This window comes from Leopardus geoffroyi, chromosome C2 (genome assembly GCF_018350155.1).
Source record: "Leopardus geoffroyi isolate Oge1 chromosome C2, O.geoffroyi_Oge1_pat1.0, whole genome shotgun sequence".
In the NCBI taxonomy this organism is placed as follows: domain Eukaryota; kingdom Metazoa; phylum Chordata; class Mammalia; order Carnivora; family Felidae; genus Leopardus; species Leopardus geoffroyi.
Window position 1 is genome coordinate 150417895 of NC_059333.1, and position 144179 is coordinate 150562073.

General features: G+C 46.0%; 1 long non-coding RNA gene across 1 annotated transcript; it reads left to right on the forward strand.

Annotated features, from left to right (window-relative positions):
* Positions 1-5938: 5938 nt before the first annotated feature.
* On the forward strand, positions 5939-85631 carry LOC123575763. The gene is made up of 4 exons (XR_006700986.1): positions 5939-6192; positions 24702-24941; positions 69618-69697; positions 85541-85631. It is a non-coding gene; the product is annotated as an uncharacterized LOC123575763 (long non-coding RNA).
* The last annotated feature ends 58548 nt before the right edge of the window (positions 85632-144179 follow it).

The window sequence follows — 144179 nt, forward strand, 5'->3', positions numbered from 1 at the left end:
AGGTGTGGGGATCTGCTGCTCGAAGCTGAAGCATCTATCTTGCCACCAGAAGACCACGGCCGGGGGAAATAAGAGGCAGAGGGGAAGCGTGGGTGCTAGCCTTGGACCACCTGCCTCTGGATTTCTCCGTGATTAAAGAACGAATGTCCCGGTGGCCTAAACCACTGATATACACACCCACTGGTTTTCCCTCAAGATGTGCACTCTCCATCTTCCTTCGTAAGTAGAGACCCCCTCCCCCATTTTCATCCAGGCATCTGGCCACTTGGATTCATGCGCCACGTCCCAGCCTGCCCTACAACTAAGTGTGCCCATGTGACTGGTGAGTTATTGGTAGATGTGTCAGGTGGCAGCTGTTGGGAACCATCCTTAACAAGAATTGGTTCATACAGCTCCTTTGTCTTCATCCCTTTCTTTATCCAGGCGCCGGGAACGAGAATGTGATGGCTGGAGCTTCAGCCACCATCTTGGTCTGTGAAGATGAAGGCTTCATCCTGAACAAAATGTGGCAAGTTGAAAGAACCAGAGTCCTTGCGTGCTTTATAGGCAAGAACAGCCCTAGATTTGCCCACCTGCAGATTTTTGTATGAAAGGCAAGTCAGCTTCTATCACGTTTAAGCCATTTTTATTTTGGTTCTCTGTTCATGGAGCTGAATTTAATCCCAACGGATATACTAAATGGGCAGCTACTGGGAGGACCCCGTAGCCCTTGTACTTCATACCCTGGAGTCCACAGCAGCCCTCTAGTTTCTAGAAGAAGAGGAAGGAGTTAACAGTGAATTGCAATTGTAGGGAAAAAAAAAAAAACAGCTGTAGATAATATGTAAATGAATGGGTGTGGCTGTGTCTCAATAAAACTTTATTTGTAAACACAGGTAAGTTGGTTAGATTGGTCCTGTGACCAGGTGTTTTAGATGCCAAGCATCATGTTAGATTCTCATTTATCAAGCATCTACAAAGTGCCTGACATTGTCCAGACGTTTCAAAACCCTGCGTCTCCTTATTCTGATCAGATTCTGAAAACTTTACACACAAGGACACTGACCACTGGAGACAGGAGCCACATCGCCAAGCTCACAAGTCAGTGACGTTGCTGGGATGTGGACCCAGACCCGGTCTCTAAAATCCATGGCCATTTGAATACATTACTCTCCTGTTCTTTCTGTGAATAACATTTCTCTTCTAGTAATCGTGTGCGTCATGCCTGTCAGACTGTCAGTGGGTCCTACCTGATCACAGTTCAGACGCTCCCCAAGGACCAGGACGGAGGAACATACCAGAAAAGCCCGTGGACGGAGGCAAGAACGCAAACAGTGCTTCGTTTAACACATTTCCTGTAGACAGAACAGGCAGCTTCAAATTGTGGGTGGGAGAGGAAGGGAGAGACAATAGAAGGAAAAAAAAAGAGAGAGAGAGGCACGAGGCTGTGAGGCGTTTCCACAGCAGAATAGCCCAATTATAGTGCCTCCTCCCTGAGGTCTGAGAACCCAGTGGGCAGGAAGTTGGAAATCCCAAGCCCACCAACAGGGACCTACCGTGTGCTGACCCCTGTGTTAAGGGCTTTCTTTCTGTGGTCATATTTAATCCCCACAAAAAGCTCCATGAGGTTGATACTAGAACCCCCTTAGTGGTACCAGAGGCTCAGAGAGTGGAGTGCATGGCACAAGGCCACCTAGCTCATGAAGGGCAGAGCTGCGAATTAAATGGACATCAGTCTCACTCAAAGCCCATCCTCTCCCCTGTCCCGTGACTTTCCAGAGCCTCTCTGCTGGTGGAAGAACTACAGGGGCTGCCCAGGGGGTGGCTTGTCCTTCCGGCCACACCCCCCTGATCAGCGTGTGGGCGTCTCCAAGGCCCGGCTCTCTCTGCTCCTTTCTCTTTGGTCCCAGCAGCAAAGCACTGCAGGAAGGGAGGGAACGGCGGCCTTGGAGGGAGGGCGCTACACCCAATCCTGCCTCTTCCACAATGAACCACGTAAAGGTGCTTCAACTCCTGGGATCTCGGCCGTCCTTCTGCAAAAATGAGAGTAATAAAGACCTACCTCGCTAGGTTCTTGTAGGAGCCAAATATGAACGTGGATAGAAACACTGTGCACACTGCTTGGTTCATACGTGGGGACTTAACGGGTGGGTTGAATCTCAAGTGCATTGAATACCAGGGAAGCCTCGGGAGGCGGTGTTGCCTCATGGTTATGGCATCCAACAGCCGTCCAGACTACCATCTGAGCTAGGGAAAGTCACTAACTCATCCAGCCTTGATTTTCTTCTTTGTAAAATACGCAAATGCTAGTAACTGCACCCTGGGTTTGTCCAGAGGACTAAATGAGAAGATAAAGGACCGTGCCCAACAAACTGCAAAAGCTCCATAAACGTCATTATTATTATGTCATAGACTATGATTATTCCATATGGGTTCATCTACTACATTAATAAAGGAGGAAAGGACGGGAGAGGGCTCATGGCCCAGGGGAGGGATTTGCTGGGCGACTCATGCATATCCTGATGTGGCATTAAATTGCACGCTCAGAGCGCATGGTGGATGGGGGACAGTCAGAGGTAGAAGGGAAGGAGAAGACTAGAAACTCTCGTGAGAGAACAAAGCAGCCTGCTCCATTTTAAAACGTATTTATTCATTCACCCAGCCTCTCTTTATGACCACATTTTTACGCACCAGACACACAGGGCTGGGCTCTCAAGACACAGGAGAAAACAGAACAGACAGGATGTCTGTCCTCACGAAGCTTAGAGTCCAGCAGAACGACTACGCATCAAAGAAGTAAAACCACATCTGTCCATAACAGTAGGTCATGATACTTGCTAGGAAAGAAAGCAGCTGGATGCTGACAGAGAATAACGGGAAGGACTTTCTTTTCATGGAGGGTCCGGAGAGGGCTCTGGGAGGTCTCAGGTGACACTTACTGTGACATTGACTGTATAAGAAGGAGGCAGCCGTTGCAAAGGTGGGCAAGAGGGAGGAATTGTGGGCGGAAGGAACACCATGCTGTCAAGACCCTAAAGGGAGACCGGATTTGCCTCCTCAGAGGATCCGAGTGAACGGGGAGTGGGGGAAGTTGGGGGGGAAGAGGGCTCTGAGGCCAAGCTGGTACCATGAGAGTTCAGATTCAGTGTTGAGGCCACTGGAGGGTTTTGAGCCCAGGAATGATGATCCGGTTCATGCTCCTGCAAAGCCATTCTGGCTGGTCTGTGATGACAGAGATTCAGTGGGAAGGCCACTGAGGGTGTGAATTTGATGATTCGGTAGGAGGCGGTGGGGACTCGGACCGGGGAGCCAGCCTCGGAGACGAAAAGAGGTGGATGGATCTGGGGGCACGAAAGCACCCAAGGTGATGGGCTTAAACGGAGCGAGGAGGAGACACGGGGACAATGTCCGGAGCCTGGCTCGAGCAACCCATGAGAGGGACGGGTTACCACTTCCATCACAAACAAGCTTGAGATTTCAAGGACACGTCCAAGTGCGTGACACCCACGAATGGCTCCAGAGCTAGCAAGGGGGGTCTGGGCTGGAAAGAACACATTTCAGAGTTGCTGGCATTTGCATAAGGTTTAAAACCCTGGGCAGGCTCGGTGTCCCAGCCCCATCCTGAGGCTCCCCTTCTCGTGCTGCTGACTGGCCCCGAATCTTGGTACAGCCCGCTGCCTGCGGACCCCAGCATGCCTTCACGCTGCCTACCCCCGGGGCGGGGTGCCTTAGAGCAACCCTAGCTGCCCCTGTCCCACAAACGTCTTGGTGAGCAGGGGCGATCCAACACAGCTGGCACCAGAGCCCTGAGCTGGGACATCTTTTTGTCTTAGAAAGGTGCCTAGGCACGAAACACTGTCCACGAGGACTGAGGGCTGGAAAGGCAAGGGCGGAGTCGGGTGGGTGTGAGGGCAGAATGCCCCGTGGGGCACACGGGCACGCAGGACATGTTCTGCCCCGCCCCCACCTGTCCCTTCTAGATCCTTGACCTCCTCTCCTTGTCTCCTCCCAGCTCTAGAAGAGCCCTCATCTCCCCTGTGGATTGTCTTTGCCCAGGAACAGCCCTGTGTGTTCAACAACCCTTGAGCAATACGCGGGGAAGGTGCTTTGCACCCTGTAAAGTGTAATTAACGCGTGCTGTCCTGTGCACAACGCTTAGCAATGTATGTAGAGGCTCTTACATTTCTGCTTTGCCCGCTTTGGATGGTAAACACCCCAGGGACTAGACCAGACAAGCCCAGGGCGCTGCTAGGGACTGTGAGGGGTGCGGGGTTGTGGCTGCTTCTGTTCAAAGATGCCTCGCGTCTGTGGGGTCTTGTGCTTTTCAAGGAGAAGCGGGCGACTTTTTGTTTATGCTCTCGATTCACAGAGTGATGTTAACCGGTGCCTATTCTGCGTACTGAGCAAATCTTAGGATTGTCAGGATGTCAGAGTAGGGAGAGAGGGTGCTGGGAAGAGAGGAGGGAGGGAAAATTCACAGTTTAGGAGAGTAGCAGTACTCACATCTCGGGTTTGGGTTTTGTTTTTTTTTTTTTCAACCCAACAAATAAGTAAGAAAAAGCCCCTCGAAGTGGTCCTAACCCCAGGGCCTTTATGACCGGATCTTGACTGCTACCCGCGGAGAGTTTCAAGCTGAAGCGATGTCAGCTGCATGCACTTGAGCGTGAGTGTCTGGGGGTCTGCGGCTCTGTGCGCCCTTTGGCCTGAGAGGGTTGCAGAAGCCTCCAGAAGCCTCCTCCACGTCTGTGTTGACTCCGTTTCTCTGGCTTTTCTCAGCCTCTTTCCTGTTCACCTCTGGCCTCGGCTGTCTGGCAGGCCTGACTCACAGGAAGCCACAGCCAAGTCACCTGGTTAGTATCAGTCACACTGGTCTTGGAGCATCTCTCTCTTCAAAAATAATAGAGGCAAAAGCAAATGCCTCAGTAAGTACTGCATCTTGCCACGGATTTCATCCGAGTGGTGCTCTTAAATGGTCAGTTCTGGGAACTCCCTACATGTCAGATGACTCCTCTTTGGCAAGCGCGATATAAGCAAATCATTTTCTCTCCCGGCAACCGACTTGCCTCCTCCCTCCCTTTTCCTCCGCAAATATTTGCAGAGAACCCGTGTGTCCCAGGCGCTGCGCTGGGGCTGGACGAGAGATATGAAGACACGGTGTGCTGGGCCACAGCTCCTGTTGCACACGGGGGACAGACCAGTAGACACATGAGAGCAGACGGGACAAGTTCACTGGAAAGGGGCAGCACAGGGCGTGGCTCTCAGCCTGGAGATCGTCCTGGGCACAGGGCCAGGTGTGAGCAGTCCAGGGGAGGCGCGCATGGGGAGACATCCCGGGCAGGGTCAGACGATCCTTGCCACCCTCTTTCACGGTCAAGTGAAACGTTCTCTTAGGCAGCAGCCTTCATCTAGCCTTGGGGCCCACTGGGGTTGCACCACCCTTCGGTTCCCTGCAGGAGGGAGTGCAAACAAAAGTATAGGTTGGAGGAAAGACAGAGGAGGGCTGTCCTTAGGGTCCCCACACCCCTCAGGGGAAGCTGATAGCAGTGCCTTTCCGCCTCAGTGTCATTGGGATCCTTTGGATGCCCTGGTCGGGGAGCGCCCCCATGGGCACAGTGGGGAACAGTAGGTACAGATGGGACAATATGTTTTTACACAATGGTTTTGGTACCTGTGACACATCCCCTCAGCCCCCCTATGATTTCAGCTGTGGCTCTGGTGGTAAGTTCAGTAAGTTCATCTCTGAAGCTGGGAGCCCACCCAGCTCTCCCACAAGCACACCCTGGAAATGTGGGAAGGTCACACCCAAGAGCCACCGTCAAGGGGAGAATGAGAGCCAGTAGACAAAAAGCTCATCCTTTGGACAGAACGTTCTGGAAGGAATTCTGTACACTTGCCGGAGGTTCTAGAATTGAGACCCTGTTGCCCAGCAACCTTGGTAATACACACAGAGTGACTTTTCCTCCTTCCTGGGCTTGCTCACTTCCTTTCCCTTTACCCCTGCTTCCTGGGATCTCCTCCCAAACGAACGAGTCCTGTCTCAGGCTCTGCTTCTGGGGGAACCCAAGCTAAGAGAGAAGTGCTATTAACAACTTAAGGATCTGAATGCCATCTCTTACCTTTCAGAATTGTCACTTACACCTAAACCAGAGAGGAGGAGAGTCCCAACACTGGCTTTGAAACGCCTCTGACCCACAGGAAATGGCTGTTTTCAAGGTGGGCTGTGAACAGGACTTATTGATATAGAAAGCTCAGAGGACCTGGTGTGGGGATTGGTCGGGGGACTCAATTTAGCACGTGACAAGAAATTCTGGTTTCGCCCAGGGGAAAGCTGCTGGATATTGTTTCCTCAGTCATAATGGCCACATGTTTTAAAACCCCACAGTTCTAGAAGGATGAATGGCTGGGAAAAGATTGGGATAGGGAGGTTGTATGTGAACCTAAAAACTCTTATAAATATTTTTACATTCATAAAAGCCCATTAAGAAAATAACAGTGAAATTTAAACCTCAAGAAATTGGAAATCAAAGTTAATAGACGATTACTTTTCCTCGTCTTTAATCTCAAGATATTGGACTGAGGTAATGATGGAGTGATGTATGGAGGAGAAAGATTTGGGGACGAGGCATTCTTAAGATTCCTTTTATCCTCTGAATTACTTTTGATCTTCATATACGCTATGGAAATTCTTTCTGTTGTAGAAAGTAAATACATTGCAGATGGTGTCAGACTCACGTATTTGGTGAGGTGTGGTAACTCCCATCCAAATATTTCTTTTAATTTTACTCTGCTCATCAAAGGGCCAGCTCACATGGAAAGTGTGCTTGGTGTGCCGGAGACCAGGTTACATTTCTAGGTTATTCGCGTGTTTCACGAGACACTTAACAACACAATAACCCTGAAGGTACAGGACAGCGTCTAGTTTTATAGACAGGAGAGCTGAGGCCTGGTTTTAAAACTTTGAAAGGTTTTTCATGCGGATATATTCATGCATGGGGTGGGGGATGGGGGGAAGGGGCGGGGACTTGCCAGGCCATGTGACTTGCCTTTGGGTTAAAATCATGATCATCTAAAAATATTGGACTCCATGCTGTTAAAAAGCCCACTTCCATCAATTCTGCGTTGGAGAAGGCCGTATTTGTCTCAGGGAGAAAACAATTCTTTTCTTTAAGGAAATGCTCCGATGGCTCACTGGTCATGAATAAGCTCCCTGGCTCTTGTCAAGACAACAAGAGAAATTACTCGGCTTGGATCGCTTAATATTAAGAGATGTAAAATGTTTCCCCAGTGAGCTCAAGTCAGAAGTTAGAGTGCCAGCGGTTAAGATACGCCCAAGGCAGGGATGGTCAGTTTTCAACTGTGTGTTTTTTGTTTTTTTGTCTTGTGCAGTCATTCCCCTTTGTTACTCTCAAACCTTCAGTGGATCCCATCACCCACGGAGCGCTGCATTAGCAGTGTCTTCGGAAACTAGAGGGGAAAAAGCAGATACGTCAGCGTCTGGGCAAAGCCATGCCAAGGAAACACAATAGTCAGCAGGAGCAGTGAGCGGACGGTCAGAAGGCAGTAAGACAAAGCTGGCAACAGTTGAGATTGAGAGGTGACGTCTGTAATTCTCCACCTGCAGAATTATTCAGGAAGCCGCTGGATCTCGTACAGAGGGAGTCTGGATGAGGTTTCGGTTTTCCTTGTTTGTTTGCTTTCTCCTGGAGATTGTAAGAAACCGAGACTTAGTCAGGCCACAAAGATTACAGAGAGAGTGTGAGCCAGTTGACTCAAACCCCTAAAAAAGATATGGTGATTTCGTGGTGACTTCCTGAGCTCACTTCTCTTCCCAGTCACCTGAGAGCCCGTTAATTCGGGGGCATTTTTTAACACTTATTTATTTTTGACAGAGAGAGAGACAGAGTGTGAGCAGGGGAGGGGCAGAGGGACAGAGACACAGAATGTGAAGCAGGCTCCAGGCTCTGAGCTGTCAGCACAGAGCCCGCTGCGGGGCTCGAACTCACAGACCGCGAGATCATGACCGGAGCCAAAGTCGGACACTTAACCGACTGAGCCACCCAGGCGCCCCTGGGGGCATTTTATATTCAAGTTTGTTAGATAAATGGAGTTGAAATTTGATTTTACTTCTGATTCATCACCTTTGTTCACCAACTGTGCAACTGTGATAACTTCCAATAACTAACCCAGCCTAAATTATTAGTAAATGTGGTCTAATTTTTCAGACCCCCCCCCCCCACCAGACAATTTATTAAACTCACTTGAAGCATGTGATAGGATGTAAATGGAGCTCTTGGGGCTTGTTCACGGTGTTCCATTATAACCTAGACTCTTGGAATCCCTGTCCCAAGGCACTGATCATGCACGCATGCTCCAGCACCATGAAGCAACTTACAAGGGGGTTCCAGGATGGCTGCCAATGTCAGTTTTTAAAATCCAATGGGAGAAGGTTTCTGGAAAGATGGAACAGACGTACTCTCTGTTATCTCTCCTGCTAAATCCAGCTAAAATCTCTGGACATTACATAGAAAAGAAACGTAAGGAAGGGTGTCACGGTTCATGAGTTCGAGCCCAGCGTCGGGCTCTGTGCTGACAGCTTGGAGCTTGGAGCCGGCCTCCGATTCTGTGTCTGTCTGTCTGTCTGTCTCTCTGCCCTCCCCCACTTGCACTTTGTCTCTCTCTCTCAAAAATAAAATACAACATAAAAAATTTAAAAAAAAAATTAAGGAGACTCTGAAAGGTAGACCTTGGCTGAGGACCTCAGGACCCCAGGAATGACAAGCTGATGTTTCCCTGGGTGTTCTTTGGGCCCTGTAGATCCCAGACGAAGACCAAAGGAAGCCAGCAACTCAGATATGCCAATGGTTGCAGACAAAAAGAAGCCCCAGGAAAAGCCTGCTCTGTCTAGCCAAAGGACCGGGAAAGGGGCAGTTGTAAAGACAGAAAACCTTTAGGCGACCACTGCTCTCCTCCAGCCAAACATCACAGAGAGCACTGTAGTCCTACTCCACTCGTTCTAGCAAAGGCCAAGTGGAGAATCTAGATTTCCACCTCAACAGGCTGTGACAAGGCACGTCCCCCCCCCCCCCCCAACAGAGTGGTGTCACAAAAGGTAGGGAGTTGGGACTTACATCTCTGAGGTACGGACTTGCACTTCTAGGCGATAATGAGGTACCCCTTCCCCTCCTCACAGGGGGGTGTCAGAGAAAACCAGGTGGAAAGTCAGGACTTCTGCCACGGCTCAGCAGTAATGAGCTCACCCAGCTCATTGGGAGATGACCGGGAACAGTAACCAAGTGCCTCCCCTGTCCCTTCAGCCAGGATAATAACAGCAGAGACCCAGTGGGGGAGACTGAACTCCTATTCCCACCCAGGAGCACAAAAAAAAACTTCCTCCCTCCTCCTGTTTTGACTACCACCCCCCCCGTAAGGAAGTGATGTCTCCCTTTCCCCATGAGAGCAACGTGAGAAGAATCCTTCTAACAATGTAAAATTTAAAAAAGATCTAGAATCTCATAGTACCCCAGATGGCCAGGTTTCAATTGAAAATCAGCAGTCATACCAAGAACAAGAAGATTTCGACTTGAATGACAAAAGACATCAATACGCAATGATTATGCCCAAGTACCAAATACAAATATCAACGTGAAATACCAAAACAAATACCAACACCAACACCGAGATGACACGTTGGAATTATCCAACAAAAATTCAAAACCAGCCAATATAAACCCATTTAAATGAGTAACTATGAACCTACCTGAACAAATTAAACTTTAGAAAACCCTAACTAACAAGTAGAAGATATAAAAAAGAGCCAAATGAAAACTTTGCAACTAAAATATACAATAACCAGAATAAAAGCTCAATGGCAGAATGGAGAGGACAGAGAAAAGAATCAATAACCCTAAAGGTAAAACAATAGAAATTAAGACTCTGAACCACAGAGGACAAAATAAACTGATAAAGAACAAAATCCGCGTGATCATCTCAGCAAATGCAGAAAAAGTGGCTGAAGGAATTCAACACCCCTGCATGACAAAAACACTCAACAAACTAAGGATAGAAGGGAACTTTCTCAACCTGGTAAAGGGCATCTATGAAAAGCCCACAACTAACACACTTAATGGTAAAAGATTGAGTGCTTTCCTCCTAAAATCAAGAACGAGGGGCGCCTGGGTGGCGCAGTCGGTTAAGCGTCCGACTTCAGCCAGGTCACGATCTCGCGGTCCGTGAGTTCGAGCCCCGCGTCGGGCTCTGGGCTGATGGCTCAGAGCCTGGAGCCTGTTTCCGATCCTGTGTCTCCCTCTCTCTCTGCCCCTCCCCCGTTCATGCTCTGTCTCTCTCTGTCCCAAAAATAAATAAATGTTGAAAAAAAAAATTAAAAAAAAAAAAATCAAGAACGAGACAAGAATGTTCTTACCACTGCTATTCAATACTGTACTGGAGCTTCCAGTCAGGGCAATGAGACACGGACGAGAAATAAAAGGTACCCATACTGGAAGGAAAGAGGTAAAACCATTTTATTTGCAAAGGACATGATCTTACATACAGAAAATCCCGAGGAATCCGGTAAAAAAATGAACAGAGCCCCAGGACTATAACAAAACAAAAAGCAAAACAAAACAACAACAACCAAAAAACCTAGAATTTGGGGTATCGGAGCCCGAGAAGGAGAGGAGAATGGGAGTGGAGCTGGAAAAATGTTTGGAAAAAAAAAAAATAGCTGAAAATTTCCCAACGTTAGCAAAAGACATAAACCTACATATCAAGAAGCTGGGCAAATCTCCAGTAGGATAAACCCAAAGAAATCTGTGCCACAATTTCCGAAAACTCAAGACGAAGAAATCTTGAAAGAATTCAGAGACAAATGAGGTGTTACCTGTAGGGAAAACAATCCAAATGACAGTGGCTTTCTCATCGGAAACCGTGGAGGTCATAAGGAAGCAGCGAGGTATTTTTCAGGTGCTGAGAAAAAAAGACCTGCATCCACTGAATTTTATATTCTGAGAAAATATCCTGTAGCAATGAAGGGGAATCAAGACCTTCTCAGATGAGGGAAAATTGAGAGAACTGGTCACCAGAGGACCTACTTTACCAGAATGGCTAAATGTAGTTCCATAAAAAGAAAGAGAACCATAAAAGAAGGAATCTGGGAATGTCATGAGGGAAGGAATAACATAATAAAAAAAAGTCAGGAAAGAGGCTTTCCTTTTCCTCTTAACTTTTCTAAATTATGTTTGACGGTTGAAGCAGAAATGACAACATCATCTCATGTAGTTCTCAAAGGATGTAGGTGGAATATTTGAGGAAATTGTATTACAAATCAGAAAGGGTAAAGAGATACAAAGTGGGGAGTACATTTTATACATTTCACTTGAACTGGCAAAAAGTCAACATCAGCAGACTGTGACAGTTACGGACACATAATGTAATACTTACAGCAATCGCCCAAAAAGGTATGCAGAGAGATACGCTCAAAAACATTACAGAAAAATCAAAATGGAATTCTAAAGAAACGCTCGGTTCTCCCTCAAGATGGCCAGAAAAACGAAACAGAACGACAGGAAAACAGAATAAACAGAAAACAAAAAAGTAAAATGATAGACTTAAGCCCTAGCATATTAATAGTTACACTAAATGTAAATGAACATATCCACCAATTAAAAGACAGAATTTGGTGGAGTAGCTTTTTTAAAATTATTGAATTAACATACTTCAAGAAACTCACTTCAAATATGATGGGATAGGTCTGTTGAAAGGATGGGAAAAGCTATGCCAGACAAACATTAATCAAAAGAAATCAGGAGTGGTTATATAAAGATCAGAAAAAGTAGATTTGAAGCAAAGATCATTATTAGAGATAAAGAAGGACATTACATAATGATAAATCAATCTCCCAAGAACGCATGCCCATTTGAAAGGTGTATGCAGCCAACAACTGAACTACCAAATGTGTGAAACAAAAACTGATGGAATTGAAAGGGGAAATAGACAAATCGACAGTTTTAGTGGGAGACTTTAACACCCCTCTCTCAACAATGATAGCAAAACCACACGTAAAATCAGCAAAAATAGGGGCACCTGGGTCAGTTCAGCATCTGACTCCCGATTTCGGCTCAGGTCATGATCTCATGGTTCGTGGATTTGAGCCCCGCATCAGGCTCTGTGTTGACAGTGTGGAGCCTGCTTGGGATTCTGTCTCCCCTCCCCCTTCCCTGCCACTCTCTGCCCCTCCCCTGCTCAGGATCTCGCGTGCTCTCTCTCTCTCTCTGTCTCTCAAAATAAATAAATTAAAAAAAAATAAAGATAAAAAAATAAAATCAGGTAGACTATAGAAGAATTCAACGGCGCCATCAACCAAGTAGATTTAATTGATCTGTATAAAACACTTCACCCAACAACAGCAGAATGCACATCTTATGCCCGGGGAACATATACCAAAAGAGATCATATTGCAGGCCATGTAATAAACGTGAGATCATGCCATTTGGGATGACTTAGTATTTGCTAAGTGAAATAATAAGTCAAGCAGAGAAAGACAAATACCATAAGATTTCACTTGTATGTGGCATCTATAAAACAAAACAAGCAAACAAAAAACAGAAACAGACTTGGAAATACAGAGAACAAACTGGTGGCTGCCAGAAGGTAGGGGGTGGGTGGAGGGATGGGTGAAATAGGTGAAGGGGGTTAAGAGGTACAAACTTCTGGGCTGCCTGAGTGTCTCAGTAGGTTAAGTGTCTGACTCTTAATCTCAGCTAAGGTCTTGATCTCAGGGTCATGAGTTCAAGCCCCACGTTGGACTCTGTGCTGGGGGTGAAGCCTACTTAAAAAAAAAAAAAGGTAAAAACTTTGTAAAGTTATAAAATAAAAAAGTCACAAGGATGAAAAGTAAACCTCAACAAACTTCTAAAACTAGAAATAATACAGAATATATTTTCTGGCCTCAATGGATCCAGACTTCAGTTTAGGATCAAAGAGGAAATATTAAGAGAAATTTTAAAATACATTAAACTGAATGCGAATGAAAATACAACGTATTAAAATTTGCAGCTAAAGCTGTGCTGAGAGGGAAATTTATAGCACTAAATGTTTACATTAAATAAGAGAAAAAGTCTGAAATCAATAATTTACAACCCCCATCACAAGAAATGAAAAAGAGAAAAATAAACCCAAAAGTAGCAGAAAGAAGGGGAAAAAAAGGTAAGAGCAGATATCAATGAAATTGAAAGCAGAAAAATAATAAAGTCAATTTTAAAAAACCCTGGTTCTTTGAAAAGATCGATAAAATTGATCAAACCTCTGTCAAGAATGACAAAGAAAAAAAGCGAGAAGACACAAATTACTAACTTCAGGAATAAACTGGGGGCATCACTGCAGAGCTTGGAGATATGAAAGAATGACAAAGGGATATGATGAACGCATCTACACAAAGAAATTTGACAACTTAGATGAAATGGACCATTTCCTTAAAAAGTACAGACTCAGTATGAAATAGATTATTAGGATAGTCCATAACAATTATGAAAATTATTCATACGTTAAAAATGCCCCCAAAAGAAATCTCCAGGCCCAAATGGATTCAATGGACAATTCCACGAAATGTCTCAAGAAGAATTAACACTGATTCTATACCGTCTCTTCCAGAAAATAGAAACACTCTCTTCCAGCGTCACTTCATAAAGCCAACACTACCTGCAACCACAAGAAAGGCAATACCAAAAGAAGAAAAATACAGACCAGTATCCCTCATGAATATATATGCAAAAATTCTAAACAAAATGGCGGCAGATAGAATTCAACAATATAGAAATGGAATTACACACCATGACCAAGTGAGGTTTATTCCAGAGGTGACAGGCTAACTTAATATCAGAAAATCAGTCAATATAATCCACCATATTAAAAAGTTGAAGAAGCACATGGTCATATCAATTGATGTAGAAAAGGCATTTGATAAAATTAAACATCTATTGTGATAAAAACTCTCAGAAAACGAATAGTGAACTTCCTCAACTTCATCAAGAAAATCTACTAAAACTACTAAGCTAAGATCGTGCTTAATCATGAAATTCTGAACGCTTCTCCTCTCAGATCAGGCATAAGACAAGGATATTCACTCTCACCACTATACTAGAAGCTCTACCATGCACAACAGTCAAGAAAAGGAAATAAAAGGCACAGAAATGAGAAAGGAAGTAAAACTGTCCCTATCTGCAGAGAATATGATTATGCACATTGAAAGTCTCACAAAATTTTTAAGAAAACTCCTAGAATTGGGGCATCTGGGTGGCTCAGTCAGCTGATCAACTGACTCTTGGTTTCGGCTCAGGTCATGAGCCCACTGTTGGTGAGCGTGAGCCTCCCATCGGGCTCTGTGCTTCTGATGCAGAGCCTGCTTGGGATTCTCTCTCTCCTTCTCTCTCTGCCCCTCCCCAACTTGTGCTTTTTCTCTCTCAATCTCTAAATAAATAAATAAATAAATAAATACTAAAAAAACCACAAAAAAAAAAAAAAACCAAAAAATAAAAAACAACTTCCAGAAGTAATGAGTTCAGTAAGGTTACAGGATATAAGAATATACAAAAATCAATTGTATTTTTGTATACTAATAAGGAACACCTAGAAACTGAAATTAAAAATACAATGCCATTTAAGTTGCTCAAAAGAAAATGGGAATACTTAGGTGTAAATCTAACAAAACATACATAGGACTGGTTTGCTGAAAAAATACCAAACACCAGGAAGATATTCAAGAAGATCTAAGTAAATGAAAAGACATACTGTGTTCATTAATTGAGAGGTTCAGCATAATAATGATGCCAATTCTCCCTAATCGGTATGTAGGTTTAACTCCCAAATCCCAGTGAGACTTTTTTTTCTAGATATTGACAAAATTATTCTAAGCTTTTATATGGAAAGGTGAAGGGACGAGACAGCTAAAACAATTTTGAAAAAGAAGAAAAAAGTGGGATGAATTACCGCATCCAATTTCAACACTTGTCATATAGGTATAGTATTTAAGGCTGTGTGGCAATAGTGAAAGGATAGATTGATGAACAGAACAAAACAGAGAGGCTAGAAAGAACCCCACCCAAGTACGAGCAACTGGTTTTGGACAAAGGGGCAAAAGCAATTCAATGGAGGAAAGACAGTCTTCCCAGCAAATAGTGCTGTAACCATTGGGTATCCACAGACAAACAAACAAACAAAAAACAACGACAACAAAAATGAACCTTGACTTAAACCTTACACTTTAGGCAAAAATTAACTGAAAGTCAATTACAGATTTAAGTGTAAATAAAACCTAAAGCCGCAAACTCATAGAAGATAATACAGGAAAAAATCTTTAGGACCCAGGTCTTGGTGAAGAGTTCTCAGACACGACACCAGCCGCATGATCTAGAAAAGAAAAAAAAAAAATCGGTCAATTAGACTTTATCAAAATTAAAATACTACAAAATATTCCATTGAGAGGATAAAAAGACCAGCTACCAACCGGGAGAAAATATTTGCAACCACATAGCTGACATAGGACTCACATTCTAGAAAAGATGAAGAAAGAATTCTTGCATGTCAACACATCAACATGCCACGTATAAAATAAATCCTATTTCAAATGGGCAAAAGACACAGGCATCTCATCAAAGAGGAGATGCAGTGGCAAACAAGCACGCAAAGGGGCACCTGGGTGTCTCAGTCGGTTAAAGCATCTGACTTTGGCTGAGGTCATGATCTCATGGTTGGTGAATTTGAGCCCCTCATCGGGTGATCTCGAGCCCCTCACCACTTCAGGTGAGCACCAGCACCGCTTCTCTCTGTCTCCCTCTCTCTCCCCTCTCTCTCTCCTCTCTCTGCTCCTCACTCACTTGCACCCTCTCTCTCTCAAAAAAAAAAAAAAAAAAAGGCACACAAAAAGATATTCAACATCACTAATCGTTAGGGAAATGCATATTGAGAACATGAGGTTTTATCACTGCATAGAAGTTGAAATAGGTAAAACAAACAAACAAAAAAAGCCGACAACACCAGGTGCTAGCAAAGATGTGGAGACGCTGGATTGCCCACATGGCTTCTATAAAATGGTCACTCGGGAAAAGAGTTTGAAAGTGTCTTAAAAAAACTAAACACACACCTACTAGAGATTATACTGCCGGAGAAATGATAGCTTATGTCTAACAAAATCCTCTACAGGACGGTTCACAGCATAGCTATTTATTTGCAGTCGTCAAAAACCAGAAGCAACCAAAATGCCCCTCAAAAGGAAAACAGTTAACTGTGGTAAACAACCACAACAAGCCCATCATCAATAAAAAGGGATAAAATATTAATACACACAGCAACCAGGACAAATCTCAAGAGCATTATGCGGAATGAAAAAAAGCCAACCTCAATATTACATACTGTATGACTCCATTTATATATTATTCCCTAATGACAGAATTATAGAAATGGAAAACGGATGAGTGGTTTCCAGGCGTAAAGAATGGGGGGGGGGGGGGAAGGGTGGGAATGACTATACTGGGTAGTAGGAGGGAGATCTTTGCAAAGATGTAACAGTTCTGTATCTTGATTGGTGGTGGCTACAGAAATCTACAAGTGCCAATGTCAGTTTCCCAGATTCCTCCTACAATTAGGTAAGAATGTAGCCTTTGGAGAAAATGGGTGAAGGGTACACAGCACCTTTCAGCACTATCTTTGCAACTGACTACAAATGCATAACGATTGCATAAAAAGTTAAAAAAAAAAAGAGAGAGAGAGAGAGAGATTACCCAAACGTAAAGGAAATCGACGCTCAAAGAAATCTAAAGGGGCTGGTATTCTGAGCCTGAGTGCTACGTTTGCCACCTCAATGGAGTGTGGCGCCTTGGGAAAGTGTCAGAGACCCGAGATTAAATGCTTTGTTTGTGTTCCTAAGACTCCAAGCGGCTTTGAAGTGTTTGGTCTCCAGCGAGGTCCGAAGTTCAGCATACCACTGGCTCAGGGAGCCACGCCTGTCTGCACACACAGGGGCGGGCTGACCGGCCCCTGCGGAACCCTCCTGTTTAGGAAATTCCTTGTGTAGTGGAACAATGTCCAGGAGAACAAGAATTGAAAAAAGGGAGGGTGTGGCTGCTGCTTCATTGAACAATGTCTCCCAGTGGGAATAACCCCGCTTTCCAGCCTCTGGCCGCAGTCCACCTCCTGTCCCCGGGGGAATTCTCTCCTAGGTTCACCTGGTTCAGATAAGCTGCATAGTGTTTCTCCTTAGGCCCCTGCAAGCTACACCTTGGAGTGTCACGCCCTGTAAACTTGGAGTTGTGTGGCTTTAGGTGAGTCATCGGTTGGCTGAGCCGTGCTGGTTAAAGGGCACACTATACTTTAAGACCTTTAACTGGAAGGGAGAATAAATCGAGAATTGTGTACCTGATGCTCTTGATGTCCGTGTTACTCAGCTCGACTCAGTCCCCGTGCCGGTAGGCCTGGGCTAGGCATTGGGATGCAGGAGGGAATAAAGCGCTTGTTGTCCTTCATGGGGTTGGGTAGGGAAAACGGACGTGAAGCAAACAAACACAGAGAAATATGTAGCGGCCCATGCCTTCCGGAACTTCCTGCCAAGAGAGCGGGAGCGGAAAAATAAACCGGGCCAGTTCCAAGGAGATCAGGAAAAGCCCCTTGGAGGTGTCCCTTCAGCTGGGAGGCGCGGTGGGGATGCAGGATGGAAATGTGCTCCGGGTGGAGAACCAACGTGGGCCAAGCAAAGGTCGAGGAGTGGTTCAAAGCTTGGCCAAATTGGAAGTGGGCTGGTCTGATTGGAGAGTGGGGGGCCTGCGGGCCATGGTGAGATGTGTTCATTGCCGACAACCAACAAGGGCGGAGGGGGCATCGCCTGATACTTCCAATGGTCAGTCTGTGAGCAAGCATTTGCTGAGACCCCACGGGCTGAGCTACAGGTCCAGTGGGGTGCACAGTAAGGCTTGGGCCTGCCCTTAAGGAATTTCCAAGCCTCTAGTGAAAAGAGAAGTGTACTTCAAGGAGATGTGTTGTTTTCCGTCCACAGAAGGGTGAACTGGTGTTGGCAGGCTGAAAATACCACCAGAACGTCTGACCAGCCTCTGCAGCTGTTACACATTACCGAGGCACAGAGGTCTGGCCTTGAATGTCTTATTTTTTTTCTGTCCCAATATTCTTGTTTTAAAATAGAGGGAAAAAAAAAAAAAAAAAACCCAACTTAAAAACAGTCTTGTTTACTTTATCCAAGATTAAAGAGCTTAAACCGACTGGGACAGTCTAAATGGATTTTTAAGTGCTTTATGGACAAGTACCTCTAATTGCTAAAATGCCCGACTGGGCTGCCGTGATTCTGTGCGATGCTTGTGTTGTCTGGGTTTGCTTATTTACTCTCCTTGTTAGAGGTCAAAAGCTAAATCTCAGATTAGACAATCTTAACTTGTGAAGTTGAGGATTGCAACAAGTTCTAAATTTTCGTCCTGGAGGCGGCTGGTCCAAGGCCTGACAATGTCTCTAAACCAGGGTTCTACCCACGAGTAAACAGTGCAGTGATGAACTGGAGGAGAGGGACAGATCGTGGTCTATGTGTTTTGGAAATATGGAGCCACCACAGACAAGTGTGGGAATGGGGCAAACCTCTACCCCTCCTTCTGCTTCCTTTTGTCCATCTTGGAAGCATCCTGGGATGGTGGAGACCCAGATTCTGAGCGCCAATCCTCATGAGGGTGCTAAGGGACTATGTGACTCGGGGTGGGGCACTTCACTTCTTTGAGTTGCAGGTTCCTCACTTGTAGAGTGGGGATGGTAACACTCGCCTCAGTGCTCCGTTACCGAATCTAAATCGTGGCGGTGAGAGCTCAGGCAGGCCCAAAGCTCTGGAGTCAACAGGGTTCTTGTGAGAGTCCCCTCCTGAGAGAAATGGGTCCTAGATGGCTGGCTCTGTTGGAGGTTGGAGTCACCCACCAGATGGGGCAGCCATTCACTCGGGCCGTCCAGGCGGTGACTTCCGGCGCAATTTCACCGACGGATGACCCACAGTTCATTGTCCTCTGGAGAATGGAGCTGAGGCCTACTCTAGAAACCTGACACAAAGGGAGTCAAAAGCCAAACTAAGGGGCAAGCAAGGCTTGGTCGGGTAGGAGCGAGGGGGTGTATGTATGGGGCGGGCAGTGCTTCTGGCCCTTCAGAGGGACTCCCATCTAGCAAGGAGGCAGGAGACAACTCTAATCATAATTGGGGTGTGGTGGGGGAGCAAGGCCAGCAGGAGACTCACTCCAATATCCGGAATGGGGAGGGAGCCGGCTGAGGATACAGCCTGAGCCGAGCCTTGAAGGATGAATGAACCCAAGAGAATTTCAGAAGAGGGGTAGGAGAGGCCCTACGCTGAGGCAGCTGAATTCCCAGGGGTACAGAGGTGTGCAAACAGATGCTGTGTCTGGGGCAGCAAGTTTAGTGTGAACGAGCTGTTGCGCATTACAGATGAGCCCGGAAATGAAGAGGGGATTGAACGGCCTGTATTTTGTGTGGAGGTGCTTGTTGGACTTTTTCTCATCATCAGGGCAACTCAATAAAACGGACAGAACACATATTGGTATGGATCTCTTTTCATTTATTTTTTCATTCATTTAAAATGTTGGCCTGGGAAGCTCTTTCAATCTCTGTGTTCAGATCAGGAGAAATCAGGAAAGTTGTCTCCAGTTAGGAACTTAATTTTTGCCTGGGTTTTCTGCCCCCGGGAAAGCAATAGTTCTGACCTTGGATTTCAGTTCTGTATCCTGGATAGCTACCGCCTCTCTTATCATTTATCTCTTCCCTTACCTCTGTGGGTTTTTTTAAGGGTTTTTTTTTTTAATGTTTATTTTATTTTTGAGACAGAGAAAGACAGACCAGGAGTGGGGGAGGGGCAGAGAGAAGGGGAGACACAGAATCGGAAGCAGGGTCCAGGCTCCGAGCCATCCGCACAGAGCCCGACACGGGGCTCGAACCCACCAACCGTGAGATCATGACCTGAGCCGAAGTCAGACGCTCAACCGACTGAGCCCCCCCAGACGCCCCCCCCCCCTCACCTTTGTGTCTCGAAAGCACTTCCCAAACATGGCTTCCACCTCATGGATATGATTCTCTGCAGTGTTGGCTTGTAGGGCTGGATTGGGGGTGGGAGAGAGGGCCCTGAAGGGACAGCAGAGCAGAATTCTGGACAGCTCTTCTTTGTAAGTAGGAATAGTGGGATTTACCCCAGCTCTAACCCCAAAGGGCATTTTTGAACCTCACAAGACCATTTCTCACATTTGCCCGGGTATCCCTGATCTCATATCCCACAGTACTCTGTCTCATTCCCCTATTTCCTTGGAGGCTCCTTGAATGTCCTCAGACCTGTAATCTGGCAGCGGGTCAATAATGACAACTCATCAACTAGTGGTTCTCGACCTTGACCACATGTTACATTTGCCTGCATTTACCCAGGAAGGTTGAAACCCATCGCTGTCCAGTCCCCAACCCAGACTTTGTCGGGTTTGTTTCCAGATTCCAGAGTGTTGCGGGGACCAAGGAACGACAGTGAACACGAAAGTGGGACGACCCCACTTCCGTCCCAGGCGCTGTTCCCACCAGCAGCGTCTCACACGGGGACCTGCCTCCCTACTCGTGCCGGCACCACTCTCTCTGCTTTTCCAACTACTGCTCTTGAGGAGTTTGCATCTGTCCCAGCAGAATGTAACGAAGTGGGGACAACCGTCACTTTAACGCTGTCAAGCGGGGCCGCATCCCAATTTCCCGAGTGTTTTCTGATCAGAATCCCACAACGTGAGATACGCAAACGTTTTAGTTGGCTGCGTTTATCGGTGCCTCTTTGCACAGCGTTCCCTTCACACAAAGGCTCCTCTAGTCTTGCGGGTTTATTTGGTCACGCTTGGACAATTCTGGATGTGTGTCAGGGATTTCAAGTCCAGGCCCCTACCTCTGAGCAATCTGGAGAAGGTCACCATATTCACGTCCAGCATGGACCATCACGCCTCACAGCGTGCTGTAGCTGAAGATTCATGTGAGAAAGATGATTTTAGGGGCACCTGGGTGGCTGGGGCGGTTAAGCGGCCGGCTCTTGGCTTCGGCTCAAGTCATGATCTCGTAGCTTCCTGAGTTCGAGCTCCGTGCCAGGCTCTGTAATGGCAGTGTGGAGCCTGCTTGGGATTCTCTGTCTCCCTCTCTCTCTGCCCCTCCCCTACTTGTGTTCTCTCTCTCTCTCTCTCTCAGGATAAATAGATAATTTTTTTTTAAAAGATGACCTTACCCGTAACGATCCTTTCTAGTTCCCCCCCAATCTTTAAGATTGTAGGAATTTGGCCTTATGCTCTCTCCTTACTCTTCAGCTATACAACATCACATTATTTTTGCTCCCTTTCTATTGACTTTTACTCGTCTCGGAAAATATTTACCAGTCGCCAAATCATGCAGGGCATCTTGGGGGACACCTGGCAGGAGCAACAACGTATCCGCTCTCAAGGGCTTCCACGTTTCTTTAGGAAGATACCCACAGACACATAGAGCGATTTAAACCCCCAGCTGCCACACTCACTCACACAGTGGTGCATGATGTGCCTTGTGCACCCGGGGAAGCCCGTCCCTCTATGCACCATTCCACAGCTGTGAGTTTTGACTACGTGGGACTAGAGGCCCTGCAGCTACGTGGTGAGTTCTCCGGGGCTGTGGTCTCCCGGCCACAGGGCCATTGGACAAGACATCACGAGAGGAGGTTAGGCGTATGGCAACTGCATCAGGTTATGCATCCTTAACATTTCTAATAAGGAAAGTCCCACGTTTCTTTTCTACCCCCTTCTTACTAAGAATGTGCATCTATATTCCAACGATTCAGAGTCTATGCTAGACGTCATCAGGCAATCTATTTCCTTTCACCTCAGTGGAGTGTTCGATGACGGAGCCCTCGCTGTCCTCTAGGAAGGGACAAAATCCTTTTCGTTTGCTAGCGACTGCAAATGTGGTTCTCATAGCTCTTCAAGGTTTACTGTAGAAGTGACAGATGACGCTGCGTATGTGGGGAAGAGAGGGCGGACGATGAGCAAGGGAACAGAGCTTTCGACATGGGCCACGACGGTGGGCCCTTGTCCCTGAAGGAGGAGACCTTCCGTTAGGGGAGTGAGCAGGAGCCACGCCGGACTTGAGTTGTTACCACTCTCCGGCCAGCACATCTATCAAGTCTCCCGAGAGAGTCTCTGCCCCTTAATGGTGGGCATGGAGGCTTGTGCGTCCCGGGGCCCCTGGGTGGGGGGCTACACCAGTGAGCTGAGGTGTTCCTAGGCTTTGAGACGTGTCGTGACTTTTGCCTACCTGCTGGTACTACTAGAAATCAGAGAACAGAGAGATGTTTCCCCGCGTGGTTGCCAACTGCTGAGATTCTGCTTGCTCTTTTCCCGTCGAACCGCTGAAGTGACCGTGTGGTGTTCCACCTCCCGCGGGCCTTCAGCCTGACCTTGGATGGCTGCTTCCGGGACTCACGCGCAAGGGTGGCAAATATGTGATGCCCAAGCCTAGAGGACTCCAGAACTCAAGGGAGGGACACCAAGTCGACCGTCACCCACAGGTGGTTCCTACTGAGTCAAAGTAACTGTTTCTTTTTTAGGAGTTATTCTTTCTGTTATGTATTAGATATAACTTATTGCCAAATTGGTTTCCATCAAGCGAACTTTTAAGAGCCAAAAGGAATTTAATTTTATCTAAAAAGCAGCGAGCGCTCTCAAAGAGGCAAAACTTGTAAAATCCCAAAGTCCTGAAACTGGAAGATATGATTTCTTCAATATTTCCTTACATTTCTTTAATTTAAGACGTGATTACAACTTTCATAAGGAAACTAAAGGATAAGCGCTGGTTGTGGACTGAACCGTGTGCCCCAAAGCTCATATATTGAAGTCCAGCCCTCGATGTGACTGTATTTGGAGGCGATTCAGTTTAAGTGAAGTCATAAGGACGGATCCCTAATCTGATAGGACTGATGTCCTTGTAAGAAGAGAAAGAGGCCTCGGAGAGCTCTTTCTCCGCACACACAGAGAAGGGACCATCCGAGGACACAGTGAGAAGGTGTCATCGGCAAGCTGAGGAGAGAGGGCTCACCAGAAACCAACTCTGCCGGCACTTTAATCTTGGACTTCTAACCTCCAGAACTGTGAGAAAATAAGTGTCTGTCGTGTGAGCCACTCCGTCTGGTTATGGCGACCCGTAATACAGCACCAGCCCTGAGAATTGCCTGACACTGGTTTTGAAGATCCAAAGGAAGACATAATCTTACCACACTGAGCAGTAATACAAGGGAAATGAAGTGATGAAAGAAAAACATAAGGCACCGGGGGGGGGGGGGGGGGGAAGTACAGGAAATCTAACATTTCCGTAAGAGGAGATGTGAAGCGATGTGGAAGGAGAATAATGATAATTATGAAAGTAACAGAAGAAAACATCTCTGAGTTGACTCGATCTTCAGATTTTAAACACTTAATGAAAAGCAAAATTAGTAAGAATTTATATCAAAACCAGTATAAACAATAACAAAAACCAGCCCTACATGCCTAAATGTACCCATCCTAAGGACAATGGATCTTCCACACTTCCTTAAAAAAGAAAGAGAATCATTCATTAGTTGATGGGCATTTAGGCTCTTTCCATAATTTGATGAATGGATAAGGAAATTGGGTTTATATACACAATGGAATACTACTTGGCAATGAGAAAGAATGAAATCTGGCCTTTTGTAGCATCGTGGATGGAACTGGAGGGTGTGATGCTAAGTGAAGTAAGTCATACAGAGAAAGACAGATACATATGTTTTCACTCTTATGTGGATCCTGAGAAACTTAACAGAAGACCATGGGGGAGGGGAAGGAAAAAAAAAAGTTAGAGAGGGAGATAGCCAAACCATAAGAGACTCTTAAAAACTGAGAATCAACTGAGGGTTGATGGGGGGTGGGAGGGAGGAGAGGGTGGGTGATGGGCATTGAGGAGGGCATCTGTTGGGATGAGCACTGGGTGTTGTATGGAAACAAATCTGACGATAAATTTCATATTTAAAAAAAAGAGAAAAAAAGAAAGAGAATCAGATTAGGAACAGACTTCTCATCGGTAGCCCTGGGAATCACAGCTATAGTTCTACCTCCCAAAGGAACCCCATTGAGCGACAAGGACACTAATACAAAAGCTGGACACATGCAAGATAGCGTTACTAGGTCAGGGCAAAAGAAATACATCTTGAAACACTCAAAGTCTCAGAGAGTACACTACCCAGGTGTCCTATCTAAGGAGAATTCATGACAGGAGAATGCAAAGCAGATGAAAATCAAACGAGATCCAAGATCTGCAGGGGACTAGAAATAGCAGTGGGCTTCTCCCTTCTAATGCATCGAGTAAAATCTAAATGGATGGACTGGCAGTTAAAGTTGACCACGCATTTATACTTCTGTCTCCTGTGACCCCATTCAAAGGATTGTAAGTGAATTTTAAAAAGGAAAAACCCCACAAGGTCCAAAAGACAGTAGAAGAAACAGCGGCGGACGAGAGGTTTCAGTGGATGTTGGGCAATCAAAAGGTGGGCGGAGCAAGGTAGAGCCAAGTCGCTCCGCAGAACTGGACTCAAAGGCACCAGGGACAGCAAAGGGCGGGGCAGCACTGGGAGCTGGAACCAGGCAGACTGGTTAGAGCCATCTGCACCTGAACTGTACTCTCTTCCATCCCAGTGTCAGGAGGAAGCCCGGGGAGCTTGACTTGGAAAGACTTACAGTGCAGAGGACAGCAGACACAGCGGAGTGTGGGAGGTAATGCCTGAAGCTTAACTAGAGGGTTTCAGTGAAAGTTTGCAGCCTGCCTGCAAGGACCTCCCCCAGAGCCTTCCTCAGGAGGCTGGCGGTCAAGCACGGACTCCCCAAGAGAAAGACAGGAGAGGATAAGTACCCCCAGACCGACAAGTTAACGCGAAGGTACGTGGGATAGAATGTATTGCTATTGGGTCTCGTTACTCACGCTGCTATCATATGGGTATTACTGATTTGTTCAGTGTACCAATAAAGAATACAGAATTGAACGCCTACCAAATTTAGAAGGTCCTGTTTGACTCTGGGTCAAGGGGAGAGGAGGGTAGAATGACATCCTAAAAATGACTTCCTGAAGATAGCTTACGATCACTCCAATGTCATTTTTGATATATACAAGAAATGCGTGGCCTGGAGAATTAAGCATAAAGGACTATGAGAATATTGCTTCCCTGTGTTTTGCAACCCATGATATAAAGGTCTCCACGAGGCAGAACTGATACACACATATCTGGGATGCTATAAAAATGCTGTTTTCATAGGGTTCAATCTACTAAAGAGGGGCTCGGTATGACAGCGTGGGTGGAGAAAGGGATTGTTCTGGTTGCTGAAGCTCCAGGTTTCAAGTCCTGGAGAAATCTCTAACAGGAAATAACCTTGGTAACCCGGGAGCAAAGCTGGACTTTTAGTGGGTAGGCATCTTTAAGCCACAATAAGATTTAGAATTAAGGATGGAAAGACTTCCGAGAACAAAAATCATTGTATTGATCTTTTTCGTTAGAAGGAATAGTTTGCGTTTGGTGTCTTTGGTATTTGTACTGTTAGAATTTGGCTAATTATAAATGAAAACCTTGAACTCAAATTTAAAATGTCTGTTAAAGGATGTCCATTCTCACAACTTTTATTCAACCCAGTACTGGAAGTCCTAGCCATAGCAAACAGATAACATAAAGGAGTAAAAGGCATCCAAATAAGTAAGGAAGAAATAAAACTTTGACTGTTTGCAGATGGCATGATACTATATATACAAAAACCCTGACGATTCTACTAAAAAACTACTAGATCTGGTAAAATGAATTCAGTGAGGTCATAGGATATGAAATCAATATACAGAAATCAACTGCATTTCTATACACTAAAGATGAAGCAGCAGAAGGAGAAAGTAAGAAAACAATCCCATTTACAATTGCACCAAAAACGATAAGATATCTAGGGATAAACTCAACCAAGGAGGTGAAAAATTGAACTCTGAGAACTATAAAACGTTGATGAAAGAATTTGAAGACGACACGAACAAATGGAAAGACATTCTCTGCTCGTGGATTGGAAAAACAAATATTATTAAAATGTCTATATGACTCAAAGCAATCTACAGAATTAATGCAATCCCTATCAAAATAACCACCAGCATTTTTCACAGAACCAGAACAAAGAATCCTAAAATTTGTATGAAACCACAAAAGACCTCAAATAGCCAAAGAAATCTTGAAAAAGAAAAACAAAGCTGGAGGTATTACAATTGCAGACTTCAAGTTATATGACAAAGCTAAAAGAATCAAAACAGTGTGGTACTGGCACAAAAATAGACACATAGATCAATGGGACAGAACAGAGTGTCCAGAAATAAACCCACACTTGTATGGTTAATTAATCTTTGACGAAGGAGGCAAGAACATGTAATGGGAAAAAGACAGTCCCTTCTACAAATGGTGTTGGCAAAACTGGACAGCTACATGCAAAAGAATAAAACTGGACCACTTTCTTTCACCATACACAAAAATAAACTCATAATGGATTAAGCACCTAAATGTGAAACAATAAAAATTATAGAAGAAAGCACGGGGAGTAACGTCTCTGACTTTGGCCATAGCAGTATTTTTCTAGATGTGTTTCCTAAGGCAGGAAAAACAAAAGCAAAGATGAACTACTGGGACTGCCTCGAAATAAAAAGCTTCTGCACGGCAAAGGAAACAATCAACAAAGCTAAAATACAACCTACCGAATAGAAGAAGATATTTGCAGATGATACATCTGATAAAGGGTTAGCATCCAAAATATATAAAGAATTTATACAACTCAACACCAAATAGCAACAAATAACCCAATTAAAAAATGGGCAGAAGACATGAACAGACATTTCTCCAAAAAAGCCATCCAGATGGCAAACTGGTACATGAAGAGATGTTCAGTATCACTCATCATCAGGAAAATGCAAATCAAAACCACAATGAGGTATCACCTCACACCTGTCAGAATGGCTAAAATTGAAAACACAAGTGTTACAAGAGGATGTGGAGAAAAAGGAACCCTCTTCCGCTGTTGGTGGAAATGCAAACTGGTGAAGACGCTGAGAAAGTCTGTATGATGTTTCCTCAAAAAGTTAAAAATGGACCTACCATAGGATCCAGTAATCGCACTACTGAGTATTTACCCAAAGAATATGAAACACTAATTCAAAAGGATGTATGCACCCCCATGTTTTTGCAGCATTATTTACAATAGCCAAACTATGGCAGCAACCCAAATGGCCTTCAAAAGATGAGTTGGATAAAGAGGATGTCATACATATATTACATACATATATCATATATATAACATAATATATATTATATATAACACAAAAGGAAATCTCTGGCTGAGGACTTTGCAGAAGGTCCAGGGAGTCAGATTAGAGAAGAACAGGGCCTCTGGAAGAGAGAGACAAAGAGAAGGAAGGGAACTGTTTACCCCAAGCTGATCTGATACGAAGGAGTACTCCGGAAGAAAACACTGCTTGGCATATGGTCGATCAGATGCCACGTGTGGGTGAGATACAGGTACGTAAAAACCAGGCAACTGTTAATTTCAGAAAAACGAAAACAAATTGCACAGGAAAAAAATATATAATCTTCTACTTGCCACCACAAGGAACATTATTTCCATAACCACAATCGTGTAAACATTGACTGTTAGTGAACGAACAAGAAACAATTCTGTAGACGTTTTTGGGAGGATGAGAGCAGGGGAGAGGGTGTTGGGTGGCATTACGACAAAATTTTGACTCAGTTGAACAGGATGTTAATGGATAAGTTCTAAAAGCTAGTGAATAAGAAACTAGGGATATGAAAGTATTTAGAAAGCTGCAGGTTAGGGGCGCCTGGGTGGCTCAGTCAGTTAAACATCGGCTCAGGTCATGACGTCAGAGTTAGTGAGTTTGAGCCCCACGTCGGGCTCTGAGCTCACAGCTCAGAGCCTGGAGGCTGCTTCAGATTCTGTGTCTCCCTCTCTCTCTGCTCTCCTCCCGCCTCCCGCACTGGCTCGCACTCTCTGTCTCCGTCTCTCTCTCTCTCTCAAAAATAAACATTAAAAAAAAACCCCAAAAAACCCTGCAGGTTAATATCAGAAGTGAACAGTTCAAGGAGGCAAAAAGAAATTGCTTCTAAGGGAGTAGGCTTGAGGAAGGGCTGGGGGTGGGAGGGTAATTCTTCTAAATCTTCTGGTACGACGTGATTGTGTGATGATTTGCAGGTACTGTGCTTACGCCGAAAGCCCTTTATGCCTCAGCTTGTCCTGGCCTCACCTGCCGGTTCCTCAAATCTCGGCTGCAGGTGCACCCTGACAGTATCTGGCCTCAGGCCCACGTATGCTTCTGACTTCCTGCCCTTGAGCTTCTCCCCAAGACCCAGGCAAGAGCCACCTCCCTTCTGATGTACGTTCCACCTGGAAATAGAGTCGAGTTGACACCCCCTGAGTCGCCTCTTTGACCAACTGGTGTAGGGGGAGAATCCTGAGCTGACAGAGGCATCCCTCCCTCTTTCTCGGGAATGGACAGACAGCGCTAGGACATGTTCACGCAGCTGTCCAGGCTGTCCCCCGATAGAGCAACCAGTCACCTGCCGTCATGACCAAGCAATAGTGAATCCTTGAACCGGCTCTCCCTCCTTCCCTGTTTCACCTCCTATCACTCCCCGTCCCCTGGAGCAAACCCCCGGTTTGTCTTGTTTGGTCTTAGGCTTTGCTTTCTGGCAAACCCAGGTTAGAACGAAACTGATTAAAAACATTAAAAAAAATTTTTTTTAATGTTTATTGATTTTTGAGGGAGAGACAGAGTGTGAGAAGGGGAGAGGCGGGGGGGGGGGAGACACAGAATCACAGAACAGTTTTCTAAATGTTTTCTCTTCGTTATAATCGTGGGTCCCGATTTATCTATTGTTTCCTACTATGTGGCCTGGCCCAGTTTGGCGGGTTCCTTCCTATCATAACTCCCTCTCCGCCATCCACTTACAGCTGTTACCACGCTTCTCCATTATGAAATATTAGTATTAGGGGTAAATATTAGTATATCTAATCCTCTATCTTCCACTGGTATATGAAATTAAATAATGGTCATTCTGTCCCCATAAAACACTTTGCCAGCTCAGCCCCCTTCACTCTCATGGTGAAGGAAACTTTATTTTTTTACTTGCTATTTCCTTCCTCCTTCAACTTTGAACTTTGCTGAGACTGCCCATAATTATAAATGTCACCCCATCAGCTTTCCCCTTCAGGTATTTACCTTTGGTTTCGAAATCCTACATTTATACTTTGTAATTCTTTGTTACATTATCATTTTCCGTTTAGATCTATTTTAAAAATCTGATTATTTGATTCATTTTCATTTACTTTGGCCTTTATTGAAAAGTTTTTAGGGGCGCCTGGGTGGCTCAGCTGGTGAGCATCTGACTCTTGGTGTCGGCCCAGGTCACGATCTCAGGGTTCATGGGTTTGAGCCCCACATGGGGCTCTGCACTGACAGTGGGGAGCCTGCTTGGGATTTTCTCTCCGTCTCTCTCTTTCTGCCCTTCACCTGCTCGCATTGTCTCTCTCTCTCTCTCTCTCTCTCTCTCTGTGTGTCTCAAAATAAATAAATAAACGTTTAAAAAAAGAAGAGAAGAACTAAAAATAAATCTGTCACTTAGGTCAATAAATGGGCCGAAATCTCCCTTTAAAAAATAGACCCTCAAATTAAAAAAAATAAAATAAAAAATAGAACCTCAGGTTGGTTCAAAATGAAATTTTCATCTACACGCAGTTTCTAAGACATACCTCTAAAAGTAAACACGAATGAAGAAATGTTGATTTTAATACTCAACGCTACACCAGGAAAATGTGAATAATTAAAAAACAAGAAAGGAGGTATTTCAATGCAAAGATAATTCAAGGCCTGAACCATCGAGTGAAGAAAACGATTACATTTTTCTCATAATAGATACAATCCTTGAGGAAGATGAAAACAGACATGGACCTTTGTGCAATGAAAAACATGACAGCAAAATACACAGAACAGGGGCGCCTGGGGGCTCAGTCGGTCAAGCGTCTGATTTCAGCTCAGGTCATGACCTCATGGCTTGTGAGTTCAAGCCCCGTGTGGGGCTCTGTGCTGACAGCTCGGAGCCTGGAGCCTGCTTCGGATTCTGGGTCTCCCTCTCTCTCTGTCCCTCCCCGGCTTGTGCTCTCTCTTTCAAAAATAAATAATAAGCATTAAAAATAAATAAATAAATAAATAAATAAATAAATAAATAAATAAATAAATTCTTTAAATTAAAAAAAAACTTTTTCTTAATGCGCAGAACAAAAACACCCAGAAATTAAGGAGGGCTTGACAAAATCACTCTGGGGGTAGATTTGATTGCACCTCTGGAGTGTTTAAATATCACAACCGATAAGTTCATCTAATAGCTCTGTACGAAATCCTTTCCACCCTGGAAAGCATGTTTAACAATCAACATTTGGGAGCCTGGGTGGCTCAGTCGTTAAGCATCTTGACTTCAGCTCAGGTCATGATCTCACGGTTCATGAGTTCGACCCCTGCCTCTCTCTCTCGTTCACCCTTCTCCCTCTCCCCCTCCTGGGATTCTCTCTCTCTCTCTCTCTCTCTCTCTCTGCCCCTCACCCACTTGCACCCTCTTTCTCTCTATAAACCAACTAACCAACCAATATCAACATTTACTTCACCTCCAAGAAAACAGACTCTCTCCAATAAGAGAGTTCATAGATCTCATTTGGAAACACACCCCTCATACGCTGTGGCCATTTTTGTCCCTCCCCTTCCCACACTCGGGGGGTGCATCCATGAAGCCCCAGTGTGGTACCGAGCAGGGGCAGAGGCGGGGGCGGGAGTGGTGCAGAGGGAACTGGTGTCACTGAGTGCCTGCCTCTTGCCGACACAGCTGTGTTTGCTCAGCTTTTCTCGCGTTTTCTCATTCAGTTCTCAGCACAGTCCTATAGAGGAATCACCAGCCATGTTGGGGGTGATGGACGGTTATTCTCACTGCTCCCTGTTTGGACTATCCGATCCCTATCAACACCAGCAAGCAAACTCCCTGCCCTTCATTGGAAGGAGGAGCTGTTCCCTCGGCCTCAGACTCAAGGCCCTTTTCCCGTCTCCGGGAAAGGTGTCTTTCACCTCCGTGGTAAAATGGGGACTGTCACACTGACCCACTTCCCAGCAGGGCGGGGCTACGTAACGACTAATTACAAAGGCTAATAAAATATTTACAGAGCCTCTGGCACACTTTGGATGTGCAAGGGCTTACTTAATAAAAACAATGACGGTGCTGGATAAACACTGCACAGAGCCTAGTGCCACTCTGGAGAAGAGTAAACAACTTGCCACGGTAATTTCAAGCTCTATTAGATGCTTGCAGCAAATATCACTGTTCTCCGAGAGGAGAGAAAATCTGCCACGCAGGAAATCTCGACTGAAGGCCACAGCCCAGCCATGCAGAGCAACGCGGTTTGATTAAAATGAGCAGTGACCTTTTGTGCCAGCGCTGGCGCGTCTGGGCTTTTTCAGAATTCGGGAAGGTAGAAGTGAGTTAGCTGCATACAACTGGGGCCCCAGCTCCAGCGCCTGGCCTGCTTTCTAAAGGAACCACTGTCTAGGAATCCGAAACAGAGGCTGCTGTTCCGGGCTGGCCAGGCCCCAGAAAGGGAGGATGTCTTGTGACAAGTGCAGGGGCGTTTTGCATCTTTGCAGGGGACAGGAGAAAGAGCAAATGGCATGGCCCGTTTATGTAACAGAAAGAAAGCCAGTGCACGAGAAGGGAGCGGACGGGAAGACAGAGCCCACGCCAGGAGGTTGGCGCAGGGTATCAGAAGTAAGGGAAAAGCTGAACGGGCACCTGGGGGAGAGTGGGGCCACCCTGAGATCCGCAGCAGTGGGCAGCTGCTCCCACCCTGGGCCGGGGGGAACAAAGATGACGGTGGTGGTGTTGCCAGAGCCCAGATGTGAGCTGGACCCACGAATAAAATGCAGCCGCAGCCAGAGACATGTCCCAAAGAGGAGAAGGGAGGGGAGAAGTCCTAGGACGCGTGGTTTGCGTGGGGGGCACCTGTGGCACAGAGCAGAGCCAGGGAGGGCTCTGTGGGTCACAGGTGCTCAGCATAGAGCAGGGCAGTGGCAGGTGGGGCCAAGCAAGGTCTGGCTAAGCCAGATAGGACGCCAGGCTCCCACTGAAGAATAATGGGAAACAGTTGATGGTTTTTAAGATGTTTTGTAACGTTTATTTATTTTTGAGAGAGGCAGAGCACGAGCCGGGGGTGGCGGGGTGGGGGGGGGCAGAGAGAGAGAGGGAGACACAGAACCGGAAGCAGGCTCCAGGCTCTGAGCTGTCAGCACAGAGCCCGATGAGGGGCTCAAACCCATGAACCGTGAGATCGTGACCTGAGCCGAAGTCAGCACTTAACCCACTGAGCCACCCGGGTGCCCCAACGTTTGCCACTTTTTAAACCAGGAGTGGCTTTCCCTACCCCACACACTAGATAAACAGCAGATCGGGAGCAGAGCTCCCTCCCCACTGCCAGTCTAGCTCACGAGTTGTCACCTGGTGAGCTCGGTACCAGCAGCCCCTGCCCGAGAACGAGTCTGTGGGTCAAGGGATAGGATTCTGATCACTTAACACAAGTTGTAAACTCCCAAGGCTGGTGGCCTCTGGGAGCAGGTGAGTGCTCTCTCTCTCTTTCTCTGAATTTGAGTTCTAGCTTTTTTTACTGCTTCAAAGACCTGGTGCCAGGGGCGACCTAGTTCGCGCCGGTTTACCAAATTCTCATACGCGTAACTGTGGGATTCCAGCTACAGAAAGTCACCTTTACCTCCATCGCAAATGACTGAGCTGGCACGAGGGTCAGTGAACAGGGCAACGTGTTAACAACATCACAGGAGGAGAATCAGTTGGGTGGCCCCAGGAAGCAGTCTAGAAAGTTCCAGACAAACCCTCCGTTCATTTTTCCTCGGTAAGAACGGTGTTTAAAATTGTAAACTTGTCTTATGAATCAAGCAAGGAGAGTTAAGTTCATGGGGTGTTAATTTAATGGCTCACTTGGGCTTTGACTAATTTTGTTCTATGACAGCGGGATAATTTTAGAAACTTCACACTGGGAAGGGAAGAGGAATTCATTCCCATTCACTCTGTGTCAACAGAGCTGAACCGCTGGAAACAAGCATTCCTTTAGGCAGGCAGGTGGGTGGGGGTTCAAAATCTCACAGAGCGTCAGGGAGACAGGATACAGAAGGTTGTCTGATTTGTTGGAGGCAGAACTGGGGCCCAGAATCCAGAACTCGGACACTGGTTGGGCTGGGGACACGAGGGGGACCTATTTGGTTAATAGTGCCCTCCCCCTCCCCCCATATTTTGTTCTGAAGCTCCTTTTATTTCCAAATAGCTTGGTAAGAATATTTGTTCCTGGCCCCCATGGAAACAACACTGGTTTCGTTTCTGGAGCCCCAAGAGTTGTGATATCTCTTTTTTTTTTTTAATTTTTTTTAATGTTTATTTATTTTTGAGAGAGAGAGAGAGAGAGAGAGCAGGGGAGGGGCAGAGAGAGAGAGGGAGACACAGAATCTGAAGCAGGCTCCAGGCTCCAAGCTGTCAGCACAGATCCCGATGCAGGGCTTGAATTCACAAACGATGAGATCATGACCTGAGCCGAAGTCAGACACCCAACTGACTGAGCCACCCAGGCGCCCCTCAGATCTGACTCTTCACCCCATGACTCAATCATGTTATCTGGGGGTTAAATAAGGAATGCATTTCCCAGTGCCTAGCATGGTGCCTGGACACAAGAACTCAACGATGCCCCCTTCTTTTGTGATGATGTTGGTTCATTAGCCATTGGGCTGGACAGTCTCCCTTCGCCAGCTCAGGACCCCACAGTAACTAGCCACAAGCGCTTCACCCATCCCATTGGCTTCCCACCCTCTCCACACCCTCGAAAATAACCTTCTTACACTCAGTTGTGCCCTCCTTTTTTTCCTGGACTGTTTAATCCAGTCATTGATTAAACTATATCTCATGGTAAAAAACCAGTTTGAAAACTCTCAGGGCCTGTTGTGGCCTCTTTGGCCTCTCAGGGCTGGTTGTGGCACGCCTTTGTCTTTGCTATTTCATCTTTTCAAATTCCTCATCAGGCAGGTTGTGGGAGAGGAAGTTGGGGGAATTTACACCAAGGGGGGTGATCAGACATTTGGCTTATGGCCCATGGTACAGATCTTCTGGAACATGGTCGATCAAGAATATTCTATCCCTCTGTAGCTGCAAGTATGCTCATGTACCAGGGCCAAGCTCAGGTCCTGTGCACCTCCCCCATGTGGCCAGAGACTGACGAATGGATAAAGAAGATGTGGTTTATATATACAATGGAATACTACTTGGCAATGAGAGAGAATGAAATCCGGCCATTTGTAGCAACGTGGTTGGAACTGGAGGGTGTTATGCTAAGTGAAATAAGTCAGGCAGGGAAAGACAGGCACCGTATGTTTTCACTCATATGTGGATCCTGAGAAACTTAACAGAAGACCAGGGCGGAGCAGAAGGGGGAAAAAAAGTTACAGAGAGGGAAAGAGGGAAACCATAAGAGACTCTTAAATACTGAGAACAAACTGAGGGTGGCTGGGGGTTGGGGGGGAGGGGAAAGTGGGTGGTGGGCATTGAGGAGGGCACCTGTTGGGATGAGCACTGGGTGTTGTATGGAAGCCAATTTGACAATAAATGGTATATAATATAAAAAAGAGAGAGAGATGATGGACCCAGACCATTTGCTATGATTTCTGGGAAACCGAGCACCAAATTCCAGCTCCCAGAGACACGTTGGGCACATCATGAGCACTCAATACCCATTCGTGGACTAATAAATGACTTCTGGCGTATATCCACATTCCCCTATGGGTGGCATACGGGGCCATCAGAAACCATCAACTCCTCGCGTGTAAAGTGTGCCCCGTGTGTGTCCACTCCTATGTGTCCAGCCATTATCTGTAAAATGCAATCCTTAGACCTTTGGCAGATACCAAGAGGAGCATCCAGTTGGGTCTCTGGCTTTAAATTGTCTTCTAGGGAATACACCATGCATTCTTGAGGTCGGCATACCATTGCAAACCTCAATTCCAGCTTCTGACCTGACTAAAAGTCAAAAGGATGAGAGGGCTCAAATCTCCGCAGCTACTCCATAGCTCTTTGCTGAAGAACCTAAACCAGAAGTGGCCCCCAGGATGACCCATCCTGAAGTAAGGGCCTTTTCCCTGGAGGATGTGCTTTGTGATGCTAATTGAGTATGAGGGAGTTGCTTAGGAAACAAGATTTGCTTTAGGTGACAGATCTTTGGTTAAACTGGCCAGGTAAGGAGGAACTAGCAGCTTTCTGGAGCCTACACTCTACGGAAGAAGCTGCTTTGTTGGTGTGGCTTTGTGCCTTAAGCTAATGGAATTTCTAGCGGAGAAGGGCCTGAGGCCCTGAGCCCCAAAAGTAGATGTGATCCACCCTTGCCCAGGGACAATTTTCAGACAAACAAGTTAGAGTTATTACCACTTATCCTCGTGATCACAATTCCTGCAGATAAATAGAACTTGACCGTGGAGTAGCTGAAACTCTTGCCCGGGCCCCCCTCCCCCACCCAACGGAAGCAACCATTGTGTAGGTGCTTAGGAAAGATCTACTGAATTACAGCAGAACCAACTGGTAAACAGGGACCTTCAGAAAGCTGATCTGACCCTCAGCCGTCCTCCTCCATTTGCTAGAATTTGCGCCAGGACGTTTCCAGGACCTTCCAGACAGGTTAGCAGCCTTCACTCTGGCAAGCTTGATGGGTCTAGGCTCCTTTTGTGACAGAGGTTGGTTGTGACTTTCCAGGCCTACTTTTCAGAAAGAATGTTGTATTAATTCGGGTTCTCCAGAGAAATAGAACCAACAGAATATATACGTGGGGTGGAAGGGAAGAAGAGAGGAGAGATTTGTTTTAGGGAATTGTCTCACGTAATTATGGGGGCCTAGCAAGTCCAAAGTTTGTAGGACGGGCTGGCAGTCTGGAAATTCAGGCAAGAGTTGATGTTGCAGTCTTGAATCCAAAGACTGGAAACAGGCAGCATTTATATATTGTGCAGTCTTAAGCAGAATGCCTTTTTTCTCAGGACACCTCAGTCTTTACTCATAGGGCCTTCAACTAACTGGATAAGGCCTACCCACATTATGGAGGGTAATCTGCTTTACTCAAAGCCTACTGACTTAAATGTTAATCTTTACTCAAAATACAATGATTGTTAATGTTAATCACATCTAAAAAATACCATCACAGCAACATCTAGACTGGTGTTTGACTAAACAACTGGGCCCACAGCCTAGCCAAGCAGACATGTAATATGAACCATATTATCTGACAAAGATCTCCCCAGACAGGTGTATGTTCCAACAGATATGTCCCCTTTACAGAAAACAGCCATCCTGAAGAGAAGTGGCTGAAGGAGATATGAGAGAATAAGAAGGAAAAACGTGTACATTCTAGTATGATCTGGGTCTTAGTGCCCCATTTTCTTTTCTTTTTTTTTTTTTTTTAAATTTATTTTATTTCTTTTTGAGCGAGAGAGAAAGACCGAGTACAAGCTGGGGAGGGGCAGAGAGAGAGAGGGAGACACAGAATCCGAAGGAGGCTCCAGGCTCTGAGCTGTCAGCACAGAGCCCGACACGGGGCTCAAACCCATGAACCGTGAGATCGTGACTTGAGCGGAAGTCGGACGCTTAACCGACTGATCCACCCAGGCGCCCCAATATCTGACTCTTGATATTGGCTCAGGTGGTGATCCCAGAGTTGTGAGACTGAGCCTCGAGTTGGGTACTCTGTCTCCCTCTCTCTGCCCCTTCCCTGCTTGAGCATGCTCTCTCCCAAAATAAATAAATAAACTCAAAAAAATAAAATAAAGAAGAAAAAAGGACATAAACCTCACACCTGGGACAGCATGCGAACGACAGATGGTCATCTAAATAAGTATCTTGCTGATTTCTTGCTTTTTAAAATTTCATGTTCTATTTTCATAGATTCACAGCTAGCTCTGAGTAAATGAAGTCATTATGTTTTGTAGACACTTAGAAATAAATGTCTACAATCTCTATTCTCTATTCTTGTCTCCATTAAAATTTTTAAAAAATATTTTTATTTTTTATTTTTCTGAGTAAACTCTACACCCAACATGGGGCTCAAACTCCCCATCCCAAGATCAAGAGTCGCATGCTTTACCAACTCCCTGCCGGGTGCCCCTTCTTGTCTCTGTTCTTTGGACATCGTGTGGTATTTTGAGCCCTGCCCCTGATGCATAAATACATACATACATACATACATACACATATATACATATGTATACACACATATACACATTTTTAAATGTTTTCTTTAAAAAAAATTTTTTAATGTTTTATTTATTTTTAAGACAGAGAGAGACAGAGCATCAGTGGGGATGGGGCAGAGAGAGAGGGAGACACAGAATCCGAAGCAGGGTCCAGGCTCTGAGCCGTCAGCACAGAGCCCGATGTGGGGCTCGAACCAAGGAACCGTGAGATCATGACCTGAGCCGAAGTCAGACGCTTAACCGGCGGAGCCACCCAGGCGCCCCCATTTTCTTTTCTTTTAATCAAAGTCACAGCTCATTGGAACCATCAAGAGGAGTAGCCCGTTGCTCGCTGCAATTGACGATACCCCTTGAGAGTCCCCTCTCATTTTGTTCTTGCTCTGCCCCCCTCCCCCAGAGAAGAACAGCACGCAAGCCCGGCTGTGTTCCCTAACAGGTGAGGTCACTTTGGGTTAAAAGGTAAAGAACATAGATACCCTCTCTTCTCTCTCATCCACGATGAAGCCGTGCATATAGACATCATAATGCTAAATAAACCACGTGTTTTCTTTCCTGGGTTTTCTTGAACTTTCCTGCTTAGAACCAACGTATGCAAAATCGTTTAGGTCAGCCAACTGTATTTATCCAGGATCTAAATAAATCAACACTACCTTTTCTGACATTTTTAATAAAGCAGAAAGTCTCTAAGTACAGTCCCATCACGTGGGCCAACTGAGAACATCCAGGTGCGTTAAATCTGGGACTCACTTATATTCTTTTCTTTTCTTTTTTCCTTTTTGGTCCTTCAATCAATGCTTTTTTATGAAATGTAATTCATATTATTATTTTACAGATTGATACTCACTTTTCCATTGAAATGAAGGCCTTGATTCAAAAAGGTTAACAAAAGAAGAGAGTAGACATTTGTACATTGACTCGGATTTGAATAGATTATAGAAGTTTTTGCTTTATAAGATAATATTGCAATGTATAACATTAAAATTTTTTTTTTTTTAATTTTTTTTTTTTCAATGTTTATTTATTTTTGGGACAGAGAGAGACAGAGCATGAACGGGGGAGGGGCAGAGAGAGAGGGAGACACAGAATCGGAAACAGGCTCCAGGCTCTGAGCCATCAGCCCAGAGCCCGACGCGGGGCTCGAACTCACGGACCGCGAGATCGTGACCTGGCTGAAGTCGGACGCTTAACCGACTGCGCCACCCAGGCGCCCCTAACATTAAAATTTAAAGTATTCAATTATTTTATTGCCAAATGCCACCATTTTTCAAATGACAAGTTTCCCTGCATTTTCTTACATTGTATAATTATATGTAAACAGATAACCCGAATTCAAATTAAAAATTTAAACTCCTTGCTGATCACTAACCTATGAATTCATGGCAGTTGCTATTTGAAACAGTAATGGGAATCTCCTAAAATCAGAAATGTTGTTGTTTTTTTAAAACAAAATTTATATTAAAATGTAACACATACAGAGAAATGCACAGATCCTGGGTTTAACTTGATGAATGTTGGTTTTTATTTTAATATTTAATTTTAAGCAATTTCTGGGTTGCAAATTATTCCAGTGTATCTTTCTAAAGCACCAGTAAAATTAGACTGTATTTTTCTTGTTCGAAAATATAGAATGATGCATCTAAAAAATTCCTTGACATATGCTACCTGTGTGTCTTAACTTTTAGTGGTTGGGAGTTGGAAAATACTAGCCACAGGAGTATGAGCACATACCTCTCAGGGTTGTCAGTGGGGACGAGGGTGACCAACTTGTCACCATTTGTCCAGGACTTTGCTGATTTAAGCACTTAAATCAGTCCCAGACCAACCAGAACAATTGGTCATCCTAACAGGGACAGGATGTGGCCTGGTCTGACCATGGCATTTCCGTATTGAACCCTCTCCCCTCCCCCCTCCTCTCCCCTGGCCCTTCTCTTTTAGCCTCAAAATGAATCCTGTAATTGGATGGGGGTCCGGGGAGGTAAGGGGGGACCTGGGAGGTCCTGGGAGAGGACCTTACAGAGATTTCCAAAGAGGGATCTCTGTGCAAGTATGAAATTACTTTTTCTCGAAGTCATTTACGTTGCTTTTATGCCACAGGTCCTTTTTGGGTTTTTCTGCCCGTCAGCCAGAGCCTTGGGGAAATCGGATGGAGAGTTGGATTTGCTTGACCTTGCAGCCCCCAGGCCTCAGTGGCTAAACCCGTACATGATCACTTGCCCTTCTGATTGGACACATTTCATAGCAAAAGGTCCTACAAGAATTTGTATTTCTTGGAACATGAAAAATACGGAGGGGAGAATTTTGGTGAGTGAAGTGGAGGGGAATAGAGAAGTACTTACACTTTACCAAAACCTATTTAAATGAAGAGAAAAAGAGAAAACATGCCCCACACACCTGCCTACACAGAAAGAAAGAAAGCGTAAAGGAAAGCGCAGGCAGCAGGCTGGAAACTCTGGCCCTCAAGCAGTTTGCTCGATCCAGACTTCCTGCTGGTCAAATTCTCTTGCAGAACACTCCCTGTGAAACCCTAGTGAGCCCTGTGCTTTGGGAGCAGGTACAAATGGGTATGGCTGTTGCCTTCGCCACTTGCTGGCTATTCAAACTGTGGTGAAATGCTTAAGAATTAGGAACTTCAGATTCCTCACAGAGAAAGTGAAAATAAAAATATTTATCTTTTTTTTTTTTTAATTTTTTTTTTCAACGTTTATTTATTTTTGGGACAGAGAGAGACAGAGCATGAACGGGGGAGGGGCAGAGAGAGAGGGAGACACAGAATCGGAAACAGGCTCCAGGCTCGGAGCCATCAGCCCAGAGCCCGACGCGGGGCTCGAACTCCCGGACCGCGAGATCGTGACCTGGCTGAAGTCGGACGCCTAACCGACTGCGCCACCCAGGCGCCCCAAAATATTTATCTTAAAAAGTTGAACTGAGGATAAAATCAGATAATGTGTGTAAAGGTGTTAGCCAGGCGATGGCATATAACAAATGTTAAAGAAATGCAAGATTACCTTGTCTCCTGACATTAACAAGGCATTCATTCATCATCCATACATCCATTTATTCAGCAAATATTTATGGTGCCGAACTGGCCCTGAGTATAAGCCAAGAGTAACCCTGGTGATGAGCAAAGCTGCTGGGTCCTGGCCCTCATGGAGTCTAAGAGGAGAAATTAGGCATTCACAAAGCTACACATAAGGAATTTTTAGTTACACGTGTATTAGGAAGAAAAAGAACGTGGCCCCATGAGAAAGCCTACTAGACAGATATGGGTTTGTACGTGGAGGTCAGGAAAGCCTCTCTGAAGAAGATATATTTAAGTTGAATCTGAAGGAATTGTTAGAGATAGCCCAGAAAAACCACAAGGGTGGGGGAAGGAGGAAGAGGAGAACTCTGGAGTAGAGCAGGATATGTGAAGACCCTGAAGCAGGAAGAGCTTGGTTCACTCAAGATTGAAGAAAGGGTGTCATGGCCGCTTTGAGGGAGCTGGAGAGTGGGCTCCAGTAAGGAACGAGAAGAGCGGCCACCCTGAGTGAGGGTATGTCGGTGGCCTCAAGCAAAGCAGTAAAAGCAGGCCAGATCACACCTGGCCTTGGCTGTTACATGTTGCAGAGATGACCAGCTTCCACCAAAAATCATGCTACCCCTTCCAGAGAACGGAGTTGTTTCTGAGAAGTGTTTGCCAAGTCAGGACCCCTCCCCTTGCACTTGGATGTGGCTAGAGGCCACTTCGGGCTAGAAAATCAAGGTGACATGTGCCATTTCTAGGCTAAAACCTTTAAGAAGTAGGTCTACCTTCTCCAGACCCTTCCTTTCCCAGTCTTCCAGCTGGGAGCAGATGTCGATGAGGCCCTCAAAACCTGTGGGATTGTAATACAGAAGGAAGTCTGGCCCCTAAATCCTAGAGGACGGCTGCCGGCCGCCTAGGCGCACTCACCCTGCACTCCTACGTGTCTGAGAATTGACCTTTGATTGTGTTTCAACCGCTACATGTCTTTTGTTCCATCTGTTCCAGCAGCTAGCATCGTTCTAACATCCAGGTTGTGCTAAGGAGTTTTGATTTTATTCTCAAAATTTTACTTTGAATTCTATTTTGCTCTAAGTGCAGTGCAAACTTGCTGAAGGATTTTAAGCAAGGATATGACACGACCTGATTTTCACTATAAAATGATTACTCTGCCTGAGCAGATTAGGAGGTCTAAAATTTTGCAAGATGAAGCGCCTGTGCGGCTGAGTCACTTAAGCATCCGACTCTAGATTTGGGCTCAGGTCGTGACCTCACGGTTCATGGGATTGAGCCCTGAGTCGGACTCTGTGCTGGAAGGACGGAGTCTGCTTGAGATCCTCTCTCTCTCTGCCCCTTCCCTGCTCCTGCTCTCTCTCTCTCTCTCTCTCTTTCTCAATCTCAAAATAAATAAGCATTTTTAAAATAAAATAAAATTCTACGGTAAACAAGGCAAGAGATGACCATAGCTAAGATTAGTGGTTGAAGTCAAGAGAGAGAAATTTGGGTGTGTGGGATGACCGAGATTCAATGATGGCGGGCGGGAGAGAGACCGATGTTGCAGGTCTACTCTGACTGGAGCATGAGGGTGCTCTGATGGTGAACTCTGGGAAAGGTCCTGGCTGGGGTGGGGGCAGAGAGTTCAGAATGAGCAGTGCGGGAGTGGGGATACTGCCGTGGTCACCCCTTTTAGTCTTCACTGTGGGGCTCATCTTCATGCAGTCACATTACCAGAGGGAGCCTTTGGTCTGGAGAGCATGAGGCATCTTTCCATCTTAAGTAGCAAACACATCATGCCATATATTCATTTGTTCATTCATTCATTCAACCAGGCACTGGGCTGGGGACAGAGTCATGCTCTTGAGGAACTGATAGTCCTCACGTTCTCTGTCTTTAATTTCTTTTTGTTTATTTTAATTTTTGATAGAGAGAGAGAGAGAGAGAGACAGAGCATGAGCAGGGGAGGGGCAGAGAGAGAGAAGGAGACACAGAATCCGAAGCAGGCTCCAGGCTCCGAGCTGTCACAGAGCCCGACGGACGCGGGGCTCGAACTCGCAGACCTGAGCTCACATGACCTGAGGCGAAGTCGGACGCTCAACCGACTGAGCCACCCAGGCGCCCCACGTTCTCTATCTTTAATTGTGTATGTGTATCTATCACACGGAATCAGTAGCCAGAAGTAGGTGGCCAAAGAAACTGACGATTAATGAAAATACCCTTTCTAATACGGAGAGGGTGGTGTGAGGGACAAGGGTGGAAAGAGAGCAGGTCTGAGAGCAGAAAGGGCGAGGAATGATAGTTTCCCTTAGAAATTTACAGGGTTTCCACCTCTGCAGTTTCACAGGATGCTTAAAATATGGGAGGGAGAAACCAAGTCCCAGGTACACAAATCCCCCCAAAAGTTACAACTAGAACAGCCTTTGAGTCAAGGTCCATTTGCTCATCACTACAGGCCGCCAGGATGCTTCCTCAGAGTAGGAGAAGCGCCGTATACAAAGTAGGTCAGAGAAAAATGGTAGAATGTGAGGATGAGAAGAGGCTGCACCTGCAGAAGGACATAGTGACTGACACCCCTTCACCCGAACAGGTGCTCAAGACCTGGCTGTCTCCACTGGGTGAGGTCCCAGTGGCCGGAACGGATTTGGTCGGGTTCCCAGTATTGTGCCAGGGGGGCACGGCAGGTTGTGTCCCATGGAGCCTGATGGCCAAGTCGTGTCTCCAAGTCAGAGAGGAGGGCATTGGGCTGGAAACAAGGATGTGCTGAAAAGGTCGGAAGAAAGACAGGCAACAGACCATCGGCATGTGGGAGACACAGCTGGTTCCCAGACCTCCGGGCCTGGGTGGATGGTATTCCTGGGGCCTGTTTAGAGCCAGACAGAAGCAGTGTCATTTCATCAGAGCCAGGAGAGCTTAGGAGGATAATCCAGGCAAGCCTGTGCTCAGGTGCATGCACGTGTGTGTGTGTGTGTGTGTGTGTGTGTGTGTGTGAGAGAGAGAGAGAGAGCATATGTGCACGCTCGTACACACACACATATACACGCCCAGGGCATGTTGCATGATGGTGGGGAATCGGGGATGAGTAGAATGAAAACAGCAGACTTAACATGGAGAGAGCTAGCCTGGGAAAGCACGTGTTTCTGCCCCCGCTGGCTCTCTCTGCTTCACGAAGTCTTTCGATTTCGTTCCCAAGATTCATCACACACAGTTCCTTCTTACGCTAGTCTGACAACGAAGGAGGTTTACTGAAGATGTGGGGCTGCTTCCAGCTCTCCCCAGGACAGAAAGAGCCCCTTAAGCCTTTGCTAGAAAGAATCAGTGGCAAAAACAGATACTGTGCTAATATCAAACACTTGGGTGCTCTCTGTAAAAGGTGGCCTGTTAAATACAAACATGTTTAATGTTGCCACATTCTGTTAGACTTTTCATGAATATATGCTTATAAACCAGGAAAGCTCTGCTTATATATTCAGTGCCTTAATTTTCAGAGTGAAAAAGGGGGTGTCCCAGCCCATATGGAAAAGGATTCCTTAAGGATTATATGCAATTTAACAACAAGTGCTGCGATGTGCCAACCGCTTAAAAAATATTCTTTTAATCCTCTAAAAACCCCACCAGGTTAAGTGCTGTAATCATCAGATGAGGCCACTGAGGCTCAGTGAGGTCAGGTAACTTGCCCAAGGTAACACAACAGGGAGTGGCTCAGGCAGGATTTGAACCCAGGCTGCTGGGTTCCAGGGGCCCTGCTCTGAACTGTGATCCTCCTTCCAGGGGCAGGGAGGGCCACTGCTCTGCCTTGTTTTCCATTTCACTAGAAAACTTGGAAGAGAAGAGAATCTAATTGTAAGGTCCTAACCACATTTTCAAAATGGCAGATCTTGACCCAACAGAACAGCTGACTTAAGGAAGGAAGAGAGTGAGTGACGTTTATTGACCTCCTACGACAGGCCAGATTTTTACATATGTTCCTTTTGAAAGTCACTGAATGGTTACCTGCACTAAATGGGGATGTCAGAGTTCTCCTGCACTAAATGGGGATGTCAAAGACAGGAGTGGTTTCTCATTTCTCCTCATTCTTCCAGCTAGGGGCACAGAGGAAGGTTGACAAAGGAGAGAAGCCCACTGAGATTATTACTTGTTCAGTGTTGGGCCCGGCAAAGTGATCTGACCCATTCCCCTGCCGCTGGCATCATCGTCTAGGATTTTGCACACAGCAAACTTAGCCACTCCTCCTCATCCCCATGTCCTCCATAGTCTAGTTCCTTCTACACAAGCTCCCCTGGCAGACCAAGTCCCGGTTCATGATCATGGGCATCTGCCACTTCTTTGCAGGGCCAGCAGGAAATGTGCCACAGCACTGAACAGTAAACAATTCTGAGTCTCAGCCACATGTTATCTGGGCTGGGCACCAAAGCAGGCTCTGGTCCCTTGTCACTTCAGCAACAAAACTCCCTCTAGTTCCAACAATGATTTATCAAGTGAGCCCGCTGCTGGGCCTACCGTGTTCCTTTCATTTCGGGGGCACAATAGGTAAAATCCATTGGTGAGACAGAATGGCAGATTGAACTTACAGATTTGGACGTAGACACTTCCCTGAAAGGGGAAGGAGCATTCCATGCTGTTTGGGTTTCCTCCAGAATATTGCCCTAAGGCCTAATTAGAATGAGAAAAATAGATCAGCCTTTTCCATTTCACTAGAAAACTTGGAAGAGAAGGGAATCTAATTGTAAGGTCCTAACCACATTTTCAAAATGGCAGATTTTGACCCAACAGAACAGCTGACTTAAGGAAAGAAGAGGGTGAGTGACATTTATTAACCTCCTACTACAGGCAAGATTCTTACATATGTTACTTTCGAAACGTCACAATAATTTTACAGAGGGATTATTTCAAGGCGCAGTCTGGGAGGGGACCAAGATCCAGAGGTTATGTGACTCTCCCCAGGTCGTATGGCTAGTGGGTCACAGAACTTGAATTTGAACCTAGGTCTGTGTGACCCCCAAATTCATGATGTTCGCACACACACAGAGCTGCCACAGGCCTTGACTGAGCCACCCACAAAGAATGATTTTTCTAGATCGCTGCGATAGATGTCTCTAACCTTTAAAAACAGCACGAGCTTATAAAAAAAAAATTCTCCTATTTTGAAAAGTTAACATCTGTTCCAAGATTTATATGGTAAATAGCATAGTGGTATATTGTATTTTTGAAATACATTTTTGAAAAGCTATCTTGACCCAACTTGACAAAAATAAACTGTACCAAGTAAAGGTGAAGAAAGGTAAATGTTCAAACAGTTCCATCCCGTGTTTCAGGATTTTTTTTTTTTTCCTGATCAAAGCTAACAAGCAACACAGTCAAACAAGGAGACAAAGTTAACAATTAACTTTGAGGTGAAAAGTCAATGTACATTCTTTGTACTACCCTGCCCACACTCCGGCAAACATTAACATATATGGGCAAGCACACCTTCCTGTGACTATACAAGTCTGTTGGATACGCTTGGGAAACACCTGCAGTGAAGGCATTGTCCAGTGCTAGGCCCTTCTGTTACAGAGACCTGGAAAAGTGACCTGCTTGAGGTCATTTGGCCGCTTACGACTGGGAGCCCAGAGAAGGTAGTCCCTGACATTCCTACCCTTGTGTGATGGTTGAATAGTTGCGTTGTGGTTGGACAGAATTGCAGTACACGAAATGACTGCTTCCACTTTTGAAACAGTGATGAGCTCAGCATCCTCTTAGATCTTAACCGCGTACCTAAAATGAAAACCAAATTCTCACAGACCCCTCTGCCCTTTTGCCTCCAGTCGTATGATGTGGGGGCCAACTGTTGGACAACCATTGGCTCCATGACTTTCCAGGCTCAAGTTTGCAGACCGGTTTTCTAGAAGCAGCACGGTGTAGCAGAAAAAGCATGGAACTGGCCTCAGACATGTCTGAGACGACAACTTAGCTCTGCCAGTGGGCAGTTGAGTGACAGGGAAAGTGGCTTTCCCTCCCAGATCTCAGCTTTCCCAGTGATGATATGGAAACAGTGTTACGCAATAATCCCTTTGTGTAGTGGGTCGAATACTGTCCCCTCCCAAATTCATGTCCATTCAAAACCTGAGAATGTGATCTTATTTGGAAATAGGGTCTATATAAATCCGTTAGTTAACATACTGGATGAGCTCATACTGGATTAAGGTGGACCCTGAATCCAATGACTGATAACCTTTTAAGAAGAGGAGAGGGCAGAGACACAGAAAGAAGCCTATGTGAAGATGGGGTTGGAGGTTGGCGTTAAGCTGCCACCAGCAAAGGAATGCCAGGAGCCATCAGAAGATGGAACAGTCAAGGATAGATCCTCCCCTAGACCCTTTGGTGGGATCAGGGCCCTGCCAACACCTTGATTTTGGATGTCTGGCCTCCAGAACTGTAAGAGAATAGAATTTTATTGTTTGAAACCACCAAGTTCGTGGCCATTTGTTATGGCAGCCCAAGAAGGCTAATACACTACGCAGAGGGGTCAACGGAGTACTTACCGCACAGAAAATAATTGAGAAATGCCACCAACAGTTATTAATCACACATCATCATGTTCAGCCAGCAATTCGGATACCCTGCAGTAGGTAACAGAAATGTCACGATCCCAAAGCAAGACTAGAATCACCAGTTGGTTCGACTGAGAATCTCCATGTTTTTCTATTCTTCTTTTTTTAACCACTAAAAGCAGAAATAATTTGTTTTGTTTAAACAACTAAATTTAACCATACAATCTGATGCTTAATCTTAAAAGAATCCATGACAATGCAAAATCCTAAAGAAATAGACTTCTAGGCTCTGTTTGGAAATAATTAAAACTATACAGCAAAAGTCATACCCACAGAGCTTAAGCTAACTGGTTTTAGTTCCCAGACTTCCTTATAAATGTCTGTCTGGCCCTGGGAAAAGAGCAGAACGGTGGATAATACGAGCGGGGCCCTGCCTGCAGGAGGAAGAAGAGTCAGGAAAAACCAGACAAGCAACAGATAGAAGGATCATGTTTTAGAAGTTGAGGGCAGCAGGCCTCGCAGTACAGACAGGATAAAGACGACAAGAGCCATGAAATACAACCCCAAAAGTTACATCATGGCCTACCTGTCAGTGGTGGAAAAAGTTGGAATGTATTTCGCAGGCCTCAAAGCCTTAAAGCGTAGAACTTCCCCAGAGTCCACAGCTTACGCTCTGTTTAAAAAATCAATTCCATGGGGTGCCTGGGTGGCTCAGTTGGTTAAGCATCCAACTTGGGCTCAAGTCACGATCTCACAGCTTGCGTATGCAAGCCCCACGTCGGGCTCTGTGCTGACAGCTTGAAGCCTGGAGCTTGTTTCAGATTCTGTGTCTCCCACTCTCTCTGCTCCTCTCCTGCTCATGCTCTGTCTCTCAAAATTAAATAAACATCAAAAAAAATTTTTTTTTAAATCAATTCCATCAGTATCAAGTGGCTTGAGGTCTGGGCTCCCCAAGGTGGTGATATCAGAACTGAGGACCCACCGAATTGAGTGCAATAAAGACTATCGATGAATGGCTACATCAGACCTTCTGGCAGGGTTGGGGGCAGGGGGACTTCCTAGTTCAATAGTCTCACCCTCCCCTGGTCGCCTCCCTGATCCCACCTGTGGAAATGGGCCCTGTCTCTACCACAAGCCTCACTTTCTTCTGCCCTTAACTACCGTTCATACATCCACAAGTAGATGTTTTATCCACGCTGAGCCAATCAGAGTCTCTGTCCTGGGAATTTGAAATCTGGAACATACACAAATATGGATTGGCGGTCTTTCAAGTAGAGTCACATGAATGGTAGACATTTAAAAAAATAGGTCTGAAACTCTAGGCTGATGCTGCTATGGGAAGCTCTAATCCCAGCCTTCCTGGAGCTAGGGGCTTCCCTGGTTTCTGGGATTCCATAAGCCACCTTAGCATTCTTCCAGTAAATTCTCATAATTAATTAATTAATGGTTTCCGTTAACTTCTGTTCGTTCCACAGCCTCTAGGTCACACCCAAGGTGTGAGTAGTATGGATGGCTTACCATGGCGAGGCAAAGGGGGTACCTGGAGGGAGCGCTGGCAAATAAACCAGTAAGGAAGTGGGGAGCGTGGCACAGAATTTCTAGTAATGCATCGGTGACCATCACTAATGAAATGAATAGGGCAATATTATCTTAGTAGCAAGCACCAAACTTCTCTTAATTAGGGAACTATCTTTGCTTTTAAAAAGCCTGGGGGCTCAGTCGGTTAAGTGTAGGACTCTTGATTTCGGCACAGGTGATGATCTCATGGTTGTGACATCAAGCCCCACGGGGGGCTCTACGCTGAGCCTAGAGTCTGCTTAAGACTTTCCCTCTGCCCCTCCCCCGCTGGCACACACACTGTCCGTCTCAAAAAATTAAAAAATAAAAATGAATAGGGGCGCCTGGGTGGCGCAGTCGGTTAAGCGTCCGACTTCAGCCAGGTCACGATCTCGCGGTCCGTGAGTTCGAGCCCCACGTCAGGCTCTGGGCTGATGGCTCAGAGCCTGGAGTCTGTTTCTGATTCTGTGTCTCCCTCTCTCTCTGCCCCTCCCCCGTTCATGCTCTGTCTCTCTCTGTCCCAAAAATAAAATAAACGTTGAAAAAAAAATTTTTTTAAATGAATAAATAAAACAGGACAAAACAAAACTGTCAAAAGGACGCAGGGAAGCATTTTTGAAAGCCCCTCGAACGGCAGTGTTTGGGAGACGAGTCTGCTGAGAAGTACAATAGCATAACGGAAGCAGAAAGTTTCTGAAATTCCCAGACCGTGCTTAAGGTTACTCGTGATGATAAAAGATAGAAGGCAGAGAGAGAAGGAGGCAGGGAGGTGTTTGAATTCTGTGTGAAGTCGGGTGAGACCCCCTTCTTGAGATCGCTCTCCTCAGCCTTTAGGGGGCTGGATTCACCAAATCCACACGAGGGCATGTGTGGATGCCCAAATTCACCAAATCCACACATGCTGGATGCGAACCATTGTTTGTTGCTGGAATGAAACACCAGCTCGAGTTTCTCATTGGGATTGACGTGTTATAAAACATCCCACAAAGCTGGAGCCTGTGAGGCAGTTGACCTGGGAGAACAGAAGTTCCCAAGAATTGGCAGAACTGTGGGAGAACACTGGGAGAGTGTTGTAGGCTCCTTCGGCCGGTGGAATGGGCCTGGAGGTGATGGGAAGACAGTTTCGAAGTAATTTCCCCCAGACCTCCAGGTGCAAAGAGGATCCCCAGATGCCAGCTGGGATTCAGGTAACAAAGACACCCCTGAGCGAGCGAGTTTTAATCTCATTCCCGGGAGCACGTGGGGCCATTCCTTTGGCTTTCCTTGTTCATCGCGGACCCTTCCCCGAGAAGAATGTGATACAGCTATAAATGCCTTCCCGAAAACAGTGTGCGTAACTCAAGGTAGAGGACCGAAGACAGTTCTGCAAGCTCAGACTGGCTTGAGCGGACAGCATCTTGACACAGTATTGGTCCTTCTGCTTTCTGCCCCCAAGGCTTCTCCCAGGCCAGCTGGCTCTCTCTGCCTGCACTTGAGTGCATGGTTAGCCCTGCAAGGGCACCCCCCAAGTAGGGGGACGCTTGTGGATAAATGCCTGGCTGGATGAACATCCATCTTTTGGATGGACAGTTCTAGGAGACACTTCTTATGACTCTCTGGAGGTCCCAGTGGAACTGAGCACAGTTGCACACAGTGGTGACTCAATGCCCCTTTCTTGGCTTTTCCTCCTCGCCAGTCTCCCTCTCCCCACTCTCTCCCTTCTGCTTCTTCGGGTCACCTCTCAAATAAGTGTTCCCAAGTTCTCATCGCAGGCTCTCCTTTCAGGGAAACTCCAGCTAAGACGGAAATACTGGGTCGTTTTGATAAGATAGAAGGCAAGTGGATTTGTTTTGACATCAGAGGAAGGCAGAAGGTGTCAAATGTTCCGATGTCACATGAGAATGCCAGTCAAATGTCCCAGAAACTCTGAAAATAGGAGGCCCCAACTTCAGAACCCCACACTCATCAGTAAAGAAGACACACTCAATTCTGAGACTACTCCAACCACCTAAGTGGTTACCCTATAATTGCTACCCACCAGTGGGTAGACTTGTTCCTTTGCTTTAGATGGCCAGGAGAGCCCATCACTCCACTCATGGCCAGTGTCTTGCCACATGAGAAATGCAGTGGAGAAGTAAAGGTGTAAGTCATTTTGAAAGCTTTTAAAGCAACACATAGCTCTTAGAATGCGAACTCCAGGAGAAGCCAGCTACTGTGTAAGAACTCCAGCTATTCTAAGACTGTTGTCATGTGAAGCCTAACCTAGCCATATGGAAAGAGGCTGAGCGGACCCCATTCTTCCAGTTGTCCTGGCCGAGTCTCAGAGCATGTGAGTGAATAAGCCGCCTTGGATAGAAGCCCAGCCAAGTGTTCAGATGACTTCAACTCCAGCCACCATGTGACACAACTTCATGAGAGGGCCCAGGTGAGAACTGCCCAGCTGCTTCCAGCCCATCTGCACAGTTACGAGAGGGATTGACAAACCGTTGCTTTGAGCCGTATAAAAAAGTGATTTAAAAAATTCCTGTTTTTGTTTTTGTTTTGGTCTCTGATTGCCATGAGAACATGCCTTGGCTAGCCTGCTGGGGATTGAAGGGTCTTTGGTAGAGAAGCAAGTTGAGTCAGCCAAGGTCATCCTGATCAGCCAACAGCCAGTTGCCTGTGCTCGTGTGGGAGACAGAAAATGTACCAAATGGAATTTTGAACTTGTCCAAAGGATCTCCAGGCAGAATATTGAAAGTGTCAGCTGGCTCTTACTCGCCATATATGCTAATATACCACAAGAAGAAATGAACGCACAAAGAGAACTGGCTGGTTTACAGGCCAACTTTAGAGGGAATATAGCCATGCTTGATTTGAAAAATGAAAACTTTCTCATCTCTAGTCTCTGGAGTGAGGAAAAGGTGATCAAATTAACACACGCTATCACGGTAATATCAAACCGAGGATGTGGTTGTGAGATGCTGAGAGAACCAAGGTAGTTCCCGATAAGTCCACTCAGCTAGACAGGAGGGTTTCCAGGAATTTTAAGGGTGATATCTCACAGCAAATTACATGCCCAAAATAGCAGTGATTAAGTCTATAGTGAGAGACTCATTTTGAAAAGGATTACGAATATGACCTTGTCTATTCTGATTACTCTGTAAATAAAATAGAACCTGGCACACAATATATATTTGTTCAATGAATGAGCGAATTAATGAATGAACTTGAAGGAAGAAAAGTCTAGTATAAAACATATGTGCTAGGATTCATTCATTCATTCATTCATTATGCAAATATATATTGTCTAATATGTACCAGAAGCTATTCAATTTGTTGGGGATACAGCAGGACACAAAGCTCCTGTCCTCTTGGAGCTCACATTCTAAGTGGAAGAAACAGACATACACACACAAACAGTGAAAAGTGAGATTCCATAGAATGGCAAGTGATATGAAGAAAACAAAGAAAGTTAAAGGGATAGAAATTGACCAGGGTAGGAGAGTGGTGGTTGATATTACATAGGCTGGTCAGGAAAGGTCTATCGGAGGAGGTGATATTTGACCAGATCCCTGAATAATGAGAAGAGGTAGCTAGACTCTTGGGGAGTGGGTGTCACGGAGAATTTCCAGGTAGAGGTAATGGCAGGTCTAAATGCCTTGAGGTGGGATCAAAGATGAGTCTTCAGTTTAAATGTGCTGCAGAGGTAAAGTCAATTCTGGATTATCAGATTTTCTGGAAGCTGACGAGGACCATCCTATTGTCTGAATACATAGCAATACTCTCCTTTGGTGAGTGGTGGTGGCTTCTGACAGGAGAAGGAGGAGTCTGGAATAAAGGAAGGATTCATGGGGTAGAGGAATTGAGAAGGAAGTTGCATGCATTTAGGTTTACAAGTCCAATACAAAAAGCTGAGGGTTTTTAGATTCTCCACTTGGTTGTGGGATTACTCGGTCTTCAGCCTCCTTCCACTAAAGCAGGCATTTAAGAGTGGCTGGTTCACGTCTTTAAGGATCTGTTCTAAGAAAAACACCCAGCAGGACTGGCTATGCTTCCCACCTTAAAGATGGGGGAACTGGATGTTTCAACTGGCATCCCGAAAATAAGTAGAGATGTTAGGAATTGAATTCAGCCATTGGAGAATCTACTCCATATGAAAGCCAACCTCCAAGATGGCTCCACTGAGTCTTATTTCCTGGTATTCATGCCCTCGTGTGCTACTCTCTTACCGAATGAAGGCTGGCCAATGTGACCAGAAGACTATGGGGAAGTGACAGCGTGTGACTTTTGAAGCTAGGTCACAAAAGTGAGTGCTTTTGGGAGCACTCACTCCAGGGGAAGCCAGCCCCCATGTTGTGAGGGTTCCTGGGCGGTCCTGCAAGGAGTCGTACGGAACCTGCTTGGGAGTCTTTCTCTGCTTCTCCTCTGCTTGTGTGCGAGTGTAATGACTCTCACGAAAGAAAGAAAGGGAGAAAGAAAGAAAGAAAGAAAGAAAGAAAGAAAGAAAGAAAGGTTAAATAGATATAGATATAATTTGGTACATAACTATACTAAAATTTTTGTTTATCTGAAATTTAAATTTAATGCACTGTCTTGTATTTATCTGACAACCCTACCTCATGGAAATGAACTAAGACCCCGCCCCCATCAGCATGGTCCCCAGTTGGAAGCCATGCGAGTGAATCATGTTAGATTTTTTTTTAATGTTTATTTATGTTTGAGAGAGAGAGAGAGAGAGAGAGTGCGCGCACATGAGTAGGGGAGGGGCAGAGAGAGGGAGAGAGAGAGGGAGACACAGAATCTGAAGCAGGCTCCAGGCTGTGAGCGGTCAGCAGAGAACCCCACATGGGGCTTGAACTTATGAACCATGAGATCATGACCTGAGCCGAAGTCGGACACCTAACCAGCTGAGCCATCCAGGCACCCCGTGAGCGAATCATCTTAGAAGTGGATCCTCCGGCCCCAGTCAAGCCTTCAGATGATGCAATCGAGGCTGGAAACTTCTGAAGAAATTCCCAAGTCGGAACCACTCCGCTAAGCAACTCCCAAACTCCTGGTCCGCAGAAACTGTGAGACCTAATACATGATTGTATTGTTTTAGGCCCCTAAGTTTTGGAGTGATTTGTTTTCTAACGTTAGATAAACAATACATTCCATAAAACTCTATTAAGCCTGTGTTAGTCCCTTCAGGCCACTGTCACAGAATATCGTAGGCTGAGTGGCTTATAAACAACAGAAATTCACTTTCTCATGGACCTGGTGACTGGGAAGTCTAAGGTGAAGGCACCTGAGGACGCAGTATCTGGTGAGAGCCCGCTTCGTGCTCACGGATGGCTGTCTTTCTTCCGTGTCCTCCCATGGTGGAAGGGTGCCAGAGTTTTCTGGGGCCTCTTTTATGAGGGCTCTAATCCCATTCATGAGGACTCTGCCCTCACAATCTAATTACCTCCTCCAAATACCACCACGCCGGAAGTTAGGAATCAACATATGGGTTTGGGGAAGACACAAACCTTCCTCACTGCCAGGGACCGTGTCCACAAAGACGACTAAGGCAGAGTTTCTGGCCTCGAGGAGCTCAGAGTCAGGTGGGGAAACAAAGGCGGACAGGATTTGTTGACCCGGTACTGTGATCAAGGGACAACAGACGGCCTGCAGGACAGCATGACTCATTCTGGCAGGGTTTTCGGGGCGGGGAGGGGGGGCTCCCAAACGAGAGGAGTCTTGAAGTAAATCTTTCGGGAAATCCTAGTTCCTCGGGCAGGTGGGGGAAGGGTGAGGAAGCCAGATGGCCATTCTGGGCAGAGAAAATGGGGAACCACAGGAAGCTAGTTTCACTGAAACGCAGCGTGTGTGAACGGGGACCTTGGCCACGTGGCTGAAGCAGCACCGGACCAGCAGTCACATAGGCTGTTCCTGGAGGGACAGCGGATTAGTAGGTGCTGTGTTAGGAGGCTGTTGCCGTGGACGGATAGACAGTGATGTTCTGGGCCTGGGCAGGAACCCTGGGATGGAGAGGAGACAGGACAGGACTGACAGGGCCTCCTTGCCCGGGGTCCGGCAGGAGCAGCTGCTCCCCGAGTTGTTTGTTGAGTGAGTGACAGATGGGTGTACAGGGGGCTGACTGGAGCAGGGCTGTCTGCGTATTGATCTGAGAGGCCGGGGCTGGATTTCCCCCGAAATGGGAGCTCAGGGTGGATTTTTGCAACGGGCACGCGGAGTCCCACGTGTGAGCCAAGAAGTTCAAATAACTGTCATCCCTGGGGTTTGAGGCTGATCTTCTAGCCCACAGGGGTAACCTGTGACTCTGGCGGTGGCCCTAGGTGTTTTCCGTGGGGCCCGACTGGGAGGGCACCTCGGACATCTGCAGAGTTTCAGCCTCCCCAGGAGTGACTTATCCTTTTGCCGTCCACGTGCTGGGCAGGAAGCCTCTGGACGCAGTTGAAGGGCTCAGGTACCTGGGGGGGGGGGGGAGAGGAGAGGACAAGGGGGACACTGGGGTTGAATTCACAGCTCCCATCATGGTGGCAGGGACCTTCATTCCTGCTGGAAGGTGATTGGTTCTGAGGAGTAACTGTAACTTTTTATATTTTATTATTTTTAATTTTATTTTTTAGGGCACATCATTTATTGATTTAAGTTCAAGTTAGTGAATACGCAGTGTGGTTCTGGTTTCAGGAGTAGCATTTAGTGATTCATCTCTGACCTACAACGCCCAGCGCTCATCCCGACAAGTGCCCCCCCTTCGTGCCCATCCCCCATTCAGCCCTTCCCCCCACCCACCTCCCCTCCAGCAGCCCTCAGTTTGTTCTCTGTCTTTCAGAGTCCCTAATGGCTTGGCTCCCTCTCTGTTATCTTATTTTTCATTCCCTTCCCCTGTGTTCCTTGGTCGTGTTTCTTAAACTCCACATATGAGTGAAATCATATGGCGTTTGTCTTTCTCTGACTAGAGAAGTAAATTTCCTTTTAAAAGGGCTGTGTGTGTGTGTGTGTGTGTGTGTGTGTGCACGCACATATGCACACACAATTTTGGGTGGAGCACAGCTTGACACAGAAGATAATGGGATCTTTGCTTTAGAAGCTTGGCAGTTGATTCTGTACAGAGTGAAATGAAGACACCACAGAGAATGAGACAGAGATTCCATGGAGCTGTCCTTCAAACAACAGGAAACTAACACTTATTAAACACTTCCTAGAGGGGCACCAGGCTGGCTCCCATCAGAAGGGCATGCGACTCTCGATCTCAGGGTTGTGAGTTCGAGTTCCACGTTGAGGGTAGAAATTACTAAAAACAGAATTACTAAAAACAAACAAAAAAAAGGGCTCCTGGGGGGCTCAGTCGGTTAAGCGCCTACTTTTCATTTCGACTCAGGTCATGATCTCATGGTTGGTGGGTTTGAGCCCTGCATTCAGGCTCTGGGCTGATGGTGCAGAGCCTGCTTGGGATTCTCTCTCTCCCCTTCTGTCTCTGCCTCTCCCCTAGGCTCTCTCTCTCTCTCTCTCTGCCTCAAAATAAATAAACTTAAAAAAAATAAAAAATTGGGTCATCTGGGTGGCTCAGTCGGTTAAGCATCCGACTTCGGCTCAGGTCATGATCTCATGGTCTGTGAGTTCGAGCCCTGCGTCGGGCTCTGTGCTGACCACTCAGAGCCTAGAGCCTGCTTCGGATTCTGTGTCTCCCTCTCTCTCTGCCCCTCCCCCGTTCATGCTCTGTCTCTCTCTGTCCCAAAAATAAATAAACGTTGAAAAAAAAAATTTTTTTAAAAAGAAATAAACTTAAAAAAAATAAAATAAGGGAATTAAAAAGAAACATTTCTTGGGAGCTATACATATATGATCTCATTTAATCCCTACAGTTATTCCCAGGTTAGGGGTGCGTATCTCCATTTCTCAAGGTTACACAAGATAGAAATGACAGAACTGAAATCTGAATATAAGTTTCCAACCCCGTAGCCTTGATGGTGTCATGATTCCTCAAAGATGGGCCTCTGAAGGCTTCAGAATCCCCTTCCCTCCTCTCCCATCTGCAGCCAGAGACCTTTCCAGTCCTGGAGGGCCATCTCTTCATTCCCCTGAGCCGATGTGGTTGGTCAGTCTGGGACGCAATGGAAGCCAGGTGACTGGTGGGAGGTCAAGCCAGAGCATTTTCATGCATAAGCCCCTTTCTTTTCCCCTCGTCAAGGCCTCAGGGCACCAGCTTCCAGGAGGGTGATGCCTTCGCCAGGATTCACTTAGGGAGCCTCTTTCTTGTGTTGGGCAACATTGCCTCAGAGCTCAGTAGTTACAATAACCAGCATTTATTGAGCCATTGCTATTTGCTAGACTACGACCAACAAGATACCTGCATCATCCACTAACAGCTCTGAGGTTGTTACCTTTGATCCCTCTTATTCTACAAACCAGGCAACAAGGCTCAAAGAGGTGGAAGAAAAGTATCTCAGAGCCCGACCTTGAATCTGCTGTGGCCTGAACCCAGCACCCAAGCTCTTAAGCACCAAGCTCTGCTGCCCCGGAGGGAAAGGGAAATGGGCCATTCTTTCCTGGGCAGGATGGTCCCTCCTCCGATTCCTTTCTTGGTTGTCCTAGAGGAGAGCAGACCCAGTGCCCACAAGCAGTGGTGGCAAGTGTTTGCTGAGAGAGAAACCGATCCTGGGAGTGCTGGGCCGTGTAGCCTCCCCATGGGCTAGCCCCACGTCAGCGCGGGCTCCTCCCTCTCTGAGCACTGTGGTCGGGGTTGACCTTTGCTGGCTGGGAGCTTCTGCAGGGTAGGCGTGTGTGTGCGTGCGTGTGTGTGTGTGTGTGTGTGTGGCAAGAGTCGCCATGCCTTCCTGCCACCTGCACTTCATGCCAGCTGTCCTGCCTCTTTGGGGTACCAGAAGGCTCCCTGAGCCTTTGCACTCTGGCAGTCACGTGGCCCCATTGCCATTTCTTTTCTTCGGGAGCATTCACTGAGCTTTGCCAGGAGGTGAGGAATCTCAGGGGCCCGGAATGGCGACCAGCTTTCCTAAGGTCACAGAGCATGACGAACAGTAACCCCTGGGGTTTTGACACCTCCCTTTCCTGTTTCCAGGTGAACCAATAGCCCTGTGTGTCTTTCTTCCGTGGGGGACCACGCACCTCAAGCCCGACCATGACTCGTTGCCCAGAACCAGGATGACCCCACAGATGGCCTCCCTGTTACCCTGCCCTGCCTTCAAGTTGCTCCAGATTCTTAAGGCCTAGCAAGTGTCTGTGTTGGGGGTGTTTTCCAGCCCTTGAGCCTGCCGCCCTGACCCTCCTGGAGCTGAGACCCCTCCCCAGCCCCTGAACCTGGCTAGGAGTGTGTATTACCACCTTAGCCAGAGAGATGGCTGTCACTCCAGAGACTGGGAGTCAGCTGGAGTTCTCCTCCTGGGATACTGGCCTGGCTGCAGCTGAGGGCAGGAACAAAGGCCCAGGTCCGTTCTCATTCCACACAAGCCTGAGCCTCAATGTGAGGCATTAAAAGCCTGGGTCTTTGATGGATCGAAACGGTTCCTCTGTAATCACAGCCTCTTGGCTCTATTTTTACAATCCTTGCTTTGGCTCTCTTCGAGGCAAGGCTCTCCTGGGAGCTTGCTGAGTCAGACTGTCCCCAAGGGAATCCAGGGGATGCTCGCCAGACGGAGCCACCCATGAGGCCCTTCCTTGTGGGCCTGTGGTCACCCAGGCCTCTTCCATGCTTCTTGGAGACATGGAGGGGCAATTCCGGGACCTTCCGGGGCCACTGTCAAAGAACCGTGACCCATTGGTGACCCTGGATTCAGCTAACGCCACATGTTGGGGCCTGCGGGGTCTCCTCAGGACCCCAAGAAGCTGGTGCAAAGCCGAGTCGTGACAGGCGAAGATACGTCGGCCTGGACAGAGCCCAGGTCTCCACTAGCCAGAGCGTTCCTTCTGGAAGCCCACGGTTGTTCCCCACAATCTCCTTCCTCTCTCCCTCAGCCACAATTTCCTTTCTGTTATTATTTTATTGTTTTGTAAAGAGATTGATGTGGAGCCAGACTCCATCGGCTACATTTAATTTGTGTTTTCTTCATGTGGAAAGTTGCCCTGGCTGTGTATCCTGGAGAATTCTGGGCTTGGTCCTTCTCAGGACCTGCTCCTGTCAACAGCCACTTTCTGCACTTCTGAAGGAGCAGAGCCTTCGCCCCTGAGCACCAATGTGCCAGGGTGAGTAGGCCTCAGGGTGTTGGCTGAATTTTCTGAAGCTCAAAGTCCCATATGACTAAACAAGGGAGAAGGGACTTGGGTCTCAGAACAGGGGAGTCCCACCCCCAGGCCACTGGGCATCCATCCCATCCAATCCCAGAGGGCATAATCGCTCCTGCCTGGTGTAAGGCGAAGTTTTAACTGACGCGAAACATCAGGTTGGTGTGAACAGCTCACAAATCACAACAGGAAGTACATTACACAGTTGGGAACAAGCACTGTGGAAATTTTGTTCGCAGAAAAAGGAGGGAGAATGTTACATCCTGCCAGTCATTTGTACCAAATGGTTAGTTTGATGTGGAATAATGAGCTAATTTATTTTTCTTTCAAGTTTCAAGTTTTGCATTTGTTTGGGCTCCATTCATTTGAATGTCACTCTTTTTAGCATAATGGCATGGTATGTACATATAAATGTGTCTGCAAGCCGGCAGTCTAGAAGGAGACCCTCCCCTCGGTGGTTTTGCTTTTATTCTGCAACCAGCAGGCCGCGATGTGTCCAACTGTGCCTTGTGATTGCTTGGTTTCCCTCCAGGACCTCATCACAGCCCTCCCCACGGAGGGAATATGATCCCTGAGCTTGGCTGGGGGACCTTCTCAGACACTGTCGATGCCATTTTCAACCAAACGTATTGACTTTGCTCTATTTTTTTGCACAATGCTGCTGCATTTGGCGTTTCCTGCAATGGGGTTTCCTAAATGGGGGGGGGGAGTTGTTTACTAATTTCTTTGTTTGTGTTTATTTAATTTCTCTTTCGGTTTGGGCTCTACCAAAAACCAAACCCTAGACCAGGACTTGGGTGCTTAGGGTTTTTTGCAAGGTGATTCCAGGAAGTAACATAAGGAAATGGGGAGAGTGAGATAAGAAGAAGACAAGCCAATAAATGGTGAGTTCTTAAAGCAAGTAAAAGCTGGCTATTTCTGTGGGCACCTGAGCAGTCGTTCTGGGGGGTCCCTATGGAACTGTGTAGAATACACCTCAAAAGAGGTGCATTTTTATACCAATCCCCAACCTCCTTTGATAGGGGGTCTATCCTGGGGATGTCAATCTCCCCAACCCTCTGAGCTGTGCTTGTGTGGCCTGAGTAAGCTCTGGTGGCTTTGGAGAAGCTCCAAGGCAGGAAAACCCAGAAGCTCAGTAAGCCGGGTCACTGTTAAATGCAAGGATTAGCTCATCGTAGATGAACGAAAAGATGTGACGAAATTAGGCAATGAAGGGAATGAAAAACAACACGTTTCCCTCAGATCTTTCTGGCAGCCAGTGGGAGGAGGGAACCTGATCAGTTACAAAATTTATATTGTCCACGACACAAGTAAATCTTAGGCAAAGTTAACCTTCCTCGATGGTCCTTGGAGTAAAGGCAGGGCACACAAAGGTGACACTGGTATCCCAATGGTGAACGCAGTGGCTGATCTTCTCTCTGTATGGTCTAATGGATGGAAAAGTCCGCCCTCAAAAAAAGACAAAAAGCGTAATGCTCTTGAACAGATTGTTTGGACAGGATTCTTTCAACGAAGTGAGTGAAGCCCAGTGAACAGCGGCCTTGGTCGGCTCGTGTGCTTTGGAAGTCAGGAGTGGACTGACTTCAGCCAAAGCTGGATGCAAGGATTCACGTTTTCACCATAATTCAGTCTCTGTCTACCAATTCCTTGGTGTTACTTTCCTCTGTATGGCTTCATTTTCCAGATGTTCTCTCTGTGGATGGAAAGGTGATCCTTGGCAGCTCGAGGCTTACGTGGCCCTTGAGAAGTTTGCTCTCCCAGCATCGATATATGAAGTCTCACTAAAGCATTCTGATTGACCCTGCTGGAGGCCCATGCGGGGCCTTTCAACATTTATTCACCGTATGAGGGCTATGATAGGGCTGGCCCTGACCGTGTGTCCACCTCTGCAGCCAGAAGACAGGCCCGTCTCTGTGATCCATAGACCCTTCCATCACAGGCATATGGGATGGAAAAAAGAAAGCCGAGCAGCCAATGCAGCAAATCCCCTGTACCCACTATAACATCTCAGAGTCGGGGTTGACGTTAATATTCTAGGGGAGGGAATGACACGATACGGTTCCCACCGTGCATCGTGACTGGGGATGATTTGTTTAAGTGGTCCCAGGGATGTAAAAACAAACCTCCTGCTCGCTTAAGAAAATGGATGAAACTACCGTCTAGTAAGAAGAGAGGTCTGGCAGAGCTCTTGGTGCCCGTGCATAGCCCTTTGGTGTTACTGTTCCCATACATGTTGATAGCCCCTGCAATTGCGATTGTTCTCAGGGCTCTCACCGCAGGATTGTGTTTGACTTGTTCATGGGCACTGGAGGTAGTTAATGTCCCCAGGAGCATCCATCGACAAATTGGGAATTGGAAGATAAAAGCCCCATCTCAGTGACACCAAAGCGTGGTCTACACTGTTTCCTGGAGGACCCTGGTGTGATTATAGATGTAATCAATACTTCCTACACTAGCTTCCTTCCATTCTCTCTCGCCTGCTCACCCCATACTGGTGCTTCCTGGGATCAGCTCCTATAGACTGTTTGTATTAAAACCCTTGTTTCAGGATCTGCTTCCCGAGGAACCCAACATCAGCACACATACTCATTCATCCTTCTTATTTCCAAGATCATTAATTTCTCTCCCCCACCCACTCCCCAGTTCTCCAAGATTAGTAAAGTCTGCATTCCGAATTGACAGCTTTGTGCTGCCTATTTAGAGATGAACTAGGTTACCCAAAGGTAGGAAGAGGTCAAGATGATCCTTCTTAGATTGGAAATCGCCGGCAGGAGCAGATGCCTGAAAGACAGAAAGATGGACCACCTTTAGCAAACCTACCTCCCAGTATAGCTCAAGGTCTTTTTCTGCTCGATGTCCAATTATAGCGGCAAGACTTACTGCTCAGCTTCAAACTGCTATCAGTTATTTTAGAGACAGCACAGCCAAAGAAAGAGTGGAGCCAGCCCTCAGCAAGGGTTTGCAACCTGGATTCCTAGCCGACAGACCAAATCGGCACTCTGTTCCTGAAGGCACAGGGAACAGCGGATTGGTAATAATTTCCAATGGAGTCCAGACAGGTTATATTACAAGAATGAAGATAACTCCCCTGCCTGAAGCGTATGGATTTATTTCCAGGCATACCTCTGTCTGGTTGAAGAAGGACCTTCATTTAAATGTAAATGTGGGTTTTCAATGTGCTCCCGGAGAAAGAAAAATACTGAAGCGACCGGCATCCAGGACCTGGGGGAAGGTGTTTAGGGTGGGTCCTATGAACTGAAGGGGAGAAGGCGAACGAAGGGCAAGCAGTGAAAAAGATAAAACGGAAACGGAAAGAGAGCAGGTAAACTGAGGATTGGACAACGAGATGTCTTACGGTGGGACGGGTAGGTTGCAGGAGCCTATGGGGAGCTCACGGGCCGACTAGAATAGTGCTGTCCCGTGGCAGGTCTGTGATGGCAATGTCCTCTGCCTTGTCCCGTTCACCAGTGGCCATGGAACACTTAAAATGTGTTACCGGAGAACTGAATTTTTCATGTTACTTAATTATAATTAATTTAAATTTGAGCAGCCATATGCCTAGAGGCCATATTGAACAGCAGAGGACTAAAAGCTTGTAGTTTAATAAGGAGGGTTTGAAAACAGATTATTGTTGGGGCGCCTGGGTGGCGCAGTCGGTTGAGCGTCCGACTACGGCCAGGTCACGATCTCGCGGTCCGCGAGTTCGAGCCCCGCGTCAGGCTCCGGGCTGATGGCTCAGAGCCTGGAGCCTGTTTCCGATTCTGTGTCTCCCTCTCTCTCTGCACCTCCCCCGTTCATGCTCTGTCTCTCTCTGTCCCAAAAATAAATAAACGTTGGAAATTTAAAAAAAAAAAAAAAAAAAAAAAAAAAAAAGAAAACAGATTATTGTTCACTCTGGGATATATTAGGCCTGGGGAATCTCCGTGTAGCTGGAGAAGGGCAGATCGGAATTACTTGGAAGGCTTTTTTTTTTTTTTTTTTTAATGTTTATTTACTTATTTTGAGAGAGAAAGAGAGAGAGCATGAGCTGGGGAGGGGCAGAGAGAGATGGGGGAGAGAGAATCCCAAGCAGGTTTCGCTGCTTGTCAGTGCAGAGCCTGACGCGGAGCTCGGTCCTGTGAATCGGGAGGCCACCACCTGGGCCCAAATCAAAAGTTGGACACCTTAACCGACGGAGCCACTCAAGTGCCCCTGGAAGGCTTTCTCAAACAGCACACGCACACTATTATTCTGATAAGCACCACCTCCCACCTCGGGAGGAAGGGCCCTGCCCAGTTCTGCGGTGAGCTTCCCTTTTGGAGTGTGTGTCACTCAAGGTGTTAGAGCAGCAAAATAAAGTTGAGAACTCTTGGCTTCCTGGGCCAGAAAAATGGAAATTTTCCTACCTTTATTTGTCCCCCAGGGACTAGGAAGGAGTATTTCCAGTGGATCTTGATCTACAGGATTCTTAATGACGAATTCCACTTTTGTGTAAGACAGATGGGAAGCTGCGTATGCACTCATCCTGCTTGTGCTGAAGGCCTACTGTGCGCTCAGCTCTCTGTTAGGCACACGGCTTATCACGGAAGGGGTGGGGAGGTAGGGAGGCGAGCCATCCGGTCCTGGCCAGACATTCATGAAGGTTCTCAAACGGACACTTATGATTTAATGTTATTTACCCATCCAGGAACTCTTTCTGGAATGGCAGCATCTGTTTCGTTTTAGTTCCATGAGTTAATCTAATTTGGTAAATAGAAACATGGAAATTTTATCAAAATATCTGTGAACCTCAACTGGGCTTTTCTTCTCATCTTGGCCACACTTGGGTGATCTGGGCTGGGCTCACTCGGGTTCCTGTGGTCAGCTGGGGGGTTGCTTGGAACTGACTTTGCTCCTTTGGCTGTGCTCTCTTGTATGTCTGATACCTATGCTGGGATAACTGAGCCCACTCCGCCCCCATGCTGTCCCTCATTCTCCTGTTGGCAAGCCTGGGCTTGTTCCCATGGCAGAAGCCAGGGGCCCCAGGGAGCAAGCGGAAGCCCATAAGATCTCTTGAAATCTAGGTTTGAAACTCCCACATATTACTTCTGCCACATTGGATTAGTCAAAGAAAGTCACATGGCCAGCTCAGCTTTTTTTTTTTTTTTTTTTTTTTCAACGTTTATTTATTTTTGGGACAGAGAGAGACAGAGCATGAACGGGGGAGGGGCAGAGAGAGAGGGAGACACAGAATCGGAAACAGGCTCCAGGCTCTGAGCCATCAGCCCAGAGCCCGACGCGGGGCTCGAACTCACGGACCGCGAGATCGTGACCTGGCTGAAGTCGGATGCTCAACCGACTGCGCCACCCAGGCGCCCCTCAGCTTTTAAGAGTAGGGAACTTTTCCAGTTCTTGACTGGAGGAGCAGCTAAGTCACATTGCACACGACGTGGATACGAAGAAGGAAGTAATTGTGGATTTTTTTTTTTTTTTTTGCAACAGTTTATCCATAAGGCTCAGTGGAGCTCCTTGAGATGGGAGTCTAAGGTGATCTAGGGGGGATGGTAAGATTTGAAGTTTTAATAAGACATGTGTATTCAGAAGGGAGACAGATACCCTTGTGTAGAAATGTACAACTTAGCTGGGAAGGAAAGCAAGCACATGTGACAAACACATCGCCATTGACCCCACCTTCAACATGGAAGGTTTTCTTGATAGAGGGGAGGGTTTAAGCTAATCCAGCCTCGCATTTCTTCCTGTCTCTTTTCTGAGCATGAGTACAAATTTAGATTTTTGCAAGACAGCTGGCTATGGTTTAGATTTTCCTAGACAACTTTGGAATAGAAAAAATTGATAATATATTTGGCAACGTAAGTCTCCTAAGGTCCTAGAGTCTTAGCTTTTGTTAATTTCCTGTTGTTATAATGACTTTTTGGTTGCTCCCATTTGCGTCATTTTATCTACGTGCTTGGGTGTTTGTTTTTTTTTAATTTTCAACTCATCGGTGCTCTTTTTTGTATGTTGCTTGGACGTAGATAGATAAACTAAAGCAATATTAAGAAAGTTGAGTAGGTGTGGTAAAGTAAGGTAATGGTGCATACAAAGTTGAAAAGAACTTATGCTAATTCAATAAGCGATAGAAAGCTATGGGTGCTCAGTAGAAGTGACCAACGGTCAGTGTCCTAGACACTGTATCCCTCTGTGACCTCCAACTGCCGTCCCAGCTGTGGAGTGGCGATCCCTTGCTTGGTTGGCTCACAGGCACTGTCTCTTCAATTTCTTACAGAGAAAGCATCTCTAAAGCGTGGAGTTCCTTTGGGTGAGGCACCTTAAAGAGACAGAAGGGAACAGCCCTGGCTTATCTCCGGGTTTTGAATGACATCAACTCTACCCAGATTACTGGGGAAACAGCAGAACCATTTCCTCAGCAGGGTTTGAGGGAATTTGTTTGGACAGATCCAGGAAATACAATTTGATAACTCAGGGTTTATCTCATCCTCCCCTGTCAAATTGGAACCTTTCCTAGAGCAAGAAATGCAGTCAAGAATTGCAGGGTGAGTTAAAATGTATAACTGCACAGGAAGGAATCATTGACTTCATTTCTCATTGGCTGTCAGGGAGCAGGTGCTCTGGGGCTAGACAAAGAAGAGAAGAGAAGGCAGAGGAACCCCTTCTCAGTCCCTCCCCCATTGCGTTTGGGATCTGAGCTTACACGGAGTGAGGGAGACTCTCTTTCTCTGATATAGTCTACAAAAGCATTTTGTTTTTATATGTCAGCTAGACCCTTGCTTTTAGGTAGGACCCATGAACCTACAGTAGCAGCATCACCTGGAAACTTGTTAGAAATGCAGATCTTGGACCCCACCCTACACCTGCTGAATCAGAATTCACCTTTAACAAGATGCTCTGGTGATGAGAATTCCACATTAAAGTTTGAGAAGCCCTGATCTAGAGAAATCTCTTTGATAATCAGATGCAGAGACTATTCTAGATAGGGCTTGGCATTGACTCATGTTTGAGTCACGGCACTGCCCATCACTAGCTCTATAACCTTGAACATCTTTTTTGTTGTTGTTGTTGTTCTGGAAACTGACATAGGCAGTAGGATGCCTTAGTGAGCAAAAAATCGCCCTTCTGTTCAAGGAACTTATAATCAGGCAGTAAATGGATCATTGGAAGTCATCATGATGAGTTTCATGATAAGAGGAAAATCAAATGTTATGAGAACATAGATAAAAGGTATATAACCCAGTCTTAAAGGCAGAGATGGCTTCCCAGAAGTGATATTTAGACTGGTGAGCTTCAGTTAAGGAGCACGGTAGGGCGTGGCAAGGGGAAGTGATGCACATTTACCAAAGTGATGGGAACAGAAGCCACATTGATGGAGCTAAGGAACAAATGGGAGGTGAGGAAGCAGAAAGCGTTCATAGTCAAGCCTTTTTAAATGTTTCTCCTGAGGATTAGCTGGAGAGAACATGGGTTGTGGGAGGATTTTTTCACATGAAAGAAATTTGATTATGTACAAATACTGATGGAAATGGACCAGTGGAATGGAGAAGGGGTAAATGAAGGAGGAGACCCCAGAGACTGGAAGGGAAGAGACCCAGAACCCAGGGGTTGGGACCAGTCACAGGCAGGAGAGGGGTTCCTTCCTTTTGACTAGAAGGAGAGAGAAGACAGAAGCAGATGCAGGTATGTTTGTAGTGTCAGTAACAGGAAGTCAAAGGAATCCCTCTCAGATGCATTCCATCTTCTGTAGGGAGAAGCAAGTAAGAATACTTGCCAAGAGGGAAGAAGTCTGAGGAGAGTAGAAAGAGATTGAAACAGAGGCTGTAAAAAAAAAAAAAAAAAGAGGAAAGGGCTGTTTCAGGGCACACAGAGGTCTCTCTGGGCCCCTCTGATGATGGAGAACTTGGCTGTGGCACCGGTTTGCACGGTAGGGGTGGTTTTCTCTAAAAGTGCTCTTCAGCATTAAGTATAGGCTGAGACACGGAGGCTGATATAAAGCTGGGTTTTTTTCCCCCAGGTGTGTGATGGAAAGACAATGACACAGGAGCTGACAATTCTGACAAGAATATGACAGACCAGGGCGCCTGGGTGGCGCAGTCGGTTAAGCGTCCGACTTCAGCCAGGTCACGATCTTGCGGTCCGTGAGTTCGAGCCCTGCATCAGGCTCTGGGCTGATGGCTCCGAGCCTGGAGCCTGTTTCCGATTCTGTGTCTCCCTCTCTCTCTGCCCCTCCCCCGTTCATGCTCTGTCTCTCTCTGTCCCAAAAATAAATAAACGTTGAAAAAAAAAAATTAAAAAAAAAAAAAAAGAATATGACAGACCATGGTATGACAGAAATCAGTCATTCTCTTCCCTCCCACGTCCCCTCTGGTGGGCACATTGGTTGTTATGGGTCCACTTGGGCCCCCAATCCATGTAGGCTGAAGCCCTAACCCTCAGTATGACTCAGAATGTGACTGTATTTGGAGACAGGGCCTTTAAAGAGGGAACTAAGTTCAAATGGGGTCGTTAGGGTGGGCCCTAATTTAACATGGCAGATGTCCCGTGAGAAGATTAGGACACAGACAACACAGACAGAGGGTTGACTGTGTTAGGACAAAGCAACAAGGTGGCCGTCTGCAAACCAAGGAAAGAGGCCTCAGAAGAAACTACAACTGCCAACACTTAGATCTCAGATCTCCAGCCTCCAGAACCGTAAGAAAATCGATTTCTGTTGTTTAAGCCACCCGGTCCTAGCAGACTGAAACATGGCAAGTATGTATAGTTTTATGCACTGGCTCATGCGGTCTTACCTCCCCGATTGGGCTGTCAGTGGGAGGCAAGGGTGGGCACCTGACCCCACTGACCCCTGACTACAGGCCAACCATCAAGCCGTGGTGTGCGAGTTGCGTCATCAGAACTTCTACTTTGGGAATTTGAACCAAAACACGTGGATGTGTGGGTGTCGTTTGTGTTTGAATGCCGGGGATCCCAATAGACCTGGGGCTAGAGTGGCCCTTTGGGGGCCATGAACAAGTTAATGAGATGGTAAAAAAAGTTGATCTGCAGACTGAGAAGCAAATAGGTAGGTAGAAAGAAGATATGGAGAGAGCTGGAGTGGCCCTGACTCCTGAGATTTCAACCCCCACAGGCCTAGATTAGTTTCCAATCTTTGAACTCAATAAGACCTCTCTATAACTTTATAATAACTTTCCCTGGAGTGAGCACCCTCCTCCTTAGTTGGATGGGGAGGGACCCGAGGGAAAAGATGGTTTACAGCAAGAAAGTGGAGAAATCAGGGACCTGAGGTTCCTAACTAGGTTGAGGAACAAGAGGGGTGGGGTGACTGGGTAACCGTTCCTTCTGTCAAACCTGCCAGTTCTGAACATCTGTGCGTGTCAATGGGCCATCGGCCCATTATCAATCCAGCGTGCTATTCCTCACAAAGGTCTTGGTTACAGGACAAATCTCTTATTTCAAAAGAGGCAAACTGGAGAGATATTTTGGAATAAAGAGTACTCTGGTCTTGAAATCAGGCCAAGTAGACCACTGCCCCTCCTTCCTTTGTATACACAGCATTCACCTTGTCTGCACTTCCTGGGGCCAATAATCCAGCTTCTAGGGAGTATCTCTGGGTCCTCGCGGTCACCACAGAGAGACCTCCGTCCTGCGTATGTGCTGCTTACGTGGAAAGGGGTGCAGCGTCAGGAGGGGCATCCCTGCAGTATGGTCCATGTCAAATGCAAGGGTACGGTGGTTGGCTGAACCCTGTAGTCCAGGCCTCGGGGTGGTATGCCATTCCCAGCCCCTTGACCTTGGTGCCTGTGCTGTGTCCTCTCATGACATTAACCCCTTGCGCTTTATGCTTTCTGGCTCATTGAATACAACCTTGCTGTGTCACCGCATCGCAAGCTGCTTGAGGACAGGACACCTCTCACCGTCCTCGTGGCCCCTTTGGTGTGATCATAGGGCTTCGTTTGGAGCGTGTGCTCCACAAATATTTGTTGGCATAAAGTGGAATGCCCCGTCCCCCACAGCCGGCCAGGGAATACGGTTGTCTGACTCCTTACTGGGGACACAACAGTTGTCACGATGTCATTCTCTGCTCTCTGACTTGTTCCCTCGCCTCTGTTCAATGCATTCCTCTGGGATTTGGAAGAGCTAGAGGCACCCACAATTTGTGTGTCTGCTCTGCAACACGAAGGTACTTTGTAGTTATGAGGCAGTAACTTTGCCATTGTTTTTATCGGAAATGGTGACAAGAAGGCAGTGATTGACTCTCAACTGCCGCCCCGGGATTTCATGATCGATGGCGTGGCTGCTTTTCCTGTCACCATCAAACGTCGCTTGGCCTTTCGCTGTGGGAATTATGGGAGTCGGAAGGTGAGGAGGGGCACATCTGAGGCTACCTGGATTTATCAGTCTGGTTTTCCAGCAGGAAAAGGGTCAGGCTTCATGATCAGTGAGAGACTATTTCCCCCACGGCCCCTGCCACGTTCAGGCGGCTTCTCAATGTCGATATGGGATCCAGGCAGGTGCAGCGAGCCACAAATAGGATGTTGGCTGATTGGTAACGTTGAACTTCCACTTGGGAAAAAGATTAGCTATAGAAAATGCAATTACCTTTGGATCCCCCAGTTATGCAAATTTGGACAAAATCCCATGGGACTGGGCTGGTTTGTCTTCCTGTGAAAGAAAGGTTTGTCAGCAAAACAAACAGATGAAACAAAATCGCAGATAGAGTGTTCAGACATCTTGGGCAATCATTTCCCAAGCCCTTTAGCAAAGACTATATGTAAATCAATAATCAGCTGGAATATTTACTTATTAAAGCCGTTGGTTTTCAGCTTTCTTTTTATTTATTTACTTTTTTAGACAGGGACTTTTTTTTTAAGTCTTAGACAAAGCAGAAGAAAGGGGAGTTCTCTGAGGCGAAAGTGGGCTGTGGGACCCTGCACGCTCAGATGTCCTTTTCTATCTTGTCCCTCTTTCAGGGCCAGCGCTGGCCCCTCAAGCACCTCTGCAGAGATCCGGGATGCCAGGGAGGCCCATTTACAAGCCAGCAATTCAAAGGGTGAGACCTACATTCGGAGCTGTTTGATAAACAGTTAGAGTTACCGTGCATACTTTCCAGAAACGAGATTGCTTCTGAACACAGCATTCTCTAACTGTGGCTTTTCTTTCACCAGAGACTTGTTCTCATTCAAACAGCCTTTGCAATTAGCCCGGACAATCCTCTGGAGTTCTTCAAACAGAACAAGGGCGGAGGAAGGGAGGGAGAGAGAATAATTAGCGGGGATGCAGGTGATCCCGGGTCCTTGGAAGAGCGGCAAAGTGAAGGATGGGGTTGCCTGGGTCCGTGTCGGTGACAGGAAAGAAGGCAGCGAGGGAACGGGGCACGGCGTTAAGGGATTTCAAATGGTTGTTCCCAGGAGCCAACGCAAATACTTTTCCAAAGGCAGTGTCCCGCATGCGTGAGGCATATACCTCCTGGAGGCTGTTCCACATTATACGGCCCCAGGGCCAGTGATTGAAGTCCAGTATCGGCCCCCTAAGCCAGAGTGCCAGGCAGCATAGACCAGGGCCCTTGGTCTGGTTGCTGGCTGACAAATCAGAAAGGCCACTGTGAGGGGCAACCTGACCAGCACTCCCAAGCATCTGTCTGTGGCCGAAGTCCCCAGATCCTCCGAAGACTGCTCACCCTCCCCTCCTCACGGCACCATGTGGCTGCCATATTTTCCACGGATATATCCTGGAAGATGGCTGGGGGGACTGCCAAGCAGACCGTGCATTGTCAGCGCAGAGCCTGATGCAGGGCTCAAACTCACAAAGAGTGAGATCATGATCTGAGCCAAGGTTGGGCACCTAAGTGGCTGAGCCACCCAGGTGCCCCCATATTCTGGAAATTTTTCTTGTCCACCAAAGCAGAGAGAATAGCATACTGAAATCCTATGGATGCATTACCTAGGCATCAACATTTGGCAACATTTTGCTCATCTTGTTTCATCTATATATCTATATCTGTTTTTTTTTGTTGTTGTTTTTTTTTTTTTTTGCTAAAGTGTTTCAGAGTAAATCTCAGCTACACACACACATACACACACACACACACACACACACACACACAAATAAGAACTTTTGTTTTTTAACATATCCATAGTGTATTATCACCAGCCCGGATTATCTAATAACCTTTGTTCACATTTTCCAGAATATCTCAAGAAAACTTTTACAACTGGTTGGATAACATCAGGGTCCAAACTGGGTCCACACATTGTTGTTTTCAATACATTTCCTAAGTTTCCATTAATCTGTAACGGTTTCTCCTGTCCCGTGTTTTCAAAGTCATTTCCATGTTGAAGGAATCAAGTCCTTTGTCCTATAGAATTTCCCATCTCCTGGACTTGGCTTCCTTCCTTCTCATAATGTTGTTTAGCGTATTCCTCTATCTCCCGAACTTCCTGTGCACGGTGGTTACCTCCAGATCCTTGATTAAAGCCCGGGTTCATTCTTTCTGGCAAGAATACTTCTTAGGGAATATTGTATGCTTCCAATTGTATCATAGAAAGAGACGCATCATGCTTATGGCAACTTCCTAGCGCACATCCTCATTAAATACATGGTGTCGTTTTTCTTAAACTTAGTATACTTTTCTTGAATCTCAATTGGATAGCATTTGTAACTTCTTACCGTTGACTTTAGGTATTAGCCCAGAGTCACGAGGAACCCTGGAACACACCCAGCAGATGAACCCCTTGGAGATCGGCAGGTATATCCACAGTGTATTATCCCTAGAAATAATAATAGGAAACTACTTCTGAAGTTTCACTTGTGGTCCACACTTATCATTATGCCCGGCTGGTGATTTTTAACCTCTCGAACCATGGTGAAGTTCTGCTTGGCATGGAACAGTGCCTGGCATCGAACCAGGTGCTTGTGTTACACACTCATCCTCGGAGCCCCAGGGGGTCAGGCACGTTCTTAATAACAGAGCAACCACATCCACAGATGTGAGCTATGGGTTTTCAATAAGCAATGTGTAAGTTTGCACGCATCAGTTAACAAAAATTCCCGGTGTCATCTAAACAAGCTTGCATAAATTAGCAACAGCTACGCTCTGCGGTGATATTTTATTATCGTCCTGGAGCTCACAACTAGGGTTTTAGGAACTGGAGCTAAAAATGTCCTTCATGCTGCAAAGGCTTCTGGTGGTGTCTCCAGAAATTCAGGCAGATACTCGAGGGCTGTGGTATCTCAAAACGTAATGCTTCTGCAACCACAGACAACAAGGCAAACGTGAGATTAACCCAGGCTCTGCCTGTATTCTTTCTTTCCTACCTTGGAACCAGGGAGGCAATTTTCATTTGTTAGGGAAAGTTACCCCACCGCTCAAATTAAATGACGCAGTTTTCACGATCGGGGGCTTCGAATCCGCATATCGCCTCAAGGAGCCTACTGGGCGGATCTGTCTTATGGAGACATGATCCATTTACAGGGGAGAGGGGTCCCTCTTCTGAGTGAACTTTTGAGTTTTCATGAAGATTTCCTTGAGAATCTGGAGCCATTCAAGGGAATGATTCTGTCGGGCACTGGAAGGAAGTGTGTGCCAATCACACCCAAGTTAGATTATCCTTGCAGAAGAGACCAGTGGTGTTTATTGGACTCGTAGAGCCGAACCCAATCTGGACCCTGAACTTTGCTTTGGTTGAGCCCATTCTCAGGTCTGCATTGGGAGGTCGACTCCAGAGCAAACTTCTGGAGGAGAGCCGCACTATCATAACCAGTTGATTAGTCCCCAAGCGGGTTTTCAGAGCCCTCCTCCAGGTCGGGGGCAAGTTATCTCTGTGTCTCTGTTTTTCCACTATCACAGGGGAAACAGCAGCCTAGTTCAGAGGAAAAAGATGATTGGAAAAGCAAAGTGAGAGTGTTTACCGACACGTTACAATTCCGTGAGCCTTGGGGCTCCCGTCCACCACGGAGAAAAGTTTTATTTACCTTTCCATGATAGGAAAACATGCACCCCAGTGACTTCGCCAGCTCCCCCCCACCTCTTCCAGACTGCATCCAACTGCACTGGCGGGAAGTTGCTGGGGAAGGCGGCAATGCACCCTGAACAAATGTCTTTGTGAGAGAGGCAGGCCGTCCTGGCCAGGGGCTAACGGGCCTGCTCAGTGGAATTTTTCTCCCTTTTTAACCAGACTGAGGCCTTGCTCCTTTCTGGCAGGCAGACGGGCCTACTCTTCCAAGTACGCAGGAAAGTTCTGTTTTGACAAGCACACACATTCTTTTTCAGAAAGCCACAGAGGCAAACGCCTTTGTTGCAGACAGACCAACTCCCTTCCAGTCCAGGAGGTGAAACCCTTTCATGAGCCACATAATGGGAGCCGCAGTGGCGCTGGCCGGTTCAGTCCCCGAAAAGTACATAACTTCTATTATGTGGCTTCCACATACGGAATGTACTTCCCCTCTCAAATCCAAACGCTGGCAGGGCTGTTTGTCCGGCACTGGGACTGGCACGGAGCAGAGGTTGGCAGGAGTCATGAGGCATTTTTCTGTGGGCTTTGGTTTCCTGGCCAGTTGAACCCAGTCCAATTATTGTCCCCAAGGTTCTGCCAGATAAAACAAGGAGAGAGCTTTTCTAGAAGCCTGGTGACTCAGAGATGGGGGGAGGGGAAGGCACAAGCTGAATGGGGGGTGGGGCGTCCAAGTTCTAGCAAAGGCCATGGCCTGCAGACCCCTCCCCAAGCCAGGGCTCTGACTCTGCCCTATGGAATGTGCAGTGGCCTCCAGAGACCTTGCCCTTCAGGCAAATGCCTGGCACTCAGGCCTCTCTCACCCTGGCACGGGGCCCCCTTCTTAGCACCCTTTGAGACAGAAAGTCAAATTTCCTGGAACACGGGGTGAGCATTTTGGGGGGACCAATCCCCTTGGTGATAGTTAGTATTCTGAGCGAGCTGCCCATACCCAGAAGTGGTCTAGAAAGTTGCTACCTTGAGGCAGTACCAAGAATGCTGGGAGACCCCGTCCACTTGCAAAGTACCTCCCTGAACTGCCTGCCCTGTGTTTGAACTGCCTACAGCTGGAGCCACTAATTGGGACTCACTAAAGCATCTCGTCCAGGAAGTTCTATTTAAAAAGCACATATTAAACAATAAACTAAAATGCACATAGTAAACTAATCGCGCCCTAATTAAAACTGGATAAATACACGGAGGCAAATCATAACATATATACAGGCTTAACTCCCCCTGCAAGTCTCGTGGCTCCTTCCCATCCCTCCTTCCTAAGAAATGGCTGCATCTTTTTCAGAGAGGAGGCTAAGGGTAAGTGTCAGCTGGACCCTTCTTGTCATACTCTCCTGGTTCCATGTTCTCCTCGCTTCCTTCAATAGTCCATGAAGACCTTCCTCCCCCATTGGTCCAAACAAACCCACATCGGATCGACCATTTTCTAGCGTCTGAGCTGACGTGCTAAGTGCAGAAGCTTTTCAACGTCCAGTATTCGAAGTATGGAGACTTTCTGTCTTGCTTACAATTCAGCGATTCTATTTCTGCTGCCCTGTTATTTTGGTATCTATGTGCGATTGCATGGAACTGTGACACGTTAAAAACTCAGGAGGAGCTCGTTTCTCCCGAAATATAAAGACTCTGTGATACCGCTTCTTGCAAAAGTGTCTTTGAAGGCCTCCTACCAAGTGCCGGTGCTCAGCCCTGCAGAGGTGGGGCAGGGCGAGAGGGTGGGACCTCCTTGATGATGGGCAGGCTAGGGGACATCCTCCAGGCTGTTGGTTGCCAAAAGGATTCTGACGACTCGAAGCCCTTTCCCCTGTGGTCACTTTAGGTCTCCCGCTATCGAATGCCCCTCTGGTTCTGGCAACTGTCCTCTGACCACAAAGTAGGGCTTTGCCAATGCCTGATGTTTAATTATTTCCATTTAATTAAGTCTAGGTCACTTGTACTGTCTTGTTTTCTCCCAGTTCTTTCAAACCCAGCGTTTTGGATCAATGCAGGGAGGAAAATCCAGGCTTCAAAGCCACTCCTACCTCCAGATAAGTGTGTAAAAACAAACAAACAAACAAATATGGGGCGCCTGGGCGACTCAGTTGGGTGAGCGTCCAACTTCGGCTCAGGTCACAATCTCACAGTTTGTGGGTTTGAGCCCCGCATCGGGCTCTGTACTGACAGTTCAGAGCTGGCTTCAGGTCCTGTCTCCCTCTCTCTGCCCCTCCCCTGCTCAGACTCTGTCTCTCTTGTCTGTCTGTCTCTCTCTCAAAAATAAATCAACATTAAAAAAATTTAAAGTATGTCATTTAAAAAACAAACAAATAAAACAAAAGCACTATATATTGGAAAGCTTTAGGTTTCCCATTAATTTCCACTTTTATTTTTTTAAATGAAGAAAGGATAGAGAAGGGAGAACCATGAAGGGCCACAGAGCAAAGGGACAAGAAGAAAAGCAGTAGCAGGGCAAGCCAGAGCCGCTGGAGTTCATGGGCTGGCAGGAGCGGAGTTGGGTGTCCTCGGCATCGACCAGAGCATAGCCAAGCCTTCTGAGCCTTGGTGGACCATACTGGCAGCTCCAGGCCAGTGTGACCCCGAAGCCAGGCCAAAGACACCCTCGGGGAGTAACCAAGCTCAGGGTGGAGCTTCTTAGCATGGTCACAAGGAGGAGGAGCAGAGGCCAAAATGGCAGCTAAGGACAAGGGCTAGCAGCCTAGAAGCTGGCGTAGAAATAAGACAAGAAGAATCCCAGCAATGGACATTCTGGGCAGTTTCTGGGAAGCTTCTCTCTATCAGCTGTTAGCTAGGGTCTGGATGGTAAGATGTTGGGCCAGACACTTGGGTTAGAGGAGGGGAAAAACCAACCGTAATGTCTTAGAGCTGTATACACAGAGGGTTTCAGGTAATGCTTTATGAGTGCATTAGCCTTTGAAGACTAATATTTTTAGCTCTTTGCAGCTTTAGAGGGCCTGTGTCACTGTCTCCTGCAGCCCCAACGTGACTACTTGACCCAGACCCATCCCTGAGCCACATAAAGACAGTGGCTGTAAATGTGACAGGAAATTGCCCACTGGCCCACATACTACATCTGGGGCGCCCAAGGTGGGGGTCGAAGGATGATTCCCTTAACCGGGCTCTGTCTTGCTCTTCCTCTGCCTTGTTTCCAGATCTCACTTGTTTATTCAGTAAATGACTATTAAACCATTACCGTATGCCTTGCACCGTGCTAGGCATGGGGCATACGGTGGTGAACAAGACAGAATTGGTCTCTATCCTCATAGACCTTAGAGTCTGGTGGAGATTTCAGACAGGAAGGAGGCAAAGAAGCATAATATACCCAAAATACATACATGCATCTTCCCATGCGTTCATGAAAGACTATGACAGCCCTGTTCTGTTTTTCCGTTACAATCACTCGGTTACATTCATCGGAGGCTGTGTATGGTTGACTCCATGGATTCGAATTCAAAGATCCGGAGACACCCTCGCCATCAGGAACGGATCGCAAGGTGACACATCCCCAGACTGGTTCCACTCCGATCTTGCCTTCACCTCCCTGTACAGCATTATTCAGGTGGCCTTTCTTTTTTGTTTTTTTTTAATTTTTTTTTCAACGTTTATTTATTTTGGGGACAGAGAGAGACAGAGCATGAACGGGGGAGGGGCAGAGAGAGAGAGGGAGACACAGAATCGGAAACAGGCTCCAGGCTCCGAGCCATCAGCCCAGAGCCCGACGCGGGGCTCGAACTCACGGACCGCGAGATCGTGACCTGAGCTGAAGTCGGACGCTTAACCGACTGCGCCACCCAGGCGCCCCACAGGTGGCCTTTCTATAAACAAACAAACAAACAAATAAATAAAAGGGCATTTCAGGAATGTGTGCCCAGATCCTATAGTTTCCCACCTCTCCAAGCTTAACTCATTCCTTGGTTCAAATGGCTTTTTCCTATGGTTCCTAATTCCTTACTTTGGTATCACTTATCTGTGGTCACAATAATGCTGCATAACAGACGGTCTCAAAGTCCAAAATAATAAACATCTACTTAGTTTATGGGTCTGTGTGCTGGCGGTTTAGGCTGAGCTGGCCAAGCAGTTCTGGTCTCAGAACTCACTCACGTATCTGGTAATTGTCTGACTATTGGCCGTCTTGGCTGGGATGGCTGATGATTCAACTCTGCTCCCACGTTTGTGTCCCATCCTCCAGCAGACTAGCTGGGGCACGTTGTCTTGGTGGTGACAGAAGACAAGAACAGAAATGCACACGGAAACACGTAAGTGCTCTTTCAAGCATCTGCTTGTGTCTCGCCCACTAATATCCCATTGGATAAAGCAAGTCACAGGGCTGGATGCACAGACAGTAGGAGGTCATCAGAGGTCATGGCTACAAGAAGGGGTGGGGAACTAGGATCGTGGATGTGATCACTCTATCATACCTACCATCTCCTTTTTTTGCTTTTTGGATGAATGAAGAGAGCTCATCTGATTAGGAAGTTAGCTTGATTTAATACTGGGACATCACTGGCAATTTTTGTGTTCATATTTTTAAAATTTGCCAACAGTAAAATTTACCTTTTTTGGTGTATATAATTCTATGATTTTTTTAACACCGGCAAGGACTCGTATAATGACAAATAAGACACAGAGCAGTTCCTCCCAGAATTCCTCAGGTCACTGATATTTTGAGACCTCACGTCTGGATGCAGCTTCCCAAAAAAACTGGTATGTTTGAGTGAAAAAAAGTTAAAGCTTTAGCAACACCTCTGGGCTATTTTGTAGCCCAAACTTGAGGTGTCACTAAGATAAATGAGTCAAAAGAGTTAGACATCAGATGGAATGCCTTGTGAAGACTTTGGTATTAAGAAATTCTAAAAGTTTCAAGCCGGAGGGATCTGAACTTGAAGAGATCACTACATTAAACGATAACCTAAATCCCGGAGGGATTTGAGTGCATTTTCAAAATGAGGGAGGGATGGAGAGAGAAAGAAGAAGAGAGGGAGAGAGAGAGAGAGAGAGAACAAGAACCTATGCCTCTCGCTCAGTCCGGTGTTGCTCAAAGCTTCTCCCATTTGCCCTTCATCTCTGCTACAATGTTCGTCTCTGCCCTTTGACTTTATTTTCCTACTATCTGGCCCAGTGAGAATAGACTGGCCTATCAGTCCTCTGTTGTCTTAATTCCTCTTGGGGAAGCTGAAGGCATTGTTTTCTTCCAAGAAAGCCCATTTGGTGCTAACTGATTTGAGGCGCCTCCCCTAGGTTTGCAGAGGGAGCAAGGTTTTAGTTCCTGGAAAATGTAATACACAATTTGATCTTTGCTACCCTCTTGGACTCCTGCCAAGTTCCCTTTCCCTGTCTCAGAGCTCTCCCAGCTGCCAGGGAATTTGATCTGGATTTGTCTTATCAGTCCTAGGGCAACAAGCAGGTGATGAATGAGAGGGACTGGGGAGGCAGCTGTCTCTTCTTCGAGGCCACTGGCATTTTTGAAAGGGACTATGTGTGTGGCAGTTGCTGGAAATGGAGGTAAACCTCACTCCCATGCTCCTTGGTCCAAGGTCTATAGTATTCTTCTGTCTCTTCTCCCTCCAACTAACTTAGAGGTGGCCCTTTCTTCTTGACGGTTCTTGGCCTTCATGGGGCTTTGCAGTGGCCTGGTCCAGAACAGAATTTCCCGGGTATGATTTTGATCGATCTTTAAAACATCGCTCACACTTACAAATCATGCCCAGCGCCTCGAACTGAGTGTGTAAATGTGCAACAGGTGGATGTGAGATTAAAGACGTGAGATTAAAGAATCAAGGAGAAGCTGTTGAGTCATGGCATCTGATCCACTTAGACCTGCTACGCTCTCTTCAAGAACCTGCGATGTCCTTGGAGAGGGTCTGCTTGTGAGTTGCACGTCTTCTGCTCGGCTGCAGGGAGGAAAGCCCTCCGTTTCTGCCGGAGTAAAAACGTGAGCAGGGACGATGGAACCTAGACTCATGGACATCCGGACCCAGCTGGACAAAACCCTGTATGATGAAGCCACTGGGCTGACTGTGTAGGACGCTGTTTGCCTCCATGTCCTGAATAGAAGCGTACCCAGCCTGCCTAGCTGACACTTCAGCATTCCTGTGCCTCGGGGGTCTGATGCCACAAAACAAGTCAACCGTCATTTAGGGGAGTCATTTCAAGGTTTCCCAAGTCTGCTCTCCGGCTCGCTTTCCCTCTGCTCCTGTCACCAGGATGTCAGCACCCAAATTAGCTCGAGGCCCCAACCCAAGCAAGCATCAACTGGATTGTCAGCCCAGTGAATGACCCACCCTGGGGACCTGCTGTTCTAGCCTTGCCTCAGCTGTCACCTTCCTGTGGCCTTTCGCTTTCCCTCGGCATGAAGAACTGCCAAAAACAGCAGCCGGCTTCTCCCTGAGGAAGAAGAAGCTACGTGCAAGGTCAGGTAAACACGGGGCCTAAGAAAGTCTCCCCTCCCCCACCCCGCGTATACCGTGTCTTCTCCTCACTCCAAGCTAAGGACCTCTATCTAAATCCAGCCACAGCAGCGGTCCCGAATGGCAGGAAAGTGTTCAACCCAGAAGCCACATCCTCTGCAGTGCCACAGCCAACACCAGGGAGGGACGTGAAGTTAAATCGAAATGGAATTTGAATGACAAAGTGACACGATGTCCATCTCCCTAATGATGGGATGATTTGGCCTTCCGTCACTGGCAAGGCAAAACTGCCAGGCCCAGATCTGTATTTAAAAGCTATTTTGCATGGCTTTAAGTCACCAGCTCAGCTCAATATCTAAAACAAAGAGAATGCATTATGGAACAGGACGAAGGGAGCTTGTTAATTTTCCCACTGATGCACTGTGAAATGAAAGCTTTATTCTAAGAATGGTATATCCTCAGGGCTCTCTCTGGAGAGACGCTGACAAATACAAGTGTCCTTACTGTTTCCTTTACCCCCTGCTTCACGGCTTTTTTATACACATTTACCAGATATGTATATTTCATGGTATGTCAGTATCTGTAGGACTCAGTGAGTTCAAGTCTGTGATTCTTTTTAGGGCTTTTTTGACAATAGAGTGCTCAGGTGATGTTATTGATGAACATACACACACACACACACACACACACACACACACACACACACACACATTTGGCTGTGTACAGCCCGTCTGTGCATATTATAGAAGTGTCCATGCAGCCTGCGAGCTATTGTCCATGCCAGTGAGCTGTATAGCCCATCTCCAATTGGAACCCAATGAAATAATCATGATAATTTTGCCTTCGTGTATCACCTTTCATCAGGGAGGATGAAAGGGCTTCACAAACTCCGGGTTCCTCTTTGATCCAGGCTACTATCTGGTGTACCAATCTCCACTGTGCATTCTGCCCTCACCCCGCAGATGGGCCTCCCGTTGACAGTAATTGAACTTCCATATGCGGAGCTCCAGCCTGGCCCGAGAGCCTCCTGTCAGCTGCCAGGAGGGGGAGGGCTGCTTCCAGAAGGGCTGTGCTTGGGGGTCCACATTCGCGACAGGGCAGGAACTATAAACACGGGAAAAGGGGAAAGGAATTCTTAAGCCGCAACTTTAGTTTTGAGAGAGAGGTGTTTAATGGCAGGTGGAAGAACCTTCTAGGCAGTGGTAAAACAAATATTCAGAAAGTAGGTGTTGCCTAAGGCTCTGTTCTTAGTTTCTCATCCACACCCAGGACTTTAGCTATTAGCTCTATGGGAAGGACTCCAACATATATATCCCAGGCTCAGACTCTCCCTTGGGTCTGGCCAGGCATCTCCAGCTGTCTCCCGGGCATTTCCATCCACATATTTCACTAGAACATCAAACTCGACTTCTACCGAATATACATGATTCTTCCCCCTTCACTCTCAAAGTGCTCCCTTCCCTGACTTTCCCATGTGCGGTCGCTGGAGTTACCGCCACGAGTGACTTAGTCAAGATCTGTGTTCTCGTGGAGCTGGCATTTGCAAAGGGGGGGAGAATGTAAAAAGCAGGTGACAAAAGAAGAGAAACACCAGGCGATGGGGGGTCAGGGTGTAGTGGGTTAGAGGTGTAGACCTCATTGGACGGAGTGACCAACACTGGCTTCTCTAGGCAGATGATGCGGGAGAAAGTGCCCCGGGTGGGGGCCAGAGGAAGCAGGAGAGCCCGAGGCAGCAGTGAGATCTGCCTGCCTGTGGAACCGAGGAGATGCCACGGTGCCAGAACACGAAAGAGGGCGAACAGGAGGCGGGGAGCCCAGAGAGGTGCGCAGGGACCAGGTGAGGTGAGGTTCGCACATAGGGCGCAGAGTCCGGATTTCCATCCAGTGTCACTCAAAGCCAGGCGACGGTTTTTAGCAGGGGCTGTGGGAGCTGATGCCCGTTACTGGCAACTCTCCGCTATGGCGATGAGTCACTTTGCTCTCTCTATGAACCCCTCTCGCTTTCCACGCAGGCAGCGTCTAGCACAGAGCGAGGGCAAGGTTTTGGTCCTCCTCCAACTCCCTGCATCTCCCCTCCAGGGTCCTGGACAGAGTCTTCTGTGTTCAAGAGCACTGGCAGCCAAAGGGAAAACAAAGCATCCCTTTTGTGATCACTGGGAAAGCACCAGATACCCCTAAGGCCGTGAACATAGCTTAGGCTTGCCGACGACCAAAGCCTAGCTTCCTCATATCCTGAGAATTTAAATCTGGGAGCCCACCTGCTCAGGCGTGCCTGCTGGGGGAGGGGCTGAGAGTTGGGTGGTCAAATGGGGACTGGTGGGTGCCCCGATCCTTCAGCTGCTATGAGTGTCGGCTGTGAAGGGGTCACAGCTGCTTCTCCAGAGAATCGCCCTGGGGAGGCTTATACCTCCTTCCCCCCACCCCCCACCCCATCCAGGGGCAGCAGGCAGCCCATGACTGACTGGAATGGGGGGCACGAAAGGCCAGCCCGGCCCAGGGGGGCAGTCCAAGCCCCAGCAGTCTCCAGCTGAGACCCCATCCTTGCTGTGTCTCTTGCTCCCTCTGGCTCCCCTCCCTCCCTCCCTTCCCCTGGGAGCATTCTGTCAGTAAGCCACACGCAGTTGGCCACCTTCTCAGGCTCTGCCTGTGGGGCAGGGAATGTAAGACAAAGCGAGATGTAGCCAGACCTTACAAGGAGGCCTGATTCAAGCCCGCCGTGAAAGCTTTCACCCACCTTTCTCTTCTCAATCCATTCAGGTATTCGACAAATAGGTTGAAGCACGCTTCATTCACTGAGGCACACAAGGAACCGGATGGGCACGGCCCATGCCCTCGGAGCTTGTTAACCAGGGGGAAAGGCGCATGTTAGACTGCTGCATGCATCCATTCGGGCGCGTGGTGGCTGGGTGGTCTTCCACACTGGAGTGGGATTGTTTGCCTCCAAAGCCGTATTTCCCAGACGGTGCAGGAGTGCAAGTGAGTCTAGGAAGGAGCATGGCCACCAGAACCTTCTGCTTGGGAGCTGCCGGGATGCAGTTAGAATTAGGGGCCCAGATGGCATTACCAGTCTCACCATCTCCCTTGAGCTGGCTGCCGCCGGTGAACCCATGTAGTTAAAGGGGCAGGAACCCTGCAGGAGACCCCTTGGTGTGGCTCACACCTCCTTCTCCTAATTATTTTACTTTTTTTTTTTTTTTTTTTGGAGGGAGGGAGTGGGGGAGGGGCAGAGGGAGAGAGAGAGAGAGAGAGAGAGAGAGAGAGAGAGAGAGAATCTGAAGCAGGCTCCCTGCCCAGTGCAGAGCCCTATGCAGGGCTCATTCTCACGACTGTGAGATCACGACCCGAGCTGAAATCAAGAGTCCAACATTGAACCAACCGAGCCACCCGGGTCCCCTTTATATATATATATTTTAACTTGGTTTTTTCAGCCTCTCGGGAGAGGCTCAGCTTGTGGGGGAATATGGCTGCCTCCTAGAAGAGTCTGGCCATGACTTCAACACCAGTCCCACAAAATCCAACATGGCTTAAGACCCCCCATGCTATCGTGGGCTGAGAGCCACCCTGCAGCTCTTGTGACCGAAGGTGAACATCCCAGTCATCCCTGGGCTTACACAGAGGCTGGGTCCTGTCAGAGAATTCTTTTCACCCGGAGACCCCAGCCACATTGCTGGGAGGAGACTTTCCTGGGTCTAAGGGCTCTCCTAGAGCTCCAGCTAACACTAATCATCCTCTGTGCCTCAGTTTCCCACCTGGAGAAGGAAGAGGACGATGGCAGACTGAGGTTTGTTCAAGTAAGTCTGAGGGTGCAGCCTAAGGAAGGTCTCCCTGAATGGTGGCCGGACTCCAGAACCCTCTATTAGTGCTTACTAATGGAGGGCATAAATTCGGGTCAGGGCCAGGATTATGGGTGTTCACCTCACGCAGTTACACAGGGCTTCCCACTGGGAAGTCCTCAGGCTTGGTTTAATGCCCTACTCTTGCTGCCTCAAATTTCTTAATAATTCGTAAACAATGAACTCTGCCTTTTCATCTTGTCTTTGGCCCCACACCTTATGCAGCCAGTCCTGATTGGGGCCCCACAGCAAGAGTTGTTTGGGGTTGCCTGCCAAGAGGCAGGGGGAAAGGTGAAACTTCCCCGGGACATCTTTCACCAGCCCCACAGGCTCTGCAGCAGAGTTCTCCAGTGAGGCAGTGTCTCGGGGAGAGCGTATTCCCAGTATAAAGCCATCGGACTGTACAGAGGCCAACATGGCGGACAATTCCTGATGCCCCAGGGTGGTCAGCAGGGAGAATAGAGGGGAAGAGGGGCAGGAAAAAGTCCTGCTTGACTGAGAGCAGACCCCGATCTGTCCTCTCTCACTCCGGCAGATGTTTGGAGCTGCTTTTCTCGGGGAGCTTGTGTGGGCTCCTTGGATGTTCCCTGCTGGCTCTTCACTGGGCCTTCCCTCCATCCAGACAGAGGTCTCTCTGTCCCAGGAGTTGGTCGGGCTCTTTCCACGGCCCCTAGAGGTCCAGCCTTCCCGTCAGCTCCTGGGGCCTCTGTAGAGATGAATGCAGGCAAACCCCACCCTGCTCCCCTCTGCATCCAGCTCGACCCCCTCAACCTTGCGGCCACGGACCGCTTTGTCTCTAGCAGCCATGCAGGAAGATACTGATCTCTCCTCCCACACTTCTCATACAGCTTTACCCATGTCACAGCTTTCTGAGGCATCCCATGGCCACGTCTCCCTAAATCTGAGGCCAAAGTAGCACTCTACCATTTCCCCTAGATGGGATGAGGAACCCCTTGGCAGAGCAAGTATTTTCTCAATAAATAAATACATAAATAACACACACCCCTGCAAAATTCTCTCACCCTCTCCTCTCTCGCTACTGTTTTTGCATATTTTGTGTACAGAGTATAGTTGAGTGGCTGAGAGAAGATTCAGGAGCCATAAAACTGGTTCTTGACAATTTTCTTTGTAAATTTTACATGAGGGATCTGGCTTTGGAATTTCACACCATTGTGTCTCATCCTCTCTGTGGAAACTTCAATATTAACACCTTGTTACAGTTACAAAGCCCCGGATTAAGTGCCGCAAATTGAATAACGTACTATGTAGCCGGTCCTGTCAAGTTTATGAAGCATCTCACGTAACTGGCCTCATCTGGTTCTCCCAACAGCCCTGTGGTAGACATTATTATGTTCTTACTTTACGGGTAAATCTTTGGAGATTCAGTTGGCTGTGTGCTTGCCCTTGCAACTCAGCTCATAAATGGGAGGGCCACAGCGGAGGCCCCCTCCCCGGTCTCCTCGCTGCCAACTGTTGCTCTGTCCTAGTGTCTCTGCCCGGGAAACAGACATGGCTGCTGGTAAATGAGACACAGAGTAGCCTCCAGGGAGCTCTCTACAAGGAATGAATGAAAATACATTGCAAGCTATGAAACGAAGGATCAACAGAACGTGTTACTACTCCTGTGATTATTGCCTTTAGCTCCTGGGTCATCTGGGTTGACTGTGTAAGATGCCCAAGTTCACCTATTATGGTCATCCCACTCCTGGATTTTGGATAACCCTGAACGCCGTCTATCCTTGTCTTTGCCTTGTGTTCCCTCATTGCTTTGAGTATCGTTGCAGGTCAGTTATACCCTCCTTGGCCCCGAGTGAAGGTTACTTTTCCTGCCTCCCTGTACTTCAGGCCTCTGCGCATTCTCTGTCCAAACCACCTTGCCCTTCACAAAGGTGAGAAGGTGAGTCCACACGGAGAACCGCCCTGGCCTGGAGTGAGAGCAGCTTTGTAGTTGTGAGGACATTGTGAATGATCTAGAAAAGTTACTTACCAAAGGGCAGGGAAACACTCAAGTGAAGGGAACATCGGCTAAGAACAATAGTTAGTATGTAATGTATTTTGTACATGCTAAGCACTGTTGTGCATGATTTTTTCTAACACTAAGTTCACGGGTTTGTGAACCCAGGAATAATTATCCCCATTCAACAAATCCCAGCTGTTAAGGTTAAGTACCTAGCCTGAGGTCACACGTAAGCGGTAGACCTAAGATTTCAGCCCAGATCTTTCTGAATTTGAAGATCATTCTGTTAATCATTATGTTGTGTGTGATCTGACCCCTTGATGACGGTGGAGAAGAGTACTGCAGATATATTAATGTGGGTAAAACCATAAGAGCTATTTAAAAAAAATTTTTTTTTCAACGTTTATTTATTTTTGGGACAGAGAGAGACAGAGCATGAACGGGGGAGGGGCAGAGAGAGAGGGAGACACAGAATCGGAAACAGGCTCCAGGCTCTGAGCCATCAGCCCAGAGCCCGACGCGGGGCTGGAACTCACGGACGGCGAGATCGTGACCTGGCTGAAGTCGGACGCTTAACCGACTGCGCCACCCAGGCGCCCCTATAAGAGCTATTTTAAAGAGAGAATAAAGCACGTTTGTTCCCAAGTTCCACCCATAAATATGCCATGAAAACTTGCATGGTTCCTCTCGATTCTTTTCTTCCAGAGTTTCCCAAGCACTCTGCCGTGGATCATAATGTACATAACGGCTCTTCACGTGGACGTGTTGCCAGCTAAACCTCCTTATAAGAATTCGGAGGGCGCCTGGGTGGCGCAGTCGGTTAAGCGTCCGACTTCAGCCAGGTCACCATCTCGCGGTCCGTGAGTTCGAGCCCCGCGTCGGGCTCTGGGCTGACGGCTCAGAGCCTGGAGCCTGTTTCCGATTCTGTGTCTCCCTCTCTCTCTGCCCCTCCCCCGTTCATGCTCTGTCTCTCTCTGTCCCAAAAATAAATAAACGTTGAAAAAAAAAATTAAAAAAAAAAAAGAATTCGGGATGCATTACAGAAACATGGCTCTCCAAAACTACGCGTTCCTTTAAAATTTCATTCTGAGGAGTAGTCATGAGGCCTGCTCTCCCCACGGCCAAGTCCACCACATTAAAGCAAATGAAAACCTAACTCAGATGATTCATATAAATTAGTCTTTCCATAACCTTTTTATATTATCAAAGTGCTTTGCCCCTCTGGTGTTGGTCTGTGTAAACCAAGTGATTCAGCCAGCCAAAACATCAAGGAGAAAGATCCCACCAGGCTTTGATTGAATTAAATAGTCCATTTTGTTGTTGTTGTTGGCCATTGCTGAAGTTTTCGTATGAAATTAAAACAAGAGAGCCTACCCCTCCCAGCTAACATCTCTGTAAGAAAATAATCTGAAGCCTTTGTTCTCCTCCCCTCTGTAGAGTGAAGGACCAAGCCCTCCCATTTGGTTGCAAGGTGGCACATTTGAGAGCTTTGTCCCAAGATACAAGGTAACCCAAAGAGTAGGTCTTCAGCTTGGGTTCTCCCAGCAGCAGACCCTGAGGCAAGAATTTGAGTGTAAGGGACCCTGGGTGGCTCAGTCAGTGAAACATCTGACTTCAGCTCGGGTCACCATCGCATGGTTCGTGTTTTCAAGATATACATCAGGCTCTCTGCTGTCAGCCAAGAGCTTGCTTCAGATTCCTTCTCTCTCTCTCTCTCACTGCCCCTCTCCCCCTTCTCAAAGATACACACTAAAAAAAATGTTTTTGAGTGTAAATGGTTTATTCAAGAGAGGATCCCAGGAAACATGGGTGGGAGAGTGAAGAATTGAAAGGGAAGGAAAGACAGCCAATAAAAGGTCCATTGTCAAAAAAGTTACACTTTGGGAGGCTAGAGGTTAATCCTGCTTGTGTCCTCTGGGAGTCATTGAAGAACGTGGGCCTCTGAGTTTCTGGCCTGAGAAGTGAGGAACTAAGGGTATTTACACACCATCTCCCATTACATACCATTTTAGAGCTGCTAGATAAGGAAATCCCTAACAATTCCAGCTTCAGGCAAAGTGCCCCAGGTGCTAGCCCTGAATAGATGGGCCAACAGGCATGGAAATGGTAAAGGCCAAAGCAGGCTGCAGCAAGGAAAAGGGGGAGAAAAGAGCAGAGGCCAAGCTGACTCCTTCCTTAGGCACAACATCTGGGGCCCATGAAAACATTTTAATTTTAGTTTCTTTTAAGATCAGAAGGAAGAATGGACATAATCATAATGAATATGTAAAAATAAATCCAGCCTGGATGATATTTGTCTTTATACCAGCACAGTCATAAAATAGAATTTTAAAAAAAAAAACCTTTTTTTTAATGAACAAAGGGACTCATAAAAACCCATAGAAGTTATACTGAATCCCTGAGGAGGAGTTCGGTTATTTATTTATTTATTTATTTTTGATTATTGGCCTATTCTCCCATTTCAGATGGCTCACACTAGGCCAAAGTACCCCACCCCTTCTGTTTTCATTTCTTTCCATTTTCCTTTTTTTTCTCTTCTGTTTCCACGCTCTGGTGTCTCTCCTGCTATATTTCTCTATCTGTATCAGTAGTGGAAACGTGTTATTTTTGTCTGCTCAGCATCCAGTCCCAAATCTTCTGATAAAATATTTGTTTTTGAGGAACCAGTCTGCCCTACCTGCCCCTGGCCAAGAGGTGGGCACCTGACGTAAATCAGATGATCACTCCCTGGACTTTGAGTTCTGAAGAGAGTGATATAAAAACTACAAAACTTCCTGCCTCGGAGATCCCTGGAGCACCCTAGCTTCTACCATTTTTGAAACCTGGTTCTTCAGCTATCCTTTCAAATCTGCAATGTATAGGGTATATGTGCAATGCATACGAGATGCATAGACACACACACACACACACCGGTACAGGAAAAGCATACCATGTTTATAGATTAGCAGACTCTAGGTAAAAGTCATCTATTCTTGTTGAATTGATACCCCAAACAAACTATGAATAGGGTTTTCTTTCTGTAAAAATTAAGAGAAACTGAGACACTCTTGAAGAAGAAACATAAGGCATGATGATTTGCTCTACCAGACAAGAATTACTGTTTTAAAGTTCCAATAACTGAGATACGGTTAACTAAGCTAAAAGTCTAGACGAATGCACCAATGATACAGAAGAGAGCCAAGAAACAAATATATAGGTGTAGAGATACTTGATTTATGACCAAGGTGGCGTTGCAGAGAATTAGAATAAAGACTTTTCAGTAAATGGTGCTGGGACAATGAGATAGTGATATAGATGTATAGATATGGATAGAGATAGAGATAGAGATATTGAGATATAGAGATACAGTTATGCTGAATCCCTACTTCATACTATACACAAAAATCAATTCCAAGTGGATTTTAAATGTGAAAGGCAAAACAGCAAATTGTTTAGAAGATAAGATTAGAAAATATCTTCATTATCTTAGAGGAAGGAAATAATACGGAAACACATAGTAATTAATGAAATAGAAACTTGTTAATAAGGTAGATCTTAGGTTAAGTGTTCTTACGGAAAAAAAGGAAGGAGGACACCTTTAGAGGTAATGGTTCCGTTTATGGCACGTTTATGGTGACAATTTGATGCATACATACTTATCTTCCTAGCCAAATTTTATCTTTTTCTTTTTAATTTTTGTTAATGTTTATTTTTGAAGGAGACAGAGTGTGAGTGGGGGAGGGGCGGAGAGACAGGGAGACACAGAATCTGAAGCAGGCTCCAGGCTCTGAGCTGTCAGCACAGAGCCTGAAGCAGGGCTTGAACTCACAAGTCATGAGATCATGACCTAAGCCAGGCACCCCCATAGACAAATTTTAAAACTCCAAATCAAGTTGTGAGAAAGTCTTTGCCTCCCTGGCTCTCCGACCAACCCCTCTCTTGCAAACTTTGCACATTTCTTAGGTTAAACGAGACCATAAGAAACACTGATTGGACGTTAAGAAAGATTACGAAACCAGACTCGAAATTAAGAATTTCTGTTTAAAAAAAGTCACCTTTAAGAGCCTGAAATTACCTTTAAGCATGAAAAGAGCATGAAAATGCAAGCCACTGAGTGGGAGAAAATATTCGGAAGTCATATAACTGACAGAGAACTTGTATCTTGAATATAAAGACTACAAATCAATAAGAAAAAAGTATAAAGGGGTGCCTGGGTGGCTCAGTCAGTTCGGCATCCGACTTCGGCTCAGGTCATGATCTCACAGTCTGTGGGTTCGAGCCCCGCGTTGGGCTCTGTGCTGACGGCTCGGAGCCTGGAGCCTGCTTTGGATTCTGTGTCTCCCTCTCTCTGCCCCTCCCCTGCTCATGCTCTGTCTCTCTCTGTCCCAAAAATAAGTTTAAAAACATTAACAAGAAAAAAAAGAAAGAAAGAAAAAAGTATACAATGCAATGAAAAAATAGGCAAGGGACTTAAACAGATCACTTAGGGAACAACGTGTCTAAATGGCCATAAATATACAAAAAGCTGATTAATTTCATTGTAATGAGAGCTGTGTACATTTGCAACCACAACGAGATACCAATGAATGTATCTCTGATGAGGGAGACCAAGGGTCTTTGAGGTCAAGAGCACATTTGCTTTTCACTGTCCTCTTTTGCATTGAGTTTATTTTATGCTTCCTTGTATTTCTTTAAATTAAGAGGAAATAAAATTAGTTTTAAATTAGAGAAGGAAAACAGTAAAGAACGGAAGTGACAAGACAGACTGTATCTTTTCTGCTGTGGATCAGTGACAGGCATTAGCTGACTGGTGTTCTTGAGCTCTTACCACTACACCAAGATAAATTAATGACTCAGAAATCAATGGATGGAGCAGTCCAACAGGTAATTCAGGCTCCCAGACCACTTTTCTTTTCTAATAGAAGACAGGTTCAGTAAGGAAAGCTAGTTTTCTTTCGCTCTCAAAGGGTCATAGTGGGCTGGGATGATATCTAACTGACTGGAAACAGAACTCCTTTGAAATACATCTAGGTTTTAGCTGAAGTACTAATTTTTCTATCTTGATGGTTCCTTCATCCACCTAACTGTGCCTACCGTGTGCCAGGCATTGTTCTAGATAAAGAGGATACAGAAGTGAATGAAGCAGACAAATTCTCTGCCCTCTTGAAGCTCACATCTTAGTAGAAACGGAAAATAAACAAGTGTCCAGAATGAGGCCAGAAATAATATACGCTATGAAGAGAAGGAGAGTTAGAAAGAGTTGAGGGTGATGTGGTTTCAGCTAGGGTGGCCATGGAAGGCCTCTTGGAGGAGGCGATGCTTCAGCAGACAGTGGGATGAAATGAGGGATGGAGTATTTCTTGCATTCTTGGCACAGGAAGCAGCAAGTGCAAGAAGCCTGAGGTGGTTTGCCTGCGAATGGACTCTACTCGGCTTCTTGCTGTTTGATGGGGTGGGATGTTATTTTCCTGGGCTGTTTCCTTTAAAAAAGGTAAAGTTACAAGTGAGTTTAATGTCTGTGGTTTGTCTGGATGCGCTCCTCCAGACAAGCCTGTGCCTGCTAGGCTGGAAGCAGATGTTGTCAGCAACGGGCTATGAAAGAACAGATCGTCTCCCCTGGTGTCATGGCCAGGCTACTCATACTCTAGAATAGCTAATGAGGTGTCTTCTTCTGGTGTAAGGTGAGTGGGGATTTTCAGACTAACTCCGTAAAGTGGCCTACAAAGAGGGCATCATGAGCCGCTGTCACAAGCTACAGGTCTTGAGCTCCCTCCCACCCCACCTCAGGATGTTCACAGGGCCTCTTCTGAGCTACTGGGCTCCATCCAGGACCCTTGGTTGCTCCTATTCCCACAGGCTTCCTTTGGGTTCTGACCTACACACTCCCGTTTCTTTGTACAAAAGCCTTGTTTTCTTTTCTTTCACAATTAACTTTGGCTCATTAAAACCCAGAACTCAAACATTTAGCAACCAAAAAACTGGTTCTCCTTTCCTTGAGGCAGGGACGGCTTGCTTTCAAACTCTGCCAGCTAGTGGGGAGACGATCACATTCCGTCCTGGTGGCGGCGAAGTGCCCTCCCCTTCCGAAGTGGATTGCATCCCTCTAATGGGACAAGGGAAAGGGAGGAGGAACCTTTGTCAACAAGGATAACCAGGTTGAATGATCAGTTCTTGCTACATTTTCCCCCGCCAGTGATCTCGTTGTGCACCCCAGTGTCCCTAGGACAGATTTCCTTTCATTCAGCAGATACACCACCCACCGCTGTGGGAGGGACTCTGGCTTCTCTGGGTGTGTGCATTAGCCTGGCCCCCGGGGTGAATTGCTCACCTCCTTTGTGCTTTGTTTCCAAGGGCGTGATTTCCTCACTATTCTGTGTTTGGTCCACCTCTGGGCCATCCCTGTGTGTGCCGTAAGGCTCAAACAACATCAGGCGGGTATAAAATGAAGCTGTGGGAAGATCTTTCCCTCCCTGGCTCCCTGACCCACACCTCTCTGTGGCTGTGTCTATCTTCCTCAGGCTCATACTTGACTTTGCTGCTATAATCCCTGGGGAGTCCATCATCAGACCCAGCTTCTAAGAAAGTGCTCTTTGTCCCCACTCCCACGAAGTGAACCACCTTTTCTTGAACTTTGCATATTTGAGGATAGTTTTCCCATCATCTCCCTCAGGAAAAATTCACCAGGTTACTTCTAATCTGAGCCACCTCAGCATGCCCTCCTCCACTTTTTCCCCATACTCTTGCAGGGTAAGTCTTACTGTAGACAGACTTTCAGTAACGGCCATTCTGTTCCTAGCATGCCGTCCTCCATCTTGTACCTCAGTTGGTCCCCTTCCTGTAGCTTCTGGCACCCTCCCCGGGCAACATAATTTAGTCAGGTCCCTGCTCTTGCTGAGATAACCGATACTCTTCCCGTAACTTGGCTCTTAGGCCCTTCATCCAGTGGCTCGCCTCCTTCGCCTATCCTCAAGCAGTGATGGTTGGGAAGCGAGGTTATCAGCCAAACCTAATGACGTCACTCCAATTGGGATTGAACGTGCTGTAAAAACACCGATGAAGAGTATCTATTGCTTGTTCTGATCGGGGGAAAGCGTTACCGCCTGTGTACAGAGAGAGAAGTGGGGGATGGCCAATAGAAAGGATGACTGTCCATCCTGAAGACAGAAGAATATCTCTGTCCTGTGATGTTCCTAACCCAGTATAACCGGGGGCAGTGGGGCTCGACATAGAGCATTCATCCGAACCCTTAAGGATCTGGTAAAAACGCAGACTCCAGGGAACCACTGACAGATACGGAAACTGAGACATAAAGATTAAGTAATTTGCCCAGAATTTTACAGTAAGCTAACCTCTATATTATACCGTTTCTATTTAATCCTTGTAAATATATTTATTTTATATCCTGAATTCGATACTTTTATCATTGAAGTTCCTAGGAGTCTAAGACTTCTGTTGGTTGACTCTCTTGACCCCAGCTCATGGAATTTTGTTTTTCAAGCTTATGTGGGGTGGGATCTATCTGTGGGCGTCCTGTGTGGACAGGTTGAGTGGGAGGAATCTCTCCCAAAGGATTTTACATTTGCTTCTTTCCAGCTGCCCCAAAGATGTGGCCTCCCAAGGATTGCTCTTTCTTAATGTCTAGGTTTGGAGTGTGCTAGGATAGGTTTGAACCTAGAACCTATATGAGGCAACCCTTGAATGCAAATTCCCAAAGAAGAATCTTTTCCACTGCGAGGAAGGTTCAAAGAGATTCAAACTTGTTAGTCACCTTTCTTTGATAGTGAATAGACTTGCCTTAGTTCACTGTTTGTATCAGCGTTCTCCAGAGAAACAGAATCGCCAGAATGGGCATATAGATACACATCTATGTATCTATAAGTACATATGAGAGAGAGAGAGAGACAGAGAGAGACAGAGAGTTTAGGAATTGGCTCATATGATTATAGAGACTTGGTAAGTCCAAAATCTGCAGGGTAGCCCAGCAGGCTGGAGACCCAGGGAAGAGTTGCAGTTTGAGTTCAAAGGTGGTCTTCTGGCAGAATTCCCTCTTGCTTGAGGAGGGTTAATCCTTGTTCATTTGTTTTGTTTTTGTTTTTGTTTTTTTTAGAGAGAGCAAGTGTAAGTGGGGTAGAGGGGCAGAGGGAGAGAGAGAAAATCCCAAACAAGCTCCACACTCGGAATGGAGCCCGCCACATAGCTAAACCCCACGGCCCTGGGATCATGACCTGAGCCAAAATCAAGAGTCAGATACTCAACCGACTAAGCCACCCAGGTGCCCCTCAATCTTTGTCTTTAAATTAAGGCCTTCAACTGATTGGATGAGGCCCACCCAGATTATGGAAGAAAATCTGCTTGCTACTCAATCTCCACTGATTTAATAGTTATTCTCACCAAAAAAAAAACACCTTTCACAGAAATATGCAGAATAATATTTGACCAAATATCTGGGCCCTGTGGCCCAACCACATTGACATATAAAATTAACCAGAAAATTGTTTAATAAGACCGGGGCATTTGAGTATACTGGCTTTGTGCAAGGGTCTCTGTTCCCATTTTCTGCCTCTGTCTCTTACCCCGCATGGAATTAGTCTATTTTTAGGCCTAGGTTTCTGAGTTCCATTTAGGATGACCTAATTCTCACAACTTGAATTTTCATTTGGAGGCCTCTTATTACTCTCATTAAATTACTCTTCTCACCTGATGTTCTTGAGAAAACCAGCTCTTTAATGACGTGTAGGGACTGTGGTAGTGTATTCCCTTGGCCCACAGATCTCAGACCGAGTGATTTGGTAATGGATTTTAGCACCTGCAATTCACACAGCCTTCACTTGCTACATTAAAGGAAATTCAAGTTAAAGTGTTGTCAGCTTACAGAGCAATTATGAGCTGAGCCTAGTTGATTTAGGCATCATGTGAGCTCTGGCTTCATAAAAACATGGCCGTAGATCATTCTAGAACCTACTGCGGAGGATGAATAGCCTTGCCGTTGAAAAGGGCTCACTGGATAAATCTCATAGTTGTATTAATACTAACGACGATGAGGGGAGTCTGGGTGACTCAGTCGGTGAAGGGTCCAACTTCAGCTCCGGTCATGATCTCACGGTTGGTGAGTTGGAGCCCTGCGTCAGGCTCTCTGCTGTCAGCACGGAGCCCGCTTCGGATCCTCTGTGCCCCTCCCTCACTGGCCTTGCCCCACTTGCACATGCATGTGCACGCTCTCTCTCTGTCTCCAAAATAAAACAAAACATTCAAAAAATACTAATGATGATGTTACAGCCACCGTTTACCAAGCACTTACTATGTATGCCAGGCGCTGTGCTATTTCCTTTGAAACCCTTGGAGCCAGGAGCTCCAAGGAGCGGGGACCGGCAAGAAGTAGGGGCTGCTGTACTTGGAGAGTTTGCCTTAAGAGCTAGGTTTGTATCGCAATATTGTTGTGTAAGAAACAATCCCAAACGCTCAGCGGATTTCAGCAATACGCATTTATCTCTTACTCATGAGTCTGTAGGTCAGGTGCAACTCAGGTGGGCTTGGCTTCCGGCTCCAGGCTTCACGTTGCCTATACTGTTATCTCAGGACCCTGCCTGCAGCCCCAACCGCTTTGTGGAGAAGGTTCTTCCTGTGGCAAAGGATAGAAACTCCAAGATGGCGAAGAAACGGTGCACGATGCCTCCTATAAGGCCTCGGCTCTAAACTGGCACCTTGTCCCCTCTGCTCACATTGCAGCAGCCAGGGCAAATCCCACGTCCAGCCTCGGAGTCAAAGCTGCACCACGCAGAGAACAGGAATAGACCCAGGCAAATAATACCACCTGCCATGTTAATCACTAAATGTGTGCCTAGCCCCCAGTCCTCTCTCGGGATGTTTTTGAAAGAGAGAATGAACATATTTATTGATCTTGCTAGTGTTGTAGGGCAGATCAATCAAGCTACAGCATCCTCTCTGCCCTTTATTCACCTGCATCCATCAACACATCCCTAGGGCCCGGTCCACTGTAGATGCTCAGTAAATATGTGTTGAGCGAATGAATAAGTCAACCAAGCAAGCAATCCAGGAAGCTCATGTAAAATATTTGATGTCCCTAAAGGACCTTTGTCGGAGAACTTGGCACAGACATTCACATCTCTGGATGCAAGGCATGACCTCAGAGAGCCTCACAGCAAGACAGCTACTGAGTCAGATGCACAACCATCCTTGGGGCCCAGGAAATGGGGTGATCTCCTGGGCCTTGTCTTACGGTGAGCACATAGGAAAATAGGGCTCTATATATGTCTCCATATATAGGAAGACAGGTCAGCTGAAAGGTGAGGCATGAATTGCTTTGCCAGCTGGCGTAAGAGGGGCTTGAGGCGCAAACATGGTGATTAATCCACTCATTTCTGCTCCTACAACCCACACGTGAAAGGGCAAAAATAGCGAACACAACAGTTGAGTGGCTGGCAGGGTGGGGGGAGGGTGATAGAGTCACAGATAATGACCCAGAGCATGTGTAAAAGCAATGAGTGGGGAAGGGGACACTTCTCCCACCAGCACCAAGATCAGATAGAGGATGTCCCCTTCCCACTAAAGACTGGGACATGTATCAATCTATTTGTCTATAATAATGCAGAGACCAGGTGGCATTCCTGAGCTGTTTGCAATCCTCTTTAGAAAATCAGAGGCGAGTCCCCACTCCAACATTGGCACTGAATAGTGCAGCACCAAATAAGAGTAAAGACAACAGGAAATGTGGATACAGAGTCAAGGAAGATACTCTCCTGCAAATCCTAGAGTGAGAAGTTTGAGAAAAAGAGACCACGAAATGCTCCGCAATTAGTATACCAACAATCAGGCTGTCGGAAGTGACCAGCCCGGGATCAACCAACAGGGGCCACAGAGAAGGATCCAAAGCTGACACATGTATCAAGAAGGAAGAGAAGAAATAGCCCAGAGGCTTTTCCCTTCTCTCTCTGCTGATGGCTTCCCTAGTGGCTTATGGAGGGCAGATGGGTAGGTGACATATAACTCACCATAGGTGAATATGTGTGTTACTTGTAGTCTCGTCCTATAGTATAGTGGTCATTTGCCTATTTGGCCTTAGATCTAGTCTCTGCACTTCTGTTCTGCTCTATGTGGCATCAGCCCCCTAAAAATTACGTTTCCCAGGCTTCCTTGTCCACTGGCTTCCTGTGAGGTTCACCAATGGGAAGAGCCCATGGGAAACTGAGAGCGGGTGTGCTCACCCTTCCCAGTGCTTCCAGATCCCAGGGGTCGCTACCCCCATGTTTCCAATTCCAAGGTTCGGCTCCACCTAGGCAGGCCTGGCTCTTATGTTCTGGTGCCACTATCTCTGCCCTTTGTCCCTCTAGCTCTAAGAGTGGTCACATCCTTCTAATCTTCAATTTGCCCCTCTGTCTCTTTTTCAGCTCTTCCAAAACCTCTATAACCAGGTTCCCCTTTAAAAATCCCTCGATTGAACTGCTCGGCATGGGTTCTGTTTTCCGGGCTTCCATGGCTATGGTTACATTTCTTTCTCTCTCTTTTTTTTTTAGTGTTTATTTATGTTTGAGAGAGAGAGAGAGAGAGAGAGAGAGAGCATGAGCAAGGGAAGGGCAGAAAGAGAGGAAGACAGAATCAGAAGCAGGCTCCAGGCTCCACGCTGTCAGCATAGAGCCCGACGCGGGGCTCGAACTCATAAACCATGAGATCATGATCTGAGCCGAAGTCGGACACTTAACCGACTGAGCCACCGAGGTGCCCCCATATGGTTACATCTCTTTGAGCCAAGTCAAGCGGGAGAGAGACACAAAGTGAGTTCCCCTCAAGGGCCTGGCCTTGCCGTCCAGTGGAGCAGGTTAGCTTAGGCCAGCTCTTCCCACAGCGCATGGTGCTTGGTGCTGATGGGAAGCTGTCACTCTCTGTCCCAGTTAAAGCAGCAGTTCTTGGTCTGGCGGATAAAGGCCGGCCAGTGTGTGCTGTGCCCCAGAGCAAGGCAGGGTCCTATAAACACTTCCGGTTGGCCACCCCAGCCCAGAGCTCTAGGCCCTTGAGGCTGGGACGGGGAGGAAAAACAGCTCTCACAGCCCTTTAACTCTCTGAGCAGCCAGCTGCCACCTCTGCAAATTAGGGAACCATGAATGAGTTCGTGCATCTACACGAAAAGCTCTGCATGCCACACGCCTCCGCAATATTTAGCTCCTGATGGGTATTTAATTTGTCTCCAGTCACATACCTCTATCACATTTCCTCCCACAGGAAGCACTGCCCCCTTCCCCTGGGAGGGAACTGCAAGTCTCTGCCAGGTATGCCTCCCCAGGACCTCCCGGGCTGGCCCAGCACCAAGTGTATTTTCCCAGCACCCACCCAGACCCGTGCGTGGTCTCATCACAAGCCAACGAGCAGTGCTCTCACCTGTTGCTTGCCCATTGCTCCTGTGTGTGCCCTCCCCCTGCGCTGCAGCACCACGTGACCCAACCATGGGGTACACCCCGCCCCCACCCAGCTCGACACCCCTGAGTGTTGGAGCCTGTTCCTGGGCTGAACTAAACCAGCCCGTCTTGATGTCTTGAGCTGGGACAACGGTTAACATTCCCATGATGCTCCCAATGAAAGGAAAGAATGGGGACCCTCCTTTAAATTTGTGCCGATTTGGAATGTCAGACAATGCTGGCTGAATACAGATTTCAAAATCTTTCTTCTTTTATCTCAAGTCCAACCCTCAAAGTCCAGCTGAAAGGCTCATCTGACATGGTGTGCTTTTCATAACAGAAGGGTGTCGTGGAGATGTTTGCCGACTGGAAAGAAACACTGAGAGCCCAGGAGTTAAACTCTGCCGGCACGGCCACTCCTCCGCTCCTATGTAGCATTATCCTCCTCTGCCCTTGAACAGTTGATAATATGGAAAGTGGGGGAAGAGAGGAAGATAATAACAGTCACCTTTTTGAAATCAGCCTTATTTTGGCTATGAGAACCAAAGACTAAGAACATCAGAGCAAGTCCATATTCCAAGTCTTCAATGGACCGTGTCCTTTGAACATGAAAGCCCCAACTTAGGCTCCCCCAGGCATGGAATCACTTAAGCAATGGTCAATAGGCCCAGGTCCAGCTGTGAATAAAGTCAGAGATTTCAAGGCTCAAATCTTTATGAGAATGGGACGTTAACCGTACCATATATTTCCAAAAATATGCTGAGGACCAGAAGTGGGAGACCTCGAAGCTTTGGTTTTCCTCCAGATATGACCCAGGGCTCTGTGGAGAGAGCTCTGCCCTCCCTTCCTTGTTGTCCACTGTAGGACTGAGAAATGTCAGCTCAGTAAAGAAGGACCCCAGCCCTTAGATCTTATTGCCACTAGTTCTCAACTTTTTTTTTTTTTTTAAGTGTGTTTTGGAAATAAATGTTTTAGAAACCTTTATGCATCAACTCCTCTGCCTTTGGTTTCCTTTCCTTTCCCTCTGGGTCAAGTGGGTTCTGGGTACAGTTTGCAGAACAGGACCCGTCTGCCTTCTCCCACCCCCCCACCCCCGTAGCCTTTCCAACATAATTGGAACTATGACCACCACCTCTAGACAATCCTCTTTCTGGATCCTAAGATAGTTAATGGGGCGCCAGGCCAGCTGTTCTGTTCCGTCCATACTAGACTTGCGCTGCTCTTACAACCATTCCTTGTGCCTGGGCATCCCTTTGGATTTTTTTGTTTTGTTCCTCTTTGTTTTTGTCTTTTTGGAGCCAGGCCGATGTGTTACACTCCAGTTCTAGAAGTTGGGCTCTGGCGTTCTTTCTCCCACCTGCCTCAGTTCGTGCAGGAACTTTCTTGTTCTTACCCACCCTGTGCCACTTTTCTGACACCTTCCTGTCTCCCCCTATTTCTCCCATTCAGCCTCCTGCCAACACAACACAACACAACACAACACAACACAACACAACAACAACTATTCATCCATCCTCTGCCTGGACACCGTCCTCTTACGTCCCATCCAGGTTCCATGTTGCATCTCTGGGGGGCCTTTCTGGGTCATGGTCAGCCTTGTGATATATTTCTAGTGCCTAAGAGGTCTCAACATTCCGCCCTGCCGGCCTCTGGGATCTGGTCGGATAAGGGGCTCTGACTGAGCCTTGATGAACCCACCATAGCTTGGTATTCTGGATTAAGAACTGCAAATACGGGTCTGGAACTTTGGCCACTTTTTTGATGCACTTATGGTCCTGGGTTTACTGGAAATATAGCGATTAGGAAGGACCTGGCAACACCTTTCGTCTTCTGGGTCACTCTGGCCAAATCCCTTCCTCTTATTTTCCTTATCTGTGAGACAAGAGTTGAAGAAAGAGAATCTGTAAAGACCTTCCAACTCTAGGAGCCTTGACTCCCATACGCTTTTGACTGAGGCAGCTCTGCTCTCGGTGATGCGTGGACTTCTTATGAAACCCATCTGTTTGGGTCGGCAATGCTGACACCTTGTACTTGGTCTTCATCGAAAACTTGGTCACTTCACTATCGTCTTTTCCCAAGGCCATTTTATTTTGTGTTGCTCTGTTTAGAGTCTCATCAAATCAATTCAGCAAACGCCTATTATGTGTTGCCATAAAGGAAGAATGACTTTGAGATGCAGAGAGGAGAAACCCACACACACGCGTCTTCCTCCTTAACAGAAATGGAACCACCAAGATGCTGCGTGGGGACCACCCCAAAGCAGCCAGAGCTCCCAGGTGCCCCCACCCCTGCTCTGCCTGTCATAAACCCAGGCCTGGCAATTTTATGAACCTCCCTAAGTGTGCATTTCCTCTCCTTACAGATGAAGAAAATAAAATCAACCTAGGCCTTGGGAAAGATTGTAAGACCAAGGTCTTCAAGCGATTAACTCTGAGCTTACCTGATCGAGACCTCCACCTTGTTTACGCCTTAAAATAACTCTGTGCAGCAAATGTATGTGTTCTTATTCCCATTTTCCAGATGAGAACACTGAGGCTCGGAAGGATTTCATGACTTGACCAAGTCACTGTCCCGATCTTTGATCTGTCCTCTCTCTTTCATACATAACCTTTCTTATTTGAGAACACGTGCCTGCTCAGCCGTACGTAGCCCGAGCCCTGCCTTGCAGTGATGACGGAAGAGTCTCTTCAGACAGTTTCACGGATCATTTTCAGGCAGCTGTGGAGAGGACAAGAAACACCATCTTACGGGTCTGGATAGAGAAGCAAGTAAGATACGGTATCATACATGGTCACGGAGCCTGGAGCCCAAGATCCCTGGTATGGCAGATGACTCCATAGCTACGAAAATATTGTCACTCAGGCTCTCATAAACTCCAGTTGTCCAAAGCCCCCAGAAGCATTTATGAGGTGGGGAGAGGGGTGGCAACGGGGGTGCCTCTTGCTACTTTGCTTTAAGCAGAATTACAAAATGGGACTGTTAATTCGCCTACTTCACCAGCAGCTCTACCAGCACATGTGGGTGGATTAATAAGGCTTTCCTCTCCTCTCTTCTACTTTTTATTTATTTTTTTTTTAATTTTTTTTTTCAACGTTTATTTATTTTGGGGACAGAGAGAGACAGAGCATGAACGGGGGAGGGGCAGAGAGAGAGGGAGACACAGAATCCGAAACAGGCTCCAGGCTCTGAGCCATCAGCCCAGAGCCTGACGCGGGGCTCGAACTCACAGACCGCGAGATCGTGACCTGGCTGAAGTCGGACGCTTAACCGACTGCGCCACCCAGGCGCCCCATCTCTTCTACTTTTTAATAGGAGAGTCATTCTTGGGGTGAACCAGGGGCTGCAATTACTCGGCAGCAAAAAAAAAAAAAAAAAGGAGGGGACCAGTGACATATCTAATTACTAAGCCAGCCCCACATGCATGTTTATAACCAGAGGGTCCTGTGTATGGGGCGGGGGGCAAAGTCCACAGGTGCTCACAGACCCACCCATGCATCAGTCCTCCCGGGAGGACCCTGACGAGAGCCCCCCACACGGACATGACAGGGCTGAGGCTTTCAGAGCTCGAGGGACAGAATGGTCCTCCCCAGCATGGCAGTCTGCGGACCGGAAAAGACTTTCTGGTCTCGGTAGGTCAGAGGAAGGAGGATCCCTTAAGAGCTCTGCTGCAGAACTCCTGGTTGGAGTGAGAGGACACCAGAGGCCGGAGAGGGGGACGCCCAGAAGTAGCCAGTCCTGCCTTCCCTCCCAAGGCAAGCCGGCGAGCAGCACAGACCTCCAGAGCCTCTGCACCTGCCGTGGGTCTGAGGAAGGGGGAGAATTCCAAAGATGCCTGTGTCCCTTCCGTGCTGGGGACACAGGCAGGGGAAAAAGGAATGCAGGGACAGACCGGGCAGACTTCATGGAACACAGACAGCACTCGGCTGGTCCCCGGAGCCTCTGTTCTGAGAAAGAGAGCGCTATCCAGGCTGACTCTTAAGTAACTAGGGGACCCAAGGGAAACTAGGACAGTGCTTGGTTTGCTGATAGAGGCAGTGTGCTGTGAGGTCTGCCAGGTGTGAGTGAGCATGTGTGCATGAGTGAGTGTGCGTGCACTGGTGTGTGTGTGTGTGTGTGTGTGTGTGCATGCGCGCACGCCCACACCTTCACAAAGGCAGGCAGACTGTCCCAGGACCCAGGGACAGGAACTACAGGCAACTCCACGGGGCCACAAGTTCTTTGCTGGAATCTTTGCTGCTATCATTTAAAGGGGCCATGACGGGTAGAGGGGTGACTTTTACAAAGGGGTGACTCCCCAGAACATTCTAAAGTTCCTTAGAAACCACCATAACAACTGGTAGTCCCTGCCGAAGGAGTTTTGCAGGGAGGCCTCCAGACCCGGCTGCTCGGATGGGTCCTGCGCATTGGGCCTCCCGCCACCTCCACCCACACCAGGCGTTTTCCCGATTTTGTTTCGCTGTCCTGAATAGGTTTGTGTTTCAGTTAGTTCTCGCGGGTCTTTCTTTGAAACGTGTCATTCTTTTCCTCTGTTTCTGTCCCCGGGTTGCCTTTTGGCTTTAGCAAAATGAGGATACTGCAAAGTAAAACGTAAAAACTGGAAATGCCCACACCTCCAACATTAAAAATCTCAGAGTTGTGCACGTAGGGCCAAGTCTTTGGTTTTCATTGGATCAGAAAGACTGCAGACTTAGGAGCTGGACAGGCTTGCGGTCGAAGGCTGTCTTTGCTATTTGCTTGCAGGTTGCTTTGGGCAAGTTCCTCGACGTCTCTGCTCAGTTTTCTCATCTGTAAAGCAGACGTGGTTATGCCATCCTTGCCGGCTTGCCTGAGGATTCTGTCAGTCCATCATGCCCAAGAAGCACATGATAGCTGTTCGACAAACGCTACCTCCTTCCCCAGCTGTCCCCTTGTCCTCTCCGTCCCTGTCAGCAGCTGTCATTCCCAGACGTGGTTCACATGGCCACAGTCCATCTTTGTGAAAAGTCTGACACGGGGGTTTCTTTTAGGGAAACATGAAGGGAAGGGTAGTCAGGAGCTATGAGCATCTGCTAATCCAAGCATTTTAACAGATTTCTTTTGAACAGAGGACACCCCGAGCTTTGGGAATCAGGCAGGCCTGGGACCATGTGCCGGTTCAGCCTTGTCACAGTTAGCTGTGTGACATCAGACAGATCATGTAGCTCTCCAAGCCTCAGTTTCCTCCCTTGTGAAATGGGGGAGGGGAGGGTGTGGATGGGGGGCTGGGCAGATTGTACCTCACCAAGTTGGTGGTTATGTTTATTAAATGAAATAATACTTATTAAGCATAGTTCTAGTTATTGGCTACCACCCAACACACATCAACCCAAAACTTAGTGACCGACAACGACGGTTTGTGATCTCACAACTCTGCCTAGAGGCTGTGCTCGGCTGGTGGTTCTTCTGGGCTGGAACATCCAAGATGGCTTCTTCACGCACACGTCTCACACCTCACTTGGCACGGCGGGAATGGCTGGAGGCCGTCCAAGCGGTGCTCGCTCTCCCTCTGCGTGGCTCCGTGGCCTCTCCATCCAGACACTTGGGCCACCTCCCAGCATGGACGTGTTCCCGTCGTTACACTTCTCATTTGGCAGTTGGCCCCCGAGAGAGAAAAGAAGCAGAAGCCCCCAGACCTCCGAAAGGTTAGGCCTAGAACTGGCACAGTGTCATTATCACGACATTGTGATGGTCAGAGCAGACCAAAGGGCCAAGCCCAGATTCAAAGGAAGCAGAAATACACTCCATCTCTTCAAGTGAGAAACAATGGGTGCGTGCGGCATGGGAAGTAATTGATGGCGGTCACATATGGAGACCAGCGACTCTAAGCCCTTAGTCCAGTGCTTGGAGCAGTAGGAGTCATTTTTCTTTTTTTTTTTGGAATGACGTGGTTGAGATTAGATTGAGATCTCTCTGTACAGAGAAAATGAAACACAGACTGTCCACCTGAAATTTCAGGAGATGTTTGCTCCTTAGCATGGATGAACAAGAAATAATTCTAAGCAGGCATTCCCAACCAAAGCCTCAAGAATGCCATGTTCCTCCTCGCTTATCACATCTATGCCCCGTAAACGGCCCCCTCAGAGTGTTGTCAGCAATGCAGAGGTCCTGTTTGCCGTGGGGATTAATGCAAATTAATGCAAAGAAACACGGGAACAGGTGGTTCTTGCAATGCAGAGCGGAATATGGATCCCATCTTAAAGGAGACTGATGGCCAAAGATGTGTCAGAGGAACTACCCAAAACCCCTTGGGGCGAGAGATTTCTGCTCCGGGAAAGAATGATTTTGTGGGTCCATCATTCTGTCAGCCGTTGGACAGTGATGGGTATGGAGGAGGCAGAGGGAACACAGTACTCGGACTTCAGAGCAAACAGCGCAGGCAAAGCCTTCGTACACGGCAGGTCAGACCTGCTCTTGTGAAAGATTCTGTTCTTCCCCTGCCACCCCCGACCCCCGCCCCAAAACTGGCAAAGCTGTACAACGTTCTTTTAAATAAGGACGGAATAAAGGTTAAAGCGAGAGGCTGGTGTTTGTGCTCCAACGAAGCCCACAGATGACATGGCTAAGCACGTTTGCTAACACAGCGCGTGGTCAGGGCGCCATTGTGAGGCAGGCAACCTCCTCTTGGACCTCTTTCTCTCCTTTTCATCACCAGTCTTGCTTCTGAGGTGACCTTTCTTTCTCCCTCTTCCTGAGTGCCTGGGGCTCTCGACATGCACACCCTCTTCTCTGGTATCACAACGGTATATATTAGAAGACCCCCCCCCAATATTTTTTTTATTTTCTAGTAAAAGAATTTGTTTGGGGGTGGAGGGAGGAACTGTCTTTGTGTGGAAAATACCTTGATAAGCTGCTGGAGGTTGGAAGGGAACACCCTGAGGGGTAAGTCAGCACTGGGGACTCAAGTGTTCTGTACTGGAGGCAATTGGGAGCTGAGAAATAGGGACCCAGCATAGAAGGGCTGCTGGAGGGGAGGCGGGTGGTGGGATGGGTTAAATGGGTGATGGGCATTAAGGGCACTTTTCGGGATGAGCACTGGGTGTTGTATGTAAGAGATGAATCACTGGGTTCTACTCCTGAAGCTAAAACTACACTGTATATTAACTAACTTGAATATAAATTAAAAGAGAGAGAGAGAGAGAGAGAGAGAGAGAGAAATGATGAACCCCTTGGCCAGGAGCTGGCGTCTACGATGGAAGAAATGGCCCATTGACTTTTTTCAACGGTTTAACTTCTACAACAGCCGTTCCAAAACTTTCTCAGCTCTTAGCACCCTTAGTGTTTGTGATTTTTTTCACGGCGGCCCCTAGGTCAAACGAATTACCTAATGGTTCTTTTATCAAGTGGTAAGCTCAAACAGCTTAATGTGGCCTAACAACTTAGCGGCAGTTTGCAAGAAAAGTTAAATGAAAACTTATTTTATTTTATTGTTAAGTAACCACAATGATTTACCAATCAGATGCGTGCATCTTGGGCGGTGCGAACCTCTCAACTTTGGAATCGGATTAGATGCCTCCACCCTCATTTCCTGTTCCATGTTGAGTTTCTCTCTAGACGTGCTTCTAATATCAGTAATCTCAAACATTGACGAGTCACAAAGATGTCATTGAAAGGAGCGTAGCGCAATCTGCTGTTGAAACAGTGAACTACTTTGAGTTAGTAACGTGTGCAGTGCCCGACTGAATATCCCTTTGTTTCCTTCGGAAACGTAAAATATCTTCCAGCACTGCTGTGAGTTGGCTGCAGCACCCCAGGGTGCCTTGGCACACAGTTTGGGAACCAGGGTTCTACAGCATTCACTCTGAGTTCCCAGTGTGGACTGCCATGTTGTCCTGTCTCTCCCAAGGTTCAGCAAGTTCCGAAACACCGGAAGAGAACGTGTGTAAGTGTTGACACGTGGCTGAGTGTCGAAGACGACTCAGTGAGGCAGGGTGGTGACAGCAGGCACAGGTGGGAGGAAATGCTGAGAACAGAACCAGCATCGCAAAGGTGCAGCTCTGTGTGAGGGACGGCCCCACAAATGTGGCCTCTGGGGTCTTGTAGACATCTCAGGGCAGCATTTCACTTTCTGCAAGATTTGGAATGGAATTTGATCTAATCTCCGGACAGAATGATGCCAGTTGGCTTTTTTTTTTTTAAGAGTTGAACATCTGTTATCTTGGTGGTTGGCAAGGTTTGTAGTTTTTATACTTGATCTTAGCCAAAAGGCTGAGAAGCAATGGGTTTGTAGAGTTGTTTTTTTTTAATTTTTTTTTTTAATGTTTACTTATTTCTGAAACAAAGAGAGACAGAGCATGAGTGGGGGAGGGGAAGAGAGAGGGGGAGACACAGAATCCGAAGCAGGCTCCAGGCTCCGAGCTGTCAGCACAGAGCCCGACGCGGGGCTTGAACTCACAAACCGTGAGATCGTGACCTGAGCCGAAGTCGGACGCTCAACCAACTGAGCCACCCAGGCGCCCCTGTAGAGTTTTTAATGTAAATTACCACCCTTGCTTAGCCTAAAATTGGAAATATGTGTCATAGGGACAAAATAAGAATTGCTCTATAGAATATATTTTGATGACAAAAAGGTTAGGGGGCCAACCTGGAAGCTTATCATTTCACATTTATCACGTAATAATGCCACGCCTATCTAGTAATGTGCACTTCGTTTGCTGAATTCATTACTGCGATTCACTTTCCTTGTCCTGTATGTCCTGCCCAACTGTTGTCCTGTGAAAGATAATAATAATTAGCCCACGTTTAGTGACCCTCCGAGCCCATACTCCCAATTCCCAGGTCAAGTTCAGGTCCAGATCAGAAACTGGCAAACTTTTTCTGTTCGAGACAGTCTGCTAGAGAGTAAATATTTTAGGCTTTGCAGGCCATACAGTTTCTGTTGCAGCTACTCAACTCGGCTGTAACAGTAGGAAAGCAGCCACAGATGATATGTAATGGAACGAGCATGGCTGTGTTCCAATAAAACTTTATTTACAAACATAAGCAGGGGGCCAGATCTGGCCCATGGGCTAGTGTCTGCAAACTTCTGGTCCAGGAAGTAACAATCTATAAAAGAATGTGTGCGATATCTTTGAATGGAGACCGTAAATGAAATACGTAACTGCATTTGGTTGCCAAACTCAAGGCCAAGGGCACCGTTCTCCGCACACCTACCCTATCAGCCCAAGATTCAGCCACCAGCTGCAAGTCTGGGGGTCCTCAGGGCCACCCTCACTTCTGACTAGGTGACAGATTTGGAGGTTTTCACAGCCTCCCTCCTGTTTGATAATTTTCTAGAATTATTCATGGAGCTCAGGAAAGTACTATATTTGCAATTAAAGTTTTATTACAGTAAAAGGGTTTAAATCTGAACCAGCTGAAGGAGGGGACACACAAGGCAAGATCGGGGTGGGGAAGGGGGGCAAACATAAAGCTTTCGTGGTCTTCTCTCATGGAGTCCTGTACCGCATTTCTCTTCCTGGCTATGACATGTGACAGCGCTCAGAGGAGTCCTGCCAACCCAGCGTCAGGATCCAGAGTTTTCACTGGCCCCCGTCACACACTGACCACACACTGAGGCTGAGCTTTAGCTCCCCGCCCCTCCCAAGGGTCAACCTAAAACCTTTGCCTTCCAGTTCTTCCAGAGTTCAGAAGGGATATGGCTTGTTCCAGAGCCTCCGCCGTGAATCACCCTATGAGAGTGTCAGTGGTCAAAGCTCATAGGCAAACGAAGACATTCCTATCAGGCAGGACATTCTAGGGAACTAAAGATCAGCTTCCAGAAGCCAAGAGCAAAGGCCAGAATTTGCTTTGAGTAAAGATAATTCGTCACTATAGGATAGTATGTCACTGCTTGAAAAGATCTTAATTTTCCCACTTATTCATTTGTTTCTTCATTCATTTTTTTTTTATTGTGGCAACACCTTCGGACCATTGAACGATCTCCCTGCTTCCATACAGTTAGAGTGATCTCCTCAAAGCCTGTGTCAAGTCACATCACTCCTCTGTTCGGGACCCTCAGTGGTTCCTCTCCCAAACAAAAGTCAGAGTCCTAGAATGGTGCCCAAGGCCTTAGTGATCAGGCTCCCATCCCAAGTGTCCCCATCACCCTCTCTTTCCCCCTTACGCCACTCCCCTTGCATTGGCCTCTTTATTGCCATTCACACGCGCTGGGCCTGTTCCTTTGTGTTGGCTCTTTTCTCTGCCTGGAATGCAAGTATCCTCCAGATATGCAGATGGCCAGTCCCTTCCTTCCTTCAAATCCTTGCGCCCTTAATGTTACTTTCTCAGTGAGGACGAGTCTATTGTTTCAGTCTGTTTGGGCTGCTGGAACAAATTACTATCCACGGGGCAGCTTAGACAACAAACATTTAGTTCCCGTAGTTCTGCAGGCTGGGAAGTCCAAGATCAAGGTGTCGACAGGTCCAGTGTCTGGTGAGAGCCCCCTTCCTGGTTTGCGGATGGCTATCTTGCTGTCCTCAACATGGTGCAGAGAGATCTCGTGTCTCTTCCTTTCTTAAAATCCCATCATGGTGGCTCCGCCCGCACGATCTCCCAAAGTCTCCACCCTCTGATGCTGTCACACTGGGGGTTGGGATTTCCACAGGTGAATGGGTGAGCACAAACATTCAGGCTAAAACACCTATTCTAATCACATCATGGACATCGAGAGCACCCCCAAACCCTTGCCCTCAGCACTCCTAAGCCACTTTATCTTCCTCTAGTTTTTTTTTTATTATTTTTTATTGTGCAACCAGCCTCCAGAACTTTTTCATCTTGCAGAACTGAAATTCTGTACCCATTAAACAACAACATCCCATACCCCCCAACCCCCGTCAGCCACCATTTTATTTCTGTCTCTATGACTTTGACTATTTTAGATACCTCAAATAAGTGGAATTACACAGTGTGTGTCTTTTGATGACTATTTCATTTCAGTTAACTTAATCTCTTCAAGACTTATCCACACGGTACCATGCATTAGAATTTCTTTCCCTTTTAAGGCTGTGCATATGTAACATATTTTGTTTATCCATTCATTGATGGACACTTGGGTTGATGCAAGCTGGAGGTTACTATGAATAGTGCTGTCATGAATGTGGGTTTGTACCCTCCTCTGGTTTTTTTCACTGCATTTATCACCTTGTACAATATTATAAAATTTACTCATTTGTATGTGTACTGTTTATGATCTGTTTCCCTTCATTAGAATGGAAACGTCGGGGTGCCTGGGTGGCTCAGTTGGTTAAGCGTCCAACTTCGGCTCAGATCCTGATCTGAGCTTGTGGGTTTGAGCCTTGCATCGGGCTCTGTGCTGACAGCTCAGAGCCGGGAGCCTGCTCCAGATTCTGGGTCTCCCTCTCTCTCTGCTCCTCCCATGCTCGCCCTCTGTCTCTGTCTCTCAAAAATGAATAAATGTTAAAAAAAAATAATTTTTTTTAAAAGAATGGAAACTTCATGAGGCTAGGGGGCTTTTGCCTCTTGTTCTGTGATGGACCACAAGCAGAACAGGGTCTGGCACGTAATAGACACTCACTAAACAGTGCTATTAAGCAAAGTAGTAAAAAGCACCTACCATGTAGCAGGTGCCATGGGAGGTCTTGAGGAAGCCCCAGCAAATAAGACATGAACGTACAGGTTGGCAGTAGAGTTAAATAAAATTAATTGTTAGGTTCAAACGTGGCAAAACACGCTCACTTACAAGAATGATATTAGTTGGGCAGCTTACCTTTTTCTTCCTGTGCATCCTTTTCTTTTCCTGTGCAGCTTTCCTTTTTCTTCCTTGGGTGCATCCCTATGTCTGTTACATGTGTGTCCTAATGATAAGACTAAGCTCTTTCTTTTTTTTTTTTAAATGTTTATTTACTTGAGAGAGAGAGAGCGCGCGCGCGAGCAGGGGAGAGGCAGAGAGAGAAGGAGACACAGAATCCAAAGCAGGCTCCAGGCTCGGAGTGGTCAGCACAGAGCCTGATGCGGGGCTCGAACTCATGAACACGGGTCATGACTTGAGCCAAAGTTGGACGCTTAACCACCAACTGAGCCACCCAGGCGCCCCGACTAAGTTATTTCTATTTGTTCCTTTAAGTTCTGCCTGATGTGGAAATATTCCAATAATTTAAATTGTGATTAAATAATAATTCTATTTTTAGGTTATCCTTCCTGGAACATTTCTACCCATCAATCTGGCTTGATTGAAGGGTATGTTGCCCTAAACACTCTTCATTTAATGCCAACATCCACAGCAAGAAAAGCTTTAAGTGTTTCGTGTGTGTGTGTGTGTGTGTGTGTGTGTCTTATTACACCTCCATAGAATTTCCAGAAATATCTTTAAAAGGGAATTATCTGATTCCCAAAGCCCCGGATAGCTATTTTTTGTTCATCAGTATTTTTACTTGAACGAAATTCCAGTGTTGTTTAAAACAAGTAAGCACCCTCGTGCGCTGGGTTCCTGGGAGCATATGTATGGAGAGCTCAGAAATTCTGTTCCATTTTCTAGGCGTATGTGGTCAGTGTGTTTGATTCTCCCTTCTGCTTCTTCAACTTATTATTTTTTCAAATTTCAGTATAATTAGCATACCGAGTTATATTAGTTCCAGGGATGCAATATAGTGATTCAACACTTCTATACATTACTCAGCGCTCATGATGAGAAGCGGGCTCTTAATCCCCTCCCCCTCTCTCACTCATCCCCCACCCACCTCCACGCTGGTGATCACCAGCTTGTTCTTTATATTGAAGAGTCTGTTTTATTGTTTCTCTCTTTTCTCTTTGTTTTGTTTCTTAAATTCCACATATGAGTGAAATCAGATGGTATTGGTCTTTCTCTGATTTCTCTTGGTATTATACTCTCCAGAGCCATCTATGTTGTTGCCAATGGCAAGATCCCATTCTTTTTATGGCTGAATAATATTCCATCATATATATCACATCTTCTTTCTCCAGTCATCTATCGAGGGACACTGCTTCCATATCTTGGCTAATGTAAGTAATGCCACAATAAACATAGCCGTGCATGTATCCTTTTCAGTTAATGTGTTTGTACTCTTTTTTTTTTTTTAATTTTTTTTTTCAACGTTTATTTATTTTTGGGACAGAGAGAGACAGAGCATGAACAGGGGAGGGGCAGAGAGAGAGGGAGACACAGAATCGGAAACAGGCTCCAGGCTCTGAGCCGTCAGCCCAGAGCCTGACTCGGGGCTCGAACTCATGGACCGCGAGATCGTGACCTGGCTGAAGTCGGACGCTCAACCGACTGCGCCACCCAGGCGCCCCAGTGTGTTTGTATTCTTCGGGCAAATAACCAGTAGTGGAATTCCTGGATCGTAGGGTAGTTCTATCTTTAATTTTTTGAGGACACTCCATGCTATTTTCCACCGTCTGCCTGATCTGATATTCAAATGACTCTTTGGACTCCTTTCTCTGAGTAAATAAAAACATTTCTTTGAGTTATTTCTTCTATGAAAAAAAGTCATATATTCCAGAAGACACAAAAACATAAAGAGCGCACAGGGCACTAATCGTTTCAACTTCTATTAAAAGCTTGGCGAATATGATTCTAGACTTGTGCTGTCTACATCGGTAGGCACTATTCCCTCTTGGCTAGTGAGCACATGAAATGTGGCGAGCCTGAATGGAGACGTGTTGTAAGGGGAAATACACATTAGATTTTAAAGATTTAACACACACCCACCAACTTGTAAAATACCTCAGTAATTTTCAAGTTGATTACATGTTGAGATTAAACTATTGCGAATACACTGGGTTAAATAAAACATTATCAGTTGTATTCGTTTCTTTCTACCTTTTGCAATGTGGCCTCTAGAAGATGTAGAATTACATAGGGGGCTTCCATTATATTTCTAGTGGATGGTGCTGCTCAGATAATCAGTTTCTGTACCTCTCTGTACATTTACATATATTGTAAGAGCAAGAACATGGTACTTTTCATTTCATAATCCACATTCTTCCCTCATTAATATACTGTTGGCATATTTCCACGTCCAGAGACATAGGTTTCAAAGTTATACATAATAGTCATGGTGTTCCATTGTAAACATGGGCCATAATTTCTTCAACCAATATCCTATTGTAAAACAGTAGAGTGTTTCCAGTTCTATTACAAGCATTGTAATAAATATCCTTGAACTCACATCTTTACCTACGTGAGTGACTATTTTATTAGACCAAGTTTCCAAAGGTGAAATTGCTAAATCGACACGCGCACATTTTTAGGACTTTTGTTACCAACTAAGAGCAATTAAGTCACTCTCTAAATATGTGGTGTTAATTTGAACTCCATCAGCAGGTGTACCGGGTTTCCATCCCTTTATAGCTTTTTCTTACTGATCGTTACAGCTTAAAGAAAAATCTCATTGTCTTCATTTTACTACTTCTATTATAAGTAAAATGAAAGTTTCTCGCATTTTCATTAGCATCTTGTAATTTATTGTTTGTGCGCTAACTGCTCGTGTCCGTAGCCCATTTGTCTTTTGGAAAATTCATCTTTTGTTCTTGATTTACGAGGTTTTATTTTTTTATAGATTAATTATATTAATTCTTGGTCACACATGTTTCATATATTTTGTTCTTAGTTTATTTGCCTTTAATCTTTTCTGTTACTTTTTGATGTCCAGAGGTTTTAATCCCCACGTAATTTTCTTTTAAGATAACTGCCCTTGAGCTTACGTTAAGGAATTCCTTTAATACTTTAAAATTATGTTGTTATTCAAGTGTAACGTCTTCTGGTATAGGCTTGGTGAAATTTTTTACATTTATTCCCTTACACCATATGGAATCTATTTTCATGTAGAAATTACAAGGCTTTTCTTTTCAAAATATTTCAGGTTTATTAACAATCTGTCCTTTCTTTGTTGGTTTAAAAGTGATTTGAAAGTGAGCTAATGGTCAACTCCATGGAAATTTGCAGAAGTAGGAAGAACGAGGCGTGCACGTGGGTCTAGGATACAGCTGGGCAGTGATGAGGGTAAATCATAAAGATCAGCATGAAGGGCACAGACTTCCAGCCTTCTGCACTGTTCCCAGGCATGGGTGCTCTTACTTGGGTTTGTGATTTTAACTCGTGCAAAATCATGTGCCATTTTATAAATCTGCATAACGTTCAGGTGTCTCGCCCCAGAAAAATGGGCAAATACCTCCAGTACATCCAACACATCCAATACTTTGTACATCATTGCATGAGGTTTCTAGACCGCCCTGTAGTCTGTCCAGTGGACCTTTGGGGATACAAAGACCTCAACGTGAAGATCCCTATTTCCTTGTGGAAAAGAAAATCAAGGACCCAGAGGCAGGTGCAAGGGCTGCTTCCCTCTTTATGCAGTCGCATTCGGATACTTCCCAGTCTCCAAACCCAAACACACGTCTCGGTCTCTTGTTCCTCAGTCTCCGTTCCCACTGACGCCCCGTCTAACGTGCCATTTTCTGCAGCGGTGGTTAGTGCCGGTTACTTCTCCAGCATCCTTGCTCCATCAGGTAATCCCTCAGTGCCCTAAGTTTTATTTAGTTGTCCGCTCTCTCTCTCCAGGAACTGACCCCGCCCCAGCCAGCACGAGGGGTGGGATCTGGTTGGTTCGGACGAACCGGGACACTATCTCCTTTGACTTCGGTCATTGGTCCGGGATTGGACATGCGACCTAAGCCATTCCCTCAGAGGGAATTGAGGTCTCTTTCCTGGGCAGAAGTTGGGACAGAAGCACTCTCTCTCTAATTGGATGCAAAAGGGGAAGTGAAGGCACTATCTGCCGCTGTCAGCCATCAACCAGCCAGCCTTAGAACAACGACAACACCGTGGAAGGCAGGTGGGGAGAAGAGGGATTTGCTTAGTGGGAAGACTGAGCCACCTGATCCATCAACCTTGAGGGCTGCCCTGACTTGGGATTTGTGTTACTTGGGTCAATAAATCACCTTTGTTGTTTAAGCTAGTTTGAGTTTTGCTTCCTGTTCCACGACCATAATATTCCTAACTAATACAGCCTGGCCTGGGAGCCTGGCTGAGACGCCACCTTCTTCATGGCTTCCACAGTCAAGCCAGTTAGGAGGGATGCTTCCCTCTGAAGCATTTGTGGGACCCTTTGCTCCTCCTGGTCATACTGCGCCAACGCCCCTCACTAGATTGTACACCACTCGCCAGTCAGGGACCATAGCTTGAGACCCATTGTGTCATGACAGCACCTGTTAGCTATTCAATGACATCTTGAAATCCACACTAGGATTGCCTCGCTTGGTGACTAGGTCTGTGTGTTCTTTCATCACTAATATAAAGTTTTCTTAAAGGGCTGAAAGAAAGATTAACAAGAGTTTCCCTGATGCCCAGAGGACCTGTGAGCTTCACAAACCGTGACTGTCAACCCTTGCTGTCCTTTTTCAATGATCTGGGGAGTCTCTTAAAATACAGATTGTTTTGGCTGGTTCAAGATGGCGGAGTGACCTCACACATTTACCACTAAATGACAGAAAAGTGGTCAGAAGACAATACGCTCATAAAGGAGGAAAAATGGTGCAGAAGACCAGAGACCTTGCTGAACCTCTGGGCAGGGTGGGATGATTTGAAAGAATAAACCAGAGCAGGGGGTGTCCTGATCAGAGGACCCAGGGGGAGGAGCTTGGGGAAATGCTGGCTTCTAGTTGGTGGGTGAAAAGCGTGGGAACATCAAAGGCCTCCAAACCGCAATGACTCCTGGCCCTAGGGTTATCGGGGTTTGACCCTAGGAGAGAGATTCCAAAGAAATGAAAAGCACGCCTGGACATCTAATGAAGGGGCTGCGGCTTTGGGCTGGAGTCTTTCTGTCCTGACTTTTGAGGGTCCCCAAGTGCTCAGTTGGACCCGCCGGGCCTCCGAAAACGAAGCTGGCGGGTCCATCCGTCTGGTCCACTTATACGGCGCCTATAGGCAGCCTATGAAGGAAATGGACCTTCTGGGGCACCCCAGAAGGGGTGGCTTAGTCGGTTGAGCTTCCCGCTTTGGTTCAGGTCGTGATCTCACAGTTCCTGAGTTTGAGCCCCACGTCTGGCTGCCTGCGGTCAGCAAGGAGCACACTTCGGACCCTCTGTCCCCCTCTCCTTCTGCCCCTCACCCGCTCATGCTCGCTCTCTCAAAAATAAAACAAAAACATTTAAAAAAAAAAAAAGGAAAAAAGAAAATGGACCTTCAAAAGGGTCATATGCCATGGCCATAGTTACTCTTTCATATATAAGATGGAATAACTAAGATTCACTAGCTGTCGAAGTAAACAAGCAGAACAATGGGCCAATACGAACAGAGAACCCTGGCCGAAATAACTTTTGAAGGAGAGAACTGTAGAGAAAATGTAATTTCTCCCTACAGAAAGTTGAGTGGCTACTGCATCCATTAAAACAGAACGTGTATCTATAAAAAGGAGCAAGAATGAGTTCATAAATTTTATATATCTATACATATAAAATTTTATACATAATTATTTTATACTTGTAATAATTATATGCATATGTATGTACAAACCATTTAAACTCAGTTTGCCCCTCTAGAACATAAACCCTGGAAATACAGACACTTTGTCTATTTTGTTATTGTTGTATCCCCTCTTACTAGAGTCAGACAAAAATAGATAAAATAAAAATATAAATATAAGCAACCCAAAACTAAAGTAATAGAAGGGAGTAGAAGAGATAATATAAACGAACTAATATTCTTGCCTTTCAGGTAGAGAGTCAACAAATACTTTTTAAAATTGATAAATCAATAGAAATATTATGGGACTTCCAAGTTGAGATGGTAGGTTAACCACATGAATACATTTTCTTCTTGGTCTCAAAACCCTAATGAAAAGCAGTAAAGGGGCTTTTTGAAAGATACCGTCTATGAAAACAAAAAGTAAAATATGACAGAAAAATTTGGGGGAACGCCTGGGTGGCTCAGTCAGTTGGGCGTATGACTTCAGCTCAGGTCATGATCGTGCAGTCTGTGAGTTCGAGCCCCACGTCGGGCTCTGTGCTGACAGCTCAGAGCCTGGAGCCTGCTTCGGATTCTGCGTCTCTGTCTCTCTCTGCCCCTGCCCCATTCGTGCTTTTTCTCTTTCTCTCTCCAAAAGAAATAAACATTTAAAAAAAATTTTTTTTTAAAGAAAATTTTTGAGGGGCCCCTGGGTGGCTCAGTCAGTTAAACATCTGACTTCGGTTCCGGTCATCTTGCAGTTTGTGAGTTCGAGCCCCACGTGGGGCTTTGTGCTGACAGCTTGGAGCCTGGAGCCTGCTTTGGATTCTCTGCCTCCCTCTTTCTCTGCCCCTTCCCTCCTTGTGCTCTGTCTCTCTTAAAAATAAACATTAAACAAAATTTTTTTAATAAAACAAAAAAAGAAAAATTTTGGAAACTATAGAATTTGAATGGGGACTAACTCTTTTAGCTGACCTAGGCCACCTAAGCAGGAGGGAAAGTTGTGACTATTTAGGATTTAGGTTTGGCCACTCAACTTGCGATGCCCAATGGTGTATAATAGCTAACTCAGTAATATGGAAGAAACTACCCAAAGAATTAGTTCAAAGTGGTTGCCTCTGGAGCATAGGCTTATGATGGAGAGGGCCAGGTAAATCATAGAAATATTGTCACACCTTTAAGTGTTGTTGGAACTTTTATCTCCATGTGTGTTCAGTGAATATCTATATCTACCTATATAATGGATCTGTTTCAAAAATGGTCACAGTAATTGTCCTCCTTATATCCCTTTCAACACTCGCATTCCATTAATTTATAACCAGATCTATTTCTCCCCTTTGTATTGTACTTTCAGCCCTCCGCTTTGAAAAGAACCTGGGCGACCATCAGAAAATAAACAACTGCCTCTAGGTGTTGACATGATGCCTGACTTTGATTAGACTTTTATTCACTATCCAGAAAGGAAAAAAAGCACATTAGCGGCCCATCATCTGTGTCCATTTTTCTGACCACTTTTTTCGTTTTGTAGTCCCTCGGTATCCAGAGAAGAATTGTATGCATTGCCTCAGTTTCTCCCAGGTGACCAGCATATGGGAGGACAAAAATAAAATGGCTTTGGTGACATCAAGGAACAATACAAAGTTGGGGCACCTGGGTAGCTCAGTCGGTTAAGTGTCTGACTCTTGATATCAGCTCAGGTCATGATCTCACGGTTTGTGAGTTTGAGCCTGGCATTGGGCTCTGCACTGAGAGTATGGACCCTGCTTGGGGTTCTCTCTCTCTCTCTCTCTCTCTCTCTCTCCCCCTCCCCCACTCATGCATGTACATGCATACTCTCTCTCTCTCTCAAAATAAATAAAGAACGTGTTAAAAACCTTTTAAAAAACAAATTAGAAAGAAGAAACACAGGAAAACAAGCAAAATAACAAACGCAATGACTGATCACTCTTTTACAAATGGCTGATTGCGTCCACATCAGCCAGAACATAGGCACGAGCTCAAAACGTTTGCTTTTATTACAAATCACATCATCTGTTCATATCAAAAAGAGAATATATACTCTGTGTGGGCTCCTAGTGACCAGAGTCCTAGGCTTTAGCTCAGGGTTTTGTTACTCAAGCTTCTGTCCCTGACTGAGACAGTGGTATGAACAGCCCTGTCCAGGAGGGGTTATCGTGCAAGAAAATTGGCACTGAATGTAGTCAGACAAGCTTTACCTGTTCTGGACTCTGAGAATTATCCAGCTGGCCTCCCCAATCTACTCTAATAATACTTGAAATATGAAACTATTCAGAATCTTCTGAAAAATCCTATCAAAGAGACTGATGGCATTTTTTGAAATTAGAGTGAACATTTTCATGTTAAGATTGGGTGATCTTTCCTAACGGGATCATAAAATTCATGCATGGAAAATATAGCCACGGACATGGACACATGCACTGACTGTGTATTCCAGACTCCAGGCACAGGCGGGGCAGAGGGGGGCGCTGGGAGGCTCTCCACTCTTGGAAGAGCCTGTGCATTATCAGCCAGGCCAGCACTAACCCAGCTTGCCAGGAAAAAGAGCTGGGCCGTATCGTTGATTAGAACCTCGCGGCTCCAAGCATAGTGTGCGAGCCAGTGGCACCAGCATCACTTGAGAATTTGTTAGAAATACCGACACTCGGGCCCCACGCCTAGACCTTCTGAATCAGAACCTGCATCGTCACAAGCGCTGCAGATGATTTACGCGTATACCATGAGGTGAAGAACGCTTGGACAGAGCTCCTCCCTTGTTTGGGCGGGACTATTTCTCACTGTGACAGACTGGAAAAGCTGGTCACAGATTCCTCCCTCGTCTGTTCACAAGCTCCCTTTGCTCCTCCATCAAGAGGCAAAGCCTTTGGGGGCGCCTGGGTGGCTCAGGCGGTTAAGTGTGGGACTCTTGATTTCGGCTCAGCTCATGATCTCGCGGTTTGTGAATTCAAGCCCCACACTGGGCTCTGTGCTGACGGCGCGGAGCCTGCTTGGGATTCTCTCTCCCCCTCTCTCTCTCTGCCCCTCCCCAATGTTCATGTGCGTGCGTGCTCTCTCTCTCTCAACATAAGTACAAAGAAAAGAAAAGAAAAACAAATAATTATTTAAAAAAAAGAGAGAGAGAAGCAGTCTTTTTCTACCCCTTTGAATCTGGACGCTTCATGTCCTGCTTTGAACACTAGCAGTGATTGCAATAGCAGTGATGACATTGGAGGTCCAAGTCTGGGCCTTGAGTTGGCCTTGCAGCTTCTGCCCTCCCCTTCTTGGAACCCCAAGAACCCTGTGTGAAGGGGCCCCAGCCAGCTGGATGGAGGATGAAAAAAACTGTAGAGAGGGAGGCTCAGCCAAGAGCTATAACCAGTAGCCAGACGTGTGAATGAGTCACACGAGATCACCTAGTCCTGGTCGAGCTGCCAGATACAGCAATCATGTGGGTGTCCTCTGAGAGACCTCCATAGAACTGCCTCACTGAGCCCGGCCCAATGTGTTGACCTACAAAATTATGAGTGAAAAATGGTTATTGTATTAAACCACCAAATTGTGTGGGTGGTTTCCTATGCGTCAATAAAGAATGCACTCCCGAAATCTTTAACAAGGGCCACGTAGGTTTCCCGAGAACAAACTAGTCCATCACCATCTTGGTGGGAGAAATCACCTTTGCTGATTGGAAACCTGAGGGGTGGGCAGGTTTATTCCTGGGGAGGCCCCCTGCTGATGGGTTCACAAATGATAGAGCAATGCAGCTATTCATGCCGGGTGATTGACACGGGCTCCGTGACCCCCTTCCCAGCTCCCCAGATGGATGTTGTGAAGGAACAAAAGTCACGATCAAAAATTCCCAACATCTCTTGCCCGGTTCATGCAGAGACTCTGGCCTGGCTCTGGCTATTCTCTCCCCCGTGCCTTGACCCAGACCCCTGAGAGTTTCTGCTCGGATCCAGCTACCACCCAAGGCAACCATCCATGAGTCTTTGGTGAGCAGGGTTTAAGCTGGAAGGAGTTGAAGCTTTGGGGTCACCCAAATCAAGTTTTAATCCTGGCCCCACCACTCACTAGCTAGGGGATTGGGCAAATTACCTAACTTCCCTGGGACTTAGTTTCCTCATCCGCCGATTGAGATGAAGAATCTCTTATCTATTGAGATTATTAAGATTAGGTATAAGAAAGATGATGGCATATAATGAGTGAATGCTCTGCAGATGTATTCTGCATAAATACGACCAGGGGCATGAAAGCCATCAAGTCCCTGACGTGTGCAATTTTGAAAAAGAGACAAACCCACCAGCTGGCCCCCCAGCCCCTGCCCCCCCCCGCCCCCCCCCCCCCCCGAGAGTGGCGGGTGTCTAAAGAGCTGGCTATTCCACTACCGGCTGGTCTGTTTATCTGCTGCTCTTCCACTCACCGCCATTGGAAAGAGGGGAGGGGGGCAGGGTGATCAGCGTTCATCTCCGGGTCACCAGGTCAAGTGGGTACTAATCAGGAAAAATGTTTGGCTATTAAATGCTCCATTGAGTCCTTTAAATATCACCTGATGTGTCATAAATTTGGATTAGCCGTAGAAAATCAATCTTCTCCGTATGCAAATCAGAGATGAAACGAGATTCTCCTTGTGAGCCATTGCTGTCGCCCAGCACACCAGTCGCTTCGACTTTATTTAACTGGCCTGAATTTCTTTTCCATTTTGCTTCATTGTGTGACTTGAAGCCAATTATCCCTTAGACCGTTTATGGTCAGAGAGCTCCGATCCCCAAGACAGCCTTCAGAAGGACTCTGCTAGCGGCTGTTGGCTTTGTTTCCTTACCTCCCCCGTGTAGACTCCGCTGCCCCTGGGACTGAGCCCCGGTGAGCTGGCCTTGGCCCTGAGACCCTCTCCCCAACACGGATGTCAATCCTGGTAAGGACGCATACGGTGCGTGTACATGTGTGCCTGTGCCCGTAAACAGGTGTTCTGAGAGTATCCGGGAAGTTGAAGTCTCCATGAAAAACAATAAAACACCATATTTATTCCCAACTCTTCCTGATTCCATGGGGCAGGGAAGCCTTGGCAGACTTCTCAGAGCTGGATTGAATTTTTGGGTTTCGGAGGGCAGAAAACAGGTGAGCTGCTCTGTTCCAGCCCGTAACATCACCGTCGCATAGAATACACGGAGGGGAATTGAGCAAAAGCGTTGGCAACTTCCCAAGGGAATAAAACGCCTGCTTTGCGTCCCAGCAGCCGCTGGCTACCCAGAAACTTATTAATGTTCTGCCTTTGTGTTCGGCAAGCTTGAGATAGGATGCGGCTAATTAGCCTGCCTGGGAACCAACTGGTGTGGATTGGAATGGGATGGAATGGAATGATTAATGATAATAAACTCAGCACACTACTTCCTAGTTGACTCTAAACTTGCAATAAATTACCTCACTTGATGCTCTCGACAATCACGTGAGGTTGGTATTATTATTATTATCCCATCTTACAATATGGAAACTGAGGTGCAGAGAGATGAAATTAACATGAAAAACCTTAAAAATATGCATGCCTTCCGACCAGTCATTCCATTGCTAGGAATTACCTTGGGAAAATGATAAGAAATTCAACAATTAAGAGATGTATTGATGGAGACATACAAGGAAGTTACTTATAATAGTAATAAATTGAAAACCACCTACATGTCCAAATGTGAAGAATGGCTTGGATACATCACAATAATTCAATGTAAGGGTCCACTTCATTTCTAGAAACCAGGTTCTTGAATATCATTTAAGGAAATAAGTTTACTGTAGAATCTTAAATTTTAAAAAGGCACATTGCCTTTTTAAGGGCAGTGTTATCCCAATTGTTTTGTTTCATTTTTAATGTTTATTTATTTTTGAGGTGGGAGGAGGAGCAGAGGGAGAGGGAGATAGGATCCAAAGTGGGCTCTGTGCTGACAGGAGACAGCCCGATGCAGGGCTCGAACTCACGAACTGCGAGATCATGACCTGAGCCAAAGTCGCATGTTTTAACTGAGCCACCCGAGTGCCCCTGTGTTATCCCAATTGTGTTGCATCTGTGTATATGGCAAACAAGATAGAAGAAATATCCTAAAATATTAGTCATGGTTATATCTGTTCCATGAGATCCATATTGATTTCTCCCCTTTTTGCTTTTCCGTATTTCCATATTTCTCCATTAACATACGACTCACACAACCAAAGAGTGATGAATAATAATCAATAAAACAATGGCGATACGGGAAAGTATTTTTTAATGTTCTTTTGTTCATGAGGAACTAGTGAAAACCGGAAAACGAAAACAGACGAGTAACTTGAAGTGCTTTTCAAGGTCAGAGCAGACATATGCCAAATACAGTTATTTTATCAAAACCATTTTGCCCGGGTCTAACTAATTTATCTTTAACAAGATAAACAAGATTTCACGAGGGTCTGGTAATGATCCACCTGCGAAGTCACTGGACGTTTGGTTCATCCCTGCAATTTTCTAGCGTTCTCTTACTTCTCCTTCACAAAGCACTGTCAGTGTTTGGGAAAATGGTTCTGTGAAACTTGGTAAATTGCTAGGTAAAATATTTCCTCGGATCGCGGTGTAAAACTCTCCGAGTTATTAGATCTCAGACGGAGGAGGTCAGATAATGTCTCTGGATATGGTGCCTATTAGGAAAGCTCTGGGTGCTATAAAATAAGAGGCAGGGGCGGAGGGAAATAGCAGGCTGCAACTGCAGAATTCTAAACAGATATTTCGAAGGAATTTCCAAACAAGAGGCAAAGCCCCTGCTTCTATCAGAATGAAGGGAAGCAAATTGATTCTGCAAGGGAAAAGTCTGGCCTTCGTGAGGAGACTTCTAATGATACCCAAATTCCATTTCTTACCTTTTTTTGGTTGATGTTCAATGGCATGTAACGCTATAATCTTAGCATTTTTTATGTGGGGGCGTTTAAATATAAATGCGGGGGGTTTTCAAAATTATGAAACTCATTGGAAATGCACGGATACATTTTTTACCTGTAATTCTGTAATTCACCTGGAATGTACTTTGCCTTTTTGATGGATCTCTGATCCACTGAGAGTGAATAGTAGTGATTTTATTAATAATCATCCCCGCTACCATTTATCAGTACTTGTTATCCACTCAGATTTGTGCTAGATCCTTCCTCACAAGCTAGCCTACTACGTCAGTTGCTGTGCACCTCACCACACTCTGCGGATCTGGGAACCGAAACTCATAGAGGTCGAGCAGGGAGACAGCCAGTGATCTCGACTTTCTGACTCCCGAATCTTAAACACTCTGCTATGATGCCACCTACATCACAGACCAAATCGTCACATGGGGCATGGTCCTTTCATGCAATCTCTGTTTAACTTCATAGTTCTGCCTGTCCTGTCCTGCATCTAACCATTTACTAAGTATCTTGATAGGACAAGATCCCCTAATGAGTCTACATAATCAAAATTAATCTTGACTATTCTCACCCACACATCCTTCCAAAAGATGTTTTAAATAATTTTTGTCTTTTAATTGTCCAAGTAATACATGCTTATTACTGAATGCTTGGGAAATGCACATAAGCAAGAGTAAAAGAAAAACTAAAATCTCTCATGAACTCAACGACCCAGAGATGATCACTGTGATAAAAAAAAAAAAAAATTCATGTTCATCTTGTTTATTTATGATCTGTCTCCCTTCATTGGAATATAATCTCCGTGAAGTGGGGATTTAGTCTCTTTTGATCATTGTTGCATCCCTGGGATCTATGCAGTGAATGACACGGTCTGCTGCCCAAACCACAAGTTCAAGGCCAAGGTTCTCATTAGCCAATCTGCTGGGAGTTGGAGTGCTGGCTCACAGATCAGCCCTTCTTCAAGAATAACCTTCAGCCAAAGGAGTGCCTCTTCCAAGGTTATGTCTCATCCACAGAGTAGCCCACATCAGTGACTTGTAGGCTTGGGGGGTACCGAGGCCCAACCCCCTTGCCCCAGCTTGGAATGACTCCAAAGGTCCATTCTAATTACAGAGCCCCCCGTGGAACTGGCCGCATCACGGTTCACCTCCCTCTGTCCACTCCTGCCTCCTTAACTCCTCTACTGATGCTATTTCTAAGAAGGCTCCCCAGGAAAGCTGCTGCAGGCTACCTGCTGTCACAGAGCCTCTGGCCAAGGAACATAACGGACGATAATGTGGAATAGCGCCTGACACACGCTTGGCTTGATAATATTTGTTGAGGAGCGGGTGCAAAACTCCCTAGGGCTCCTCCTTCATTCCTGGTGCCTCTCACTCCATGAAGCAGAAACTCCACTGGGCCCCCACGGAAGCACGGAAGTCTTTTTTCTTTTTCTTTTTTTTTAATGTGCACACATCAACACTATTGTAGCTTCTTCCCAGTATTGTCTCCTCGCCTCCTGGTGATGCCAGGGGCCCCATCCATGGCTCGTTAACAGTCCGACACTGTCCGGAGACAAGATCCCAACTTGGCCACCAGTTCTGGGTGTCTCTGTACCCGACCTCCACTAGTCCCCATAAATCCTGAGGCATATTGTCACTGCTGACTGATGCCAGGGAACCCACAGATATCCTAGTCCTGCTGAGCCTACCTTCTGGGTCTCTGCCCAGTTTTCCAGGGTGGGAAGCATGCTCCCGCCTCAGGGTTTTGTTCAGATTAAGGGTACTCCGCGATGGAAGTGACCTGGTCTTTCAAATTTCAGATCTTAGGTTCCTTCACATGGCTGCTTCCTGAGAGCAAGGCCCCACCAGAATGACCATGTTGGGATTACCAGAGCAGACCTAGAAGCCAACACATGCCCTGACTCTGAGCAAGTCGTCACCTGCCCTCCCGATAAAATCTCTCTCTGCCTCTATCTGAGGTCAGGATAACCAGAAACGGAGCCTGAAATCGGGGGTTCTTGGCCAATTGATTCATGGAGGAGCACTCTCAGGAGAAGGGAAGGAAGCAGCAGCTGGCAGGGGAGGGGCTAAGCAAGGGTGTAGCCTCGGCCAAGTCCGTCTCCGCCTGATCCCACAGGGAGTTCTGGAGCAGGGATAGTACCACTGAGTTATCCCACTTGGGGGTAAAGGGGTCCAGCCTTTTATACCTCATGCCAGATGCCTACCGGCTATGGGCTGACCCCAGGGAAGGAGTGGGGAGCATAACCTTCTAGGCAAGGCAACTTCTGGTCAGCCCAGGACAATCCTCTGAAGACGGGGACAGCTGTGAGACCTTAGCAGCCAACACTCAACAGCTGGGAAAGGGTGAGTTAGCCGTGCTCACGCGGGGGTAGTGCACTCTGTCATAGCAGGTGGCCTCCACAGAGTGATCCCCGTCCTCAACAGATTTTAATACCTTTGCCTGAAAAGGGAAGACGCCAGGGCTCTGTCACATCTCCCCCGACAGCAACTCTCCTCCCCTCATATATTCACGGGTACACACAGAGAAGCAGGTGGAGGTGCCCTGCCCACCTGCCCTCCCGTCCCCTTCCTGTCAAGCAGGGTCCGAGCTCCGAATACTCAAGGAACATCTGTTTAGAAAGCCTGGGCTCCTAACGAGGGGTGAGCTGGTAAGCTTTTAACGACCGGCTCTCCAAGGAGAAAAGCCCTGATTTGTTGCATTTGTCAATTTCTGTGATGTACTTGCTTGCCCCATGGTCCGTTTCAGGATACCAGGGGATATCGCTCCACTCGGAGTTGGGGAGAGACACGCATGAACACACGCTTCTAGAGTATTTTCGCCATAAGCTACAATAGGCGTATCTGCCAGAACATTAAAAATAATAAAATGTAGTAAAATAACTGATGAATTTTAAGTATATGATACCTTTTCTCTTCTTTATTATTTTTTTTTTATTTTTTTTTTCAACGTTTATTTATTTTTGGGACAGAGAGAGACAGAGCATGAACGGGGGAGGGGCAGAGAGAGAGGGAGACACAGAATCGGAAACAGGCTCCAGGCTCTGAGCCATCAGCCCAGAGCCTGACGCGGGGCTCGAAATCACGGACCGCGAGATCGTGACCTGAGCCAAAGTCGGACGCTTAACCGACTGCACCACCCAGGCGCCCCATCTTCTTTATTATTTTTTTAAAAAGCTTTGACACTCCGGAGCCTGCTTGGGATTCTTACTCTCCGCCCCTCGCCGACTCGCACTTTCTCTCTCCCTCAAAATAAATAAGTAAACTTACAAACCTTGACACGCCGTGAAATTAACAGTTTCGTGAATTTTAACACACGTCTACCTTGTGCAACTATCACTACAATCAAGATTCAGAGTAACTGGGGTGAGCCAGCTCCCGCGTGACGCTGCCTGGGCCCTAAATCCGCTGAAAGTTGTTTTACAACATGTGCATGTATGTGTGTATTTTCTCAAAAAAAAAAAATGTTTTCTTGCTCATTCTTTCAAGGATATGCTGAGTGCTAGGGTGTAATAATAAGCACAAACAGACTAATCTCTGCTTTTATGCAACTAACCGCTACTCATATAATCACACAAATACATATATAATTAACAATTGATTTTAAAAAGAGGCAAGTGCCATGAAGGCAAAGCACAAGGAATAATTCCTAGAAGTGGAATTATTGAGTCAAAGAGTATGCATACTTGTAAGGCATTTGACGTCTGTCCCCAAATTGCCCTCCAGGAAAATCATTCCAATTTACATTTCTATAAACATTGCCTAAGCCTTGTACATTTCCTCTTACCCTTGCTAAGGCTGGATAGTATCTTTTTCTTTTTTTAGCCCTTTTTATTTGGGTAGGTTAAAATAAAAATATCAATTTGGTTTTTTGCATTTTTTAAAGTTGATTTATTTATTTCGAGAGAGAAGAGAGAGAGAGTGCAGGGGAAGGGCAGAGAGAGAGGAAGAGAGAGAATCCCAAGCAGGCTCTGCCCTGTCAGCACAGAGCCCGATGTGGGGCTCGAACTCACTAACTGTGAGATCATGACCTGAGCCAAAGCCAAGAGACGCTCAACCAACTGAGCCACCCAGGTGCCTCTTATTTTGCATTTTTAATTATATTCCTAATCTTCCTTTTCTGACTCATCTTTTCATTTTTGAGAAATTTTCTATTAGGTCTATTCACCTTCATCTTACAGAATTGGGAAGGTTTTGCATAAATCGGGACGGTAATCTTTTATTTGTACCCTATGCTTTTGAAAATGTTAGATGTACTTCTCTCAAAGAAGTAAAAAGAAAATGTCCGTGGTCTCTAAGCCTCACACCCTCTTGCCAGGAGTGCTTACTCTGCACGGCACTGCCTTTTCATCCTGCAAAAGCTCCATTGACATTCAGTTTTATAATTTGTGCCCATCAATTATTCAGCGTCCTCTAGTTTTACACGCAGCTCTCACTTTTTCATCTTGAGTTGAAATAATAGTTTCTACAAGAAGAATACTTGGATTGGATCTATTTGGAAGGATCCCTTTATCTCGTCAAGTCACGTGCTTTGGCGCACAAGAAGCACTTTGCGAGGGGTATGAAATTCACAGATCACTCTTTTTCAAAGCCTTACACCTGGTGCTACAGAATTTTCTGACCCTGAGCACTAAAAAAATGAGATCTGCTGGGTTTTTCGTTGCTGTTGTTCTGCATGACCTGTTATAGGATTTTTATACATTCTTTTTTTTTTAATGTTTATTTATTTTTGCGAGAAAGAAAGAGAGAGAAACAGAGTGCGAGTGGGGGAGGGGCAGAGAGAGAGGGAGACACAGAATCGGAAGCAGGCTCCAGGCTCTGAGCTGTCAGCATGGAGCCCGACGTGGGGCTTGAACCCACAAGCTGTGAGATCAGGACCTGAGCCGAAGTCAGACGCCCAACTGACTGAGCCACCCAAGCGCCCCGGATTTCTACACATTCTTAAGGAAATTGAATAATCTTTGTATTTATTTCTATATTTATCTTGTAGATATAGTGGTACTTAGATTTTGGCTTTCATGCGAACCTTAACGTCCATTTCTCTTTTATTTTGTTCCTTTTTTCCCTTCCGGTTGCTTTATCACCTTAGACTGTTCTCTTTATAACTTTATGCTACTGAGTTCTAGACTCTGTACTTAGCACTCCATTAAGTATGCTCAGTAATTTCTTCTTCTTTTTTCTTCTGGATCCTATAATAGATCATTTTCAGAGGGGGGCTCTTCCTCTGAACATTCTAGATGCAATTCCCTTCTCTCATTCTTCAGCATTTTTTCCAAAAGCCCACAAATCAGTATTCTACTCTCTTATCCTCAGAGTAGATCCAAACTAGATGGGGCTGAATAGACCTCTTTGATTTCTCTCAAAGGTCTTTCCAAATCTCTGTCTGAAGGGCAAGTTCATATCAACACCAGCCATCGCATTTTCCAATTTTAGGTAATCTGTCATGCACCGCCCTCTCCGACTTGTTACCTGTGTTCTAAATAACGTACCACATGAAAAACTACAACGCTCTGTGTGGAATTCTATCACTTTCTGTTCTCCATATGGCCAATGGTGGTTCTCTGGTGGGGATTACACCTCTCAGGGCTGATCACATCATTTCCACAATGGACTTCTCACCACCACCATCACTTCAGCCATCACATACGCAGTTAGCGTCTGGGATTTGCAGTCCCCACCTGGACGTGGAAAGGTGGGACTAGAAGCAAGGTGGGGACAGCAGAGACCGAACGGAGGATAAACATACAAAAAGAAGAGAACTTTTCTTGCTTCATGGAGAAGCACACAAGGAGGCCAGTGGATTATGGCCAAGATCTCAGTCAGAAGTAGATAGTATATTCATAGTAAGCGTTTATTAACCTTTGCTCGGGTTGTCCCCATCTTATGAGAAAAGTAGGAAAAAATACCTTTATAGTCAAGGAGGCTTTATTCTACAAGATTCAACCCCCACCCCCCAAAAATACCACATGAACACAAACTAGGGGGAAAATGGGGAAAAAGGGCAATAAATTTTATTACCGCATAAAAGGTAAAACTTTTGTATAATACAACTACAATCTCTATAATTTAAGTGAAGAGATAAGCTACAGACAGGGAAAAGATACTTACAGCACACATGCCTGACATGTGGAAAGAACTTCCGCCTGTCATTTAGAAACAGATCGTCCACACAACAGGAAAACAAACGATATGAGCAAGCAATTCACAGAAGAAGAAAACTGAATGGTCAAGAAGCCGAGGGTAAAGTGCTTAACTTCACTAGTTACTAAAGAAATGCACACTAAAACAAGGACTATTTCACGTTTGACATTTGACATTGACAAATGTTTATCCGTTTGACATTTAAAAAGGTTTATCACACCAAGTGATTGCAAGACTATACAGAGCGAAAATTTTTTACACCAATAAAGAAAGTATAGATTGGCAGAACCCTTAGGAGAGCATATTGGTCATATCCTATATATTTTTTAGAAAGGTGTGCTTACCAGGGTGTCTGGCTCAGTCAGTTAAGCGTCCCACTCTTGATTTTTAGCTCAGGTCACGATCCAGGGGTCGTGGGATCAAGCCCCACGTCGGACTCTGTGCCATGTGAGGAGCCTGCTTGGGATTCTCTCTCTCTCTCCCTCTCCCTCTCTCTCCCTCTGCCCCTCCCCTACTCACGCTCTCTTTCCAAAATAAAAGAAAAAAGTGTACTTACACTACAATGCAGGGATTCTACTTCTAAAGCTGTGCTTCCCAAACTAGATCATCCATCAGAATCAGCTGAAAGGCTTATTAGAACACCAATTGCTGGGACCCAACCTTAGAGTTCCTGATCTAGTAGGTCTGGAGCAGGACCTGAGAATTTGCCCTGCTAACTATTTCTTACATGATGCTGTTGCTGCTGTTCCAGAGACCACACTCTTAGAATTACTGCTTTAGCAGAACTCTCACATATATGCGTAAGGTCTGCATACGACACTGGTCATTGTAGTGTTACTTGTCGTAGCCAAAAAAACAGAAAGCAATCTACATGTCTACCAATAGGAGAACATACAAACACACTATGATATATTTACATGCTGGAAAAAAGAATCCTGCAGTAAAATGAATGAACTAGATCGCCAAGCAAAGTTTAGAACCACAGGTCGTCCTAGCCAGCTTTAGAATCATTGTGTCAAACACCATTTGGGGCACGTCTTTATTAATTTGTAACTTCATGAATTTGTGTTTTCTGTCTTCAGCCTTTGTGGTCGGAATATTTTCTATGTTATTGTTTTTCTTTTTTTTTAAGAAGCAGCTTTCAGAGGTATTTATCAGTTCTGCTTTTCTGCTTACTAATTAATTAATTTCTGCATTTTATCATCATTAATTTCTTTTCTCCATTTGATGTTCTTTATATAACTTATTGAATGGAATCAGGAACTTGTTTATTTTCATTCTGTTTATTAATGACAGAATTTAAGGCTATTGATTTCCCATACGGCAAAGCTTCAGGACCCAGTCCACAAGTGTTGTAACATTGTATAATTACACTTGATTTTCTCTCCAACTTGAGAGTTATTTAGGAAAGCATTTTTTTTTAATTCCCAAGTGTTAGAGGTTTTTTTGTTTTTGTTTTCAACTTTCATGATATTGTGAACAAAGAGTATGGAATATTGTGTGTGTGTGTGTGTGTGTGTGTGTATGTGTGTGTGTATGTGTTCTTTACAGGTAATAAAAAACAATATATCTTTTCTATTGAAAGAACACAAAGTTCCCTGGATACTTTTTAATTTTTATAATGTTTATGTATTTCTGAGAGAGAGAGAGAGAATGTGAGAAGAGGCAGGGGAGGGGCAGAGAGAGGGAGAGACACAGAACTCAAAATGGGCTCCAGGCGCCCAGCTGTCAGCACAGAGCCCGACGTGGGGCTCGAACCCATGAACTGGGAGATCATGACTTGAGCCGAAGTCAGACGCTTAACCAACTGAGTCACCCAGGAAGCCTTCTTGGATACTTTTTAAATAAACTTTATTGATTTATTATTCAAGTCCTCTCTATCACAATGAATGATTTGTCTAATCCTTCAAAGACTAGGAGACACTAAATTTTTTCCACTGTGGAGAGGACAGATAGACAAACACATACCTAGATACTATATGTATCTTATCTTGACTGTGTCTTGCATGATTAAAATTATCTTATTGGTCCTTTTTAGTATATTTTAATCTACAATCATATGTTTTCTGAGCTCAGTGATGTGAACCCTGATTTTTTCATTTGCACTTGGATGGCATAGATGTGCGCATTCTTTTAATTTCAACCTCTTTCTTGTACGTGTTTTTTTACATACATTTCTCAAAGATAGCATATAGCTCGGTTTTCTTTGTGGGACCTATCTGAGAGTTTTGTATAATTAAGCAAGAGTGTGACTACTGACATTTCTTGAAGTGCCTCCTTTCTTATCGGATCTCCTTTCAGTTCTCTGCTCTGTAGGCTCGGTCTGCCTGTGGGATGGGCAAAATGGGTGAGGGCTTGTGGGAGGAACAGACTTCCAGGTATAGAATGAATAAGTCAAGGTACAGCATAAGGAATACAGTCAAGGGTATTGTAAGAGCGTTGTATGGTGACAGACGGTAGTTATACTTGTGAGCATAACATAATGTATAGAGCTCTCAAATCACTGTCATACACCCAAACAAACGTGGTATTGTGGGTCAGCTATGCTTCAGTTTAAAAAATGCCCCTTTGGTTCACCTAGAGGGCATGTTCACTGCAATCTCCAAATCAAGAAATGAAACTTCATTCAATTTCATCAAGCACTCAAGGGAGCAGCATGATAATGCATGTTGCTTTGTGTGGGATGCCCAAGTCAATTCAGCAGGTGCCTTTTTCAAAGAGGCTTTATTGCATTGTTTGGAGATGAAGAAACACTGGACGGGTTTTGAAGCACTTGTCCGTCTTATCCCGTACTTGGGAGATTGAGTCTCCATTTGTGTTTTCACCCTTCATCCCCTTCTCCACCAAGCCCAGTCCAAAATTCTTTCTACATATTGGGTAGTATGCTATGTTTAGATTTTTTTTTTACCTCCCTAATCCAGATAGATGTGTCTATACATCTATCATTAAAACTACACGGTCAACTATCCTTCTTTTCAGATGATATCTGAGTTATACTGGCATTTATACTGTAATTGTCCCCATTTTATTATCTGAACTCTTAGAAAACATAGCCATACATACTACTCACAATGTTAAAAATTAAAGTGAGATTTCCAGGCTGCCTGAGTAAGGACTTCCATAGTAAATCTGATCCTCAGAAAATGATTACACCAATGGCAAAAAAAAAAAAAAAAAGTTAAAATCAAAACTTTCGTAACTCTGTAGACTAACCAAAGCTTGCAACATTGGACAAATTCCTAGAAAGACACAAACTACCAAAACTGACTCAAGAAGAAATATGAAATCTGAGTAGATGTATATTAAGTAAAGAGACCGTATTACTAATTTAAAATTTTTCCACGAAAAAGGCCCAGATCCAGGTTGTTTTATTGGTGAATTCTACCAAATATTTGAAAAAGAATTAATACCAATGTTTCACAAACTCTTCCAAATAAATAAATAAATAAGAGGAGAGAATACTTCCCAAGTCATGCTATGGGACAGTATTCCATCAACCCCAAAACCAAGCAAAGACTCCATAAGAAAATAGACCTACAGACCAATATCCTTCATAAAAATACATGAAACCGTCTCAAAAAAATTAGCAGAACAGAATCCAGCAGCATGTAAATGTGACCAAGTGGAATTTGCCTCAGGAATACAAAGTTTTTTAATATCCAAAAGTCAAACTATGTAATCAATTAAGCATACACTAACAGAACGAAGAACAAAAACCGTAGGATAATTTCAATAAATACAGAAAAAAAAAAATTTTTTTTAAAGCACTCAGCAAACTACAAACTGGCTCAGTCAGTGAAGCATCCGACTTCAGATCAGGTCATGATCTTGCAGTTTGTGCGTTCGAGCCCCGCGTTGGGCTCTTTGCTGACACAGGCTCTGTGGAGCCTGCTTCAGGTTCTGTGTCTCCCTTTTCCTCTCTGCACCCCCCCCCCCCCACTGCGTGCTCTCTCTCTCAAAAATAAACAAACATTACAAAAAATTTTTTTAATTAAAAAAATAAAACCTCACAACTAACATTATATGTAACAGTAAAAGACTGAATGATCTCCCCTTAAGATCAGGAACAAGGCAAGGATGTCCACTCTTCCTACTGCAATTCAATATCATACTGGAAGTACCGGCTGGGCAATTAGGCAAAATAATGAAATAAATAGTATCTACATTTGAAAGGAATAAGCCATTTCCATTTGTAGATGACATCATGTTCTATTTAGAAAATCGGAAGGAATCCATTTAAAAAAAAAGAAACATTACTAGTACTAATAAATAAGTTTAACAAGATTGCAGGATACAAGATCAATGTACAAAAATCAATTGTATTGGTATACACTTGCAATAAAAAAAATCTGAAAACGAAATTAAGAAATTAAGAATACAATTTTATTTGGGGACAACTGGGGGCTTAGTGAGTTAAGCGTCCGGCTTTGGTTTCGGCTCAGGTCATGATCTCAGGGTTCGTGGGTCCCTTCCCCTGCTTGTGCTCTGTATCTCTCTCTCTCTCTCTCTCTCTCTCAAAAATAAATAAACATTAAAATTTTTTTATTAAATTTTTTTTAATGTTTATTTACTTTTTGAAGGAGAGAGAGAGCACAAGTGGGGGGAAGGGAAGAGAGAGAAGGAGACACAGAACCTGAAGCAAGCTCCAGGCTCTGAGCTGTCAGCACAGAGACCGACATGGGGCTGGAACCCACCAACCATGAGATCATGACCCAAGGCAAAGGCGGACGCTTAACCGGCTGAGCCACCCAGGCGCCCCTAAAATTTTTTTTAAAAAGAGTACAATTTTAGCATCAAAATGAATAAAATACTTTGGTTTAAATCTACTAAAACAAGTGCAAAGTTTGTCCACTGAAAGCTGTAAAGCGTTGTCGAAAGACATTAAAGATGAAAATGCACCCATATTCATGGGTCAAAAGACTTAATATTGCTACCAAGGCAATACTCCCCAAATCGATCTGCAGATTTAATGTAATCCCTATCAAAATATCGGATGACTTATTTGCAGGAATTGACGAGAAAATCCTAAAGTTGATATGTAATGGATTTATACGCAGTGGACTCATAACAACTGAAACAATCTTGAGCAGAAAGAACCAAGTTGCAGACCTCACACACTTAGATTTCAGAATTTACCACAAAGCTATAGTAATTAAGACATATTGGTACTGGTATAAGAATAGACATATAAATCAACGGAATAGAACTGAGGGTCTATAAATAAACCTTACGTTTATAGTCAATGGATTTCAAATATGAGTGCCAAGACAATTCAACGGGGAAAGAATAGTCTTTTCAACAAATGGTGTTGGGACAACTGGAATCCACTTGCAAAGCATGAAATTGGAGCTTCGATCTCACACAATACACAAAATTAACTCAAAAGGTATCATAGACCTAAACATAAGAGTTAAAGTGTAAAGCTCTCCTAAGAAAAATTAGGAGGAAATCTTCAAGACCTGAGTTAGACCATGGTTTAGTAAGTATGACACCAAAATCGCAAAGCAACAAAACAAAAGATACACCAGACTTCGTCAGTATTAAAAACTTTGTTCAAAGGATGCCATCAAGAAAATAAAAAAAGACAACCCACGGACTGAGAAAAAATATTTGCAAGTCATACATATGATAAGATATTTGTATCCCAAATAGATAAAGAACGTTTACAATTCAGCAACAAAAAGACAAACACACCAACTGTACGATAGGCAAAGGATCTAGATAGACATTTCTGCAAAGATATACAAATGGGTAATAAACCCACGAAAAGATGCTCAGCTTCATAGCCATCAGGGAAATGCAAATCAAAACCACAGTTAGATACCACTTCATCCACTGTGACAGCTATAATCAAAAAGTCAAAAAATAACAAGTGTTGGCAAGGATGGGGGGAAATTGAAGCCCCCATACTTACTGATGGGGACGTAAAATGTTACAGCTACTTCAAAAAACATTCTGGCATTCCCAGCCAGAGGTAAAAATCCCAGTAATTCCCCTCATAGGTGTATACCCAAGAGAAATGAAAATACACGTCCACACAAAAACTTGCGCCCAAATAGCAGCATTCAGGGCAACGTTATTCACAACAACCAAAAAGTGGAAACAACTCAAATGTCCATCAACTAACGAACGGTGAAATAAAATGTGGTATGTCCATACAATGGGATATATTATTCAGTATAAGAAGTATCGATAAACGCTAGAAAATGGATGAACTCTGAAAACAACACGCAAAGTGAACAAAGGCAATCGCAAAAGTCACACAGTGTGCGATCGTGTTTATGTGAAGTCTCAAAACAGGCAAATTCATGGAGACAGGAAGTAGATGCACGGTTGCCTATGGTGCAGGGGGGTGGGGGGGAAGAGTGACCCCTAATGAGTAAGGGTTTTCTTTGGCGTGATGATAGTGTTCCCAAATTAGATTGTGGCGATGGCTGCACAATTCTATAAATATACCAAAAAGCACTGAATTGCACACTTTAAACAGGTCAATTTTATGGTATGTAAATTACATCTCCATAAAGTTGTTTAAAAGAAACCTAGCTCTATCACAATCCAATCCCCGAGAGTTAACCCACAGGCAAATTAAAGACAAACTGTGAATGCTTACACCTGCAGTGCACCTAAATTGCACACTGAAGTCCCTTCCCCTGGGAGAAATGCAACAATAAATCAAATGAAACAGCAAATCATGGCTGTCAACACCAGCAGTCAGGGGAAACTACCAAGAGCAACTATGGAAAGGTGTATCCTTTTTTTTTTTTAATATTTATTTATTTTGGAGAGAGAGAGAGCACAAGCAGGGGAGGGGCGGGGGGGGGGGACGACACAGAGGATCTGAAGCGGGCTCTGTGCTAACAGCAGAGAGCCCGATGTGGGGCTCGAACTCATGAACCACAAGACCACGACCTGAGCCCAAGTGCAGCGCTTAACTAACTGAGCCACCCAGGCGTCCCCAGGGTGTATCCCCCTGACACTAAATAGGGTGTCTCCGTTTGGGGGGCTGCCGTATAGATTTTGTATTTTTCCTCCAACCTTTGCACCCATTTCCAAAATCAGGGAAGGGTTTTAGGGAAGGGTGTCTTGTGAAACTAGAACAGTCCCTGGCAAACCAGGGGGGTGGATCACTCAGTCTGCAGATGAGTGAGGGGGAAAAAGATGTTGCTTTTCCGTGTGACGCTCTGTGCGAGGGCACCAAACCGGACTACCTGAACCCTGGTGTTCTGCAGAATTTTTACCACTAAGATATCTCATCATCTGTGCTGTTCTTTTGAACGAGACTTTTTTTTTTTTTAAATATTATCAGTCATTGTTTGTGAATAGAAAGGCTAATGACTATATATTTTCTAACTACTCTACTGAATTTTCTTATTATCGCTAACAGTTTTTCTGTTGATTTTTCGGGGTCCCTGCTTCCCCTCCCCCATCCATTATTTAACCCCTTACTTATAAACCACTTTATTTGTAAAGGCTGAAAGTTCCAGGAAACCACCAGAGTCCATTCAGAAGGCACATTTTGTCACTTACTTTAACGGCAATATCCCTATGAAGTTTTTCCACTATGAACCAGACTCCTGCCTTCAGGATGGTGACAACCTTCTCATGTCAAGGAGGATCTATATACTTCTTTTCTTTTCTTTTTTTTAAGTCATTTTATTGATTGATTGAGAGAGAGAGAGAGAACCGGCGGGGAAGGGGCAGAGGGAGAGGGCGACAGAGAGACCGAAGCAAACCTACAAACGAAGAGATCATGACCTGGGCCAAATTAGGACGCTTAATCGACTGAGCCATCCAGGTGCCCCAGGGTAAATTATACTGATGACTTCCTAACACAGCATCATCCCTAGTTTTACTGAAAATGGATCTCACTGAGCCTTCGTTCATACTTTTGCTAATATAAACATAAGAAAAAAAGAGAGGGAGACAAACCATGAGAGACTCCTTAAACGTAGGAAAACAAACTGAGGATTGCTGGAGGGGAGCTGGGTGGGGGGATGGGCTAGGCGGGCGATGGGCATTAAGGAGGGCACTTGTTGGGACGAGCACTGGGTATTATGTGCAAGTGATGAATCACTCAGTTCTATTCCTGAAACCGTTATTACACTGTATGTTAGCTAACTTGGATTTAAATAAATTGTAAAAAGCCATAATCTTGCTAATTACTGCTCCGTACTGGTTGCTAATTTTTATTACCACGTTTACCGTCGACATTCATAGACGAACTTGGGTGTCTTTCTTGTGCTGTCTCTGATTCCAGGACCCATGTTATTCTGGCCTCCCGTGAAAGCACTTCTCTTGCTGGGCTCAGAGACAATTTAAGCGTTGGTTTTCTCTTTCCTGAACATTTGAATGTATTTACCTGAGGAACCACCTGGGCCTGGTGATTAGGGGATATGGCAGTCTCAATTTCCTCTCTGATTATTGGTCTGTTTAGAATTCTTATCTCTTCTAGAGTAAATTTTGGTAATTTCTACACTTACTAATTAATCATTTCTTCCGGGTTTCAATGATTGGCACCTACATTTGCCAACCGTTCCCTGAAACTTTTTAATACCCTCTGTACCCCTCGTTAAATTCTCCTTTCGAATTTTTAACTTTATCTTTTTTTTTTTTTTTTTTTTTTTAATTTTTTTTTTTTTCAACGTTTATTTGTTTTTGGGACAGAGAGAGACAGAGCATGAACGGGGGAGGGGCAGAGAGAGAGGGAGACACAGAATCAGAAACAGGCTCCAGGCTCTGAGCCATCAGCCCAGAGCCCGACGCGGGGCTCGAACTCGCGGACCGCGAGATCGTGACCTGGCTGAAGTCGGACGCTTAACCGACTGCGCCACCCAGGCGCCCCTTTATTTATCTTTTAAATTAATCAATTGATTGATTAATTTTCAATTCAGTCTACATACAGTGTAGTCTTGGCTTCAGGAATAGAATAGCTTGCTTGCTTTCTTTCTTTTTTTTCTTTTAATGTTTATTTATTTTTGAGAGAGACAGGGACAGAGTGTCAGCAGGGGAGGGGCAGACAGAGAGGGAGACAGAATCCGAAGCAGGCCCCAGGCTCTGAGCTGTCAGCACAGAGCCCGACTCAGGGCTCGAACCCACAGACTACGAGATCGTCACCTGAGCCGAAGCCGGACGCTCAACCGACTGAGCCACCCAGGCACCCCATATTTATTTCTAATATAAGTGGTTTTGTCGAAGAAACAGATTTTTAAATGTATTGATTCCTTCTCCTGCTTTGTAATTTATTAATTTCTGCTTTCCATTTGTTACCTTTGCTTTTTTTCCCCTCAATTCCTGAATGGCTATTTAAAAATGTTTTCACTTCCAGTTTCTAATATATATGTCTACAGCTCTATGTTTCCTATGATATCAGCTTTGGCCGTCTTCCCTGAATTTTGAAATGCTGTTGAAGTAATAATATTACATGTTCGTTATTGTTACTAATTTCTCGAATTTGCAATTACTAATTTCTCGAATTTGCCCTTTCAGCTTCAATTTTATCACGGACCCCAAAAGTATCTAAGAGGACAATTCAGTTTTTTTCCCACGTTATTACGTGATCAAATGATGGAATCATACTAATAAACGTGCTGCTGCTTATTGGTTTGTCATAAATTTTATCCACTCTGCTACATGTGTTGGTCAAGATCCTGGCGACAAGAAGATGGGACACTGAAAAATGAACTGAATGGAAGCGAATGAGGAAACTCAGCATGGAGGTATAGGCTGGGTTGAAGGAACCACCAAAGACAGAGGATCAGGGACCTGGGAACCAGCATACATTACTTTCTCTAGGCCTCACGTGACAGGGCAGAGGAAAATATCACTGGGGTTGGGGGCAATACAGCCACTCCCAGAACCACAGGGAGGTGGACAGGAATGCAGAGAATATTACTCTAACCTCTCTTTTCCTCTCTGTCGTCCAGTCTTCCGTGGACACCCAACGACTAAACACAATCCGAAAGCAGAGTCCCCAGGAGTCCAGGAGATGTAGTGTGTAGACTGATGGAAGGACCCAGAGAGGAAAGGGAGGAGAAAGGAAGATCTGGTAGCAAAATCTGGGACTGACCAGCGCCTCAGGTAAATATCAGTCTACTCCCACTTGAACGTCAGAAAGAAATGTCAACTCCATGAATGCTCTGTGGTCTGCCCATGTGATGAATTCTACATATAGTTTACCTGATTTCAAAGCATTCTTATAGTCCCAGAACCCTTGATGTGTATTCTTTTCATGACACTTTTGAGTAGTAACCTCTTTGTTTAGAATTTTTCTATCTGTGTGATAAAGGAGATTGGTCTACGATTTCCTTTTTTGAACGGCAATTGTCATAGGTTAGTATCGGGGCTGTGCTTGCCTTGTGAAGTGAATCAGAGGGTCTTTTCACGTTTTTAAGTTCTAGAATAATTTACATAGCAAAGGAATTGTGTATTTGGTGAAAGTTTTTTTTTTTTTTTTTTTTAATTTTTTTTTTTTTTTTTTTTTCAACGTTTATTTATTTTTGGGACAGAGAGAGACAGAGCATGAACGGGGGAGGGGCAGAGAGAGAGGGAGACACAGAATCGGAAACAGGCTCCAGGCTCTGAGCCATCAGCCCAGAGCCCGACGCGGGGCTCGAACTCACAGACTGCGAGATCGTGACCTGGCTGAAGTCGGACGCTTAACCGACTGCGCCACCCAGGTGCCCCGAAAGTTTTTTTTTTTTTTTTCATATTTAATCATTTCCTATCAGGAAATGGTAGGTTTTCTTTCAAGCAATTCTTGGATAATTTCTCAGAGACTTTTATAATTATTGATCTGTATACGTTTTCTACTTTAAAAACAATTTTTTTAACGTTTATTCATTTTTGAGAGACAGAAAGCATGAGTGGGGGAGGGGCAGAGAGAGAGGGAGACACAGAATCTGAAGCACAGAGCCCGACACAGGGCTCGAACCCAGAAACCCAATCATGAGATAGTGACCTGAGCCGAAGTCGGATGCTTGACCGACTGAGCCATTCAGGCACCCCCAAGGTTTCTACTTTTTGAGTCAATTCTGGCCACTTTTTTTTTTTAATGTTTTATTTATTTTTGAGATAGAGACAGAGCATGAGCAGGGGAGGGGCAGAGAGAGAGAGGGAGACACAGAATCTGAAGCAGGCTCCAGGCTCTGAGCTGTCAGCCCAGAGCCCCACGCCGGGCTCGAACTCACGAACTGTGAGATCATGAAATGAGCACCCAGGCGCCCTGAGTTCTGGTCATTTCTAATTTCCTAAGTAATGGTGCTTTCGTGGAGAGGTTCATTTTCCCCTACTTAGGTCCATGTTTCATTCCCCCAACTTCGGGGGTTATACGGTGTTGCTAAAGGGCCTTTGCATCTCCTGGGGAAACCCACAGTACAGAGAGATCCTCAAAGGTTGGTTAACATGGTCACAACTCTTCACAGGGGTTTCATCATGCAGAAAGGCTTGTCCAGGCTTCTCTGCGGCTGTTGACAAATGTCGCACCCCGTGGAGCTGACCGCGGGAGAATGTGTTTGAGGTGACCTTCCAGAGTGATTCACCAGGCAGCTCTGTGACCTCAGCACCTGCCTTCCCCAGAAACTGACCTCTCCGAGCTGTGGCTGTGATTTAGCCCTCCGGCTTTGGTAAAGCAACAAGGACGTGTGGGTACACGAGCCAGAGAAGGGGGGGGAGGGAGCCCATGCACGAGTGGCCCTGCTCGAGGGTTGTGCCTTCCTCCTGGCCTCGGCTCTGCCACTTTGGATATGTCATTGTGAGTAACCTCACTGGGCTTCAGTTGCCTGATCAGAGAAATGACAGGCTCCGGGGCTTCACAGATTTATGATTCTATTAACAGATCCCCCCAGGAGTGAGCTTAGCACAAACAGGTTTGTGTCACATTTCCAGCAACTCCTCTCTCTCTAATAAGCAACGGAGGCTCTTGCCTAAGTAGCAGTGTCTGAGATCCGCTTCAGGGGGGGACCAAAGGATCTCTGTGTTCCCCGTTTATCTCCCCTCCAGCCTGCCTTGCACTCAAAGGTCTCACATGCTGGGTTTAAGGCGCCAACAGCCTGAGGGGGAACGCTGTCCTGGAAAGGCAATCTTCGGAGTACCGAGCACCTTTGGAAGCACTTATGTATCCGTTTAGCAAGGTTCTAGGGCAACGGGAGGTACCGATGGGGAGGGAGAGATCTAGTGCACAGAACGCGGCAGGGGAAGGCCAGCTTGGAATGACAACCACAGGTGCAAGAGATGGGTGGGGAGGGGGGCAATTAGCAGGAAGGGGACAACAAGGTGGCTTTGGGGCCCCTCGAGGTGGACTATGGCACCAGTTAGCCCGCGGGAGTTTGAAGAATGACAAACATTTAAGACCCTGGCAACGTAGCATGAATAGTGTGGTCTTTGGATGCCAGCCAAGGTGGCCAGCCCAATTCTGCCACTCGCTGCTGAGTTACTGAGCCTCTGCGAATCTCTTTCCTCTGCTTTAAAATGGGAATAACACGGGGCGCCTGGGTGGCGCAGTTGGTTAAGCGTCCGACTTCAGCCAGGTCACGATCTCACGGTCCGTGAGTTCGAGCCCCGCGTCGGGCTCTGGGCTGACGGCTCAGAGCCTGGAGCCTGTTTGCGATTCTGTGTCTCCCTCTCTCTGACCCTCCCCCATTCATGCTCTGTCTCTATCTGTCCCAAAAATAAACAAACGTTGGAAAAAAAAAATTTTAAATGGGAATAACAATGTCTATGGTCAAAGCCGACGGGGAGATAATGTTTTAAAAGTACGTAAGAGGCGCCTGGGTGGCTCAGTCCGTTAAGGGTCGGACTTTTGATTTTGACTCAGGTCATGATCTCACGGTTCATGGGATCCGACCCCACGTCAGGGTCTGCACTGACAGCAGAGTCTGCTTGGGAGTCTCTCCCTCTCTCTCAGCCCCTCCCCCACTCATGCCCCCCCCCCCCCCCGCAGAGTAAATAAAGAAACTTAAAAAAAAAAAAAGAAAGAAAAAGAACATGTCCAAGCTCCTATAGCAAAGTTTGCCCCCATGCTGTCCTCTCCAGAGCCACCAAAGCTGCCTCTCTCAACAGCGAAGCTGGAGGTTAAGTGCCTGACCCACAACTTGAAACCCTGTGCTTTCTTGGGGCATCTGGGTGGCTCAGTTGGTTGAGCGTCCGACTTCGGCTTGGGTCATGATCTCACAGTTTGTGAGTTCGATCCCTGCGTGGGGCTCTGTGCTGACAGCTCAGAGCCTGGAGCTTGCTTTGGATTCTGTGTCTCCCTCTCTCTCTCTCACCAGCTCATGCTCTGTCTCTCTCTCAAAAATAAATGAAAACAACAAACAAACAAACAAACCCTGTGCTTTCCCGTTCACTCACACAGCTACTTTCCAGAGAAAGAAATATTTCGGAAGGTGGGGAATTCTGGGTGAGCTTTCCAGACTGAGGACAGAGCAGTAGCAGCAAGCACAGGACCTGAAGGAGTGCATTCTGGGAAGGGTGTGGGGGTTGTGACAGCCACAGGGCAGATGAGATTAATTAATACATGCTGGCAGCTTGGCTCCCCTTGCCATGACACGCCTCACACCTCAGGAAAGGAAGAAGCCGGGAACAGCAACACTTACCCACTTTAGATGTAAGGGAAGGCAAAGAGCAGACATTCCGACATCAGAGACTCCCCCATCCGCACGGAGACCCCAGAGATATAAGGCAAATCTCCACTCTAAACCGGATGCCTGCCGGTTCTCTACTTCTGCAGATGGCCCCACCATCCAGCCTCTTGGTCAGAAACACAGGAGCCATCCTCAAATCGTCCTTCTCTTTCCTTGCTTTGTCAGTTCTATCTCTTAGATATTTAAAATAAAAAGTTTTAAAATGTCGTGATTTTGCAATTGCCTCCCGAATTAGTCCAGGCTCTTCAAGGAGCTGACACCGAGGACTTTGATGAAGGGGGGTTGTCTATGACAGGAAGTGTGGAGGAAGCCAGGAAAGGTTGGGGGAGCCATCGGACCGTGATGCAGTCTGGCCTTGAGTGAGGGAGAAGGGAAGGAAGGAAGCCCCCCACACTCTTCTGTAGGGTAAGGAAGTTTCCACAAAGCCATTGGGGAGTTCCTGAGCCACAATCAGCCATCAGAGGCATTCAGGGTCTCCAGGAAGAGTCCTGCATTTGTATCACTGCTGCCCTCAACAGTTGGTGGAGAGCAGTCCATGGAAAGCATGGGTCAACAAAAGCATGGATCTCTGAACCCTGCAGCAGGGTCCATGGCCAGTTATGTTCCCTGTAATTGGAGATCCATGAGGCCAGACACACAGCTTTTCAGCAACCCTACCATCCCTGGCCCTGTCTAGACCCTTCTATTCTGTGGAGGATTGCAGCAGCCCCTCAAGCTGGTCTCCTAGCTGCTAATCTTTATGCCCCCCAACCTTTTTCCACACCACAGTCAGAAAGACCTTTCCAGAACACAAATCTAACATGCCAGAACTCCGCTTAGAGCCTTCAATAACGATTTTCCCAATTCCCTTGAAACCTATAAGTGGAGCTCTTGCTTTGAATAAGAGATTGATTGAACATCTAATCAAACAAGATGTCCTTGAACTAGTAACATGAGCATTATCCCAACACTCAGACCTCCGGGTGAGGTAAGACTCTATGGAGACTGAAAATAGAAGAATTCACCTGAGACACTTAGGTGTTACTTTCAATGAAGTCCGCGAATCTCTTGTTGATCTTGTTCGGGAACTAAAACTTTTGTAAAACATGACGTTGCTAGGCTTCTCAACAGCTGGTTATTAATGATATTACAGCAAAAACACAATCAAACCCAAGAATCTACCTTTGGAGTTCTTCATCTGAAATTTTGGCAACCTTGGGCTTCTCCAGTACTTTATGGAGACAGCTTGCCATCTCGGATTCAGGGGTAGTACCATGTTTTGAAAATGGTATTAATTGATCCCACTTAGTCATGAGGTAAACCAATAATTAGCCATGGAAAGATCAGAGGAAGCTCTCATCGCAAAACATGAGACTGGCAGCGTGGCTTTCATTATTCTCTCCTTAGGAACACGGTGTAAACATGTGCTTTCATCTCATAGATGATAGATAGATAGATAGATAGATAGATAGATGATAGATGATTGATAGATGATAGATAGATAATAGATAGATAGATGATAGATAATTGATAGATGATAGATAGATAATAGATAGATAGATGATAGATGATTGACAGATGATAGATAGATAGATGATAGATGATTGATAGATGATAGATAGATAATAGATAGATAGATGATAGATGATTGATAGATGATAGATAATAGATAGATAGATGATAGATGATTGACAGATGATAGATAGATAGATAGATAGATAGATGATAGATGATTGATAGATGATAGATAGATAATAGATAGATAGATAGATGATAGATGATTGATAGATGATAGATGATAGATGATTGACAGATGACAGATAGATAGATAGATAGATGATAGATGATTGACAGATGATAGACAGATGATAGATGATTGATAGATGATAGATAGATAATAGATGATTGATAGATGATAGATTGATAGGTAAATGATTGATAGATGATAGATAGATAGATAGATAGATAGATGATAGATGATTGATAGATGATAGATAGATAATAGATAGATAGATAGATGATTGATAGATGATAGATAGATAGATAGATTCTATTGTTTCTGTTTCTCTGGAGAACCCTGACTAATACACAGGCCAAGAAGTTTCCTTAAGCTTTCTCTCAGGCCCACAGCTGGGGAGAAGGGAAACAAGCCCAAGAGAAACAGAGCCACAGAGGGGGAGTTTGAGTCTCACTAGAGCGGGTACCTGAACTGCCTATGCTCACACACTGAGGCTGGCGCCAGGGCAGACAGACCCTCCCAAGTGGGCATTTGACAGTGAAGTGTTTGCACCCCCGAGTGCTGTGGCCTATTTGGTACTAGATCCACGTCACCCAGAGGCCCCGAGGCACAAAGATGTCCTGTGCTGGATGTTCTCCATTTGACCCTTTAGATCCAATCCCCTCCTTTTCTACACCAGCCCCAAGAAGCTGATCTCTGTGAGCCACATTGACAGATTCTCTCTCCTCCAGGACGCCAGTTGGGTTCAGCCTCTCGCACGACGGTCATTGTTCATCAGGCAGCCCTCCCCATAGAACTTCCCTGTCTCTGGGTCTTGAAATCAGGGTCTTGCCCTCTCCTTGCTGCTTTATGGGTGGTAACTGTACTCCACTCTTTCTGACTTCAGATTCTCCCTCCCCCATCATCCTTTGTGGTCTCCTGGGACTGTCCACATCTTTGTAAATAACATCTTTCTGAAACTCGTTTCAAATTCCGCCCATTTAAGTATGTCATCTTTTTTCTGACGAGACTCTGGCTGGTGTACCACCTTCATTAGGGTTGCCAAATTTAACAAGATAAAAATACAGGATGCTCAGCTGAAATTGAATTTCAGGCAAATAACCAAATTTCTTAAGGATAAGGTATCCATATTCATTGTTTATCTGAAA